The sequence below is a fragment of the Ostrinia furnacalis genome, unplaced genomic scaffold (genome assembly GCF_004193835.3).
Source record: "Ostrinia furnacalis isolate ACB-3 unplaced genomic scaffold, ASM419383v2 OfSCF3323, whole genome shotgun sequence".
In the NCBI taxonomy this organism is placed as follows: Eukaryota; Metazoa; Arthropoda; class Insecta; order Lepidoptera; family Crambidae; genus Ostrinia; species Ostrinia furnacalis.
In genome coordinates, this window is record NW_021133562.1 from 283,587 (window position 1) to 417,124 (window position 133,538).

At 36.0% G+C, this 133,538-nt stretch overlaps 23 protein-coding genes and 1 non-coding gene across 25 annotated transcripts; 15 read left to right on the forward strand and 9 right to left on the reverse strand.

The window, feature by feature from the left end:
* Positions 1 to 8,786: 8,786 nt before the first annotated feature.
* Positions 8,787 to 9,396, reverse strand: CPH18 (cuticular protein hypothetical 18). Its single transcript, XM_028311474.1, has 2 exons — positions 9,254 to 9,396; positions 8,787 to 9,165 (listed from the first exon to the last, which is right to left on the reverse strand). Exons 1-2 carry the CDS (start codon positions 9,269 to 9,271, stop codon positions 8,857 to 8,859), a joined length of 327 nt encoding a protein of 108 aa, XP_028167275.1. The 5' UTR covers positions 9,272 to 9,396; the 3' UTR covers positions 8,787 to 8,856.
* A 1,119-nt stretch (positions 9,397 to 10,515) lies between these two features.
* Positions 10,516 to 11,407, forward strand: CPH19 (cuticular protein hypothetical 19). Its single transcript, XM_028311475.1, has 2 exons — positions 10,516 to 10,600; positions 10,875 to 11,407. The coding sequence occupies exons 1-2, from the start codon at positions 10,583 to 10,585 to the stop codon at positions 11,301 to 11,303; spliced, it is 447 nt and encodes a 148-aa protein (XP_028167276.1). The 5' UTR covers positions 10,516 to 10,582; the 3' UTR covers positions 11,304 to 11,407.
* Positions 11,408 to 12,350: 943 nt separating this feature from the next.
* CPH20 (cuticular protein hypothetical 20) lies at positions 12,351 to 13,242 on the reverse strand. Its single transcript, XM_028311458.1, has 2 exons — positions 13,124 to 13,242; positions 12,351 to 13,043 (listed from the first exon to the last, which is right to left on the reverse strand). The coding sequence occupies exons 1-2, from the start codon at positions 13,139 to 13,141 to the stop codon at positions 12,390 to 12,392; spliced, it is 672 nt and encodes a 223-aa protein (XP_028167259.1). The 5' UTR covers positions 13,142 to 13,242; the 3' UTR covers positions 12,351 to 12,389.
* Positions 13,243 to 15,068: 1,826 nt separating this feature from the next.
* Positions 15,069 to 15,656, reverse strand: CPH21 (cuticular protein hypothetical 21). The gene is made up of 2 exons (XM_028311459.1): positions 15,606 to 15,656; positions 15,069 to 15,511 (listed from the first exon to the last, which is right to left on the reverse strand). The coding sequence occupies exons 1-2, from the start codon at positions 15,615 to 15,617 to the stop codon at positions 15,092 to 15,094; spliced, it is 432 nt and encodes a 143-aa protein (XP_028167260.1). The 5' UTR covers positions 15,618 to 15,656; the 3' UTR covers positions 15,069 to 15,091.
* A 2,361-nt stretch (positions 15,657 to 18,017) lies between these two features.
* Positions 18,018 to 19,108, reverse strand: CPH22 (cuticular protein hypothetical 22). The gene is made up of 2 exons (XM_028311457.1): positions 19,068 to 19,108; positions 18,018 to 18,983 (listed from the first exon to the last, which is right to left on the reverse strand). Exons 1-2 carry the CDS (start codon positions 19,104 to 19,106, stop codon positions 18,072 to 18,074), a joined length of 951 nt encoding a protein of 316 aa, XP_028167258.1. The 5' UTR covers positions 19,107 to 19,108; the 3' UTR covers positions 18,018 to 18,071.
* Positions 19,109 to 22,501: 3,393 nt separating this feature from the next.
* Positions 22,502 to 23,250, reverse strand: CPH23 (cuticular protein hypothetical 23). The gene is made up of 2 exons (XM_028311461.1): positions 23,187 to 23,250; positions 22,502 to 22,822 (listed from the first exon to the last, which is right to left on the reverse strand). Exons 1-2 carry the CDS (start codon positions 23,196 to 23,198, stop codon positions 22,559 to 22,561), a joined length of 276 nt encoding a protein of 91 aa, XP_028167262.1. The 5' UTR covers positions 23,199 to 23,250; the 3' UTR covers positions 22,502 to 22,558.
* Positions 23,251 to 29,077: 5,827 nt separating this feature from the next.
* On the reverse strand, positions 29,078 to 29,150 carry TRNAR-ACG (transfer RNA arginine (anticodon ACG)). The gene has a single exon. It is a non-coding gene; the product is annotated as a tRNA-Arg (tRNA).
* Positions 29,151 to 35,325: 6,175 nt separating this feature from the next.
* Positions 35,326 to 35,966, reverse strand: LOC114357702 (neuropeptide-like 4). The gene is made up of 2 exons (XM_028311443.1): positions 35,882 to 35,966; positions 35,326 to 35,612 (listed from the first exon to the last, which is right to left on the reverse strand). The coding sequence occupies exons 1-2, from the start codon at positions 35,891 to 35,893 to the stop codon at positions 35,415 to 35,417; spliced, it is 210 nt and encodes a 69-aa protein (XP_028167244.1). The 5' UTR covers positions 35,894 to 35,966; the 3' UTR covers positions 35,326 to 35,414.
* A 3,540-nt stretch (positions 35,967 to 39,506) lies between these two features.
* On the forward strand, positions 39,507 to 40,316 carry LOC114357700 (pupal cuticle protein C1B-like). Its single transcript, XM_028311440.1, has 2 exons — positions 39,507 to 39,632; positions 39,970 to 40,316. Exons 1-2 carry the CDS (start codon positions 39,621 to 39,623, stop codon positions 40,186 to 40,188), a joined length of 231 nt encoding a protein of 76 aa, XP_028167241.1. The 5' UTR covers positions 39,507 to 39,620; the 3' UTR covers positions 40,189 to 40,316.
* A 2,352-nt stretch (positions 40,317 to 42,668) lies between these two features.
* LOC114357699 (pupal cuticle protein C1B-like) lies at positions 42,669 to 43,208 on the reverse strand. Its single transcript, XM_028311439.1, has 2 exons — positions 43,127 to 43,208; positions 42,669 to 43,040 (listed from the first exon to the last, which is right to left on the reverse strand). The coding sequence occupies exons 1-2, from the start codon at positions 43,136 to 43,138 to the stop codon at positions 42,819 to 42,821; spliced, it is 234 nt and encodes a 77-aa protein (XP_028167240.1). The 5' UTR covers positions 43,139 to 43,208; the 3' UTR covers positions 42,669 to 42,818.
* Positions 43,209 to 43,984: 776 nt separating this feature from the next.
* LOC114357698 (pupal cuticle protein C1B-like) lies at positions 43,985 to 44,686 on the forward strand. Its single transcript, XM_028311438.1, has 2 exons — positions 43,985 to 44,083; positions 44,450 to 44,686. Exons 1-2 carry the CDS (start codon positions 44,072 to 44,074, stop codon positions 44,669 to 44,671), a joined length of 234 nt encoding a protein of 77 aa, XP_028167239.1. The 5' UTR covers positions 43,985 to 44,071; the 3' UTR covers positions 44,672 to 44,686.
* A 3,540-nt stretch (positions 44,687 to 48,226) lies between these two features.
* Positions 48,227 to 49,097, forward strand: LOC114357695 (pupal cuticle protein C1B-like). Its single transcript, XM_028311435.1, has 2 exons — positions 48,227 to 48,302; positions 48,590 to 49,097. Exons 1-2 carry the CDS (start codon positions 48,291 to 48,293, stop codon positions 48,833 to 48,835), a joined length of 258 nt encoding a protein of 85 aa, XP_028167236.1. The 5' UTR covers positions 48,227 to 48,290; the 3' UTR covers positions 48,836 to 49,097.
* Positions 49,098 to 49,720: 623 nt separating this feature from the next.
* LOC114357693 (larval cuticle protein F1-like) lies at positions 49,721 to 53,467 on the forward strand. 2 transcript variants are annotated; one of them, XM_028311432.1, is made up of 2 exons: positions 49,721 to 49,862; positions 53,083 to 53,467. In XM_028311432.1, exons 1-2 carry the CDS (start codon positions 49,851 to 49,853, stop codon positions 53,389 to 53,391), a joined length of 321 nt encoding a protein of 106 aa, XP_028167233.1. In that variant the 5' UTR covers positions 49,721 to 49,850; the 3' UTR covers positions 53,392 to 53,467. The 2 variants fall into 2 exon arrangements, with proteins under 2 accessions (XP_028167233.1, XP_028167232.1); XM_028311431.1 differs by lacking the exon at positions 49,721 to 49,862 and adding an exon at positions 52,547 to 52,679 and having other exon boundaries at positions 53,083 to 53,464.
* On the forward strand, positions 51,115 to 51,967 carry LOC114357696 (pupal cuticle protein C1B-like). Its single transcript, XM_028311436.1, has 2 exons — positions 51,115 to 51,204; positions 51,565 to 51,967. The coding sequence occupies exons 1-2, from the start codon at positions 51,193 to 51,195 to the stop codon at positions 51,808 to 51,810; spliced, it is 258 nt and encodes an 85-aa protein (XP_028167237.1). The 5' UTR covers positions 51,115 to 51,192; the 3' UTR covers positions 51,811 to 51,967.
* A 2,751-nt stretch (positions 53,468 to 56,218) lies between the features above and the next one.
* LOC114357697 (pupal cuticle protein C1B-like) lies at positions 56,219 to 56,714 on the forward strand. The gene is made up of 2 exons (XM_028311437.1): positions 56,219 to 56,329; positions 56,448 to 56,714. Exons 1-2 carry the CDS (start codon positions 56,318 to 56,320, stop codon positions 56,667 to 56,669), a joined length of 234 nt encoding a protein of 77 aa, XP_028167238.1. The 5' UTR covers positions 56,219 to 56,317; the 3' UTR covers positions 56,670 to 56,714.
* A 5,940-nt stretch (positions 56,715 to 62,654) lies between these two features.
* Positions 62,655 to 63,404, forward strand: LOC114357692 (vitelline membrane protein Vm26Ab-like). The gene is made up of 2 exons (XM_028311430.1): positions 62,655 to 62,823; positions 63,054 to 63,404. The coding sequence occupies exons 1-2, from the start codon at positions 62,812 to 62,814 to the stop codon at positions 63,375 to 63,377; spliced, it is 336 nt and encodes a 111-aa protein (XP_028167231.1). The 5' UTR covers positions 62,655 to 62,811; the 3' UTR covers positions 63,378 to 63,404.
* Positions 63,405 to 67,528: 4,124 nt separating this feature from the next.
* Positions 67,529 to 70,188, forward strand: LOC114357694 (neuropeptide-like 4). Its single transcript, XM_028311434.1, has 2 exons — positions 67,529 to 67,655; positions 69,895 to 70,188. Exons 1-2 carry the CDS (start codon positions 67,545 to 67,547, stop codon positions 70,084 to 70,086), a joined length of 303 nt encoding a protein of 100 aa, XP_028167235.1. The 5' UTR covers positions 67,529 to 67,544; the 3' UTR covers positions 70,087 to 70,188.
* A 708-nt stretch (positions 70,189 to 70,896) lies between these two features.
* On the forward strand, positions 70,897 to 72,073 carry LOC114357691 (cuticle protein 16.5-like). The gene is made up of 2 exons (XM_028311429.1): positions 70,897 to 71,008; positions 71,609 to 72,073. Exons 1-2 carry the CDS (start codon positions 70,997 to 70,999, stop codon positions 72,038 to 72,040), a joined length of 444 nt encoding a protein of 147 aa, XP_028167230.1. The 5' UTR covers positions 70,897 to 70,996; the 3' UTR covers positions 72,041 to 72,073.
* A 1,935-nt stretch (positions 72,074 to 74,008) lies between these two features.
* On the forward strand, positions 74,009 to 74,987 carry LOC114357688 (cuticle protein 16.5-like). Its single transcript, XM_028311426.1, has 2 exons — positions 74,009 to 74,111; positions 74,451 to 74,987. Exons 1-2 carry the CDS (start codon positions 74,055 to 74,057, stop codon positions 74,874 to 74,876), a joined length of 483 nt encoding a protein of 160 aa, XP_028167227.1. The 5' UTR covers positions 74,009 to 74,054; the 3' UTR covers positions 74,877 to 74,987.
* A 4,139-nt stretch (positions 74,988 to 79,126) lies between these two features.
* LOC114357689 (cuticle protein 16.5-like) lies at positions 79,127 to 80,130 on the forward strand. Its single transcript, XM_028311427.1, has 2 exons — positions 79,127 to 79,207; positions 79,588 to 80,130. Exons 1-2 carry the CDS (start codon positions 79,151 to 79,153, stop codon positions 80,011 to 80,013), a joined length of 483 nt encoding a protein of 160 aa, XP_028167228.1. The 5' UTR covers positions 79,127 to 79,150; the 3' UTR covers positions 80,014 to 80,130.
* Positions 80,131 to 80,954: 824 nt separating this feature from the next.
* LOC114357687 (cuticle protein 67-like) lies at positions 80,955 to 81,905 on the forward strand. Its single transcript, XM_028311424.1, has 2 exons — positions 80,955 to 81,045; positions 81,496 to 81,905. The coding sequence occupies exons 1-2, from the start codon at positions 81,028 to 81,030 to the stop codon at positions 81,841 to 81,843; spliced, it is 366 nt and encodes a 121-aa protein (XP_028167225.1). The 5' UTR covers positions 80,955 to 81,027; the 3' UTR covers positions 81,844 to 81,905.
* An 11,032-nt stretch (positions 81,906 to 92,937) lies between these two features.
* Positions 92,938 to 95,757, reverse strand: LOC114357703 (prismalin-14-like). The gene is made up of 2 exons (XM_028311444.1): positions 95,653 to 95,757; positions 92,938 to 93,349 (listed from the first exon to the last, which is right to left on the reverse strand). The coding sequence occupies exons 1-2, from the start codon at positions 95,665 to 95,667 to the stop codon at positions 93,167 to 93,169; spliced, it is 198 nt and encodes a 65-aa protein (XP_028167245.1). The 5' UTR covers positions 95,668 to 95,757; the 3' UTR covers positions 92,938 to 93,166.
* A 19,954-nt stretch (positions 95,758 to 115,711) lies between these two features.
* On the forward strand, positions 115,712 to 117,050 carry LOC114357686 (uncharacterized). The gene has a single exon (XM_028311423.1). The coding sequence runs from the start codon at positions 115,755 to 115,757 to the stop codon at positions 116,337 to 116,339; it is 585 nt and encodes a 194-aa protein (XP_028167224.1). The 5' UTR covers positions 115,712 to 115,754; the 3' UTR covers positions 116,340 to 117,050.
* Positions 117,051 to 125,602: 8,552 nt separating this feature from the next.
* Positions 125,603 to 126,132, forward strand: LOC114357690 (uncharacterized). Its single transcript, XM_028311428.1, has one exon. It carries the CDS (start codon positions 125,641 to 125,643, stop codon positions 126,085 to 126,087), a length of 447 nt encoding a protein of 148 aa, XP_028167229.1. The 5' UTR covers positions 125,603 to 125,640; the 3' UTR covers positions 126,088 to 126,132.
* The last annotated feature ends 7,406 nt before the right edge of the window (positions 126,133 to 133,538 follow it).

Genomic DNA, 133,538 nt, shown 5'->3' on the forward strand with positions numbered 1-133,538 from the left:
TTTTTTGGAGTCGGTTTTTTTTATCTTATACGTACAAACATAAGATTTTAAACAAATGCCCGCGGCTTCACCCGCGTGAAATTTAGTTTGTCACAGATCGTCATAAATTATAGCCTATATGTTATTTGGCTTATAAACATTAATACTGTAAAGTTTCGTCAAAATCCGTTCAGTAGATTTTGCGTGAAAGAGTAACAAACATGATATCCAGACATCCAAACTTTCGCATTTATAATATTAGTAGGAAATATTAGTAGGATAGGATAGCCAAAAATATATACTTTTGAAAATTTGCGACAAACGCGGGTAAATCGTATGTAAGTTCGTTATTATTTATTTATTTATTTATATACTTAACTAGTTGATGAATGGTTTTATACTTATACCATTTAATATGAGGTGNCGATCGTAGGGCCTTTTATACACATATTGGCTATTTCAAATCCGTCTAACCCTACCTGCGGGCCGGGCCTAGGTCATATGTATCAGCCTTCATAAGTACGGATAGCAACAAAGTAAGCAGTGGGAACCCTTTTTCATGAGCGCACTGCAGTTATTTTTGGGGAAATTCGATGAAATATTTTTTCCCTATTATGTTACCTAACAGTGACCTTACGTGTGTTTTACCATAATGTAAATGTATTAATCAAATCAACAACAACCAGAAATTTCCGGAAACATTAATGTATTATGTGTCGCCGCGATGCGCAAACAGAAGACGTACTTTAAGTGAATACGAAGAAATCGTATCAGATCATACAGAAAATTGAAGAAAAAATGACCTTCATTCCAGTTTTTGGAATTTTCTTTCATGTATTTTCAATTGGTTTTGAAGAATTTACTCTTACGTGGTAGGTAATTTAATTTATTTCCCAATAAGTCTGTAAAGACATGTGTACGTTCAAATGGATAAATAAACATACAAATAAATGTTTTATTTAACGTATAAAGTAACATCTAACAATAAAAATCACAACCAGTGTCAGACTATAGTCTATAGTACCTACACCGACTACAGATTTGCTACTCAATTGTTACTATTTTTATCTTATACGTACAAACATAAGATTATAAACAAATGCCCGCGGCTTCACCCGCGTGAAATTTAGTTTGTCACAGATCGTCATAAATTATAGCCTATATATTATTTTGGGTTATAAACATTAATACTGTAAAGTTTCGTCAAAATCCGTTCAGTAGATTTTGCGTGAAAGAGTAACAAACATCCAGATATCCAGACATCCAAACTTTCGCATTTATAATATTAGTAGGAAATATTAGTAGGATAGGATAGCGAAAAATATATATTTTTGAAAATTTGCGACAAACGCGGGTAAATCGTATTAAGTATAGCCACATAGCGAACCATTATACATTAAATGTATGTAGGTACTCTTGTGTCATCGTGTATTATCTAGAGTCAGGTATAACTAGTTGATGAATGGTTTTATACATATACCATTTATTATGAGGTGATGTAGGAACAGTGTTAATTGCAATCATGACAATAGTTAGGTACACATGCGAGTAATCTGCACGCTATGTGGTGAAATTCTAGTGCATACCATTATTATTTTATTCTAAATACACGTTGTAAAAAAGGTCGTACAATATTACATCTTATTAAGCCAACCGTACACTGTACACTTGGTTGTTAAGTTAGATGTATTTTTAAATCTACTCATATTATAGGTACGTGCAATACTGTAAACGGCAATTAAATTATTTGATACTTTAATTTTAGAATACACACATAATAATATGACATGTTAAAATAATGGTCTCTTCATGATTTATGTAGTAAAGCGTGAGCTTTTAGAACTTGTCAAGTTTTTTTAGTTAATGGAGTGTAGGTAGCTCTATTTTTTGGGTATTTTACTTGCGTAGAAACCTCTGAATTAGATTAAAATAAAATATTGCAATTGGTAAATTGTAAAATATGTATGGACAAACGATCCAGCTAGGTAGGTCCAATTTCGAGAAGGAGGTCAATCGTCGAATCCAACTCGGCTGGGCAGCGTTCAGGAAACTACGTAACATCTTTTCGTCCAAAATACCCCAATGCCTGAAGACGAAAGTCTACAATCAATGTGTGTTACCAGTGATAACTTATGGCTCGGAAAAGTGGCCTCTCACTATAGGCCTTATACAGAAGCTCAAAGTTGCACAGCGTGCTATGGAGAGGGCTATGCTTGGTGTTTCTTTGCGAGATCGAATCAGAAATGAGGAAATCCGTAAACGAACTAAAGTCGCTGACATAGCCCGACGGATTAGCAAGCTGAAGTGGCAATGGGCAGGGCACATAGTGCGCAGAACTGACGGCCGATGGGGCAGCAAGGTTCTGGAATGGAGGCCGCGTACCGGAAGGCGCAGCGTGGGACGTCCACCTACAAGGTGGACCGACGACATCGTGAAGGTAGCAGGGAAGCGCTGGATGCAGGCCGCTACCAATCGATCAATGTGGAAAGCATTAGGGGAGGCCTATGTTCAGCAGTGGACGTCCTATGGCTGACATGATGATGATGATGATGANTGAAGTGGCAATGGGCAGGGCACATAGTGCGCAGAACTGACGGCCGATGGGGCAGCAAGGTTCTGGAATGGAGGCCGCGTACCGGAAGGCGCAGCGTGGGACGTCCACCTACAAGGTGGACCGACGACATCGTGAAGGTAGCAGGGAAGCGCTGGATGCAGGCCGCTACCAATAGATCAATGTGGAAAGCATTAGGGGAGGCCTATGTTCAGCAGTGGACGTCCTATGGCTGACATGATGATGATGATGATGATGATGAAAATATGTAATTGGTCAAAGTAGGTACTATTATTTATAACTTTATTGTGTCATCATTACATTATTGTCCTCTATTATTAGGTACTTTAGAAATGGAATGGATGAATCTCAATTGAAATTCTAACAAATGAAACGATCAAGACTTGTAAGTCCAAGTTTACAGGCTTGCTTACTGTTCGCTAAAATTTATCACTCTATACTCGTACATGAAAATTGCCCTGTGAGGCTTACATGTGACCGTAATTAGGGCAGGGCGTTTTCAATGACACTATTCCACGACCATATCTACTTATCAGTTGGTCAGCTGACTTCTAACTTAACAAATCACACTGATACAGGCGTTCGTTAGGTGCGGGCGCTGTATTGGATAATTCAGATACCTACCTTATTAATTCTTTTTAAGTGTTCGGTGTTATGTAATTCTTTGATTCTACTTAGGTATATTTTTTTTTCATAGCTGTTTTGTAATAAATGTAATATGAAATCTTCGAGAGAATTCTTAAAAAAATATTTTAATTTTCAGAGATCTAAACTCGCGTGGTGTAAAATTTAGATCCACTTGGGGACTTTTTACTTGTTCAATTTATAAATATTTATATTTTGAATTTTTAAACTTTTTAGAGAACCGTTATCTACAACCGTTTGAATGTAAATAGTGTGTCCCCATTTCTCCATTCGTTTTCATACATGAACAACTTAACCCTAGTGCTTACACCCGTTCCGATTACATGACATTAGGTCGGGGTGCCCTAAAATCTGACGCCGAATACTCAAGATTTTTGGGGCGGTGTCAGATAAAAGCTGTCGTTAATCAATGTCGCGTATGACCGACTATTGGACTCGCATAATGTTCAGGGAATCTCGGTAATGTAGTAGTTTTTCTTTCGAGGCAAATAACTAAACGATTTTAAGTAAGCGTATGTGCATTTTTTTATTTAGGTATCAGACTCCAAAGTAATTGAGGGTAGGTAACTTTGTTATCTTTAAGTTTGAGTATTATGTTATAATAAGCATTTTTTCTTGTTTTAATGCCAAATAGTTCTTTCTGATTGTTTGAAGTATTATGTTACACTTGACAACCTTGGTTTAGTGGTAACAATTGGCAGCTGTAGATCGAAGCTACCTTATTTTTAAGGCATCCCAACTAATATTATAAATGCGAAAGTAACTCTGTCTGTCTGTCTGTCTGTCTGTCTGTCTGTCTGTCTGTTACGCTTTCCCGCTTAAACCTCGCAACCGATTTTGATGAAATTTGGCATAGAGATAGTTTGAGTCCCGGGAAAGAACATAGGATAGTTTTATCCCGGTTTTTGAAACAGGGACGCGCGCGATAAAGTTTTTCTGTGACAGACAAAATTCCACGCGGGCGAAGCCGCGGGCGGAAAGCTAGTAAGTACATAAATCCGTTAATTAGTCACGTAGGTGTAAAAATTTGGTTAATATTGTGTTTTCTTTGTTGTAGGGCTAGATTATAAGGTGGTATGGTGGAACAATTTATTTAAAACCTAACAATTCTAACTCTATAGCGTGTACTCGTACAACTACATACATCAAACTTTACTTACCACACCATGCCCTATGATATTCTATTGTTACTTTACAATGTATTAAATACGGATGTTCATAAACAGGTTTCGCAAACGTAAAATCATTAGCTAATTTATTCATATCACCAATTAAAATGTCTTCAAGTATTCGCTAAATTGTTATTTCCGTTTCTACATTGAATTTGGCGGACTTAAAGTTAATAGTTTTAATGACGTCACGTATTAATTGCCAACACTGTAAGTTTTGAAAAACAAATATTAAAATATTGTATGATAATTATAAGGTTTAAATTACTTAATACGTACATATTTTGGGACAGTTAAATATTCGGTCAAATAGGAACTAAAGTAATTTTTTTTTTCAGCAAATATTTATTGTAAAAAATATGAATGTATAATTTATTATTTGTCCTTGAATTTGTTATATTTAGTCATATCCTTCATAAAGACTTGGTTAACTTATTTACTTAATTTATTTGCATAGTAGGATACCATTAAGTACATAGGTAATACACACCTAGTATAGTTATGACCACATTATTTAAAAGTATGTAATTTATATGTAAACGAGCCCCAATTGCTTTAAAGTAGTACATACTTTTATTTCGGAGTCATTTTTGATAAGCTGTTTGAATTCTCATGGCATACAAAATGTAATATATCTTCTTGACATCAAAAGATTAATTCCCCATTGATAAGAAGCACAAATTAGTTTCAAATCACAGTATTAATTAATGTTTTACAGTAAGTTCTTAGAAGCTGAATTAACTTTCAAACTAGCGGCTGAGAGTAACTCAATGTCTAGTTTACATGAAGCTTTGGCTGTACAAATGATTCATTTATTGACTAGTTTATAATCTAAAAGGATGGTCTGAGCGAGAGGTCAGTGGATGAAAACCTATAACTTTAACTCTATGTAGAGTCTCTTATGTTTTTTGCAGATAAGTTGTTGATTGATTACAAGCCCATATTGTACGTACTAATACACTTTTCAAAGCTTCTCCTAAAAATGGGTAATACTCATAAAAAATGTTGGTTCCAAATTAAATTATCGTTCCAAATATTTCGTAGAATGTTTGCACGTAGGTACAAAATGCATTTTGCTTGATCTGTTGTCCTAGATAACGTGCATAGGCGGGTATAAGCTCTTAAAGTGATACATGTATGTATAATTTGAGTAACTGACATAATTTAGATTGCTAATAAGATATTATGGCGTGACTTTGTAAGGTACCTAAAAGTGGTGATTTACAATTCCGTACCGCGCGGGAATAACTTGACATGTCATTTTTGCGTACTTTTCAGGGGAGCGATTTTAAAGTTTAGAGTTCCCTGGTAAATCGGAATTAATGATAATTGATATTTTTATGATTGAAATAAGGTAATTTGATGCATATCTTTCGATTGCTGTAAGAATTTGATTAAATTATCTTCTTAATCTATTATAAAAAAGACTTGTCAAGTTGTGTACCGACGACTTGTCAAGTTATTCACCAAAGAAAAACAAATATTTAAGGTGTAAAAATTGGATTTGAATTAATTATTTTGAATGAAGTTTAAGTAAAAAAACAAAACATAAGAATAGAACATATTTTTATCACTTTTGCAATGAAATAGTAGCAAATTTATTAGAAAAATCAAATATAATCGCAGATTATGATCGCTTTTGATCAGGTAGTTGTACGTTTACTTAAAATTTAAAAAAATACAAATAAAAGAACAAAAGCCATGCTTCATAACAAGCACAATTAATTTTAATTATTTTAAGCTTACCATTAAGCTTAAAATAATTAAAATTAGCTGGATACATTTTTGCGTAAGGTCGATACGCTCTTACGCGTCCACCGTCCAGTTCACGTCCAAATGACGGATCACTCTAGAACGAAAGGTATTGCTATGATTCCCTGAATGTATGTACGTAAACCCACATTAAAAAAATCTTATAGCATGCTACCGTTTTTGCCAAAAATAAATCCCACATGAGCAGGTGCGTGTTTCAAGGTAAGATTTTAATATATTAGGTCTAGTTTGGGATTTACCGCAGTATATAAGCCTTAACCATGAACCATACAATACGGATAATGATATCGGTGATTGTACTGTATTAAATGACACTTAAAATAAGGTGGATGCGAATTTACTACAATGCAATTTCCACTTTGCGTCAGAAGTGATCGCGGTCTGGTCTAACTGGGTCTTAGATATTAAAATATACAAAACAATGCATGTTTTATATCATGTAAAACGTTATTTACATGACGCATCGAACACAAAGATTTTTTTCAGTACTTAGACCTTTTCCTGGACGCTAATACACGCTCTTAATGTAGCTTACCCTTGTGATAGCCAATTTGCATCCACATTATCACGACTATTTTCTAAATACAGACGTTGTAAATAATATTAAAAAGCAAATTGTGCCTAGAGAGGATACTATATTGCAAATTGAGCCATACTATTGAAATTTCAAAAAATGAAATAAACTAAAATAAATTTATAATTATTAAGTGTGATACCTAAATACACTCGACAGCAAATAAATCGCACCACCCGCGACAAGCAATTTCAAACGTATGCATCCCCATTTCACACCAATATTGGTACCATTCAAAAGCCTACTTCTAAACTTCATTTCATTATAGGAAAGGTTTTTACCCCAAAAATGTATCTTTAGAAGGATCCAGTGTCACTTCTTAAAAAAACAGATAATTACGCTTGAGCCAACTTTTATGGCTATAAAACTGTTAAGTTGGGATTAATCGCTATCCATCTGTTAAAGAGGACACGTGTGATCATTATTTGGTTTTATAACCATAACATTTGGTTTAATTGATCCCAGAGGTGAGCCCAAAGTGAGGTCTTTTTTCAAGTCACATTTATGGTAGTATATGTTAATCATTTATTAAGAAATTAAATGTGTTTTTCTTTAATGATATTTATTGGGCTTTCAAATAACACCAATATTGTTGGGGCACCATTATTGTGTCAAAAGAAAATCTTTAAAGTTCGCGTCGCGGGTGGTGCGATTTATTTGCTGTCGAGTGTATTTTGAATACCAATTTTAGTAAGATTTTATTTATATTTTTTTATTTCCATGTTGTTATTAATTATTAGTGATTTTGAATGCATTTTTTCTATATTTTATTAATATTACAAAGATAATATTAAAACTTCTAATGGTTTAGAGCAAGTTTAATACTATACTTATAAAGACTAAAGGGAGCATAATGACAATTTTTCGTTCAAAATGATTACGAAAAATTGTATATTATTTTTATTCCTCAAATCTACCAACTCACTAAATGGACGAGATCTAGCGTATCGACCCTACTTACTTTTACCTCATCATTATTCCTAAATAATGTCATTGAAGTCAAATAGACTATAAAAATAAAATTATCCGGAACTTAAAATTGACATAAAAGTTTATTATTAGCTTTTTTACTTAAATTCTGTTGTCAAACGAAATATTAGTCTGTTATGAAAAAACATTAGTAGATAGTACCTACCTATTGACTAAACTTATCCTTCTTCTTTCAACTTGCTATTTAAACGTTAATTTAGTTTTAAGCTATTGAAAATAGTAATAAAAGTAATAATGAACGCTTAAATATATTTAAAAAATATTTTCAGGGGTTGGTAAGTAAAAAATATTTAAAGACGCTCGTAATCCTGACAATGTTATATTTTAACAACTGCTAATGACATATATAAAAATATGATTATACGAAGGTAATAGCTGGATAACTCCAAATATCCAAACTCTTGACTGCGTGCATAACAAGACAACTGCACATATCATGGATGTGTTTAGTACTCAGAGGGGATCATAACTTGATAACTGTTTTTGTCAAATTAAAAACGAAAATCCTTAAATGTATAAGTCGAGATATTAATAAATACATGTTCTGACATACATTGATAAATCGAAATATAAATCTTTGTAAGAATAATATTAATTGGATATATCGTTATGTCAAATATTTATTGCCTAAATTAGAGTTATTTACTTATGAACAAGAGCTGTATTTCAAGTATTTTTGGGTATTTCGAGTTGAGTTTTTTATACCAGTAGGGTATAAGGTAGAGGAAGCGCTTAAGCTAATAAAAAAAAAGTGCAGGTCGAGATGTCAAGTTATTCCCGCGCGGTACGGAATTTACCTACCTGCTTACTTACGTAGGGATATTATGTTAGCCAAATGTAGTCTAACATTTTAACTAGATGTTGACAAGATGATCGATTATTTTGACAGTTCTAAGAATAGGAATATGATGCACAAAAATAAACCATCAGTTTTATGAACACTGATACTCATATGGCTCTGATAAAGTCACTAGGTATATTATTATTTATTATCATTAAGTCTGGTCTGATGAAGTTCTCCCTTGCAGGCTTGGAGTCGGTGCCAAATTGGTTTACCAATTACGAATGCAAGAAAACACAAGGATAGTTTAGAATCTCATATAATAACAATACATTTGAGCAAGTCACTAAGGCAATGATGTCACCAAATTCGTTTATAGGTAGTAGGGGGAGGCGAGGTATCTAGCGGAGTAGTAGGGGGCAGCGGCGGCCACAACTGGCGCTGCAGGGGCTGCAACGTAGGGGGCAGCTGGGGCCGCAACGAGGGGGGCTGCTGGGGCCGCGACGAGGGGGGCCGCGGGGGCGGCTACGTAGGGGGTCGCAACGGCGTGGTTGACGGCGTGGGCGGAGTATGAGCTGGCGTAAGGCGCGACGTACGCCGCGGGGGCAGCGGCGACGACGGCGGCAGGAGCGGCCAAGGGGATTGCGCCAGCGTTGGCGGCTACGGCGAGAGCCAGGACGATCTGTGAAGAAGAACCAAATTGTATTATCCAAACCAAGTTACAAAATTTCAATTTAGTAAATTGGTCGAGAAAAATTCGTAAAACTTACAACGAATTTGGCGATCATTTTGCTTGGGTTTTTGTGTGACTGCTCACAAACTAAACTGTACTAGTGAATCCGATGGACTGTGCTGTCTTCAGGCCATCATCATGTTTTATACTGAACCGATTCCATTGAGCAATATCACGACGCATGCGTAGCTAAGCAATGCGCAGGACATCGCTGGCACCACGATTTTTGACCCAGACTGCGTAGACGGGCTGTGCATTCTAATTTCGACTTTGTGTAGAACAATTTCACTGGCCGTTATGTAAGTGCCAAAAGGGAAAACTATTGGGGCGACTCATCATTCATAAGACTCAAATCGTCCATTTGCGACGACAACGTGACATCTTCTGTGTTAATCTAATTGAAGATGTCACACTGTCGTCGCAAATGGACGAAATTATAATGATCGCTATGTGCAGGAATTAATGGTAGACAATAAGGTGGTCCTGGTACTTTGATAATACAACAGACATTGAAATCAATAAAATGTTGTCATTTAGAACTGAATTTTTTAAAGTACCTAGGTAGACTTAAACCTTGCAATTTCATAATCTTATGAGTTCTGTTATACTCGTATTCAAGCATGTGAGTTGATATTGCTCTATAAATCGTTGAGATCTTTCTTTGAAATAGTGTTGCGTTTCTGGTTCAGTCTTGTGACATAAAGTTGATAAACTAGTAAAAAGATTTAATCACCGCAAAGCCTACTTTGACACGAAAAATTGGAGCAATATAGACGCATTTTTGTATGTGGCTCAGGTATTACAGTAGGTATGTTGTTAAAGAGTATGATTAAAATACCATCATATTGATACAAAAATACTCTTCTATAAATGGAGTAGCAATCATGCTAGTAGTTCATAACTTTAATTAGAGACTATTAAGTTTGAGTTGCACCACCAAACTTTGACCGTAACCATAACGATAACCGGTGTTTTTTGTATGGAGTTTGACAGATTTTTGACGTTTATTAAAAAGCAAGATGGTGCAACTCAGCCTAAAAGTCCCTCGTGTTAACTTGTACCGGATTTGTCGAACGGCTTACATTTGTCTTTGAGGTTTCGATTGAGTTGCGTGAAATGCATCGTAGTTGCATCGCACATTACCTTACAAAGAAAAATTTCACAACGGATCAACGTTTCCCAATGTGCTCCATTTCTCCGCGCGTGCCTCTGCGAATCCCAAGTGACTGCCGCAATACGTCAAATGTTCAATTTGCACCACGTTATCTGAATCACAATAAACGACATATAAAAGGATCGCAATGTTTCGATAAACACACAACAAGTCTTTACCTCGACAAAGAAGGTCCTCAGCATAACAAGCAAAATGTTTTCTTTCAAATCTGTAAGTTTCCAGCAATTACCTATTAATAAAATAACTATACTCCAAGGGTCGATTTGGAAACGGGATAAAAATGCCTTTGATAATTATAGCTGACTTCTAAACAACTCCTTTGTACACTTGAAAACTATTTTTATCTCCAGACGGCATCTATTTCTGTGTAATGGATGTTAAGTGCCTATATTTCTAGCTTTTTACAGTCAAATTATCTTACCTTTACTGTAATGTACTTTAAACTTTTTCTACGAAAACCATTGATGTGTATTTTTTTCAACAGATCGTACTGATTGCTGCGGCTTTCGCCATGGGTGCTGAATCCAGCGCTGTCCCAGCAGTAGCTGCCCCTCTTGTGGCGCCAGCAGCTGTTGGCTACGCGCACTCCATACCACCGAACGTTCCTCCATTCGCGTCTCAAGTCAGCGTGGTCAACAGAGCTATCTACCCTTACGCTTCTGCCCCGTACATCGCAGGGCCAGTGCCAGCGCCTTTAGCCGTCCCAGCTGCATACGCCGCCCCTGCTGCATACGCCGCCCCTGCTGCATACGCCGCCCCTGCTCCATACGCTGCCCCTGCTGCATTAGCCGCTCCTGCTGCATACGCCGCCCCTGCTGCCTTCGCCGGCCCTGCGCCCTACGCCGCACCTTTCCCTTACTCTGCTCCTCTCCTCCGCTCGCCTTACTTGGGCGCCCCAGCGTTCGTACGATAGATTAAAGAAAACAGACTGACCTTTCTTTAGAAAAATTCTAGTTTTATAATATGACTGTTGTTTTGTTATGATTTTTATATGATAAATAAATAATTGCAATTAAATATGTTTTTGTTTATATATTTTTTTTAAATAATAATACGATGTAAGAAGGACCCTTCAAGGGTTTTAATAATGCTTGAAAGCATACAGCTGATTGCTTTCAACGGAATCCAACATTTTAATATTCTAAGATTTCTGAGTTATCTTCCTACGCTTTTGTATTATTTTTATGCAAACGCAACTGGGCTATTTTGCTACTTCAACTTTGCAGAAGTGTTTTAAAATAGAATTTACAAAACTGCACGGAGTATAATAAATAATGATTTAAGGATGGTTTTGGCGATATTATAAATTACCTACATCAATCGAGCATACTAAATTAACTATCGCACGTATTCACAGACATTACTATGAGGTCTCACAGTGCGCGTGGACGCACAGGATGACACACGAACCAATCACAGAGCTATTCAACGCTGTGCGTTCAATTTGCTGCTTCACTTAAGCAAGCATCGTTTGTGAATACGGGCGTATTATCCTCTTAAAATGTTGACTTCAAAACGCAGTACGATGAATCGTCAATTTATTGAACATTAGGAACACAAATCATTTAAATTTTAATGTTTTTTTATGTCACAAAATAAGATTTTTAATAATTATGGAATTTGGACAAGGAACTTTAATAAATTACTCTTAAATACTCAGAGTGGATCTAACGTGTGATTATTTTGCTTAAATTGCTTGAATTAATGAATATCACGTATCTCATCTAATTGTGGCGAATGTAGGTCTCTCAATATGTGAAGCAAAATCTTATTCATTACTTTGATTCAGTCTCTTTGTAAAAGTAGGTCACGTGTAACATACGAGTATTTAATAACGTCTATTATGTGTCTTAATGGAAGTATTTAAATTATAAGCACGCATTATAAAATTGATTTTATTTATTTACAAATTATTACAAAATGTTCCTAGCTATGACTAAAACAATAACAATAAACAACAACAACAAATTTCTACACTGAGTACGTTACAAGACTAGATTCACTTCCATGCGACCTGTTTGAAGAATGGTGCTGGTATCGCAGGCGCTGGCGCCACAAATCTATGGTAAGGGTTAAAAGGGATTGCTTTGGCGATCGCGACGGGGGCTGGGGCGAATAATGGAGGGGGGGCGGGCGCGACAGCTCTCACAACAGGAGCGAATGGCACAGAGGGCAGCACTGGAACGGCACGAGCCGCTAGTGGTGGTAGGGGTGGGATCACTGGAGCAAGCTTGGGTAATACAGGAGCCGGAGCGAAGACAGGACCTGGGGCAAAGGCGGGAGCTGGAGCAAAAGCGGGCGCTGGAGCAAAAACTGGAGCAGGGGCGAAGGCAGGCGCTGGGGCGAAAGCCGGAGCAGGAACTGGAGCTGGTGCAAATACTGGAGTGGGCGCTGGGGCAAACACTGGGGCAGGAGCCGGTGCGAAGGCTGGAGCAGCCAATGGCACGGGGAACGCTGGAGCAGCAGCAAAAGCTGGGGCTACTGGTGCTGGAGCCGGTAAAATTGGTGCTGGAGCCACGGCGTGTATAGATCTTACACCTCCAGGAAAGTTGTAGAACGGTGCATACCGCACTATAGGGAAGGATTTCACTGCTGGAACGAGGTGGCCAATCCCGCTAGCATTGCTAGCTATGATTGCGGCAGCGAAGATGACCTGTAATTGAATAAAGCATTATTAATTTCTGCTGAATTATTGATTAGCTATCATTCTTTTTGATTGAACGGGATACTCACTAGTCTTAGTAACGACATTATGTATGTATTTAGTGAAGCGACTTGATTAGTCGACTATCAATGTAGGAATGTATTGATGAATGTGTCACATGTCGTTATATAGTACAACTGTTGCAAGCATTACGACCGTTTAGTCACCATAGGTTTCACTTTCCATAGGCAGGACGCTTGCATACTCAAATAGGTGCACGGACACCATCGATTACCGAATATGACTCTAACTGACCATCGGTAGTTGTGTTATATAACAAAAGGTCGTTTATAGGGTCCGTTTTGTAATCACTTTATCACTTATAATATCATTATAAGAGTCATAAATAGACAGTATTGGTTTTAGTTTCATAGATATACAAGGTGACTGGTTAAGCGAACAATTTATTATCTCTTTGTAAAAATTGCAACTTCATTTACCGAGTAATTTAAGTACAAGCTGTTTTCATTGTATTTTTTTGATCCCATAGTTTGTTAAGTTAGTGCTTAGTTGTTAATGAAATGTTAAGCATATACACATAACTTCCAACAGTAGTTCTCAGGTTCGACCGAATTGTTTATCACTGAACTAGCGGCNTAGGTAATTTTTTTGCAAAGGAACATCTATTCTTATTTATGTAGGTTTGCGTCTTGCTTTTTCTATAAATATAGATACAAAATGAATATTTTTCTTAATTAATAGTAAACCTAGTTATCTCCACTTTAAATTTAAACTACGCTAGTCACGATCCGCGAGGTAGAACTCCGTTATAAATTCAAATTACGTCAAAATCAAAGAGGAGCATAAATACTCTCAGACGTAACACTTGACACAAATCAGACCACGGCCGAAGGACGCCCCCAATATTATGCAGGGCGAGCAGAATAACCATGTTTAAATCGAATCCTAATTGGCTCAAACGGCTCGAGTGCTTTGTATTCAGACGACGATCCGAGGAGAAATAGATAGCGTTCGGATACGCGCCAGTAAAGTGTAGTATAATTTTCGAAGTGATACGAACTGAGTTATGAAAAGCGGAGTTTTAATTTGACTTCTACAAATAAAAGTAGTAAACGATCCGCATTTAGTGCAAATTACTTAAATTTTTATGACTCTCATTTGAGATACAAAAGAGATCACCATGCCATTGTGTCTTTACTTAAATTTTAAGTGGAAACTAATATACTTACTGATCATTATTTATGCGCGTTAGGTGTATTACTAAATAACTAGAAAATCATATTAAAAGGCAGATTTAGATTTTGTATCCGAACGTATTTAACCAACTTCTACTGTTGACCTAAAATATGACACCCTTTATTTTCAAAATAGCCTAAATTCATCGTCTGTAATCCGAAAGTGGGCTGAGATCTATTTACGCTTCTCTTAGATACTCGACTCTACAAATTATTAAATTGTTTTGTAACAATACTTATTGAATTAATGTTGTATCTCAGTCTGTGTGTATAACGTCTAGCAGCATTTTATTTTCATCTTCCATTTGAATAATGAGTTTATTCTCTGTTTGTATCTTGAAACTTTGTAGGAGCTAACTTAATGTTATTATTATTAAATTGTGTTTCACATTAATAGCTTGTTTACTAAAATATGTTTCATAGAACCAAGCGTCTGACGTATTGTAACGTCCAGAAATAAATCACTTAATTCAATTGTTTCTTTTGTCCTACTAAGGCTTCTTGCGTAACAAGGTCTGGAGGCATTGTTGAGGACTTATTTACTTTAGCCAAGGCCCACTGGGAAACTTCCTTGAAACTCCAACTCCCAAAACCACAGGCCGGCCGCCTACACATGTAAACAATGGCATACGTAATTCCTTTAAAACTATCAGAAACTTCCAGGAAATTCGTCTAGAAAAATCTTGTAAGACACGATTTTTAGCCCCTTAAATCTATAGGAAAAAAGTAATGATAAAATCAAGTTTATGTACAAGATACAAATTTATTAATACATTGGGTCTATATCAGTCTTGATTTGGCTCATTTAAGGGCGACAATGGGGGCAGGAGCGGCGTAATAAGGCGCGAAGGGCTCAGCATACCGAGCGTAGGCGAAAGCAGGAGCTGCAGCGTACGCAGCAGGGGCATATGCAGCTGGGGCAACGAATCTCGCTGCTGGGGCTACAAGTGGAGCAGCTGCTGCTACGACTGGGGCAGGAGCAACAATTTTAGCAGCAGGAGCCACTAGGGGCGCAGCTACGGGTGCAGCTACTAATGGAGCGGCAGCGTAGACCCCGTTGTAGTTTCTGGAGATGTATTGTGAGCTTGAGGCGGTGACGAATGGAGCAGGGGCAGCGACTAGTGGAGCAGGGGCAGCCACTAGTGGAGCTGGGGCTACGACGGCAGCTGGGGCAATGCTGGGCTTGGCAGCAGCCAGGGCGAGGGTGGCGAGGAAGAAAGTCTGTAAAGATAGTTATTATTAGTATGTTTAAGAAATATTTTTACAACCTCTATAATATTTGATAAGTCATAATTTATATTGTAAGAGCACTTACAATCTTGTACATTTTGCTAGATTGGGTTGTCTCTGTCGAAGAGAGGATGCGAGTGTGATGTTAACTGTTTGACGACATTACCTTTTATACAAACAAAAGACTGCAAGATTCACCTTGTATGCCGTTTCGTCATAGTATTGCAGAGGCTAGTAAAACTCAGGGCACGCAACGGGGACGCATGTCATTACAGCATGGTTTAAGGTAATGTGGCATCGGGGCAGTTAGCCGGTTTTGAAAATAATCAGCCGGCAACATCGCAGTTTTGATGGACGCTTAGATCCGTTTGTATGGAATCTCAATTGAAGTCGCCGGCACGTTATTGTTAGACATATTAATAAGATTTCACTGCAAACCATGAATAATTTCACTGTTTTTGTTATAATAAAAAAAAGGTTTCATATCGTCAACACTTCATTCCATTTTTTATTTCCGCACCATATTTTTATAGCCTATCTTATTCAAAGCGAAAATTTATCTATTCGTGAAAAACAAACGAACTGTGGCGATGGAGATTTCAATCTGGCTACATTCATACATTTTCATGGTTTTCCTTTCATTTGATTTATCAAGTTTGTTAGAGAGATTTTATCCTTATACTTAACCCTAACGATCGATGCAATAAAAATACAGGATGGTGCTTATGATAAATGAACTCTGTGGAATAGAACTACGTTTTTCAAGAAATTAAAATGGAATCATTAAAATAATTAAATTAACTTGGGATTTAAGAAAATACAATAATTGATTGAATGATTTTGGTGTATAAGGTTAGGCTGAAGAAGGCTATTTGACAACTGTATAATTAAAACTACGAAAATTTTCATGGAAGAGGATGATCTCCATTCCATTTTCTTGAAATTAAGTATTATTTAATCTGAATTATAAAAAAATGAGTTATTAAAATCACAACGTGGAAATGAGTAGATACTTGTGGCCGATTTTTATGTTTAGACTGGCTTATGGTTTAATGAACTCAATTTGTAAATAGTAGTAGGTTCAATTCTCTGTAGGTAATTGAAGAACATGTAAAAAAATAAAATTGTATTTGTTTAATATAATTTCACTTAATTTTTTTTTAAAGATTATTAGCAATTTGTATTGCCCAAATTACTAATAGTCCCATTAGCCCCTCGTGTTAAGCTAAATAAGCTTGTGTTACGAGTGGGCTCACCACAATAGTCGAGCGGCGGTGGGATTCGAACCCGCGTTCCTCGGATCTCGAGTCGGCCACTCCGACCCCTTCACCATTCGGCTATTGTGGCTATAATTTATTACTATAGTGCATTCGCGTTAAGAAAATAGTGATTTTCTAAATTAAGAAACGCCGTTTGACCAATTAGATCATAGTAATTTTAGAAAGCCGTGTTCACGTTGACCATTTAATTTTGAAGTAATTAAGTTCGGACAATTTGATTATTACGACAGTTTTACTATTTTCTTAACACGAATTAACTATAAATTTATTATTTATTTATTTTATTTTATTTTATTTTGTTTGGAAAACATATTATTATAGTGAAGCAATAATAGATTAACCACTATGTATGGTTTATGTAACACAAGGTTTTAATTACATTAATTCTAAGGCTGAGTTGTACCACCTAACTTTAACCGTAACTATAACGATAACCGGTGCTTCTTATATGGAGTTATTATATATTTATACATATTTTTAACGTTTTTGACGTTACTTATTCATATTTTATATAGTTATACAGATTTTTGACGTTTGTTAAAGTTAAAGTAAGATGGTGCAACCCAGCCTTAGAGTTTCCCAGGGAAACCAAAAAATTGTACGAGTATGAGCTTCAAAATAGCACTGATTACAACTAAAGCAGACGCTGCAGTAAAACTTGATGTGCTGTCATCATTACGAGTGTCAGTACTACGAGTGTACTGTGCTGTGTAACTTACAGCTTTTTCATTTCCCTGAATAAGCAATGTGCAATGGATCCGGTATGTCAGTATACCTACTTCAAGTACAGATACAGCACATCATACTACACATTTTTGTTGAAAAGTCATCCTTATTACAAGGACATAAAGAGCCCACAGTATATGTAGCTTGACGTGCCGTCGTCCATACCTACTTTATAAATGTTTGCTGAGTGGTAGTTGGTTTATCTTCGTTACCAGATAGATAAATAGACTTCATAAAAATTGCTGGAGTAGCTATATAAAGGGTATTTTCTATTAATTTATTTATGTTTTATCCTGTTAAGTGAAGTATATTACCTTAGAAATTAATGTTTTATATTCTGTTATTAAAGTACTATTAACATAATATAAAACATTAAACTATAAATGTTAATTGCCTAAACATTTCTTATAGGAGTTTTATAGAAAATCATAATGTAAAAAAGTATAAATATTTTTATTTACAATTGGTTAACCTCATTTATATTTACAATGTGCAGATATATTAACAAGTGTGATTTTTTTATCTATTATACAATTAACTGTTTTTCATACACGTGGGGGCTTGGTGGCAGACCTCACGAATGGACTGAAGGTGGTCGGTTCAATTTCCCTTGACATAGGTCTTCTTACATTAGGGGCACTTCCTATTCTGTCCGACAGTGGCACTCTATGAACTAATCTCACTGGCCTTCGAACAATCCTTATTGGATGCGAATGAGAATGCACAGGTCTGATAATCAGCTTGGATTTCAATGGCACATACGTGTGATAGTGTTTCACAGTCTTGACCGCTTGAAGTTTCAAAGGTGGTGGCGCTATGTAAGTCAAGGGCACAGGCACAATTTCCACAGACGTCTTCACCTTTTGTGGCTTCATTTGTGGCGGCAATTGGGGTGGGGGCCCGTAAAACTGCTTGAAGTTGATGTTCTGGTTGGAGGGAAGTGCTTGGGAGAAGCTGTTGTCAGAACTCGCTGGTAGAGGCGTCGTCGCTTCGGGTTGTCGTGTAGTAGCTTTCGTTTCAACTTTCGTAGTCGGTTGTGTAGTTGATTCTTTCCGGGACTCATCAGGGACGTTGATCGGTGGCGATGGAGGAATAAAGCCTATGGTCGGTGGTGGTCCAAACGGGTACGGGGGCAGAAGTATGGTGGCTACTGGTGCGGCTGCGTGGGCAGTTGCTACGGCAATGGCTATGTTAGGTTGAACTGGTTCGCCTGGCGATGGAGATGGTGCTATTGGTACTGCATTTGGCGTTGGCTGGACAAACACTGGAGGTGCAGGGGCGACTGGTATAACAGGCGGTGCGATAAGTCGGTTGAACGTTCTCTCAAAGTATTGCGAGCTGGCAGATGTCACAACAGGAGGTGGTATTTGCTGAGCAACAGGGAATACGGGGAACACTGCTTGGCCATGCTCGACCGAGCTTTGCACAGCGCCGCACAGGGCAAACAGCGCTATTACCTGAAACAAATTTAAATGNTTAGAATGGTTATTTACATGTGTTTACTTTCTTATTGATGCTTAAAATATGTTTATTGATAGTACCGATCGAATCATGGCAGAGTCCCGTCGCATGACACCCATGAAATTATAATGCGGACGCTAGAAATTGTAGCCCTCTCTTTTATATAGGTGTAACAAATTTTGCATTGTGGTGAGGCAACGTTGCGGGTGTACCGGAATACCTAATGTTTCAATGGGTAAGGACAGGGACCTTGATGGGTACGAAAATCGTATTGAAACGTCGAAGGAATAATAATACACATTATGGGCCATTGGGAAAGCACCTAAAGGCGGTGTTTTTCGAATAATCTAATTAAAAGTATTTAACATGTACTGCTCGTTCGTAATAGGTTCTTAATGTACCTTAGTATCATTAATTTCAACGCAGCCTCATTCGTAACAAGTTTCAACCCAAAACGGGTTTTTAACAGGTAATTTGAGGTTTCACGCAATAAAACTTTATTGTCTTGGGCTTGCCCGTCACAAAGGAAATTTAGGCTCAAACTGTTTACCTTTTTTTAGGTCAATCCCCAATTTGGTATAATGTTTAAACGGTGACAATATCTCTAAGGGTGTACCCGCCCTAGTTCGGTGAAAATGCCAAATTCAGAGGTTTCCCATCTGGGAAAGTAATTATAAAAACGATAGACAATTTACTCTTCATTCTTTAAAACTGAAAATCATCTGGAATACAAATAGTTATAGCACATCACAATTCGCACGGTCTTACGTATACTAGAAAACAATCTCTTCCAAATACCCCGGGGAGACGACAGCTGTAGAAAATTTATCATTTCTTTTGGTGAAATGTTACATGGCTGAAGAGGTACGTTAATTCTGTTTTTCTTGAATTTTCGGGTTGTGAGTTGTATAATAAATAATCTTTAAACAGATACGTCTTTTATACTACAAGAAATAAATACTTATAAGCAAATACAAACGCCTACAAAATATCCATGTGTGAAATCTTATGCCCGCATCTGTGTGAAAGAATTCTGTACAAGGCGTTCATTCTATAATATACACAAATCGTAATGACTTGTCCTAACAATAAAATAATACAGGGATTATCTCACTGAAAACTACATTCGTAGTAGTATTTTTGAAACATTACTCGTTCATCTAATATAGTTTTTTAAAGTTAGTATTTGGTGAAACTAAAAGCAAACATAACCATAAATTACAAACCAAATTGTGTTTTCAGTTCAGCATACGAGTATGCTGAACTGAAAACACAATTTGGACTGTAATTTTTTGAATTTTAGTTTTTAACCAATCAAGCTTTAATTTTATCATTAATATTTTAAGTTATTCATATGTAACTTTACATAATCCTTGTAAAATACTGGATAAGGCGTACTAGTGCTTTTGGTGTATAAAGATTAATAAAGAACAACTGCAAGCAATCTTACTATACTAACTTTGTGAATGATTTCCTAAGAGGCGCTACTCTACTGTTAATATGTAATTGGAGTTTAAATGCAAAACGAACAAAGGTAAGCCTTGCCACTGCATGGCATGTTTATTGTTTATATGAATTCGTTAATAACATTAAACGTATTAATTACTAAGTAGTTTATGTAAAGTAGCAGGATAAACTGTCTGAAATTGTACAGCAATCGTTAAAATTATCATCAAAATTAATATTTCTTGGAATTATTTTGTAAAAAAATATTACAAGCGCTAGAAAGTCTTCATCGTCATCATTATTTCAGTCATAGGACGCAGGTACCAAAGGAAATCAGTGGGGTAGGCCTATGTTCAGAAAGGGTTGCTAAACACATTAACGGGTATATTATTTGAGCTCATTTTAAAAAAAGTCCTGTTAGCTATTAAAAATTCTTAGCGAATAGAGCGAATAGCGAAGAGCAGTCGCCCGGCAAGCGGAAGGTCGTGGGTTCGTGTCCCGCTTTAGGAGGCAGTTAGATTTTTTCAAGTTGTTTAATAAAATTTAGTCCTGTTCACCCCTCGTACTAAGCTTAATATGCTTGTGTCACGAGTAAGCTCACCACAATAGTCGAGCGGGACTGAACCCGCGTTCCCCGGATCACGAGTCAGCCAGCCCCCTTAACCGTTCGGCTTTCGTGGTAAATACTGTCTTAATATTAACTATTCAGTCAGCAGTAATTAAATGAAGCCGATCAAGTGTCTAATTTCTTGAATTTGGCCCGCTTAAGTGTGTAGTAACTCATATTGCTTTGCCTTATTTATTAAAGACGGACATTCTGGAACTTGCAGGTCAACATATTCGTCTTGGCTCGTCTATAAATTTACGCCTCCGATTACAAATATTTATCATAATATTTTATTATTTAATTCAAGTTCATCATCATACAATAAATCATCTTGTTTTCGACTTACTTACATGGAAGCTTTTACGTAATTACCTACTTGTTTTGTTCAATTTTAACTTATTTACGAGTAATAAAACTTTTTTTAAGTTAATACGTAGCTTTTAATTAAATCCATGTAAGATAATTTTATTTCGAATCTGATAATATTGTATTCTGTAATATTGTGTGCAATAAAGTTTTTAAATAAATAAATAATTATCTTTCTTTGATAATTCGGTATAGGTTCTCAAATAAAAGTAAAGTTTAATGCGAAATGAAATATTTAATCATAATATCACAAGTCCAAACAGCATCAGTCAGTCAAGTTAAACAGCAACTATGGTAGCGGCAGGGGCGGCAACGTACGGGGACGCTACAATGGGAGTGGCTGGCGTAACATACTAATGAGGGTACTTTATTACTCTTTAGGAGTTTGATATTAAATAACAACAAAGTTTAATGCCAAACGTAATAATTTTATTTAATCATAATATCACAGGTCCAAACAGCATCAGTCAGTCATTTTAAACAGCAACGATGGGAGCAGCAGGGACGGCCACGTCCGGCGCCGCGACGTATACCTAGCGACGCTACGTACGGGGATGCTACAACGGGGGCGGTTGGGGCGACATACTTACATTCTTCAGGAGCTTGATATTAAATAACAACAAAGTTTAATGCGAAACGTAATAATTTTATTTAATCATAATATAACAAGTCAAACAGCATCAGTCAGTCAAGTTAAACAGCAACGATGGTAGCGGCAGGGGCGGCCACGTACGGCGCCGTGACGTATACCTAGCGACGCTACGTACGGGGGCGCTACAATGGGAGTGGCTGGCGTAACATACTAACGAGGGTACTTTATTACTCTTTAGGAGTTTGATATTAAATAACAACAAAGTTTAATGCGAAACTTAATAATTTTATTTAATCACAATATCACAAGTCCAAACAGCATCAGTCAGTCAAGTTAAACAGCAACGATGGTAGCGGCAGGGGCGGCCACGTACGGCGCCGCGACGTACGGCGACGCGACGTACGGGGGCGCTACAATGGGAGTGGCTGGCGTAACATACTAACGAGGGTACTTTATTACTCTTTAGGAGTTTGATATTAAATAACAACAAAGTTTAATGCGAAACGTAATAATTTTATTTAATCATAATATCACAAGTCAAACAGCATCAGTCAGTCATTTTAAACGGCAACGATGGAGGCGGCAGGGGCGGCAACGTAGGGCGCAGCGTACGGCGACGCTACGTACGGGGACGCTACAACAGGGGCGGCGGACGCGACGTATGCTGCGGGCGCCGCTACGTATGCTGCGAAGCCGTTGTTGATCCGGTGGTAGTACTGCGAGCTGGAGGCAGTTACTATGGGGGCGGGGGCTGCTACCAGGGGGGCGCTCACCACAAGGGGTTTGGCGGCCGACACGGCGATGAGAGCGGCGAGCAGGGCGATCTGAAATATTAATTAGATCACGATTTACACTTAGGTAAAGAATTATTTATATCGCATTTATGTTTTAGGAAGCAAGTAAATTAGGTAAAGTTAACACTGGCACAAAAATGGGTGTTACAAAACGTTTTATGTAAAAGCTTATTTGATTTCCTCAAAATACGGGCTTAAAGCTATTCATCAATGAAGACTTTAAAAATATGCGACCAATTTTAACTAAATCAGAGTTTACTAAGTAAAGAAGTCTCTACGTTTTCCAGGTAAACAGTTATTTCTCTACTAACAAATGAAATTGTTTTCCGGAAAAGCTTCCAGAAAATGTGCCTTTAACTTTATTCTTATTTTTCGTAGAATTGTGCACACTTACGATTTTGAACATTTTGGTGTGTTTTGTTTTGTCTCGCTATCACAGGACTTGTACTGACCACTGATGCAACGAGCCATTATATAGTTAGGACGGGGTGTGTGGCGCAAGACTCCGAAGCAGGCAACGTCTCTGACATTGACGGGGCGTGATGAGAATAAGCATCGCCTTTAGGGATTAATCACTGCATTATTTCAATTCCAAGGAAATCGAAGGCTGACCAATTTGTTCAGTCCGGTCACACTGTCTCTGTACCATATTTCGAGCGCTTTGGCAACAGAAAGGCAACGCAACTTGGATCGGTTCGCTTCGTCTAACATAAGTTTTATGTCATGTAAATTTCATTTTTAAGAAAATAACAGGAAAATTCAGCAACCATGGTAAAGCTTTTAATGATTTTTGTAGGATTGAGGGAAGGCGAATTACTAAAAGATTGAGGCTTCCATTTAATAAAAAGCGGATGGAGACAGTTTTAATTAATAAAGATTTATATAAGCGAGAAGCTCAAGACCGAACGAGATGGAGGACTGTTGTGGGCGCCCTCTGCCCCATCTAGGGGACATAGGACCATAAGTCAAGTAAGTCAAGTATGGTTACTCGTTTATGATTTAATAATATATTACAAAAGCTAAAGACTAATTGAACGACATCCTGTAGGTAGGTATGTATAAATAGCCGTGAAGTTGTTTAGAAGAGAAACCTATACGTAATTTGGAAATGTGCCTCTTATTTGTTAGTAACATAAACAATTAACGTGGGTATTTTCCATACAAACTATTCATATACTTTTCGTACAAACTTAATGTGTATTTCAGTCTCAAATAGTAAGTGAACAATGGAAAGGTAACCAATTTAGAATAATTACGTATTACGGACGTAATACTTCAAGAACAAAGCTTTCTGGCTGAATGTAGAGTCCGGTAAGGTTACTCGGCTTCCCACATGTAACAAATATTTGTTCCATACCACATTTAGTTTTGTCACACTTAAGGCGCATACCCTGGTGCCGCCTGTAAGCCTAGGTTACGCGCCGCGATAAGCGTGTATCACAATTGTCGTCTAAAATCATCGATAACATTTTATCACGGCGCGCATCCTAGCCCGGCTGATCAACATAATTTTTGTCACAAAACTACGCACAGAGAACATGACGTAGATTCAGTTTCGTACTTGTGTAGTAGCTAATAATCGTGCAACAATATTTTTTACAATGTTTTTACGACTTTATGATCCTTATTCAGAAAATATGCTCAGCGACATGGAATAGATATTTAATCAATGCCGTGACAGCTTTGATTTGTGCTAAGTAATATGACTATGAAACTAGTCTTGAGTACCTATAATTTCATAATCGTCAAAATTTCACTGCAGGAGCACGACTCTCTCTAATTTGCCAAAGGCAAATAGAGAATTGAGCCTACACTCCCTATGCTGAACTTTCATAATTTATAGTGGCTTAAAATGTCAGTACGTTTATTGCTATAAACAATGTTGGTTTAGGATTTGTTTTCACATGTTCTAATATGCATCATAGTTGCGACGGAACGGGTACGTACGCACGACTTCAGGCCACTGGCTGAAACCGAATATAGCCTCTTTTGTCACGTGAAACGTGCTTTCTTTTTCCTCGAGATCTGACGTAGGCAGCCGTAACCCCAGGTAAAGGGTATTCGCAATTAATTGCGTATTAAGCTTTGACGTTGTTTTTTAAGGACGTAGAACATTTATCAACCCGGAAAGGGATCGTAACCGTATCAACTCTAGGCGGTCAGTATACTTTGTATGAAACTCCATAATACTGCAACACACACAACGTAAACGCCTCGCCTCGCGATTGACAGCGCGCGAAAGGTGATACGGTGTTGATCCCTTTCCGAGTTGATAAGTCTGCTATGAGCTTTTTAATTATTATTTTTTTACCTTTGACTTTGACCTTAATAACTTAATCAAAATGAAAGTGTTATACTGAGACACGTTCGTCTGTATTTACATTAAATATATTTACTATTCTAAATAAATAGTCTAATAGCGAATTGATATCGATATAAGTAGAGACCAACCTTTTTATTTACATAATTTAGTCTTGCAATGAAATAATTGCTATTTTAAAAATTAGGTAAATGATGATATTATTCGATATACATTACCAAATTGAGTTAAATGAAAAGATTTACGAAATGTTTGTGTAACAGATACATGGTTTCAATACCACCCTTCTACAATGCTCACTCTGTATTCAATTGTTTCCATAATCCGTCAACAAACACATACAGAAAGCCTAGGCACGAGTAAAGTTACTACGATAATATTTCAGGATACATTGTACCTACCTACAAGACTGTAAAAACGCTCTTGAGAGCAAAGTTGCTGAAAACAAATTAATTTAGTGTTTTTTACTATACTGCGTCATTGATCATCCAAATTGATCTTTCATTTGTTTGGAATAACGTGAGCGATACAGCAAAAACAAAAGCTGACCTTTCTTCAGCTTTTATTTAACTAGGAAAAAATACAAAGATATAGTGCCGCACAATTTATAAATATATAGCCTTAAACGTTGTCTGTAAAACTTTTTATCAACACAGTTTTATTATTATTATAATACCTAAGTACTGCAAAGATACCTACAACGGAAAATCTTTTTGGGGACGCCATAGGAGTCCCATGGAGTCAACAGTGACCCCATGTGGCGTCCAATACATTAAGCCGTTCAGCACTGTTAAATAAGACAACAACAAGATAATGACATGAATATGTTTGTAAATATTATTTTGTAGTTATTAATTACCAAAGAATAATAATAAGTATAGTATTACTAATGCAGTCTCTCTCACCAAACTCGCACCTTTTGAGATTTTGTCAAAAGCCATAAAAAATACAAGTCGTCGACATGATTATTTTGGATTAAAACCGCCGACACCATGCAGCGGGCTTAGTTTGTTGAGTCCTTACAGGTACAAAAAATGTCCAGAAACATCATAGTATGTAATATTATTACAGTCACATCCAGTAAGCACTGCGCAATGTCCTACGAACAACACGCTCAGGGGACGCGCCTGCACGGGACATATCTATTGTCCCCCGCTGCTGTTTTCGGCACAATCCACTTATGCAACACTCATGTTTGTAAGATGTTACTGGACAGTCAACATCACGCCCACGCTTGAAACACTTCGTATTGTTTGCTAGACTAGACTGAATTTGAAACGTAATATAAGTAAGTAATATAATGTACTAGCTTTCCGCCCGCGGCTTCGCCCGCGTGGAATTTTGTCTGTCACAGAAAAACTTTATCGCGCGTGTCCCTGTTTAAAAAACCGGGATAAAAACTATCCTATGTCCATTCCCGGTACTCAAACTATCTCTATACCAAATTTCATCAAAATCGGTTCAGTGGTTTAGGCGTGAAAGAGAGACAGACAGACAGAGTTACTTTCGCATTTATACGAGTATGTCTCGTAATATTAGTATAGATAAGCGACGGCAGGGGACGGCATACTGTAGTGTCTTACGTAGTTTTGATAGAAGTAATTTTGCTGCAATTTCTGAATGATGCCTGTGACTGTGAAAAGTACGTAGAATTTATTTTCATTTGTTTTATTACTTTACGATTCTGTAATGACTGCTGTTCATTGAATATCTTTATGATTTATGCAAAATTTTGGTGACCCATGCTTACCTAAATACAGTTAGTACTTAGGTACCTACCTGCTTAATACCAAACAAGTATTATAAGTTGTAACACAACGACTCCCCAACCCGTTTGGCCAGTGTGGGGAGTGTAGGCTAAATCCTTCATTTGCCTCTGGTAAATTTAAGAGTCATGCTCCTGCAGTGGAGAGTATATGACCTAAAGATGATGAAGTTGTTACAACTTAGTGCGCCGTTGTATCGGACTTTAAAGCACATTATACAGAGTTGGTTCAATCAGACTGACGGTCGGTATAATTAGTAATCATTTACCGACCCAGGAACAACTACACAAAACGTTTTATCACTGCTTCTTATGTGGGAATCGAACTCACGACAGGTTAGAACTCACAATCAAGTGTTCATAATATTTAGTTCAGTTACGTTTTCCTAGTGAACGGAGGCCAATTAAATAAGTTCTCATTTAATAAAAGTAATTAATAAAAGGTTCAGATCCGAATTGCCTCGTTTACCACTTTTCAACAGAAAAGTATAAGACTTGACACTTTATTCCGTTGAAAAGTAAATATACTTTATATACCCGTTTTCCTGTATTTCTTTATGTAAACGGCACGTTTACCGTGCTCGTGTCATCCCAAGAATACCGGCAAATACAATTTAATCAAGATAGGATAGTTCCCGATGGCGAGACTCATCTCACAATGCCCGTCTCAAATTCCTCGAAGAGCTTTTACTTTGTATACGATATGCAGACGTTCCACGTGTGTCCCGTATCGATGAGAGGCAATGCAGTGCAGTATATGGAATGTTTTCACATGTTACTTAATGGAAATTAAGATAATTAACAAAAAAAATTAATATCATTTAAGTACCAACCGCTATTTGTGACTGGACAAAAACGTTCTTGTTACGTATGTATCTCATAACGTTAAAGCTAACCACCTAACTTTGACCGTAACTTTAACAATAACCGGTGTTTTTTGTATGGAGTTTGACAGATTTTTGACGTTTGTCAAAGTTAAAGTAAGATGGTGCAACCCAGCTACCCAGCCTAAGTATTTTTCTCTATGTAAAGTTCACTTACAAAACTACATAATGTAGGTGAACTTGGCGGTTGATACCATGCGTCTACTGACAAACTCTTAACTCAAACTAGGTACTTGCAGACAACGGCACATCAAGCTTAACACTGGCATCTTATGTAGTATTGTAGTACCTAGTTGTAGTTGTGCTAATAAAATTTAGTCTGCTATGCCGCCCACTGCCCATACCTTTATAGTCATAAGATACTGATATCAAGATTTTTATCTGGTGATTTCCGCTTGCCACAACTTTTAAATTCTTTTTTACCGGGTCGAGGTAAAGTTCTTAACAAAAGTGTTGTTTTATAATGAAGAAAGGCTTGTTGACGCACAGTGCTTCAGCTTGCCTTGGGTTGGCTCGTGTAAGTTTCAGAAACCCCATAAGTAGGTACATTGTTGTTACTTGAGTTGTTTTGTTTTGTTGTTTTTGAGATCAAAAAGACCAAACTTTTTACCACGTTTCACCAACATTAGGCAAACTAATTTGTATTTTGCCTGCTGTGAATATAAACATTCAATGATAGTTTCGCCTTTGTTTATTAACCTTTAACTGGGGACATGGTTTTTGTGTAACGTAACTGGTGACAAACGGCCGGAGAGACCGCTGCCGAACTTTACATCGATGTAACTTACCGATTTGGTATGAAGCAAATATCCCTCTCTACGACGTAGGCGCAACTAAAGTTGAAGCTACTGTAAAAGTGCTTTTTAAAAGTCTATTTGCAAAAATAAATGAGTTTTATGAGTTTAAACGATGTTCCACTGACTCCTCTTGGCCTGTAAGACCGATTGTCACCAGTTAAAGGTTAATATCGTTTGGCACATGAAGGTGGCACATTCTAAATACCAGCAGCGCAGCAGCAACAGCAACGGCAGTTTGAAATCGGCAATACTTACCTACTTGTCATGTTGTTAGAGATTTAAAAAAAATAATTAACACATTTATTGAATACTTAAATGAAATCTAATCATTAAAGAAATTAAATTACAAATACTTAATAAACAAATTAATTTATTTAGCAGTATAACAGTCATAAGGTAAAAATTAATAAATCTTCACGTCACGATACTCACAGATCAAAAAAATACTATCCACAACAAAATTCTATTGTAGGCAAATGCCACTGCCAAAAACTAGGTAGTAAAATAAAAATAAGCAAGCGACCCTGCCAGGATTCGAACCTGGAATCTTCTGATCCGTAGTCAGACGCGTTATCCATTGCGCCACAGGGCCCGGTGATAAGATGGCTGAAATGGCCGGTCACTTTGTCTACTTAAAACAAAAATAAACAACAAGTTTAACATTAGTTTAACTTTAGCATGTTTTTAAGTTGGGATACGAGTAGTCTATAGCCTGTAATTGTGATGTTTACACTTTTTATTTGTGTACTTTCCGATAAAGAGGAACTTTGTTTGGTTGGGTTTATGAAAAAAAAATCTTATGTTAACCTAGTGACTACTTTGGGAATTAATATTATTTTAGTTTTATTGAAATAAAAATTATATAAAAAGCGCGGTAGTACCTACCATAAAATTTACATAGTAAAGTAATTAAATGTACCGTCGTATTCATATAAAATATTCAATATCGGTTATGTTTTCATAAAAAAATATATTTTTGTATGAATATTTATATCATCCACCCATATTCATAATTAGGTACAAGTTACTTATAGTCGTCATATTTTAACTATAGGTATTCGTATCAACAATTATTAACCTATTATTACATTTTATTATTTACGAACAGACATTTTGTATGGTCTGGTCTTTACTAAAGTTATTTTTAAACTGATCAAGGTCATGACTAACCTTGATCAGTTTAAAAATAACTTTAACATCAAATAGCTATTTATAAGTATTTATCGTCAACAGTGAATGAAATAGTATTTATAAAGAGTAGCTTGAGAATTACCAATTTCTTCCTTTTCAATACATTTGGTCACGAAAACGCGTTATGGAATTTTCAATTTCCTTTTTTCACAAATGAATAAATTTGATATACAGGGTAGGTTACCTAGTTTCGCTCGATTAGGGCACAGGTTTAGTTTAAGTAGTAACATTATTTTATTAGAACATTTGAGCAAAAAATATTGATTAAGTCTTTATAAACAATTATAGGTATTCAATCTCGGACTCGAACCAATGCGTGAAATATTTGGATTTGCCTTAACTGGCAGAATAACCGGCAAATATATTTTTGTATTTTTTTACTTAATTCAAAACCTACATCAATCCCCATTTATGGCTTTAAGATATTTTCTTAGACAAAATTTTATGTACCTACATGTTATAATTATATGTAATTTTATGTGAGGAGGGAGAAACACTTCGTCTCGGTTGAAAAACATTGAATACTAATTTTTCTTGATTTTATTTCGAGCAGCTCCTATTTTGAGCATTGATCGATAGAATTGTCTTTTAGGCCTCAGCCTCGAACTTAGCGGGCAGCGGGGCGGGAGCGGCGGCGCGGCGCTGGAGCGGGGCGGGCAACGCAGACCCGTTCTCGAAACAAGCGGGCAGCTCGCGCGGCGCTTTAGCGGCGAAGTGTTGTGTTCGGGGTTGTGTTGTCGAGATATTTGTTTTTATTCGCAAACGAAATGTCTGAACAACGGCGACAATTTTATTTCGATTCAAATTTATTCCTAACGCTCAATTTATTGTGGGCAAAAGAAGGAGTGCGCTGCCCGCTCGTTGCCCGCTCCCTCGCCGCTGCCCGCTCGTTGCCCGCTCCGGCGCCGCTGCCGCGCCGCTGTTTTCGAGAACCGGTCTATTTGATTTTACGCATAAGATCCTGCCGCTCCCGCGCCGCCGCCGCCGCCGCCCCGCTGCCCGCTAAGTTCGAGGCTGAGGCCTTATAATTTTGCGTAGGCGGCCACAATCAGTCAATCACCGCCCTGTATACAAGTGAATTAAAATAATTCCTATTGTTCAAAGCATTATTATAAGCTTGTATAATTGTGTATTACATACAGAGCTGGGCACCGTTAATCAAATAGTTAACTTCGTTAATCGTTAAACCGTTAATAAAAAAATTAACTTCGTTAAACGTTAATACGTTACATTTAGCAAGATTTAACGCAAGTTAACGTTAATCGTTAATCCGTTAACACATTAAAATAAAACGAAAAAAATAATGGTATGCAAGGTTCAAGTAATTTCGAAAGATTGTATCTCGCATGGAATTTATTCCTCTTTTTAGCCAGACAGTTTTGACAGTTCCAACTCCTTGCCAGACAGTTTTTAGGGTTCCGTAGTCTTGACCAGGAATCCTTATAGTTTCGATATGTCTGTCTGTCCGAGGTTTTGCTTGGAAACTATTGGCACAAGAGAGCTGTAAGTTTGTGGAGGTATGTATATTGATCACGCCGGCAAAACGGTAGAATAACATTTTGAAAAAAATAAAAATTTTAGGGTAGCTCCCGTACATGTAAAGTGGGGATAAATTTTTTTTTCATACTCTAACCCATCGTGTGGGGTATCGTTGGATAGGTCTTTTAAAATAGTTTAGGGATTTCTAAGACCATTTTTCTATTTTAAGGGATCCGTTTGCAAAATGTTAAAGTTTAAAGTGCCAATTTTTGTCTAAAAAAACTAAACTGTTGGCTTAAAAAATCTGGAAAAATTCATCATAATAGCGCTTTTTATGAACTTTCAAGGAAAACTATAGCGGTTAAAATACACCAGTTAGTTCAAGAGTAATAGTCGTTTTACTCATGTATTATAAAATTTCATACCTAATAAAAATTCCTTAGAAGAAAATATTACAAGTGACTTTAGTAATCGCTTACTTCTGAAATACATATATATTGTGGTAACGACGGACAACTACGGAACCCTACACTGCACGTGCCACGTGGATAGCTGCCAAAGCCACGATGACCCAAACTTCATAATCCACCAACATTCTAACCTATATTGGGAGCATACGCTGACAACTTTCAGCTTTTATAAAATGACGTTGGTCTGGCGTTCACCAGCTCTTAGTCTATAGTATCTCAATATCAGAGCCTTGGTTNTTGACTTTAGCGGCAAAAACGGCCTATGTTTATTACTTAATATCTTCGTAAGTAATGGTCCGATTTGGATAATTCAAAAAGATATATCTTTCTTATGTCTTAAAGATTTACGTAGATACTAGTTTTAATGAATTTTCTACAACAGTACTGATCCTCATTACAATACAATTTAGCACCAATGTGCTCGATAAGACAAATCCAACAAACCCAAAGTCGATAAGTTTCCACCGATTCATTTAGGAGTTCCTATGGCCGCCTCCTGATTCTCATCATTAGACCAGCTCAATGTTACCACAACATTGAATTTTCATCGTACTTACATAAGTAGGTATACAAAATTGCAGCTCAATCGGTTGAGGAGAACTGGTCTTAAATTCAGTTGCAAGATATGTTACGGTTAATGTGATAAATTGAAAATTATTAATAATAACCGGTTATTATGAATAATTCCCGACAGTCGCGGTGAAAGTGATAAATTAATCACATTTAACAGTGATTATTTAATAATTCAACCTTAGTACTAACAAAGGACAATGGGCAAAATGGTACCCGGCTCCAATAGATATGCTTCTAGTGTCATTAGAAAGGTCTTACCAAGACGAACAACTTTTACTATGACCACCAGCCTCAGATCTGGTTGTGTTCGTAGATAAACATACTTTTTTGCAGAATAGTACCCGGCTCCAATAGTTAGTTTGTATTGTCATTTGAAAGGTCTTACCAAGACGAACAACATTTACTAAAGCCACCAGCCTCAGATCTGGTTGCGTTCGAAGATAAACATACTTTTTGTGTAGTCGAGGTATCACACGTGTCCATCGTATGGTACCTGGTCTACTTAGGTTATGCGAGGCATGAAGGGTTTACTGCTCCAGCATCCTTCCTTAACTCTATAATTTTATTTATAGGGATAATTGTGAAATAAATATTTTTATTTGAAGAACTACTACCCCTTACTAATAAAAAGTTATACCTAGGATGAACCATGGATTAAAATGACATTTCCATACCAAATGACAATTTAAGTCAGAGTTCAACTAGGGTGTAACTTAATTTTATTAATAAAGGGGTTAGAATTTTATTACTTCTTAAGGATTTTATTATGGGTTGCTAAGGTGAATAAACCCACAAGACCCAATAAGTCCACCCACAAGATGGACCGACGACCTCATAAAGGTAACGGGAATACGCTGGATGCAGGCTGCAACCAACCGGCCATTGTGGAAATCATTGAGGGAGGCCTATGTTCAACTGGATGTGCTATGGCTAAAATGATCATGATGATGATGATGAAAGAGAATCAAGGGCTAATAGCTTGGGTAGTTCGTCGTAGGTATAATCCTTTCCTTTTCAATGCTTCTTTTAGTTATATTAATAGATTGTAGTCATAGTACATACTCGTATACATGGATGATTGTGTTATATTTTCTTATAATACTTAGTGGAATTACTGCTTTCAAAACGTGAATTAGAACTGGCCCCATAGCAGATATTTTCCTACATCTAAAGGCCTTTTGAAATATATATTGGTTATGGCTATTGGAGCGGGTACCACTTTCCATACATTTGTGCCCATCATCCTTTCATAAAAGAGAACAACATCTTGACTACGTGCTCGTGTACAGCCAAACTTTTGAACGTTTTGATATCATATATTAATATAATTTGGCATAATGAGTTTGGAATGTTTCTTGCATAATATTACTTTTCCATGATGCCTATAACATAATGTTTTGATTTAAAGTGAAAAATAGGTTAAGGTGCGGCGGGGGTGGCCCTTGGGCCACCCGTAAGCCGCCTATTTAGTTTTATACACACATAAATGACCTCATATTAATCACATTTACCAAATCATGCGGTAATTATTCATAATAACCGGCGATTATTCATAATTTTCACATTTATCACTTTGACCGTAACACATATACTATATTATTATAAAAGAGTAAGTACTTAATTATTATTGTTCTGTGATATAAGCTTGTAAATAAATAAAAAAATAGCATTTTTATATCGTTTCTTTCTGGTTACAAAAAATGTTGTTTTGGGTTCTGGAAGTTCTGGAAGCCCGAACGTACTTGTCAGAACGCTTTTTTCTAGTGTTTTTCAGCATGCCTGCTTTATCTTTTTGGTAAATAGTAGGTACTCGATTAACGATTAACGGACTTAGGATAATTTAACGGAAGTNACTTTTAAAAAATGGAAATTGTGAAAAATAACGCATAAAATCCATACGCTCATACGATTCAATGGCACGCAGAGACGCGATTGGGGTCTCCGCGGTGGTATATTTGGCGATTTATTCAAATAAAGTGTACATAAGTGTTGTTAGAGTCATATCTTCTTCCAAGTAAAATATAAACATGTATAAGTATTAATTTATTTACTTCTAACAATAAGGTATAACTTCTAACAATATGACATTGCTATGAAAATCATATCGATGTACACTTAATAGTCTTAATACCTACCTGTTATTTAGTTTTTCTGAGTTAAACACACGCACCTACCTATCTATTCGCCGTTCCCATGGGCGGGCCAGCTGCTGCAGGAAGGACAGCCGCTCCGTGCTTAATCTTAGCCTAGAAGCACAGAATAAGTAATAGTACAGGTACAGAAGGATTACTCCGCAAGACGATTTAAATAAATGCGAGTCTTGCTACGACGCGATACAGTGGAATTCAGCTCGCACAGCACTATNGATTACATATTACACATTGAGAACAAGTCCCTTGCCCTCAACGTTTGTCTCATGGTAACACAGACCCCGACAAAGGAACAGGTAGTTTCTATGCATTATAACAATGTCAATGGTCAGTCACTATAATATTGGTTTACTTAATAATGGCATAATACAGATGGGAAATCTTACGAATGCGCTTTTAAATAAATTTGTACACGTGCTCCTTTAATAATTTGGAGGGCAAAGACGTGTATGTATTCAATGTTGTAAAATAAATGTAGCTCAATACGAGTATGTTACACAATAGTAATAATGGTATAATTGAGGGCATACAAGTCAATCACCATAAATCATCGGGTAGTTGACATTAGTGGTTGTTTAGACGAGGAGTTACGGATTGAGAAGAACAAAAGGAACTGAGAGATTAGGGAACGAATTTGACTAAACTAAACATTTTTTTAAACTAAACTTAAAGTAGATAGGCGAAGATAAAAGATTTCAACTAAATGTTCAACGGTTCGAATAATCTTACACCATTTTGAAAAATAAGTGGGATATCAATAAGTAAGTTTTTATATGTAAGACAAGGCAGGTATTTGACTGCAATCGCACTTGGTGTTAAGTGAGATGCAATCTAGGATGGTACATATCTGCCTTGTAAGTGCCTATTCACTCTCGCCTTAAAAAGTTTTAAAATAAAACCATAAGATTACTGCAAGCTTGCTTATGCACATTTATTTGCATTTTTCAATAAATATTTGGCGTGTTCATGAGGTAAAGGTTACACAGTCAGACTTCAGCGAACGTAGTACGAGTAAGGTGAAGCGTAAGTATACGCAGAGTAGGCATACGGCGAGTACGCAGAGTACGCAACAGGCGCGGTGTACGCTGCGGTGTATGCGGCGGCCACTGGCGCGGTATACGCAGCGGCAACCGGATATTCCACTACTAGGGGCTTGGCGGCGGCGAAAGCCAGGAGAGCGGCGAACAGTACCTGGGGAAGAACAGACAAAAATTAATATTTTACATTGAAATTGTTTATTATTATGGTAACAATGGTCATAACAGGTCATAACATAAATGTATGCAATAGGCATAATATTATGTAATAAATAATGAATTTTTGAGTAAATTAGAATTTTTTTTTTGGAAATGAAAATCCATCCAGTAGTGTTGATTAGCTATCAAACTTGTCTATAAATAATGAAATCTATCTCTATGATTTACTATAGTATGCACTTTAATTAAACACAAAACACTCACGTATTTGAACATTTTGGTGTTTGTTTTGTTTGTTTGTGTTATCACAAGCGTCTGAGCTCGAATGTAGTCCGTCAAGCGTGTTCTCTTTTTATACTATTGACATGTTGACATTAGTGCCATTGCCGTACCTGATATGGTCCGTCAACCGGATAACAAGCCAAATATCCTCCTGCAAGTCGTTAGGTATGATCATCACGCGCGGCCTTGTCCGGGACCACTAGATCAAGGACGAATTCATTTCTTCTTTTTATAGACATAAACATTGTTAATGGTCCGCAGAATGGGATATCATATCTTCAAAATCCTGATCAGTATCAGACCGCATTCTTTAGAAAACATTTGTAATAAAACCATTTTTTGCGTTTGAAATTACCGCATATTGCGAAAACGAGTCTTGGCATTCATATTTCATTGAAAGAGGACTCTGCTAACTTTGTAGCATTTGAAAAATATAAGAACATAATATTCCCAACTTTCATCTTTAGGAAATATGTTAATGATATTGATTAGGTAGTTTACTGTAGGTACGGTTTTTGTCCTATCCCTTACAGTTACAATACACTCGTTGTAAACGTGGGTAATACCTTAGAACAATCTGAAGTTAAACAAAACAAACGATTTGGATCTCTTTATTATTGCCAGCATTTCGTTCGGGTTTATCCTCGCACTATGATCCCTCGGGAGCTTCTGGGAATGAGCTTTTTGACGATGATGATAGGCCGGCGGCGCACATGCACGTGTCTGGACGTCTCAGCAGCCACAGTGGCCATGGCCACCATGAAAATTAGTAGCCACTGTAAATAATTAAAAAGTTTTTAAAACATACAAAATAACACCTGAATGTCTCCAGCATCCTCATTGGCCCTAGAGCAATTCCAAGTATACCATCAATAAAAGCCTAATTAGAGTCATCAATCCTCTCAGTCATTCAATTAGAGCCATTAGAACTTCATAACTATGAGTTGTTTTCTGTGTGTAAGCTGAGGACACGTGTCCCCAGCTGACACATCTGTATCTTCGTAAATATTTATGCTACGATAATGTATTATACCTCAAAAATTACAGTCGAATCCAAATAGTAGGCTTTCCAATTTTCAAGACTTTAGCTCAAATACTGTTAAAACCACGATCAAAAAACTATGTGCGAGCTGGAGTACCGTGTCTCCAGCTTACACATCTGTATCTTCGTAAATATTTAAGCTACATCAATGTTTTATATCTCATAAATTAAAGTCGAATAAAAAAACCCGACTTCAAATCTTTCAAAGCTTTATCTCGAACCGTTTTCGAACTACGAACCGATATGTATGTGTAAGCTGGTGACACGTAACACACGGTGGATTATTAAAACCGTATAAGTTAGAGTTGCGTTTTAAAGATCAAATAATTCGTTATAATTAAAGTACACACGAGACATAATTTCAAATCTCTAGGCCTCTTAGTTTCAGAATTAAAAGCCAAAAACTATTTTCCCGCCAAATAATTCAAATAATATGGGTCGACTGCGACGTTGCCGTTCCGTGCCTTCGAGTGTAGAGTCTCCAACCTTCAAAGGAGTGGGTGCGACACGGTTATTAGACATGATTTTTGTCTTGTCCATGTTCATTTTGAGACCCACTTGTTGAGAGGCTCTACTGAGGCCATCGAGCATTGTGCCTAGATCTTCCAAGGTTTCAGCCATGACTACGATATCGTCCGCGAATCGAAGGTGGGTGATGTACTCACCGTTGATTGACCAAGTGGCAGTGGGCGGGGCACATAGCTCGTAGAGACGATGGCCGTTGGGGCAGAAAAGTTCTCGAGTGGCGACCACGGGCTGGAAGACGTAGCGTGGGCAGGCCTCCTACTAGGTGGACCGACGATCTCGTAAAGGTCGCGGGAAGAGCCTGGATGCGGGCAGCGCAGGACCGTGCATTGTGGAAAACCTTGGAGGAGGCCTTTGTCCAGCAGTGGACGTCATTTGGCTGAAACGAACGAACGAACGAAGATGTGTAAGCTGGAGACACGGTACTCCAGCTCGCACATAGTTTTTTGATCGTGGTTTTAACAGTATTTGAGCTAAAGTCTTGAAAATTGGAAAGCCTACTATTTGGATTCGACTGTAATTTTTGAGGTATAATACAATACATTATCGTAGCATAAATATTTACGAAAATACAGATGTGTCAGCTGGGGACACGTGTCCTCAGCTTACACACAGAAAACAACTCATAGCTATGAAGTTCTAATGGCTCTAATTGAATGACTGAGAGGTTTGATGACTCTAATTAGGCTTTTATTGATGGTATACTTGGAATTGCTCTAGGGCCAATGAGGATGCTGGAGACATTCAGGTAAAATAACGATTAACCGATTGAGTCCCAGACGGCATTAATTAATGTCATAACAATTGATTATTTATCTATTGTGTCTAGATTCGCGGAGCTTGAAGGATTAATAAACAACTAGGGTTGGGCTCTCAGGTGGAGCAAAAATTTTAAAAAGATTTTTTACATAATATCCTAAGGAGATTTTCATCCTAAATTATTGGCAATAAATCGTAAATAAATGAAAAGTAGTATTTTTTTAAATTTAGCTTTCATAAATTTATTAATCACCTGTAATACTCGTATGTGAATTAACTTCTATTAAAATGTCGCGTGTAATTTAATTACACGCAATTTGTGAATAAATGAAAGAAAAGACAGTTTATTTAATAAACACTATCAAGAAAATCATGACTAGGCAAAAATTATTATTTTCAAATACTCACGGCTTTAAAATGCATCTTGCCAATCGATGGTTATTAAAACAGTTCCCAAGTGGGTCATGTTACATTTATATACCATAACCGTGATACATCCCACGTGATTAAAAACTAAAGCCCGTGTCGCCCTTATCCACCGTTTTGCTATTAATTAATCGGCAACCATATTCATAGTGGTCACGTGTTAATCGGTATCACACTTGATTATAACATGACGCGCTGTTAAATTAGTTTGTGATCTGGAGTAACCAAAGCACATGACTTTTAGTTAGAACATACTCATACTTAGCAAAATAAGTAAATAATCATTGTTTCTTCAGTAGACAATTTTTTTTTTCAATAATTACATAGGTTGAAATTAATCAGTTTGAACTATGGAGATATCGTCTATGAATTCGAGTAAAACCGCTCGTAATGATCACATTAATACCTATTTGTCACCGGCGGAAATTGAACCCGCAACTGCAGCTTGAACTCGCGCTGGAATCGAACTTTACAAATGTACCAAGGTGATTTTAAGAATAGTAAAACGTATACGTAACTACTTACTAAATATGATTTTAAAAATAATAGCTTGTTAGCCTAAATAAACATCGAAGAAGTTTTTTTTGTGTTCGCTTCCATTATAGTAAAAGTTGTTCATATTTAAGTGTAGATAAATACTCTAGTGAAGTAAGTTCCTCATTGAACCAGTCCTTAACATTTTAAGATTATCTCGTTTACTTCATAATTTATTCAGTTGTTAGTATTTTCTAGCAATGTTGTTCGATTTTAATTAATACTTGCTATCACAACTCTCGGAGGACTGGTTCGTCCGACAAAATAATTGTTTATTATTCAAAGCAGGGCTCGCAAGGCTGTCTCCTCAATGCAATCGTTATACAAAGGTAAACGTATAAAATAAACGCGATTCCAGAACAGAGCATCACATTATCACTTGCATTTGGCGAGCCAACTTGTTCTCAAACCAAACACAAAACCAACCCCAACAAAATGTTCAAGCTGGTGAGTTAAGAAATAATAAAATAACAGTATTTTTTTCAACGTTGTAAAGCTTGCAATATTTAAATTACTATTGTAAAATCATATTATTATGTTTGATAAAGTACCTACCTACAAGAATTACATAAACGCCTAGCGCATAATTGTTTGACTCAATATCTATTTCGATCACTTTCATTAGGATAAGCTGCACTGTACATTCATCACTGGCTAATAAAGACATTCGGTAAACTAATTTGTGCCGCAGCAATTGATGATATAAATTAAAGTAATTGCTATAGAGCTAAGTTACATACTTAATGTATTATTTTGAGCATAAATTAACTCTTATTTTTTACAGTTCATCTTCGCCTGCTTCCTGGCCTTCGCCGCCGCCAAACCCGGCATTGTAGCCCCCGTGGCGTACACCGCGGCGTACACCGCGCCCGTTGCTGCGGCGTACACCGCGCCCGTCGCCGCCGCGTACACCGCGCCTGTCGCCTACTCCGCCTACTCTGCCTACCCCGCCTACTCAGCCTACACTTATGCTTCCCCTTACTCCTACTACCTTCGTCGCTGATTTCAACCCGCACCTGATAAACAGTGTACACAAATTCTTGAAATTATTAATGTATTTAGTGATATATGATGAAGTCATTAACTTATGTATAACATAATAATTTTGACAATTTGTGTATTGTTAATACTGTAAATATGACGACAATAGAAAAATAAAACAAGTTTTTACAGTTTAAAAATGTTTTTTACTCTATGGTAAACTCTTAATCCCTCATAGAAGTTAAACAGTATTATAGTCAGTTAGTTTTCTACTGATATGTTTATACTGTATGTAGTGTCTAACATTAACGTCAGAAGCCTAATAACGGAGTCTAAATATTAGGCTTTTTTAATTAAAAAGAACTAGCTAGCTAGCTATGTACCCTGATTGTTGAATTATTTGGTTTAGCTGTAATAAATGTACTCTATCTATCTAATCTGTAAGCATTACTATAGATCAAAATCAAAAAAACAATTTAAAAAAAATGTATTCGTTAACAAACCAATTCTTTATAAAAATTGTAGTGACATATATCTACTAGTAAGTAAAAATACAGTGTGTCCGGGCATGTAGTGATCAAACTTTAAGGGCGTGATCTATAGACAATTTTATCGATGAAAATACTTCAAATTTGGGGCTTGCCCATTTCTCACAAAATTACGAGGATTTAAGTTTTTAATTTTTAGTTTTCACCTCTTTCTTAAAAAAACAAGTGAAAACGTGGGTAATTTAACATAAATAAGCAAATATTTTATATCATGCGATAACCAGTAAAATTATCCATTAGTAGAAGTAGAAAACAGACACAAGTTTCATACATTTTAAGAGAGTAAGAATGGATTTAATTAGAAAAAAACATGACTTTTTTCACTTCTTTTTCAGTTATTTTCCAACACAAGAAAAACCAGGTCGTTAAGGTATGTTTTATTTGCATTGTATTATTAGTATTTGAGCTATTCTATAAAACGAATGTAAATTTATTAGTCTACGTCAATTAGTTTCGACGTAATTGACGAAACGTTAAAAATCTGTCAAACTCCATACAAAAATCATCGGTTATCGTTAATAGTTACGTTCAAAGTTTGGTGGTGCAACTCAGCCTTAGAGTTCCACGGGCTGGGAAAAACTAATTCAATACTTAATTGAAAATCAAAAGACCAGAGTGAGAATAATCATTGTGAACGAGAATGCAACCCTTTAATGGCTAAAACATGATCATTATAGAGTTGATTAAATATTTACAAAAATTCAGCATAATAGCAAATAAGCGAGTAAATAGGTATGCCAAATCTATAATATTAAAATACGCCTGAACCAATATTACCCATTCTTTTTTTTTAATGTTCGTTGAAGAAAAATTCGAATAATTTCCGGGAAACCCTAAAAACAGCCCTTTTTTCACGCAGGCGAAGCCGCGGGCGGAAAGCTAGTAAAATACAACGTGCTCTTTTTGATTTCCTGGAACTCTAGGGTATTAACCCACTTGTTACTAGCGTTCTTTTAAAAGAACGCTAGTTTTTACATAAATATTTTTACTAATGTGGGTAGTGTAAACAATTTATATATGCAACATTTGAAAGATGAGGTGTGTCGCAGTACTGTCCAAGTCTTATAAGTACACTGACGTAAATAACTATAAAGTTTTGGAGCGATTGTTTTGAGATAAATTTATCATGACTGATTTAAGGTAAGTGATAGAAAAAGTGAATTCCGTAACAAGTGGGTTAATAAGACCACTTCAAAGAACGGAATGGCATTAATTTTTTTGTTGAATTCAACAATTTTTTTCGACTTATTTTTTCATACCAAATTATTTAAAAACTTAATTTTTCACTAAAATAATTCATAATTTACATTCACTTATCTATTTAATAAAAAGTCTGCACAAAAAGACTAGGTGACAATTTTGAAAAAAAAAACTAGATTGATGATACTATAATCTAAATGAACTAGGTATCTTCTAAATCTAGAATCCACAATATCTTCAAAAATATGTTTTTAGAAACACATATTCCTAAGACTCTTTAACTAGTTTTTATTTATAGAATATACATACCCCTAAAATTCCCGGAAAACAAAAGGAGCACTTTGTATAAAAAAATCTAGCTTAAAATATCATCCTACTATCCTACTAATAATTAAATGCGAAAGTTTGTATGGATATCTGGATGTTTGTTACTCTTTCAAGTACTGAACGGATTTTGATGAAAATTATCAGTACTTATTGGCTATTTCTNATTATTATTTATAACCCAGAATAACGTATAGGCTAAAATTTATGACGATCTGTGACAAACTAAATTTCACGCGGGTGATGCCGCGGACAAAAGCTAGTATTAGGTATGTATGATAAAATGTCCTTTCATTACAAAATTTTGCTTTGTTTTCTTTACATAATCGATTACAGAATCAGAATCTGTTTCAAATCGAATTAATTTTTTTGAAATCAGGATTAATAAAAGAGTTTGATTAAACTCATTGGGCAGCGGAAGAAAACATACTTTTAAAACTTTAACGAATGTCTTTTATTTTGTTCATTGTCGTATTTCTATTAGTATTCTTATTCATTGGGTCGAAATCAGTAGTGTAGATTTGCATTATTATTTGTTTTCATTCAGGAGATATTCAGGTTAAGGTGATGGAGGAGATGTTCAGCGGCGCAGGTAGTAGGCAGCGTAGGGAGAAGCGTAAGTGTAGGCTGAGTAGGCGGGGTAGGCAGAGTAGGCGGAGTAGGCGACAGGCGCGGTGTACGCGGCGGCGACGGGCGCGGTGTACGCAGCGGCAACGGGCGCGGTGTACGCCGCGGTGTACGCCACGGGGGCTACAATGCCGGGCTTGGCGGCGGCGAAGGCCAGGAAGCAGGCGAAGATGAACTGTAAAAACATAACATTTTAATCTTATGTGTCATGAATTGACCACTATTTATTAATTGCACTTCGAGATAAGATCATAAACTTACCAGTTTGAACATTTTTTTTTAGGTTAGGTTAGGTTTTCTGAAATGGTTGTTAACTCGCTTAAAGCAAGAGATAGTGTGATACTCTGTTCTTGAATTGTATTGATTTTATACGTTTACCTTTGTATCCGATAGCAATGAAGAAAGAGCCTTGTCAGCCCTGCTTTGAATATCAAACAGTTTTTTTTTTGTTGAACAAGACTCCTCGACCGGATAATATTAAGATAGGTAGGTGTTTTACCAATAACTATAATCTGTCGCCATAACGATAATGTTATGTTTATTTCAACAGCACACAAATTGTGTTTCGGCAGGAAAGCCAGTTCCGCTATGGTTGAGAATTTTGGGTTTCAAGTAACTGGCTTCTACGAGTACCTTCGGCCTCATTATTAGTTAATGAGATAAGGCTCAAGAACTATCACGTTGTGATTAAAAATGATAACTACCTACGTCGCGTAGGATGCCATACAAACCAGAAATCACTTTTGTCTTAAAATAAACAATACTTTAATATTATCAATTATAACCAATACTTATAGAATGTATAATTTTCTAAAACGTATTTCGAAAACATATTATCTTCTAAGGTCTAAGAAAGCTCTCTTTTAAAGTATCTGCGAACAGACTAATTGATAAGATCATAAGATCCATCCTGTATATCATTATGTCAAAGGTCAAATAATCGATTGCTGTAATCTAATTAACCTTTAATCGAGAAATTGATGTTTTTGATTAATGCTATCACACCTTTCGAGGACTAATGTACGAACAGAATCCTTCTGCTTAGTATTCAGAGCAGGACTGGCAAGGCTATTTCTTCATTGCTATCGTCCGATACAAAGGTAAACGTATAAAATCGACACAATTCCAGGACAGAGCATCACATTATCTCTTGCATTACGCGAGTTAACTTCTATTTTGAAAACCCACCTAACCAACCAAAACAAAATGTTCAAACTGGTGAGTAAATATTACATGAAATTAAACAATTGAAACAGAAAAACTTTAGTGAAAGATTTTATTTGACTCCATAGCGTCATTCATTTATTAAAAATAGCATTATAATGTTTAGAAAAATCTTAATGTTTAGAAAAATCTTAATCAACTAATTTCCACGATTTAAGTATGTCTTAAATTCAACCTGTAAGATGAGATGAGATGTTCAAGTAAAAAAGCTTATATAAATCAAATCAAAGAACGAATAAAAAAGAAGCTTTGGCTTAACATAATAAAAAATGGTAGTCACTAAATAAAATGTTGGCATGATTGCAAAGAATGAATGGACGTTATCATTGTTACACTTTTTAAATATTCACTTTTTTAAAGTTCATCTTCGCCTGCTTCCTGGCCTTCGCCGCCGCCAAGCCCGGCATTGTAGCCCCCGTGGCGTACACCGCGGCGTACACCGCGCCCGTTGCCGCTGCGTACACCGCGCCCGTCGCCGCCGCGTACACCGCGCCTGTCGCCTACTCCGCCTACTCTGCCTACCCCGCCTACTCAGCCTACACTTACGCTTCTCCTTACGCTGCCTACTACCTGCGTCGCTGAAATTAACCTGAACCTGAATATTTGACCTGAATACGGACAAGCAAATCAATCGTCAAAAGTTAAAAAAAAACATTGCTACAAAAGTTACAAAATAATGAACTATAGATATTGAAATTGTTAATACCTACATTTTATTTGTTAAAAAATATTATGCAGTACAGAAAGCTTTAAATTGTAATTGTCCAAAGAAAAAAAAAGTTCACCTATGTACCTACATTTGACGACGATAAACGAAATAAAATTATGGTTGAATGTTAATATTTATTTTTATTTTCCCATCATCGACTTTATTTTAGCAAGTTATACCGAGAACTCTACTTATTTACAGTAACATGAAAAGGAAAATCGTCAAATTATTTTCTTAATACACAATCAATTTGTTAGCGTCATCTCGTATCATCATCTAGCGGTAAAATTCTTCTAACCCATTCACTACGAGTATTCGGCACTAGTGCATAAAAGCTATGCTTTGGGTAGTCACCTGAAATGTAACTTGTAAAAATATGTTAGGTATACAGGGTGAAATTTTGTAATGCCACCTGGAGGGATAGTATTCTTAATACTGTAGATAGAAAATTTCACTCAAAGAAAACATTCCTTTATTTTTGAAAAGAAATAGAACTGCATTCAAAGATTTCCAAAAATTTGCATGCCACACCCGGGAATCGAACCAACTAAAATCTGTCAAAAATTACACCCTGTATTTTTATTGCATCGATCGTTAGGGTTAAGTATAAGGATGAAATCTCTCTAACAAACTTGATAACAAAAGGAAAACCAGGAAATCTTTAATTATTGTAATTATTTTCAGAAAACTATGGTATGGTAGAGAAATTTCGAAAAAAAAATCTCAAATCTTTGTGTGTTTTCAGAGCTTTCCCTCCAGGTGGCATTACAAAATTCCGCCCTGTATATTCAGTAAATATCCTTGGACATTTTATACTGCGCCTCGAATCCCAAACCAAGCAAACCTTATAGACGAGGGTACTAGACAACGAATATAAACATACTTAGGATAACTTTTTGAAAAAATATGGCAGCACTGAGAGGTATACGAGTATAAGTAAGTACTTAGGTAATACTTATTTTCTCACGAGCTCCTAAATACTCGAAAAGTTTATAGTTTAATGTATCTATTAACATAATTTAGAGATAAAGAAGCGGATACAGGCATAACAACTGAACTAGTCATAGGGTGACAAATAAATGTTTTCGTGCCTTGAATTTTAAAATCTTCAGACTACTTAGAATTTAATAACAATGTCAACAAATACTTAGGAGCTTCTAAAAGAAAATAATAATATTTTGTGTGTTTATTATTAGACCATTTTGTCCTTCAGTATGTTTCTAACATACAGTGACATGCCCCTTTTATTTTTAATTGTCGTTTCAGCTAAACGACGTCCACCGCTGGACAAAGGTCTACCCAAACCATTATAATGATCCCTATTANACCTATTAGTAATTTGGACCATGACAGACATACTAAGAGGACTTGTAATGTCTGACACCAGGCTTGTGACTACACTTGTTGCTGCAACCGATAGTAGAAGTAATACTTCAACTTTAGAGCTCAGAATAAATTACTTCAAGGAACTACGTCTAATAGAGCTTACTATACTACTTATTATTAGGTTTACTGAGGGCTGAGTGTGAGTTTTTTTCAAACGCGCTCACTATAGTCTTTTTCACCTAAGATGATCCGTATGACGTTTCGAGTTTGAAAGATTTAGAGATGTCACATAACTAAACCATAGCGATTTATCTATCGATTTTTTTCGAAGAGTTAGTAAAACCTACTTTTAGAGAAATATTTTGTGTAGGTGTTATTTAACAAAAAACATGTTTTTTTAATTACAAATATTATTGTAACAAATTTTTATTGATAATATTCAAATTTCATGGTTCGTGTTCAAAAAAACGATTCCTAAAAAGTACTGGTTCTGTTTCTTTAAATTAAAAACTATTAATTTATTTTCAATACGTTTATTAAAGTCAATAATCGAAAAATATAGTTGATTTTTGTGATGCTTTTAATAACTAAGTATTCACTGCAATCGATTAATGAACTGCAGAAATAATCGATTTTATTATACAAGAAATACCCCAGCACTAAATCTATTCCGTTTCACACATTGCGTACATTAAATAAAAAATATTTTTACATCGTATTTAATTAAAATATAATCAATAGACTCAGATTTTACTATATATTTCAAGACAAGTAGTTAATTTTTTTTTATTATACTGCTAATAAAATACAAATATTTTTTCAAAAATATTCTGCATATGTACTATGCGTAATATGGATAACCTTGAAGTGTCATACGGATCATCTTACGTGAAAAAGACTATAGTTAGCGTGTCAAAAAATGACATTATGTATGACGGATTGTACAGCGCCCCTAGCGGGAAACTTTCAAAAACTAAATTTTTCATACATTTTTTAAACACTCTCGCGTTTAAAAAGAAGTTTCATGTAAACTCACACTCAGCCCACTGGAGTGAGGATCATTCCATCATTCAAAATGTGAGTAATATAAGTAATGTAGTAACCGCATAATTATTATCTTATGGTAGGTACCTCAGTATGCAAGACATTCTACATTATTTCTTCGAATTTATTTGTATTTTGGACCCTTTGATCCGCTCTTTTACGTAACACGGTAAACTTCAGTAAATGAATTTATAAACAGGCCCGAATTTTATTAGTCTTAAAATTATCTTATATTTGATATGTAATTTTGTAAGTAACATCAAATATTAGATATTTTTAAGGCTTTCAGACTCGGTAGCAAATTTTAATATTCGAATATTCCTACTCATTTGAAGGTGAGTTAATGAGCTAATGACATGCTATTAATATGGAAGCCGTAATTCTACTACTAAGACAGTTTTTAACATGTTATGCAAAAGTTAAACATGTCTTCTTAAAAAACAACTTAAAATGAATATTTTAAGTTGAGTTCACTTTGTACGACGTTTTTTCATTCATATTATTTCCATGAATAAACTGTTGCCATGCATCAAATTCATCGGTTACACCATTAACTATACCTCCGGAAAGTATTCATATTAATTAATCTAAGTTCATCAACATTATTTAACCATTATCATCTTGTTTGCATCTTTTGACTTCACTTACATTTATAAATAACTCTGGAAATCAAACTCGGAAGCAATTCTCTTTTATTAAATGTCAACACAGATTGCCGCAGAGGATTGTTCATTTCGTTAAAAATAATATTACATATAAAGAATTTTAAAATGTAATTTTAATCATTTAAGCAGGGATTACTAAATTATAAAAATAACAAAATTTAAGATGTTTTATTACAATCTATTTTTTTTCTTGTATTACGTATTAAGAATGTGACAAGATAATCGTGAATCACAAACAAATGAATTATGGAATTGTTCACAGTCCTTGAATGCAGCCCGTTCGAAAAATCTTCCGTTTATTATTCGAAGCAGGGACTGTAGGCTGTTTCTTCATGGCGAGCCCGGTGCTAAGGTAAAAGTATAAAATCAGTGCTATTCCAGAACATACATCACAACACTTCTTGCATTTCGCGAGTTAACTTGAATCACTTTAAACTACCAAATCAACCCCAACAAAATGTTCAAGCTGGTGAGTTAATAATAGTTATCATTAGACAAAGATAAGTTGGTTTACAAAGCCGACTTTGAGTTAAGCTAGTAATACAATAAGTACAACATTTCACTAGGGATGAAGCATAAATAAATGGATCAAAGAAGATATTGTTATCAGTGAAATAATACCATCAGTGTGTCGATTGTTGACAAAAAACAATTGATGTGATCAAAATCTCCATCCATATTTGCTTAAATTGTGCCATTCCAACTTCTTTTGAATATCAATGTTGTGAAGATTGTAATCTTTACTTTATTTTACAGTTCATCTTCGCCTGCTTCCTGGCCTTCGCCGCCGCCAAGCCCGGTATTGTTGCTCCCGTAGCATATACCGCGGCGTACACCGCGCCAGTAGCCGCTGCGTACACCGCGCCAGTGGCCGCGGCGTACACCGCTCCGGTCGCAGCCGCGTATACTGCACCAGTAGCGTATTCCGCTTACTCAGCATACCCAGCCTACTCAGCCTACAGTTACGCGTCACCTTACTCTGCCTACTACTTACGCCGTTAATTTTAAACAACAAAATTTATTATTAAACCGCAAAAACCAACGCCGTTAATTAAAATTATTATTTTGAGTTATTAACCAATCAGGACTATACATGTGATGATAGTCGTGTAAATACTCTTTGCCAAATTCTCTCCTTAATAACATTGTACTTTGTTCTTTTGTTTTTTCATGGCTTAGTGCCTCTTATGTACCCATCTGTGATGTCCTTATCTATTATGTACATTTTAGACATAAGACAAACAATAAACATTTGAAAAGTAAATTTTAACCTGTTTCATTACAAAATAACCTACGAGTAAGTGTCGTTAAGGTATCTTGTAGAAAAAACAATCATACCTAATATGTTTATCCCGTCGTCTAGTACCCATAGTACAAGCTTTGCTTAGTTTGGGACTAGAGGCGCAGTGTAAAATGTCCAAGGATATTTATTTATTTATTATTTATTTATTATTAATAGTATACTTTTGTCAAATAAGGGACTGCTGTATTTAATAAACAATGTAGGTACGTATCTACCTAAAATTTTGTTACGGTTTTCAATGCAAAAACCTACTGTTTGCACGCAACGTTACATCTAGCGAAAAGATCACGATCTCAATCGAATCACATTGTTTTTACCTACTATGATTCCAATTTGACTGTACGAGAACGCTAAAACATACTCAATACAATAGTAAAGTTAACCACTCAGTTGCATTATTCATTCCAGTAAAGAACAGCAAATTATGCTCATTTGGTTTAAGTCAGTTCGGACTTCGGCATGCATATTACCAAAGTATCATCTCCGCATTCTCTGCTAATGTCCCAAATTGGCATATGAATGATCGATTTTTGCTGAGAGGCACAAGAGACGTCTCAATTGTTATTCCAAACGGATACCACAAGGTTGTTTCTTGAAAACGAGTGTACAATACAAAAGTAAACGTATAAATTACACTGAGTTTTAGAAAATAAATCACACTGTTATCAGCACTGCAGCGCTCTTGTGACATTATCTAAATTTATAGATATCAATATGTTGAAATTGGTGAGTTTTTTTTTCATTTTATTCTGTTTGATATAAAAGAAAGTTTGATCCCAATGACAAAAACATTACTCGACTCTTTATGCCAAATCTCTCAACTTTTTAGTAATTAATTTCAATTCTAAAATGTCGCCCCTAGCGGGAAACTTTCAAAAACTAAATTTTTCATACATTTTTTAAAGGCTCTCGCGTTTAAAAAGAAGTTTGATGTAAACTCACACTCAGCCCACTGGAGTGAGGATCATTCATAAATGTGAGTAATATAAGCAATGTAGTAACCGCATAATTATTATCTTATGGTACCTCAGTATGCAAGACATTCTACATTATTTCTTCGAATTTATTTGTATTTTGGACCCTTTGATCCGCTCTTTTACGTAACACGGTAAACTTCAGTAAAGGAATGTATAAACAGGCCCGAATTTTATTAGTCTTAAAAATATCTTATATTTGATAATGTAATTTTGTAAGTAACATCAAATATGAGATATTTTTAAGGCTTTCAGACTCGTTAGCATATTCGAATATTCCTACTCATTTGAAGGTGAGTTAATGAGCTAATGACATGCTATTAATATGGAAGCCGTAATTCTACTACTAAGACAGTTTTTAACATGTTATACCTATAGCAAAAGTTAAATATGTCTTCTTAAAAAAACAACTTAAAATGAATATTTTAAATTGAGTTCATTACTTTGTACGATGTTTTTTCGTTCATATTATTTCCATGAATAAACTGTTGCCATGCATCAAATTCATCGGTTACACCATTAACTATACCTCCGGAAAGTATTCATATTAATTAATCTAAGTTCATCAACATTATTTAACATTTATCATCTTGTTTGCATCTTTTGACTTCACTTACATTTATAAATAACTCTGGAAATCAAACTCGGAAGCAATTCTCTTTTATTAAATGTCAACACAGATTTCCGCAGAGGATTGTTCATTTCGTTTAAAATAATATTATAAAGAATTTTAAAATGTAATTTTAATCATTTAAACAGGGATTACTAAATTATAAAAATAACAAAATTTAAGATTTTTTATTACAATCTATTTTTTTTCTTGTATTACGTATTAAGAATGTGACAAGATAATCGTGAATCACAAACAAATGAATTATGGAATTGTTCACAGTCCTTGAATGCAGCCCGTTCGAAAAATCTTCCGTTTATTATTCGAAGCAGGGACTGTAGGCTGTTTCTTCATGGCGAGCCCGGTGCTAAGGTAAAAGTATAAAATCAGTGCTATTCCAGAACATACATCACAACACTTCTTGCATTTCGCGAGCTAACTTGACTGACTAAACCAAACCAACCCCAACAAAATGTTCAAGCTGGTGAGTTAATAATATAATATACCATTAGACAAAGACAAGTCGGTTTACAAAGCCGAATTTGAATTGAGCTACAAGTAGTAATACAATACACGACACTTAGTCACTAGGGATGAAGCTTAAATAAATGGATCAAAGAAGATAGTGTTATCAAAACGATGACCTGGCAAAAAAAACAAGTGGAAAAATACCTACTTTCATATAAGATTTTAAATAATCATGAAAATCAGTGTGTCGATTGTTGACAAAAAACAATTGATGTAATCATAATCTCCAGCCATAATTGCTTAAATTGTGCCATTACAACTTCTTTTGAATATCAATGTTGTGTAAATTATAATCTTTACCTACTTTATTTTACAGTTCATCTTCGTCTGCTTCCTGGCCTTCGCCGCCGCCAAGCCCGGTATTGTTGCTCCCGTAGCATATACCGCGGCTTATACCGCGCCAGTAGCCGCTGCGTATACCACGCCCGTGGCCGCGGCGTACACCGCTCCGGTCGCAGCCGCGTATACTGCACCAGTAGCGTATTCCGCTTACTCAGCGTACCCAGCCTACTCAGCTTACAGTTACGCGTCGCCTTACTCTGCCTACTACTTACGCCGTTGATTCTAAAGAAATTAAAGAACCACCCAAAAAAATCAGGACTAAAAATGACGTGATGATAGTCTCTTTGCCAAGCTCTCTCCATACTAACATTGTACTTTGTTCTTTCTTTTTTCATGGCTTAGTGCCTCTTATGTACCCATCTGTGATGTACTTATCTATTATGTATATTTTAGACATAAGACAAACAATAAACATTTGAAAAGTAAATTTTAACCTGTTTCATTACAAAATAACCTACGAGTAAGTGTCGTTAAGGTATCTCGTAGAAAAACAATCATATCTAATAATATACTTTTGTCAAATAAGGGACTGCAGTATTTAGTAAGTAAACAATGTACATATCTACCAAAATTTTGTTACGGCTTTTAATGCAAAAACCTACTGTTTGCACGCAACGTTACATCTAGCGAAAAGATCACGATCTCAATCGAATCACATTGTTTCTACCTACTATGATTCCAATTTGACTATACGAGAACGCTAAAACATACTCAATACAATAGTAAAGTTAACCACCCAGGTGCATTATTCATTCCAGTAAAGAACAGCAAATTATGCTCATTTGGTTTAACGTTTTAACTTAATGAAGTCAGTTCGGACTTCGGCATGCATATTACCAATGTATCATCTCCGCATTCTCTGCTAATGTCCCAAATTGGCATATGAATGATCGATTTTTGCTGAGAGGCACAAGAGACGTCTCAATTGTTATTCCAAACGGATACCACAAGGTTGTTTCTTGAAAACGAGTGTACAATACAAAAGTAAACGTATAAATTACACTGAGTTTTAGAAAATAAATCACACTGTTATCAGCACTGCAGCGCTCTTGTGACATTATCTAAATAGATATCAATATGTTTAAATTGGTGAGTTTTTTTCATTTTATTCTGTTTGATAAAATATAAAAGATAGCTTGATCCCAATGACAAAAACATTACTCGACTCTTTATAAGCCAAATCTCTCAACTTTTTAGTAATTAATTTCGATTCTAAAATGTAAATAAACTATAGCTGTACAACTAACATAGTACCTACTGTTGTATAAAAATAAAATGATTGTCGTTTTATTGTATGTTTACGGCTAAGTATAAAGTAAGTAACATGTAACAATCGACGACGGAATGAAGAAACTTCAATCGATGGAAAACAAAAGTGCGTGTCCAAATAATCCTCTTATCTTTCAGGTTTCAATAATACACTCCGGAACTTTTCAGTGGGATTATCAAAAAGCTATTTTAATTAAATAAAATGACATACTCTTGTTCACAGATCCTCATTTCTTGTCTCGTGGCGGTCGCTACAGCGAAGCCCGCCATCGTGCCACTCTTCAGCACAGGCTACACATCAGCATACTCATCAGCTTTCACCGCTGCTCTGCCGAGTGCGTACACCGCTCCGGTCGCTGCTGCGTATAGCGCACCGCTCACAGCGGCGTATAGCGCACCGCTCACAGCAGCCTATAGCGCACCGCTTACAGCAGCGTATAGCGCACCACTCACGGCCGCGTATAGCGCACCGCTCACCGCAGCGTACGCGCCTTATACATACGCATCTCCCTATGCCTACTACTTCCGTTGATAAATTATGCCATTTCCCTGTTAAAGAAACCAGTAGGTACTATAATAAATTAAACAATGTTGCTGAAATTATGTTTTTTATTCAGTTCACTTGGGTTTTCAATTAAATACAACATGTTCATAATATTATGTTTGTATTTATTTAGCACGTATTTATATGATTTATACGTTATTTTAATGATTTATAACTACTTAGCCCAAGTTATAATTAGAAGCTGATGGGTAGCGGGAATAAATAGACGGACTAAGACCTCCATAATAAGAATCTGAAATTGGCACTGCATTAACTGGATACCCAGACACTACCATACCATCTCCTAAGTCAGAGTAACCTGGTGGTGATGGCAGGGGGGGCGGGCCTCCTTTTGAACTATAGCTGAAGTGGCTGAAGTTAGGAATTATAAGGCGTCCATCAACGATAAAGAGTAAACATGCCATACAAATCTGAAATAAATAAAAAAACATTAAGGCCCAGAACAGACGGTGAAACGCAACTGCAACGAAACTGCAACTTTCTGATGATTCTTATGAATGAAACTGAAACTGAAAGTTTCAAATTGGTCGCATCATGTGTGGTCTCTCAACGGACGCTATGGCAGAAACTTAGATGCAACTCAAAAGTAACTAGCAGTTGCAGTTTCGTTGCAGTTGCGTTTCACCGTCTGTTCTGGGCCTAATGAAACTGAAAAATATTCATAAACGTAGAATTAAATTCTTGCGATTTCTGTATGCCACGACAGACTTTATCACGCGCCCTACAAGCAAAGACACCGTCGCGATGTGTCGTCATAATAATATGACGAAATCTGAGACATTCGTTATACTTTTCATTCTATAAGTACGGAAATTATAAATTTTCACGCCGTTCCAGTAAGTTTAAATTCACTTTGTTCAGTATTCAAATGTTATGGGTGCCATAGTAACGCTAGAAAAATGTGTGTTGATTATTATTTGACTTACCAGTAATGGGCACTTCATGATCACTGATTTAATTTTGATGTCCGGTACTACTCGGAGAACATAGGAAATAATGAAAATTATAGCCGTCATGTTTTATATACATATACTACTGAAAGGTTTCAATAGCGTAAGTATATCTAATGCACCATTTGTTTTGGTGGGGAAAATAAATTAGTAAGTAATCGACAAGTCATAAACCCAAAGCAATTTAAACGCACATTGCGTATGAATTACGCGATACAAGCTGATTAAAACTCCGTGTGGCTAATTTAGTACTACTAAGAAGAATGACATGGTCTAGGATTTCTGTTTTTTGTTGTTTGAAATAGTCGATAATTAAGTCACAGATTCCCATTTTGATAAAACTTAGGGATATGAATTGCTCATGTTAATTCTGACCAATAAAAAAATACGTAAGGGCTACCTTTTCTTTTTTATTATTTAGTATATTTTGACGTTCATAAGTGCCACTTGTGGTCTAACTAAACTGAATAAATGTTTTTGATTTTGATTTTTATAATATTAGCAACGTTAAAGGAAATATAAAGAACAATCCTTCTTTTTCTGAAGAAATAAATAAACTAATTAAGGTGACAAACCATTACCCCCACGAACAGTCAGCCCCAATTACTATCCGCGTTTATTTATAGACATAATGAACGGTTCACCCAGATATAAATCTCAGGGGTGTCGAAGAGGACTGTATTTGTATGTAAGGTAATATTTGTTTTCTAAGAATAGATTCTGCCATCACGTGATGGTCACTTGACACGTAAACGTAAACTTATCTTAGGTAGGTACCTCATGAGCCGTATTTTCGACATAGTTTTAAGTTGACTGTCATCCGTAGACTTTAAAATTAAATTCGTTTTTTCGCTTCAGCCTAATGACGTCTACTGCTGGACAAAGGCCTCCCTCAACGATTAAAATGACATTATTTTGGCTCTAAAATAACTAACAAGAGATGCGTGATTTGACTGACGATGGCAAAAACATTTACTCAATTTAACTCGCTATACAATGTGTCCAGGCATGTAGTGATCAAACTTTAGGGGCGAAAATCAAATCTAGAGACAATTTTATCGATAAAAATACTTCAAATTTGGGGCTTGACCCATTTATCGCAAAATTACAAGGATTTAAGTTTTTAATTTTTAGTTTTCACCTCTTCCTTCAAAAACAAGTGAAAGCGTGGGTAACTTAACATTAATAAGCAAATATTTTATATCATGCGATAGCCAATAAAATTATCTATTAGTAGAAGTAGAAAACAGACACAAGTTTCATACTTTTTTAGTTATTTTCCAACACAAGAAAAACCAGGTCGTTAAGGTATGTTTTATTTGCATTGTATTATTATTATTTGAGCTATTCTACAAAACGAATGTAAATTTATTAGTCTACGTCTATTAGTTTCGACGTAATTGTTGAACAAAGATACCCCTTCCCAGCGATTCCATAGCGCGGCTAGTATGTAATCGGAATAGGTTGTGTGATTCTTTCAGGCAGTGCATTTTCGCATGTCGCGTGCGCTATGGAAACCGCTGGGAAGGAGTATCCTTAAAGTTTGATCACTACATGCCCGGACACACTGTATATTCAGCAAAACCAATTGGGTAGTTTTAATTGTATAATTTTGGAACATCAATTATTTAATTCCACCATTGTGTAGGTATATAATTTCATTTGGGGATGGGTTTGGCGCTGACTTAAGTTTTAGCTCCAGGTATCCGTGCTTCAGCGCCACAGCTTTCAACAATGATGGTGATGAATGAAATTTTAAACAAGGAAAATTGCCATTCGAAACATTGTTGCCGCTAATCGTCATTCATAGGGCGTGATAGTACAGGCGCATATCCTCACATGGCCGTACTCGGCCTTCGCAACTTAGTATAAAGTTCGCTACGGACGATCACTGGACATCATTCAGCTCAGCAGTGTCAGCCAAGTGATAACCAACAATCAAAATGTTCAAACTGGTGAGTTAAAAAGTCCTTACAAGATTGTAACAAAACATCTTAACTGGTTAGATCATCACGATCGGTGAAAGTGAAAAGATATGTCGCTAAAGTTGACTTAACCTGTTTTATTTTACAGTTCATCTTCGCCTGCTTCCTGGCCTTCGCCGCCGCCAAGCCCGGCATTGTAGCCCCCGTGGCGTACACCGCGGCGTACACCGCGCCCGTTGCCGCTGCGTACACCGCGCCCGTCGCCGCCGCGTACACCGCGCCTGTCGCCTACTCCGCCTACTCTGCCTACCCCGCCTACTCAGCCTACACTTATGCTTCTCCTTATGCTGCCTACTACCTGCGCCGCTGAAGACTGTACTGATGAAAACCGACAAATTGGATGACAATTCGAAATGTGATTTATAAATAAATTATTATTGATACTCTTAAATATTGTAATTTCATTTTAAATGACCTAATTTAGGTGAAGCAATTAATTAGTACGCCAGCTGTGAACTAAATCTCCATTTTACCAAAATCTAACTCACAATTGGGAAAACATCTTGCCTACAATTGAAAACTGGGACGTTTGAAGAAACATTCCGAAAACTTTAAGTCTCTGTGATTCTATTCAGATAAAGTTTGGTTTTTATGGTCTAGTAATTTTGCTCAAGTTGATTGTAACTGAAGAAAATGATATTATAGTTTTTATTTACAAGTTCTCAATAACATAAGTAATCATGTAAACCAACTTGATTCAAAAAGAGTTAGAAGTAAGAAAGAGTTAATAACTCAATGTAAACTAACTTTTATTCATTTTCATTTTTCATTTTAGCTGAACATTTTCAGTTAGTGTTTTTTAGGGTTCCGTAGTTTTGACAAGGAACCCTTATAGTTTCGTTATGTCTGTCTGTCCGTCCGAGGTTTTGCTTGGAAACTATGTATAACGCCGACAAAACGGTACAATAAAATTATGAAAAAAAAAAAATTTGGGTAGCTCCCCTACATTTAAAGTGGGGATGATTTTTTTTTTCATCTTCTACCCCATTGTGTGGGGTATCGTTGGATATGTCTTTTTACATAGGGGTTTTTAAGACTATTTTTCGATTTAGGGATCTGTTTGCGCAATATTAAAGTTTAAAGTGCCAATTTTTGTGCGAATAGGGCGTCCAGGGAGGCCCCCCTCTACAAATTAACCTGTTGGCTTGAAAAATCTGGAAAAATTCATAATAATAGTGCTTTTTATGAATTTTTAAGGAAAACTATAACAGTTAAGATAGATCAGCTAGTTTAAGAGTAATAGTCGTTTAACTTATCTATACTTATAATAAATCTGTAGAGGTCAATTCTGTACATGAAATATATTTTCAAAATAACTATCAGGGGGTGATTAGTGATCGATACTGATGCCAAAAATGCAATCAGTAAAATTTTTGTCTGTCTGTCTGTCTGTCTGTCTGTCTGTATGTCTGTCTGTTCCTTATAGAAACAAAAACTACTCGACGGATTTTAACGAAACTTGGTACAATTATTCTTCATACTCCTGGGCAGGTTATAGGATACTTAAGAATGCCCACCGGAACGGGAATTAGCGGGAAAATCCTTTTGTATGAAAAATCTAAACCGCTTAAGTTAGACGCTTGAAATTTGGCATGTAGGTACCTTAGTAAACTCAAAGCTTAGTTACAACAGGATATTGCAAAATTCCCACGGGAACGGGAGTTAGCTGGAAAAAACATTTGTATGAAAAACTCTAAACCGTGTAAGATAGACGCTTGAAATTTGGCAAGCAGGTACCTTAGTAAACTTAAAGCTTAGTTACAACAGGATATTGCAAAATTCCCATGGGAACGGGAGTAAGCGGGAAAAAACATTTGTATGAAAAAATCTAAACCGCGTAATATAGACGCTTGAAATTTGGCATGCAGGTACCTTGGTAAACTTAAAGCTTAGTTACAACAGGATATTGCAAAATTCCCACCGGAACGGGAGTTAGCGGGAAAAAAATTGTATGAAAAAATCTAAACCGCGTAAGATAGATAGATGAAGGGGGTAAAACGGGATCCACGCGTACGAAGTCGCGGGCGGCCGCTAGTGTATTATAAAATTTCATACCTCATAAAAATTCCTTAGAAGAAAATATGAAAAGTGACTTTAGATGAAGTAATTGCTTGCTTCTGAAATATATTGTGGTAACGACGGACAACTATGGAACCCTACACTGCACGTGACACGACACGCACTTGTTAATATTTCAATCGAATTTTATTAAATTTGTTTTATTATTAACGGTTACTTAAGTTGGTAGGTAATTCAATTTGAAATATAGTACTTATTACTACTTAAAAAGATATTACATACATTTGAAGCAGAACCTTTAATACGTTAAATAAAGCTTATTCTTGGTAATATAGCGAAATTTCATCCTTACCAGTAAATATTGGTTCTCGTAGATAGATCTTAATTTGGATTCAGAATAACTAATCTAGATGTGTGTCATTATTCTAAGGTTATTGAACTTCACTCGTTCAATGAATTCCATTTCAAGTCTCATGTTAAACGATGAACAATAAGGTTATTGTATCATCAGCTATACTTATTAGTTAACCGCTGAATATGTGTTTTTGAAACTTATCTTGAGTTTTATGAATTAATTTGGTAGGTATTTGAAGTGACAAAATTTTGGATTTTCTCAGTTATAATCCAATTTTACATTGAACTTTCTATTTCTATAATTTATATTTGCTGCTCGTTATATTAAAATTAATGTAATCCAACTAGACACGTGTAGATTTCTTAACAAATGAAGAAACAAAAAGTCCACTATTAGAAAATCTAACGAGCAAAAACTTTTAATTGTCTCTCTAAAAAGTAGTTTAACTCTACAAAGCCGTCATTTTAAAATTCACGTGACTCCAAAAGGGCACGTGTAACAAAACTAAGCATTTTATGATCATACCTGTAACGTTAAGTTGTAGTAACGGCAATTGCCTTATGGTGGATTCTAACAAAAAAGAGTAATTAATATTACTACATATACTACATCTATACAAAGAGTGATTAATATCTCAGAATAAATCGTAGTTTTGACATATTTCCCATACTGAAACTGTCAATGTGTCAGTTATATCAAGAGTTATTCTTGGATAAAAGTTTGGTCGAATCGGGCCTTACTTATGTTCTACTAAAATAGAATCGAGATCCACCCACGACGGCACGGCACAAGATGCGCTTAATTTCCGGTGCGGTGTCGGCTGTACCTACGCCTAGGGCGGGCGTGTTGACACCGCGGGCGTACAAATGACGTAGCATAGAGTAGAACAGTCGGGATAGACAAAGAGTCATAAGACTATTTTTCGCTCAGAGAAAAAGTAACAGTCTATAGTTGCCGCTGTCTATTGTAGGTACTGAAACCCCGCAGTATTTCTTATCCATAGATTCGTTAAGTTCCTGTAAAATTCCATAGTGTAACTACATGAAGTTAACTCACGAATTATAAAGCTTTTTAAATAATTTTCACGAACAGAGCATAATTTTTCAATGGTATTTTTATTAATTTCGTGGAAATTGTTACCATATAAAAATACCAAGTTTTATAATGTCCATCAAAAATACGTTTGTTGAATAGTGTATGAATTACCTACCTTGATAGGTGAAAAGAAAATGATGATTCATTTTCTTTTTCATTTTCCAGCGCGTGCATCATAAGCGTCGACACGCGTTATGGTGACACGCGTTATGGTGACATGCATTATATCCATAACAGCGCGCGTCATCCCATCGTGGCTTATGTCAATGCCCCAGATTTTGTATGGAAATAGTCACAACTCACACCAGCATCAACGCAATACAGTGCAACGTTCGCAAGAAAACGGTCATACCAAGGGTTAAAATATTAAACGGGTAAGTTTGTCCAATGTAACAAAAGAACAAGCATCAAAGTTCATTTGTATTAAAAATCATCTTAAACACATCTAAAAATACATTGAAAGAAACTTGGAAGTGTTACTTTCGCCTATTGTTTCAGTCGGCAAGGCTGGATTTAGTCACCGCTTTTGCAACTTTTCAACTTTGACGGCTAAGAATAAATTGGATTCGAAAAATTTTAAATTTAACCGAAGTTATTTTAAGAACACAAACTTTTGTTCCATTTTTAGACCTACTTTTCTGTTTTTACCTTAATTTTTGCGTGTTTGTTTTTCTTATTCAAGCTTTTTTTGTTCTTTGTTTGTAGTCGTTATAATTTGCTTTAAGCTGAATTAAGCGTGAAAAAAGAAAAGTATGAAAGGTTTGATACACAGCTTTATAACTACAGAGGTCTTAGTGTGAGTTTCATCAAACGTCGTCGCTAGCGAGTGCATTAAAAAAATCTCAAAACATTTTAGTTCTTGAAAGTAGTAGTATCCGTTAGGGACGCTGTATAATCCATGTCATACATTTAGGCTGAGTTGCACCACCTAACTTTAACGGTAACTATAACGATAACCGATGCTTTTTATATGGAGTTTGACATATTTTTGACGTTTATTAAAGTTAAAGTAAGATGGTGCAACCCAGCCTTATGTCATTTTTGTACGCGCAGTCGCTAGCGAAGACGTTTGATGTAAACTCACATTAAGCTCCCAGCTGGTTAAAACAAATCAAATGATATCCACGGTTAAATGCTATCATGCCTATATACAGCGTGATCGTGTCTTATAGGTACACAACTATTAATTTTCGAATTCGGACATAGCGATGCAGCTGTGAATCTGAAATGCTACAGAACCATTAAGAGAACGTGCCAGAACAGAGGTGGAATTGTGTAAAGCAATCGTAATCATTTGACAGTTCATAACGTACGATAAAGTTAGTTATACAAAGCGTTTGACAGAACAATCGTACGTTATGAACTGTCAAATGATTACGATTGCTTTACACAATTCCACCTCAGATCAAAAGATCCCGGACTAAACTTAATAGTAAGTGTTAAATTTTTCACTAGCGTACGGAACATCCGTGGTTATTTAAAGTTACTTCTTTGCATGCAAGAATATCATCCAAGCAATCTGGAAATCATTGAGAGAGTGGGAGGCCAATGTTTAGCAGTGGACGTCCTAAAGTTGAAATGTTGATGATGCTAGAATACTAAATCTCCTAACAATGATGAATCTCACTTAACCTTGAGATTAATGAGACAGCCCTATTCGTCAATTCTCTAGTACAAGTCGTCCAGTTTAAATAGGCGCATTGACCTCCAGGGCTGTCGCAACCGACTTGCCAACGCGAGCACGCGCGGACTGACCTCTGACGCAATGTTACCGGCGCATCCTGAATGTTTATTACTTGTATGGCACATGCAGGATGGAACCAAGCATACTTTTAACAACTATACTCAACATCAAATAAACCGCACCTTCCGCGACGCGAACTTTAAATATTTTCTTCTGACGTAATCATGGTGCCCCAACAATATTGGTGTTATTTGAAAGCCCAATAAATATCCTTAAAGAAAAACACATTTAATTTCTTAATAAATGATTAACATATACCATAAATGTGACTTGAAAAAAGACCTCACTTTGGGCTCACCTCTGGGATCAATTAGACTAAATTTTATGATTATAAAACCAAATAATGGTCACACGTGTCCTCTTTAACAGATGGATAGCGATTAATCCCAACTTAACAGTTTTATAGCCATAAAAGTTGGCTCAAGCGTAACTGCCTATTTTTTGAAGAAGTGACTCTGGATCCTTCTAAAGACACATTTTTGGGGTAAACACCTTGCCTTTAATGAAATGAAGCTTAGAACTAGGCTTTTAAATGGTGCCAATATTGGTGGGAAGTGGGGATGCATACGTTTGAAAGTGGTTTGTCGCGGGAGGTGCGATTTATTTGATGTCGAGTGTATTTCATCCTATGATCGTGTGACAAAAAACTGTAGACAAATATACCTACCACTTTCAGTAAATTTTAGACAACTTGAAATAAGATGATATTTTAGCAATATTTTTAGGTAGGAAAAAAGTAATATTTTCAGCAATTGTTCCATTGCTTGAAATATATCACTATGTTCAGCCATGTAAGCAAATAGGTATATTAAAAATAGGTACATTATTGATAAACCTTTATAAATATAAACCTTTTTCCAAGCAGTTTTCCTTCATTTAATTATACAATGTGAGGACAGGTAAAGGCAGAATTACTTATTTTTCTTGTGTGAGTACTTTCAGAAAACAAAAAATAGCTTAAAATCTTTATTCTAATTCTCGGATACTTTTAAATTATTGTGGTCTAAGTGAGCACAGGGCTAAAATTCTTTTAAAACTATACATGTATTTTTTTTTCAGATTGGTTCACTTTTGCATAAACACTAATTCGATGTTTATCTTGAATTCGGAGCAACTACCACGATGCAAGCCAACCCTCGTAATATCGCGAAATTGTCTCTAGCGACCAAGCTAGTATTTAAACTGGGTACGATCCTAATTTCGATATCAGTCTTGTAACAGCAAGAACAAACTACCAACATGTACAAACTGGTAATTGTTTTATTTGATGACACTCATTTATTAACTTTTTAGGAAAAATACAGTTTTTTAATATTATGATTACTTTTTAGTAATATACAGAACATAGGCTTTTTGATAACAAATATGTATACGAGTATATGGATTAAATGACTGAATGACGTGATTAATCTCTTCTAATTAATTATTAATGCATTTCTAATAAATTAATTAATTATGCTAAATGATCTTGTTCGTAACAGGTTGTATTCGCCGCCCTCCTGGCTCTCGCCGCCGCCAAACCAGGCATCCACTCGGTTGCCTACCCCGCGGTTGCTGCGTATACTGCGCCAGTTGCCGCTGCGTATACCGCGCCAGTTGCCGCTGCGTATGCCGCGCCAGTTGCCGCTGCGTATACCGCGCCAGTTGCCGCCGCGTACGCCGCGCCCGTTGCCGCCGCGTACACCGCGCCATTTGCCGCCGCGTACACCGCACCAGTAGCTGCCGCGTACGCCGCCCCTGTTGCTGCTGCGTATACAGCGCCAGTAGTAGCTGCCGCATACAGAGCTCCTGTTCTACTTAAATGAAATCCACGAATTTAAGAACTGATGTAAATAAATGATTTTTACGCTTAACTAGTAAAATTGTTATTTTATTTAGAAGGAAGCTAGCACCTACCTAATTCATGACTACAACTGGAAGCAAGTGAAAGATTTCCTTAAATAGTTGCCTATATTATCACTCTCTCTTTATGATAGTTGTAATACTGAAATAACGTAAAAAAAAACGATCTTGTCTTCATTTAAGTAGCAAACTAGAACACCAATAATCACAACCATGATGAGCTCGAATATGCTCGATTGATATCTAAATGTACCTATTTATCTTTGATCAATTATATGTTAATTGAAACACCAAATACATTGAGTGCTCGAAATAGCTGTGATGTAACACAAAGGGCACCGTATAACATCATTCGACTCCTGTACTCGACGGGATGTCTCGAGGGTGTTGTGACGTCATTGCTCTGTAAGTGAGCACCCCATTGAGCATTTAGCCAGCACTAAAATACTCCTGAAACGGTAGAGGCATACTTAATTCAATGCTGTGACGCTCGTGCCGCATCCTGCCAACCTTTATACATAACCTTTCCACGAAACTAACTACACAGTTTGTGATTGCGAGTATGAAATCAAGTCTAAATACATAATTTGGTTACTTTGAGGCATCATAACGTATAGATGAACTAATTTGGCTTACATTGATCATTCATTACGATTCATTCAATGCATTAAAACAGTGTTTTTCAACCTGTGGGTCGCGACCCCCTGGGGGGTCTCGAAGCCTCTATAGGGGGGTCGCGAGAGGTCGTAAAAACTACCTCAGTAAAAAAAACAATAGTTATAAAGACAGATTTATCCGAAATCTAATTATGCAAATGCATTAAAATATTGTATGGATTGAAGTATTCGATCCCTACAAACATCTTTGTAACAATATAAAATGCATGAAAAAACAAGCGAACGGTCGGGGGGTCGCCAAATATTTTTTCATACTAGGGGGGTCGTGTCATGAAAAAGGTTGAAAAACACTGCATTAAAATATAAACTTACAAAGATACAGACGTTATAGAGAACCCTCCACCCTTTCTGAAGCCGGATAAATATAAAATTACTCTAAAATAATCATTTTCAGAGTTCAGTTACCCTCGTTATTTTTGAAATAGACACTTTCCTCAATTTCTTTAAGCTATGTAAAGGTAATTAAAATAATGGAACAGTTTATAAAGCACTAGCTTAAGAGGCCAGATAAAACTTTATTTACTTGACCTATTTAAATTTTTATTTAAATTTTTATTTAAATTGAATCTTAATGTGTACGTACAGACCGGTGGAGTAGGAATTGCATACCTATATCTTAAATCTTTTAAGACTGATTCATCTCACATCGTGGGAAAAAACTCTTTATTAGATATTCATCTCTCCAAATTAATAATTCTCGAGGAAAATTATTTCAAACTTTAAAAGTAAACTTAACTCTGCAGTAGAAACGCACGTTCTGTAGCTTCTAAAAAATGAAAATGGAAGCTTTTAATGAAAGCAATGAAACCTTTTCCTGTGCTTTACTAGCTTTTAAGTTACTAATCATCCTACAACTTTTAATTTAAGGTAGGTTCGGAACCCCAAAAATATAATTAGGACTTAAAATAAGTTCTTTTAACATTAAAAATTATTTTCATAGCATAAAATGTTACATTCAAATTGTACAACTTTGTTTCAAATGTAAATAAAACTGGTTTCCAATAGAGTTATGTCACAACAGCTTTATGAATAAGTAAATGCAGTAATTGGAATACTGCTAGAAACAAGACTAATAACGCAATTAATACATAACAGCGATATTGAATATAATTGTATATAGTTATATCAAGTTCAGGGCTTCGCGGCCTTGATCGACGGGTAAGGATGTGTGCGTGACACTGCGCATGGAATGTTCGAGGCTCTAGATCCTTGTTGAGTAACTGCCGAATCATAGGGTGATATTGTTACTTTAAAGATTTACCTAATAACCTAGGAAATAGTAACCCAAAAATAAAAATGTGCAATAAGTCAATGCTTCCTTAATTTTAATGAAACTAAGGTACCTATAGTATCATTCATTGTGGGATTATATTTTAATTTTGTTAATTTTTGCTAAAAAAATGTCTCAACATATTAGATCATGTTTTATATGGAAAAGCTACATACGAGTATTATGCTTTCATTAAAATATATATTCATTGTGCGTATAGTAGGAGTTCGTGCGTTTTTTCTTTGTATAAAAAAAAACGTGACAGGAAATTTTCAGGTAGTTCACCCCAATTTTGAGAAGTTATCAGGGAGATACGATATACACAATTTCTAAAAAACGTTATGAGAAGAGAATGAGGTTTTCGAAGAAATACCGGCAAAAATAAACATTATTCAATACAACTTATTTGTACCTACACACAATTAAAAGAAAAAAGGAAAGACAAGCAACTGATGGAAAATTTACGCAAATATGATGAAATTTACAATAGAATTTTTTTTTTATACAACATAACATAATCATTAATGGTACTCGTAAGTCAATGTCATTGCCTTTGTTCCGAAAATATTGATCAAAGGACGTATTCAGGAATCAGGTATGTTTCACGAAGGTATAATTAGGCAAATTTTAGATAAAACGCTGTCAAAACGATTTGATTTGAATTTGAATAAATCGCTTAGACAATTCTAGACGGAATGACATTCGGCAAACATCCTGTCATGACTCTAACTGGTCAAGTAGGTATTCTAATCGCGTACGAGTCCCGATCGCGGCATCGCACGTATAGGTACACCAAGGTACAAAAATATCGAGCCTTTNGCGGCCTTGATCGACGGGTAAGGATGTGTGCGTGACACTGCGCATGGAATGTTCGAGGCTCTAGATCCTTGTTGAGTGACTGCCGAATCACAGGGTGATATTGTTACTTTATGTATAGAAGATTATTTCAGCGAGTAAAATACCTAATAGCCTAGGAAATACTAGCCTAAGAATATTAATAAATAAATGCAGTCAAGGAGGTATGCTTGACACTGCGCATAGAATGTTCGAAACTTTAGATCCTTGTTGAGTGACTGCCGAATCACAGGGTGATATTGTTAACTATTATCAGTACTTATTATTATTTTGTGCTATTATCGACAACAGATTGTTTCAGCGAGTAAAAGATTAACTAAACCTAGGAAATTGTAGCCTAAGAATAATAATAAACGCAATAAAGGATGTGTGGGTGACACTGCACATGGAATGTTCGAAGCTCCTGATCCTTGAGTGACACCGCTCCCGAATCACAGGGTGATATTGTTATTTTAAAGATTTACCAAATAACCTAAGAAATAGTAACCCAAAATTAAAAATGTGCAATAAGTCAATGCTTCCTTCATTTCAATAAAACTATGGTTATCATTCATTGTGGGATTTTATTTTAGTTAATTTTGTTAATTTTTGCTAAAAAATGTCTCAACATATAGTAAAGCATAATAATGCTTTCATTAAAATACACATTCATTGTGCGTATAGTAGGAGTTTGTACGTTTTCTCTTTGTATAAAAAAACGTGACAGGAAATTTTCAGGTAGTTCACCCCCGATTTTGAGAAGTTATCAGGGAGATATCGTATACACATTTTTAAAAAAAACGTTATGAGAAGAGAATGAGGTGTTATAATAAATACCCGCAAAAATAAATATTATTCAATACAACTTATTTGTACCTGAAAAAAGAAAAGAAAAGCAACTGATGGAAATTCACGTGAATGTGATTCAATTAACAATAGATACAATTTTTTACACAACATAACATAATAATTCATGGTAAAGTCAATGTCATTGCCTTTGCTCCGAAAATATTGATCAAATGTCGTATTCAGGAATCAGATATGTTTCACAAAGGTATAATTAAGATAATTTTGGATAAAACGCTGTCAAAACGATTTGATTTGAATTTGAATAAATCGCTTAGACAATTCTAGACGGAATGACATTCGGCAAACATCCTGTCATGACTCTAACTGGTCAAGTAGGTATTCTAATCGCGTACGAGTCCCGATCGCGGCATCGCACGTAGGTACACCAAGGTACAAAAATATGTACCCATCACTCGCCCTTACTGCATCGACCTAAGGATTAAAAACGTGCACTTATTTTTTCGCTTGATGGTACTCCAAGGTGCGCAAACGCCGGACCGATGCCAAGACAATGGGGTCATCACTGGACCCTTATATATGGCCTGGACTTAGTCTCATCAGTCAGTGTACAACCGATATTCACAATACAAACAATCAATATGTTCAAGCTTGTGAGTACTTGTTATTATTTAAGTAAATATTTATGCACTTTTCTAGATAATTTGCACTTTTAACATATTACGGCGATTTCCATTAAGTGCATTTAACATAATTTTCACATTTCAATGCTGAAAACTTGTTCTAACTAAATTTATGTAAAATTAGCCTACTTACAATAGATGTTGATCTAGTTTTAGTGTTTCGTGCGCTATTTAAATATTTTTATTAAACTCTATCTTGCCATAAAGTTCAGTTTGTGATTGACCGGTATATTATTATCACTCTACAAATCAAATCTACAAACCCAATAAAGGGAAAAAACAAAATTTTTAATCGCAGATGCGTCGACAAAAAAGCTTTATTATGATAATTTGTCAGCTCTATATTTTACGATTGTAAATTTTGCTTAAATTAGCCTGCATAGTAAAGTAATAAAAGCGTTTTGTGTGCTTTGATATTTTATAATGCAAATCAATAATTATTTGCATTTAGCAGGTGCGATCTGGTAGATATGCACAGTATAAATTATACAAATGTCTAGGACGTGTTTTATTATGTACTGATATACCTAAAGAAAGAAAGAAACATTTATTGCCATGGACATCACAGAAGACAAAAGATGTAAATAATGGAAAAAAAAGTAAATAAGACATAGGTGACATAAAACATACAATGAAAGTGAAAGTAAAACTGAGCAGTGCCACCCTGTCGCACAGCGATGTCCATCGCAATGGGACCCCACTCAGCATATGCCATGGCCCCCGGTGAGGGAGGCCACGACGCTGGTTTTCTCCTAAACATTTATACCTACTAACTTTAAATAGAAGTTTTTCCGTGGCCCTCATTAAATTAGGCTCGCTTCACTTACTTATAGATAGAGCAAGCTTAAAATCTATTAATGTTATAGTCTTTTAGATGTTATTGACAATGTTGACATTATTTTGTTTTTTTACTAAAAACTGCCACACATAAAATTAATATATCTGGGTTAGTTACATTACTTTTTAGGTCTTGTCGATAAGTTCGACACAGTTGTGGCACTGAATTTCACGCGGGCGAATAAAGCAGCGGGCAAAAGCTAGTTAGTTATCTAGCAATTCTTAGGCCCGATTCTACCAAACTTTTATCCGAGAATAACTCCTGGTAATTGACAGTTTTAGTATGGGAAATATGTCAAAACTGACGATTTATTCTGTGCGAATCTTACTCTTGTTTGGTCGAATCCACCCTTAGGCTGAGTTGCACCATCTTACTTTGACTTTAACAAACGTCAAAAATCTGTCAAACTCCATACAAAATACACAGGTTATCGTTATAGTCACGACGGTTAAAGTTAGGTGATGCAACTCAGCCTTACTGTCCTAAAATTTGTTTATTTTCTCCCGATATGACGTCGTTCATGAGTAACTAGCGCTCGTGTATCATCGTCTCGCGTGTATAAAGCATTTAAAGCATTTCTTTTGTTCATATATCGACACGTTTTGATGCAAGGATGCAACCCACACCTCAACAGAAGAAAAGAATACGTATTCTATATTTAATAACACGAGCATGACCAGTTACGGCAGATAATGGATGACGCACGTTGGTCTCAGACTAGCACTCCATTGATTCTTAAGAATGCCCACCTATTAGTTTGACAGTGCAAAAGGCATCAGGCCCATTTTTATTATTGACTGGATTTGCGAAAAAGGCGTCTGCCAGACAACTAAAACGAGAGCTAGTCTCATTTTTGGTTGAACTCCTAATTTGTTACATTCGTCTACAATTCTACATCTTCTGTTGTCACTTTAACGAATTCGATTCCTCATTGCACTGTAAAATTAACCACGTAATTGGGTTGCATTGTCCCACCATTTGCAGACAGTCTTCCTATGTAGTCATAGTCAGCATTGTGCATTTTTTTTATTTAAAACACTGCAACTAGTAGTTTAACAATTTTTTAATACTTCTATATTTAACTTCAGATGGCTAATTTTCAGGTAGATTTTTCCTTTTGTGTGTAAACTAAAGTACTTTTATGTTTTTATATTATAATCGTAAATTGCGTAAATATTTTTGGGTGTAATGAATAAATATATATATTTTTTTTTAATTTTACACACCTGTGGTAAATCCATCGTGTTTCCACGCGGATCTTTTATCATCAACATCATCATTTAGCCACAGAATGTCGACTGACGAAACGAACATAGCCCTCCCCCAATAGGCTCTATATTCCTGGACATTAACGTTTTTTTTTCTCAACAGCTGATCCTCGCTGCCCTGATGGCGTTTGCCGCCGCTAAGCCCCTCGTCTACACGTACTCGGCTCCCGTGGCTGCCTACAGCGCCCCCTACGCAGCCTACACAGCCCCCGTCGCCTACAGCGCCTACTCCGCCTACTCCCCCGTCGCCTATTCCGCTTATTCTTACGCCGCGCCTTACTCTTACTATATTTAGATGCCTCAACGCGTATATCATAATGAAGTTTATTTATAATTAACGATACTGGACCAAATGTAGTACTTAGCTAAGAAAGTGAATTACACTCTATAAACCCAAGTTGTCTTTTCATTATCCCTTAATTTAAGCAAAATTTAATGGTACATTTAGTCAAAAAGACTCTTATAAAGTTCTAGTAGGTACATAAAATGATTTCAAGAATTTTTTTATAACACAAGGCAGAACGTTAACGCCATAATGTCGTTTAAGTCATAATCTTAAAAATTAAACTACTAATAGTCGGTATTGATAAATTATTTTATATCGTCCTTCTTACTAATATTATATTATCTGTGCTAATAGCATATCGGCTCTAGCAACCATAGCCTACAGTCCTACACCTTCTCCTAGTTAGTGTACCTACACAGCCCCCGTTGCCTACAGCCTAATGCCTACACACTCCTGACGCCTATTCAGCTTATTTTGCACTGCGCGCCATGTAGCTAGGTACTCTTACCACAGATGCCACAGCAAATATACGAGTATTCTACATTTATTAACATTGAATAATACAATAATCTTGACCAAAATATAAGAAAGATTTTATGGGGTGTTAAGACCCATATCGGCAATATTAAGCATGTCAGTAACATCGCTACAGATATTAGCAAAATGGAGTAAATTAGTCACGTTTTTGCTTTTAGCCTTGAAGTTAATATTTGACAGAACAAATTTTTTCTTTGTTCCATTTTACCAATATCCTGAATAATGAAAATTGAGTCTTAAAACAATCGGTTAGACCTCCTTTGACGTCTGGCAAGTAATGTATTTTGGGTGGTGGTCAGGTTTTGATAAATCGTATAAAATAGCTGTCGCGAATGGGAGCATCATCATTCAGTGCACAACAGTCTGAAATCATTTGTCAATCATGTACAAGCAGGTAAGTGTATTTGATGGAATGTCATACGATGTGAAATATTTGCTTGACGATGATATTACCTATATCTGCCCATAAAAATAATTTTATTTTACAACAATGTTTAATTAACTCCTAAGTAAAAATGCTATTACGTAAAAAGATCTTTAAAATAAAAAATAATATGTTTTACATGGGCACCTTTTTGATGTTATACATATAAAGAGCAAGTAGGTAACTATAACCTAAATATGTAAAATAGTGCAATCTAGCTGTAGCCATGCTGATTATGTTAATGATGCATATCAATTAAGTTCATCTTTGCTAATTTAATAATATCTCGATTTATTCAAAAATTACTCATTTGGACGTCGCTATCGATAGTTAACTTCACTTCTTGCATAAATTTAATTTGGTCGACTTTTTGTTAGATTTTTAATCTGATAACAAATCTTTTAAACAACGGGAATATGAGAGCATGTTTAGTCACCGTTTTTACTGAATAGATCATTATGGTGTATGGAAATTAGTTTGTTCTTTCAAAAATAATCATCTCATATAAAATGTAAAAGACATTCTTGTCATAATTATTATTGAAGAATTAAAATAGTATTTTGTTTACAGATCGTTGCCGTTTTCGCAGTCCTCGGACTTACCGCCGCCGGACCCAAAGCCAGCAATCTGGTTCCTTCGGCCTACTCAGCTGTAGCGCCCCAGGTCTCATACTCCCCAGTGGTCTACTCCGCCCCTTCATACAACGTCGCCCCTGCCGCCTACAGCGCCCCCATAAAGTACAGCTCTCCTGTCGCCTACACCGCCGCCGCACCGTCCGTCTACTCAGCTCCTGCATCCGTTTACGCAGCACCTGCATCCGTCTACCCTGCCGCAGCACCTGCGTCCGTCTATCCTGCCGCAGCACCTGTCTACGCTGCCCCAGCATCCCTCGCCTACTCCGCCCCCGTCTCCTACTCCGCCGTACAAGCCCCCGTTGCCTACGCTGCCGAAAGCCCAGTGGAATACCCATACCAGCCCGCTTACTACTGGAAGAAACGCTAAGAAAACTTGTAACTTGCTANCCTAGTCTTGTGTTTAGACTGTTATGTAATATGTATTTTTAGTTTTTATGAAAAATAAATGATTTATTATTAATACACACTTTTTACTGTGAGAACCTATGATAAAAATAAAGTGTATTATTGAGGAATATAGTCCAATGCCTGCTCTATAATGACGCTAACACAGTTAGCTATAGGATATTCTACGAGTACATTACCTATCAGTCGGAACCATTTAACCAGTTAACAATAAAAACATCAATTAAGTGTATTTAAAGCCCTGTGTCTACAGTCATGATAAGCAGCCCAATGCCTTGATTACTGAGACAAATGCCCCGAGTTTAATGCAGAGTAGTAGTATTACATATTTATGATTGTTACTTGTTGTGTATGCCTAATAATAAATAAATAAATAAACAGAATAGGCAACCACATCGCCGCGTCGATTAAAGATATCAAACTAATAATAAATGATAACATTTCACATACTCGTAACATTTAATAATAATTCTTCAAGTCTACTATATCTAGAACTCTATTGAGTTACTTATTATTTTATTATTAATAGTGCTATTTGCATAATTAATTAATCAGAGGCCACTAGTCGGTACTCGGATCGGATTCAGCATTACTTCGGCTCGTCAAAGAAAGGTAAACTAAGTATGAGATAATATGAATTCGAGGCATGAAATATTCACTATGATATTTCTTTCTTTCTTTCCTTCCTTCTTTCGTATTGTATGGATTGTAACACTGAATTTGCTGTTGTAGGTACGCCATAGAATTTTCCTACACACTAATTTATATTATTCTAAATGCGATAAAATACATCTATCACGTTCTAGTTCTTAGGCTTCTTAACTGCTGAAAGAATACTGAATAACTGATGTATTTTATAGGACATTAGTCGCAAAAATATATTACAGGAGGTGACGGGGTCAGGGTAGAGTCATGAGGAGCCTAACATTTTCACGGGACATGAAAATGCATTATGAATGATTTTGGCATATCGTAAGTAGGTAATAATTGATTAAAAAGCGGAATCATTTTAATCATAATTTAACTAAAAGTTATTGAAACCTATTTCTAGGTAAAGTATGGAGATAACCTAGATGGAGGATATTTAGTTACCTATTTCAAACAGTTGCAATTGCTTGGGCCGAGTTAGTTACATATTGCATGAATACATAGATAATTTTAAAACCATAAGTGATCACTTTCTTGCCATTATATGACCATTCGGTTAAGTAGTTACTAACCAAGACCAAAACCAAGGGTATTTTTAGGGGACAATGCACATGCATTGTAAACATGTATTACATAATACAGGGCGCAAACTATTACCTACTTATGTCCGAGTCAATATTGATCGCAATAGAATGAACTCCATTATAATAATAATGTAATACCCTTCATGTTATACAGTTTACAGTACATCCGACTTTATACACATTGGTTAAAAAATCAATCCTACTAAAAATGCATAAGATGCCTACCCCCTTACTAATAAAACTTACACGCGCGTTGTGCGTGTACAACTACTTTAAAGTGACGTTTAGTATGGAAATGTTATTTTAATATCGTTCAATATGAGTGTAACTTTTTATTAGTAAGGGGCAAGTGTTTACTGTGATGTAGAGTCAACAATGTACCTGATATAATATTACCGTAAACCTCAATATGCTTAATACGATCTGTAACAAGTTTTTGGCTACATATCGGCAAATGAGATATTATCTAAGTCATAAAACGCGGAAACATACCTAAATGATCCATTTTACATAATCTTTCCTAAAACGTCGATTGATTCACTTATTTATTCAGATACGTGATCTAGTTTTTGCAGATTCACCTTGAAATTGAATGTAAAAATTTAATGTTTTTTTGTTAATAGTCACATTTTGCTACACTATTTTAGATATTAAGTCAATGACGTTTGGGTTATTAATTTCAAAATATTGCACCCACTTAGATTTGGATTAGGTCCGGTTTCCTAGAAACGTATATAATCTGAAATGAAGATGCGCATATCATCACTTGGTCTTCAACCGTCTACCAAAATGTTCAAGCTGGTAAGTCACCCTTATACTATATTTTATAACTCTTCGGTGAATATTAAATTAAATGCTTAATTTTTTAAATATTTTTCTTATCTGAGCACGAGCATAATGTCACACTTTATGAGCTTCTGACGTGATATAATTAGTGCAACATAGATTTTATTGGGACGAGTTAGTTGAATCAAATCTGTAATTACTTTCCCAAACTGTGAAGATAGTTCCTTTCGCTCCATATCGAAGAGCAAAGAAATTCAAAAAGCACTTTGGTTGGAAGGGTCTAAATCTTTAAATGATAGATCCACCGCTGTTGTGTAAACAAACCGTACAGTAAAACCGTATCATTTGTTTCAGCTCCTTGTTGCCTGCGTCTTCGGCCTCGCGGCTGCCAAGCCTAGCCTCTACGAGCCTGTCGTAGCTTACTCGGCTCCGGCGGTGGCTTCAGTGAGCTACCCATCATCGTACAGCTACTCCTCTCCCGTGGTCTACTCGTCCCCAGCTGTCTCCTACAGCGCCCCCGTAGCGTACTCTGCTCCAGTCTACTCCGCCTCAGTCGCCGCCCCAGTCGCCGCTGCGCCCGTCGCCTACTCCGCATCCGTCGCCGCCCCCGTCTCCTACTCCGCATCCGTCGCCGCGCCCGTCGCCTACTCTGCCTCCGTCGCCGCCGCGCCCGTTGCCTACCATGCGTCCGTTGCCGCCCCTGTCGCCGTCTCTGCCCCAGCTTACTACAGCTCAAGCTACCCCCACGCGGCCTCTTCTTTCTTTTTAAAGAAGAAGTGAACACCAAATAGTCGATTTGAAGAAGAGAATTCTTATGTCATGTAACAATTCTATGAAATCATAGTGATAACACCTTATGAGAATCTCTGAAATAAACGAAGTGAACAAATACGACCGTTTTTTATTGATCTCTGACAAGATTTGCCTCTCATTTCTATTACTTACTACACTTATTGCTACTAGCTGTTATACCATTAGTTAATTTGTCTCAAAACCTCAATGGAGTCTCTCCCCAAAAATGTGCTCCTAAGTCCTGGCTGAAAGTTAAGTTCTTCAACGAAATAATTCATAAAACAATAGGAGATATTCAGAGCTTATCATACGGTAAATAATTAAATTACAAGAACCTTTAAAAAACATATCAATTTATGTCCATAAATTGAACTTATATTTAGACCATTAAACATTACAGAATTGTCTCACACAGTCAAATATTTATATTTATTTACCTCCGAAAGACATTTTAGGTAACTTCCACTTGGAAACAGTTTAATTTTGTTTCTTGCCAAGTGAAGGCCATAAAATCGCTGTAAATCAATATTGGTTCCGTACAAGAACTAATATCTTTAAGTGTTAAATAAATTAATTACAATAAAGTTACATAAAATAGCCATTGCCATTCCTTGAAAATGATTTTTTAAGATGGTTCTTTCTGTGTAGATTATGATTTTTTATGTAATTGCTCTAACACCACTAATTTCAAAGGATGTGTCTTATCTCAGAAAGATCTCTAATACACTAACAATTTCGGCACACATAGGTATGTTCTACTGTGATTATACATTCTTTTGTTTTCGCCATAGCTATTCAACGAAACCTTGGCGATGCCACACAAAGAATCAATTCTTTTTCACACATACTGATTTGTATTTTCATTTAAAGTGGGACAAATATAAAAGGAAACACATTTTTATGTTAGTCAGTGCATTTAGAAAAGTCAAATCTAACAGGCGGCGGTACCAAAGAATAACATTATACAAAATGTCAAAAATTGCATTGGTAAGCACTTCTTTAAATACTTTCTATTAGAGTGAAGCGATTCGTTCAAAATTGGTCAAAAAATGTTATGACAGTGTGAGCATACGTTTTTATGGAATATATTATAGAATCGTAGAGTTACATTTTATCGGTACCATAGTAATTAAGTGACTAATGCAAATGATATTACCGCAAAAAATGTTTGGCATCCGCATTTGTCGTCAATAAAGCGTCGTGTGATATATTTATAGCTATTTTTACACATTTTTTTAAACATCCGCAAAGCTGTATTTTGTTATCACAACTGCTAGAATAGCAGTCTTAGTAAAAAATTGATAATTACTGTTTGTATATTTATTTTATCACCTTGATGAGACTCTATCATCGCTTAAATGACATATTAACGAGAACAGCACATAGAAAGCATGCTGTTTTATTCCCTGCTATTACAAATGTAATAATTTTGGTTCACAGGCAACAATCATGGCGTTGCTGGCCACAACAGCAGCCGAGCCTTTCGTCTTCAGCGCACCCTTAGTTGCGTCACCCTACACCTCCGCCGCATACGAGTACCTCAGCCCCGCCGCCTCTGTAGTGGCAGCCCCAGTAGCCCCTGTGGCCCCCGTGGCCCCCGTGGCCCCCNTTTTATTATATACCATGGACATTAGCAATAACAAAAGAAAACTGTGTGTAAAATGGGATTGAAAAAAACTGGTCCAAATTAGCGGACTCTCCCTTATAGTCCAATGCCTACTCTACAATGACGCTAACACAGTTAGATATAGGATATCCAACGAATACATTACCTATCAGTCGGAACCATTTAGTATATAAAGTTAACAATAAAAACATCAATTAAGTGTATTTAAAGCCCTGTGTCTACGGTCATGATAAGCAGCCCAATGCCTTGATTACTGAGACAAAGGGGATGTTGCCTGGGTCAAAAAGCAAGAGTTTTAATTAGTCCGTCAGTTAACTTATCAAAAAATACTCTACACGTATTTTTCACTTTTTCAAACTAATGAAAATTTAAAGAGATAAAGCGCCCCAAAGTTCATAAGAAGAGGCCCGTGACGTCAACGCTTGCTTAAAAATGCCGCACGTTGTGACGTCGTGCGCAACTTCAACGCACCATAACTATGTAATTATTTGTTAGATTGACAAATAAAAATATATGTGTCCAATATTTTTTGATATTAAACATTACGGACTAAAAAAATTTTTTTAGGCAACTAGCCTATTGCCCCGAGTTTAATGCAGAGTATTATTTATGATTGTTACTTGTTGTGTATGCCTAATAATAAATAAATAAATAAACACAATAGGCAACCACATCGCCGCGTCGATTAAAGATATCAAACTAATAATAAATGATAACATTTCACATACTCGTAACATTTAATAATAATTCTTCAAGTCTACTATATCTATACTCTATTGAGTTTCTTATTATTTAATTATTAATAGTGCTATTTGCATAATTAATTACTCAAAGGCCAGTAGTGGGTACTCGGATCAAATTCAGCATTACTTCGGATCGTCAAAGAAAGGTAAAGTAAGGCTAGGTTTAGGCTTCTTAACTGCTGAAAGAATACTGAATAATTATACTGATCTATTTTTATAGGACATTAGTCGCAAAAATACACTAGTCATCACAAAAATCGGCCCACCTTCGTTTTACAGGAAAAGTCGTTTCTACTGACACAATCATGGTGCCCCAACAATATTGGTGTTATGAAAGCCCAATAAATATCCATAAAGAAAAACACATTTCATTTCTTAATAAAATAAATGTGACTTGAAAAAAGACCTCACTTTGGGCTCACCTCTGGGATCAATTAGACCAATTTTTATGGTTATAAAACCAAATAATGATCTCACGTGTCCTCTTTAACAGATGGATAGCGATTAATCCCAACTTAACAGTATTATAACCATAAAAGTTGGCTCAAGCGTAACTACCTATTTTTTAAAGAAGTAAGTCTGGATCCTTCTAAAGACACATTTTTGGGGTAAAAACCTTTCCGTTAATGAAATGAACTTTAGAACTAGGCTTTCAAATGGTGCCAACATTTGTGAGAAGTGGGAATGCATACGTTTGAAAGTGCTTGTCGTGAGAGGGTCGATTTATTTGATGTCGAGTGTATATTGCAGGAGGTGACTGGGTCAGGGTAGAGTCATGAGGAGTCTAACATTTTCACGGGACATTAAAATGCATTATGAATGATTTTGGCACATCGTAAGTAGGTAATAATTTATTAAAAAGCGGAATCATTTTAACCATAATTTAACTAAAAGTTATTTAAACCTATTTCTAGGTAAAGTATGGAGATAACCTAGAAGGAGGATATTTACTAAATATCTAAATATTATTTAGTTACCTATTTCAAATAGTTGCAATTGCTTGAGCCAAGTTAGTTACATATTGCATGAATTCTCGTAGATAATTTTAAAACCATAAGTGATCACTTCCTTGCCATTATATGACCATTCGGTTAAGTAGTTACTAACCAAGACCAAAACCAAGGGTATTTTTAGGGGACAATGCACATGCATTGTGAACATGTTACATAATAGAGTGTTACATAATAGAGGGCGCAAGCTATTACCTACTTATGTCCGAGTCAATATAGATCGCAATAGAATGAACTCCATTATAATAATAATGTAATACCCTTCCTTCATGTTATACAGTTTACAGCACATCCGACTTTATATACATTGGTTAAAAAATAAATCCTACTAAAAATAAGATATTTGATCTAATATGCATAAGATGCCTACCCCTTACTAATAAAACTTACACGCGCGTTGTGCGTGTACAACTATATGTATAGTTTAAAGTGACGTTTAGTATGGAAATGACATTTTAATATCGTTCAATATGAGTGTAACTTTTTATTAGTAAGGGGCAAGTGTTTACCTTGATGTAGAGTCAACAATGTACCTAATAACCTCAATAAGCTTAATACTAGTTGTAACAAGTTTTCCGCTACATATTGGCAAATGAGATTATTATCTAAGTCATAAAACGCGGAAACATACCTAAATGATCCATTTTACATAATCTTTCCTAAAACGTCGATAGATACACTTATTTATTCAGATACGTGATCTAGTTTTTGCAGATTCACCTTGAAATTGAATGTAAAAATTTAATGTTTTTTGTTAATAGTCACATTTTGCTACACTATTTTAGATATTAAGTCAATGACGTTTGGGTTATTAATTTCAAAATATTGCACCCACTTAGATTTGGATTAGGTCCGGTTTCCTAGACACGTATAAAATCTGAAATGAAGATGAGCACATCATCACTTGGTCTTCAACCGTCTACCAAAATGTTCAAGCTGGTAAGTCACGCTTATACTATATTACACTCTTCGATTAAATTAAATGTTTAATTTGTTAAATATTTTTCTTAACTGAGCACGAGCATAATGTCTAACTTTACTTTATGAGCTTCTGACGTGATATAATTAGTGCAACATAGATTAAGGGCTACCTTTTCTTTTTTCTTTTTTACTACATTTTGACGTTCATAAGTGCCACATGTGGTCTAAACTGAATAAATATTTTTGAATTGAATCAAATCTGTAATCTCAAACTGTGAAGATAGTTCCTTTCCCTCCATATCAAAGAGCAAAGAGATTCAAAAAGCACTTTGGTTGGAAGTGTCTCCACCGCTGTAGTCTAAACAAACCGCACAGCTAAACCGTATCATTTGTTTCAGCTCCTTGTTGCCTGCGTCTTCGGCCTCGCGGCTGCCAAGCCTAGCCTGTATGAGCCTGTCGTAGCTTACTCGGCTCCGGCGGTGGCTTCAGTGAGCTACCCATCATCGTACAGCTACTCCTCTCCCGTGGTCTACTCGTCCCCAGCTGTCTCCTACAGCGCCCCCGTAGCGTACTCTGCTCCAGTCTACTCCGCCTCAGTCGCCGCCCCAGTAGCCGCCGCGCCCGTCGCCTACTCCGCATCCGTCGCCGCCCCCGTCTCCTACTCCGCATCCGTCGCCGCGCCCGTCGCCTACTCTGCCTCCGTCGCCGCCGCGCCCGTTGCCTACCACGCGTCTGTTGCCGCCCCCGTCGCCGTCTCTGCCCCAGCTTATTACAGCTCAAGCTACCCCCACGCAGCCTCTTCTTTCTTTTTAAAGAAGAAGTGAACACCAAATAGTCGATTTGAAGAAGAGAATTCTTATGTCATGTAACAATTCTATGAAATCTTTACAACCATGATAACACCTTATAAGAATCTCTGAAATAAACGAAGTGAACAAATACGACCGTTTTTTATTGAACTTTGATGATAAGATTTGACTAAGTACTATTGACTAGCTAAAGACCTACCATTAAGTTTAATTAGTCTTTAAACCTCAACAATGAAAGTTTGTCTCCCGGGATTGGGTACAACTAAGTCCTGGTTCAAAGTTAAGTTCCTTGACCAACTAATTCATGAAAAAATAGGAGATATTCAGATCTTACCGTAAAATTAATTATATAGATATAGAAGTTATCTTTATTTACAATAAACAGATTTTTTTTTAAACTAAGGCAATTAAACATTAAATATTACAGAATTGTCTCACACAGTCAAATATTTATACCGAATATTTATCTCCGAAAGACATTTAGGTACTTCCACTTGGAAACAGTTTAATTTTGTTTCTTGCCAAGTGAAGGCCATAAAATCGCTGTAAGTCGATATTGGTTCCGTACATGAACGAAAATATTTTTAGAAGTGTTAAATAAATATAAGTTAAAATAAAGTTACATTATATTCCTTCAAAATGATTTTTTAAAGTAGGCTCTTTCTATTTATTATTTATTTTATTTTATTTTATTTTATTGTATAATAGGTTATTTTTTTAAGTAATAGTTTAACACCACTCATTTAAAAGGATGTATCCTGCCTCTCAGAATGATCTCTAATTACACTAACAATTTCGGCACACATAGGTATGTTCTACTGTGATTATACATTCTTTTGTTTTCGCCATAGCTATTCAACGAAACCTTGGCGATGCCACACAAAGAATCAATTCTTTTTCACACATACTGATTTGTATTTTCATTTAAAGTGGGACAAATATAAAAGGAAACACATTTTTACGTCAGTCAGTGCATTTTGAAGAGTCAAATCTAACAGGCGGCGGTACCAAAGAATAACATTATACAAAATGTCAAAAATTGCATTGGTAAGCACTTCTTTAAATACTATCTATTAGAGTGAAGCGATTCGTTCAAAATTGGTCAAAAAATGTTATGACAGTGTGAGCATACGTTTTACGATACGATACGAATTACAACAACAATTACATTTTATCGGTACCATAGTAATTAAGTGACTAATGCAAATGATATTACCGCAAAAAATGTTTGGCATCTGCATTTGTCGTCAATAAAGCGTCGTGTAATATATTTATAGCTATTTTTACACATTTTTTTAAACATCCGCAAATCTGTATTTTGTTATCACAACTGCTAGAATAGCAGTCTTACTAAAAAAATTATAATTACTGTATATTTATTTTATCACCTTGATGAGACTCTATCAACGCTTAAATGACATATTAACGAGAACATCACATAGAAACCACTGCTATTTTATTCCCTGCTATTACAAATGTAATAATTTTGGTTAACAGGCAACAATCATGGCGTTGCTGGCCACAACAGCAGCCGAGCCTTTCGTCTTCAGCGCACCCTTAGTTGCGTCACCCTACACCTCCGCCGCATACGAGTACCTCAGCCCCGCCGCCTCTGTAGTGGCAGCCCCAGTAGCCCCTGTGGCCCCCGTGGCCCCCGTGGCCCCCGTGGCCCCCGCCGTGCCAGCCGCCTACCCCGCCACTGTCCCGTACTCGACAGTGTCAGCCTACTCTTACGGGTCAAGCTACAGCGTCCAAGACTACTTCCCAACGGTGGTCAACCCTAGTCCCTCCCTGGCGTACAGTCTGCCGTATGCATACGCCGCCGATTACTACTACCGTCGATGAGTTGTACATTTTTTACTGTGACAATGTGATATTTTAATTCATAAATAAATGTATTGAAAGTTTTAAGTTACGTTTTATTGTTTTAATAGCTGTGGTAGAACTTCAATATTGAAATCAAATAAGCTTGACTGTATCTTTGAGTGTAGAGTGTGACTCGACTCGACTCTCAATTGTTAATTTAATAGGAATCGTTTGACGCAACTACACTCGCGAGCAANAACTAAAAAACAAATTGTATTTTCAGATGTGTTTTTAAATAAGTGATTACAGTTGATATAAACGTTGAGGCTATCTTACAAATGGATGTGCTTTAATATTACTTAAATATTAATGATTGCTAATTATTTATGTTAATAAGCATAGGTGTTTTTATAATATTTTAGTATCACTTAAAATAAAATAGATCTTGGTCTGCATAATATAAAAACGAGTATATTTCTTTCACTTAATATGCTATAAACATTATCAACAACGAAGTAATATAGATTCATCTGGAGATGTTTATACCACGAACAGGAAGGCGCTGGATGCAGGCCGCTACCAACCTGTAATTATGAAAATCATTGGGGGAGACTTATGTTCAGCATTGGACATCCTATCGCCGAAATGATGATGATGATGACGTGATTAAAATAAACTATCGTACACTTACTCCACTAAGGCTGAGTTATTTTTTTATTTCCGGCTGACATTGCCGGAGTTCGGTTTTTGAAGACAAACATTTTTTTGTGACAAATATTGTCTACATGACAGGCTTAGCCTAGCGTTGAAATCTCAGTTACTTTATGAACTGAAGCCCATGTCGGTACAACCTTAGCATTAAACGGGTCTTGTTAAATAAACTTTTATTATTTATTTATTTTATTATATATTTTTTGCACCACCATATTTTAAGCATAACAATAACTAGTGCTTTTTGTATGGAGTTTGACAGATTTTTGTTAAAGTAAGATGGGTGCAATTATGTAGTAAAAATAAGTTTGCATTTAACAAGTGTCATTTTTGTAAGTTTTTCTTGTGAATGCTACAATGTAATCAAAAGGAAAATTGGTGATCAAATAAAAAAGAAGTAATTGTGGTCCAAAATAAAAGTATTTAAGTTGTATCAACTCTACACAATTCCCAAAGCGTCTGGAAGCGCAACTGGTTCAGTAAGCTAGTTCTTCAGCGTGCGTGGAGATAACTCCTCTGGCTCAAGGTCGCCGCGTGATCGGTGTTATGCACTCCTGCGCATACGTTAACTATTTATTGATTTACTAGCGGCTGCCCGCGACTTCGTACGCGTGGACCTCGTTTTATTACTAATTATGTTGATAGATGGCGTTTCACGGCTTCCCCCGCATGAATATTTACGAAAGTCAAAAATTTTTGTCCAGCTCTGTAGATTTTTACCAATGGCGATAGATGGCGCTTTTTACGTCTTATTTATTTGTTGAAATTCAGTTTGTCACATATCGTCGTAAATTATAGCCTATATGTTAATCTGTGTTATAAACAATAATAATGTAAAGTTTCAACAAAATCCGTTCAGTAGTTTTTGCGTGAAAGAGTAACAAACATCCAGACATCATAATATTAGTAGGATAGGATGTCACTGTTACACTAGTAGGTAATAAATGATACAGTTTGTCTTCTTTTTTGCTGTTTAGTGTTTGTTTGATTTAGTCGTTTGGACTTCATTGTCTTTTAATTTGTTCTTGTAAGGCAAGAACCATCTAGTGCCTAACTCTTATTTTGGAAAAATATGGTATAAAAGTGCCTGCATAGACGTGTGATGGGTGTGCGGTGCATATAATTAAGTTATACCTTGCACACAATGTTGATGAATTTTATTATAATTACAAAGTAACTAACTTTTCACTTAAAAAAAAATTGTTATTCTCACCACTGGTTAACTCCTTATTGACTCCGTTCAATAGTTGAAAAAGTGTTAATTTAGAATTATTTACAAACTGGCTTTAGCGTAGGCCTACACTTACAAACATTAAACATGCAGTTTATTTTGGTCTGTCAGTTTCATTTCCAGAGTGGAAAATAACCAAGCACGTAAATTCTTAAGGCGTATATCTAAAAATACAATTTCCAAATGTCAACAATGCTGTTCCCTTTTTGCATTGGCTGTAATAATAAGGTCAATGGGGTCCGTTGCCGCTAACTGGGCGATACGAGTATATAAGCCCTGCGGCCCTCAGAAGGGCATCACTCACCCTTGTGAACCAACCCAGCACCATGTTCAAACTGGTAAGACATTCTTATTTTAGACTAGCTTTTTCCCATGGCTTGCAAATTTAGCTCGTCACAGATCGTTATAAATTATAGCTTATATTTTATTCTGATGTAGGTATAGACAATAATTTTTAGGGGTTTTTAAGACTATTTTTCGATTTGCAAAATATTAAAGTTTAAAGTGCAAAATTTTGTTCGAGTAGGGCGTCCCCCCTTCCCCCTCTAAAAACTAAACTGTTGGCTTAAAAAAATCTGGGAAAATTCATAATAAGTGCTTTTTATGAACTTTTAAGGAAAACTGTAATGGTTAAGATAGATTAATAGTTAGTTTAAGAGTAATAGTCGTTTATCTCATGTATTATAAAATTTCTTACCTAATAAAAATTCCTTAGAAAAAAATATTAAGTTACTTGCTTCTGAAATATATTGTGTTAGTGACGGAACCCTACAATGCGCGTGGCTCGACACGCACTTGGACATTGTTTATTAGTAAACAATTTGTTTCTATGGACACGTCATGCATAGACATGACAGTATCCTTAAGTGCACACGCACACTAAGTACTAAGTATAATGATGCTCATTGCTCGGATCAAACTCCCCGCACCCCGCGCTTCCCTCAACCAAAAAGTGGTGGGGCGCGTCTTTGTGAATGAAACGATCTATAGTAATGTTTTTTAAGTAACTATCACAGAATCATGTTTTATAAGGTATATTGTGGTATTGTGTTATTGACCTCGTGTAATTGTCGTAAGTTTTCGCCCGAGTTAATATTCTATTTATCTAAGATACAAACAGTTCAATGAAATGTAATCAATCAATACTCCCCTTTGAATCTGTACAAAATATGTTTCCTCAACAAATATTCTTATCATTGTATCTATTAGTATCTTTTCAAAAAACTTCGAGGTCAATACTCTGTATAGAATTGCTGACAGGAAAACGATATTGCCTATAGATTTTAGTGATATAATAAACGTAACTCACATGTAAAATTATGACTACATACTTCAATAGAAAAGTGCTATTGTATAAAATATTAGAAAAATTAAATATGAATGTAATTTCATTATTTGCTTCAAAACATGGAAGTGATAAACCATTGAAAAGGGTTTGATACAGTGAATGAGTGGACTTCCTAAGGCTCATAATAATATTATTGTCCCCAACCATTGGTATACGGTAAAACGTGCCATGTAAAATCTGTTATAAAAGCCTATTTTTTTGTTTTCTTTTTTCAGTTGTCTTTCTTCGCCATCCTGGCCCTCGCCTTTGCCGCTCCTGCGCCTGAGCCTGGATTAATTGCCCAGCCTATCGCGTACAGGGCCCCTCTGACGTACGCTCCAGGCGTCGAGTACTACGGCCCGGCGGGCCAGCTGACGTATGGGGCCCCACTGGCGTACTCTGGCTACCCAGCGTACGCGGCGTATCAGCCCGTCCAGTACAGCAAGATCTACTGAGCACTGAATTAAAATTGATTGGCAGCGTTCGTACATTTTTAATGTCACAATAAATTTCCGTTCCGCCTATAAGCCTGTTTTTATTGTACCTGAGTCAACATCATGTCTTAAGCTGAGTTGCACCATCTTAATTTAACTTCGACAAACGTCAAAAATCTGTCAAACTCCATACAAAAAACACAGGTTATCGTTATGGATACGGTTAAAGTTGGTGGTGCAACTCAGCCTTAGTAGACAAGATTGATTATGTTTAAGCTAAAACACTGATTTGGTCTCTTACATCTTAGTGAAATCATTTTTTTTACTTAAAGTGATTAACATTTGTTTAAACGGAGCTAGATACCATATATATATATGCTAGATACCGTAATATCCAGACTAAAGAAAAGGCCTTTCGTAAATTGATAGCGAACGAGGCAATTAAGTTATCTTGTTGTCTTCACCAGAAACCTGAAATGAATCTTTCTTCTTGTCATGTTGTTTACTTGTACATAATTGTCGCGTCGCATATTGACTTAACTACAAGGTCGTAGCAGTTTGTAAACAATTATTAAGCCGCCCACACTGCAATGACAAGATGGACTCGCAAAAAATGGATCAAACGCCTACAATGGAATTAGTTGTTCAATAAACAATAATGCATAATACCTATTGTCTGATAATTTCCCCACATAAGCATTATTATGTTTTAAACAGGTAGGTTCACAAGAAATCGTAACAAAATAGGTAAATATTCGAGTCACTGATATTAAATTTCAATATCTATTTACTCGTATAGATTACTCGTACATTGACATTTTTCACTTGTATCCAGAACAGGTGCCGAATAGGTTTTAGTGACAGTAAAAAACAGTGTTAGCAATTGATCTCGTCGGCTACAACATGCAGATAAGCGTTGCCCTTGATTCGACTTGAGAATGTCGCCTGTATTACATTGCGCCTGCTATAAATAATATTTCCGCAAACATTGTAATAACGTCTCAATTAAGCTTCAAACGAAAAATCATAGAAGCATTTAAAGTTATTTGGCTTAGCCGAGACTCATAGAAACGTTTTCTCTTTATTTTGTGTGTAGGTACAACGCTTTGGTCAATATGAGAGTAGAATTATTCTCTCGACTCAAGAAGTTCTGAATTCGATTCTTATGGTGAGACACACATACTTATGTGAACTGACAAATAGTTTTATGTCAAACTCATCAATAATCGGGGTATAATGGTAACAAGAGATTAGGGTACGTTAACGTACCTTGAACACAGGAAAATAATATACCTACAAGTTTTATGCAGAAATAACTATACAGTGTGAGTCACGTTAAAGTGTACATATGAAAATAGATGAAACTAGACCCATTTATATCGACAAAAAAGAGGTCAAAAATTTTTTGAGATTTTTTTTTAATTTTTTATAGATTTTTTTTTTCTTCCAATNGTACCTGAGTCAACATCATGTCTTAGGCTGAGTTGCACCATCTTAATTTAACTTCGACAAACGTCAAACATCTGTCAAACTCCATACAAAAAACACAGGTTATCGTTATGGATACGGTTAAAGTTGGTGGTGCAACTCAGCCTTTGGTCTCTTACATCTTAGTGAAATCATTTTTTTTTTACTTAAAGTGATTAACATTTGTTTAAACGGAGCTAGATACCATATGCTAGATACCGTAATATCCAGACTAAAGAAAAGGCCTTTCGTAAATTGATAGCGAACGAGGCAATTAAGTATAGTTATCTTGTTGTCTTCACCAGAAACCTGAAACGAATCTTTCTTCTTGTCATGTTGTTTACTTGTACATAATTATCGCGTCGCATATTGACTTAAGTACTACAAGGTCGTAGCAGTTTGTAAACAATTATTAAGCCGCCCACACTGCAATGACAAGATGGACTCGCAAAAAATTGATCAAAACGCCTACACAATGGAATTAGTTGTTGAATAAACATTAACATTTAAACAATAATGCATAATACCTATTGTCTGATAATTTCCCCACATAAGTATATTATGTTTAAAACAGGTAGGTTCACAAGAAATCGTAACAAAATAGGTAGAATTAATAGGCAAAAATATTCGAGTCACTGATATTAAATGTCAATGCCTATTTACTCGTATAGATTACTCGTACATTAACATTTTCCACTGATATCTATCCAGAACAGGTGCTGAATATGTTATAGTGACAATAAAAAACAGTGTTAGCAATTGATCTCGTCGGCTACAACATGCAGATAAGCGTTGCCCTTGATTCGACTTGAGAATGTCGCCTGTATTACATTGCGCCTGCTATAAATAATATTTCCGCAAACATTGTATTAACGTCTCAATTAAGCTTCAAACGAAAAATCATAGAAGCATTTAAAGTTATTTGGCATAGCCGAGACTCATAGAAATGTTTTCTCTTTATTTTGTGTGTACAACGCTTTGGTCAATATGAGAGTAGAATTATTCTCTCGACTCAAGAAGTTCTGAATTCGATTCTTATGGTGAGACACACATACTTATGTGAACTGACAAGTAGTTTTATGTCAAACTCATCAATAATCGGGGTATAATGGTAACAAGAGATTAGGGTACGTTAACGTACCTTGAACACAGGAAAATAATATACAAGTTTTATGCAGAAAGAACTATATTATACACGTCAGGTCATATTGGAGTAGTCGAATTCAGGTACAGGGTTATAAGCTGATCATTTGAAGTAGTAACCGGAGTAGGCATAGGGTACAGGTGCGGCGGCGTAGGGCGCGGAATAGGCCACTGGAGCGGAGTACGCAGAGTACGTTAGAGGGTACACTCCGGGTGCAGAGTAGGTCACGATGTCGGGCTTCGGGCTGGCGAAAGCCACGGCCAGGAGGGCGAAGACGGCGAACTGGAAGGATGAAATATTATTTTGATTAAAATCATTCAATTATCGTAAACTTTAGTTCACATATTCTGGGATAATGGGAGAGCTTTTAATGCTATGGCGTTGTAGTCTATGTAGCGTAATGTAACATATAACTTTCTTAAAATATAAAATACGACTGAATTTACAAATGTTAAATATAAAACTACACCACCCTAAAATTCACAACAAATTAAAAGTCCGCAATAAAAAGTTGCTTGAACATTAATTTCGAGATCTATATTATTGACTTCAGACGTTGAAGAGAATTGAGGTAATATTCCAGAAATCCAGACAACCTTCAGACAGATTAAGAGGGAAATTTATGAAGTTAAGATTAAGTCACAAGAATTCACAATACTTACAGATAGAAATTACCTACGTAATTACATAAAAGTAATGTAGGTACATTATTTATTAAAGAAGTATGATTTCTTTTGAAATAAGACCTCTATTAACTTATAAATTTTATCTAATTATAATTGTTAATAGACACAAAAATTTTAATAACATCTATGTAGGTACAAACTAATTAAAAAAATAATCAATTTGCGAATTTGCTCGAGATAAATAACTTACATTATAGTTTAGAAATGAACACTGTTACTTAATTGTGTTCGTACTTGTTGATTATAGTTAAGCTGAGAGATATTTCTCGAAAATCGCGTCAAAAGGACAAAGGGAAAATGTTTCTTCACAACAATGTCTATAGACTTATCTTTAACTTTGCACTGACCTCTAGACTGTTTCTTATCAACAGGTAATAATTTATCACACTTTTTCTGGGCATAGACTTTTTGTGGAGTATACACAAGACATCATTATAAAGAAAATTGAGCTTAGCTTACACCTGACATTTATCCAACTTACGTTGTATGAACTGACTACGTGTACCTAAGTACCTAGATACTCGTAGTTTCAAGTGAAAATTCTAGCCATTTTAACGGGTTCTACAGGAAAAATCTCATAGGCAGATCTGATAACCCCATTTGTTTGAAACTTAATAAATATCTGACTCCCTAATAATGCATGTGGCAATGACTAGCATTAATTCAAAACTCCTTATGGCGACATATTTTTAGAAATGAATTTTCATTACACACCAAAATTATAGAGAATATTCAAGAAACCAAAGAAATAAAATTACTGATGCAATTATTGGGATATCCAAAAAGATGATGCTGATCTTGAAAACTCAAAACAATACAGTCCTGTTTGCCCTTTACGTAAATCGCGTAAACTGAATAAATGTCAACGTCAGTGAGGTGTAAGGGACCTACACGAGTCACTTCATCTGGCCTTATTTAGCATCAAAGGGTCGAACGCAACGTGACGCAGAGCTAGCGGCTAGCGGTCAACCGTGCAACTATTTTCCCTTTACATCATCGTTAACTGCGTAGATTTCATTTTTGGCGTTAAGAGCTGCATCTCAAACTAAATAACTTGAAAAAATCGAACTGCCTAAACCACGAAATTTCGACGGGTTCTCCAGTGTCTAAGTAGCTCAGATGGAAGAGCAGTCGCCCGGCAAGCGAAACATTGTGGGTTCGATTCGATTTTTTCAAATAATTTATAATTTACAATCGCTATATACGCTTAAAAAGCTGAAAAATATTTTATAGATATTATTCAGATTTTGGTATAAAACTAATTAGGTAATAACAAACATGTAAGCGGCGATTGCGAATCATAGGCAGTGCTAGACAACATTTGTGTCACTACGTGTGGTTTCGACACAAATTGCTATACAACAATATGCCCAAGGGATTTGAGTCGTCTGCCAAACATGTGACAATCAGTAAAGATTTTGATTTCATTTGACAGGTCAATCACACATTGATTGGCTTGGCACTTATGGCTTAATACTTCAGGAGGATCTAATTAGGAGGCTCTACATAATCTAGTTAGTTTTTGCCTCATCACCATTGAATGTTTCTAGGTGCGCTGCAAGAGCTAAATTTAAGTCTATGGCTTACTTAAATTTTAGAAAATGTACTCACCAGTCTGAAGAACATTTTCAAAGTGTTATGAGGACTTATCACAGTTGATAATAATCAAATGGCGAGTACTGTCAGCTTATATAGTGCAAGTTACGACCACGCCTGACCAGTCGTGTCGTCGGCAAACAACAAAAAGCGTCCTTGATCTTCAAAATAATAAGTAATTCAATGACTGTACTGTCTGCTTCATAAACAAGTGCTCTAATTGTTTTGGTAAAGGAATAGTCCTGAAACAACAACGCCTGGAAAATATTAGTCCTCAAGATTTCTCTGACTAATGTTATCGTATACCTTTGTCAAGCCTGTACAACATTTTTAATGTAGGTAATTAAAATGGTAACTCTTGCTAATAAAATGGTAAATATACGGTTTCTTGGTATCTACGAGTGGGTATTTATACGAGTATGAAACTCTGTCGTGAAAATTACAAGCATGCAGCATTTTTTAATAATAAATTCCGGAATTGTTTGTTACTTAGTAATGTTTCGATTCAAAATAAGCAGCGTTGCTATACCTAAGAAAGGATAAACACGAAATAAATTAATATGAATGCCATGTCTACCACTGCCTTAGGCGTCGAAATCTACGCAAGAGGCTAGTATTCTATGACCAAGCTTAATTAATAGCTTGTTCATAGAATACTAGCCTCTGCCTTTAACTTTATCTACTATTCCGTTTGCGTAGATTTCGATGCCTAAGGCAGTGGTAGACATGGCATTCATATTAATTTATTTCGTGTTTTAAAATATGCTACGCAGCCCAATAACAAGAGATACGTAGTTGACTAAAATCATTCATATACTAGTCCATCTTATTCCTGCTTCTAACTATATGTATAATAATAGCCACATAACTACAAAACAAACAGCACTACCAGGCCTGTTCATTTCCGCGAGTTTACATCGAAAACAAAACACGCACGATGGCCCACCTACAGGATACTATTCGATAAGGCCTCACATACGAGCGAACATTGACTCACGCACGCGTATTCTTGTGTATGATGGAAGAAAATAAAGAAAATGGTGTACTAAATACTGTGCAGTATTTAACTGCCTAAATAATAATAAAAACACAGAATGTACTTTTTTAAGTTGCCTCAAGACACTGAGAGGTAAATATGTAGTTAATATTATTCATGATAATTCATGCTAAATCCTATATTTCCTCCGCCATTTTCCGCAGTTTGACACCTCACGTCACATCATTTTACCGAAGTCAGCCCTATAGCTTCGGCGCAGTGCCGATCACTGACGTTTGACAACAAAATGGTGCTTGACTCTTGAGACAGGCTAAATTACACCATATTGTTAATGACATTGAGCATACATTTTTTTAAATACCTTCGCGAAGTAAAACTTCTGTACGTAGTACTTATTATTATTCTGTGGCACTACGAGTAATTTCTATACCCATTGGAACATTTAAAGCAGTTAGTAAGTATTTTCATTATTTTCTATACCAATCATGAGGGCTACTGTACATTAAATACTTAATAGGTGCACCTATCATTATAATCGATATCCGCCTTGGTCGTCACCCATCTCCTCGGGGACCCGACCTTCAAGCTACGCGTTATTTTTTGTGTGTCAAGCTTTTTATAATACAATACTCATTAATATTCGAGTGTCCTTTGAATATCCTTCCCTCTGCGTCATTTGCCCTTTGGATCCTTGTATCCGACCAAAACGTTTGTTGACAATGGTGTCCAGATTAGGTACTTACTTATTGCGTATCAGCAACTCAAAGAGCTAACTTGCGACCTGGCATTGCTGAAATAATATTTAAATCATACACGCTGGCCGACGAAGTCTGAAAATATTGTTAGTTAATAGGCATGGGTAAAAAATATCGTTCAATCAATTGATTCAAATATTGATAAGATGTATCGATATTGAATATTATTTTATTAGGTACCTACTTTCCAATTTGACATAATTATTTTAAATTCATTATTTTACCTATTAGAGCTTTCCTTCCTTGCTATCCTTATCAGATAACTAATCACTCTGACCGAACAATCAACTACCATTTGCTTACTTACCTTACTGTTAAATGTATATAGGTATTTTGTATCCATTTTACTGTACATAATATAGAATAATCGATACGTTATATTGTTTTTTGTTCATTTCCTCGTCCCTAACTCGTTGACAAGGGCTTATAATATGGGTCGTGACAGCCTTATTGAGTATCTTCGAGGAGTTTAGCCACTATCACATCTGCCCCTTTGAGAAATAATATAAACTTAATTTTTGTTATAACACCATGTTTCAAGATTTCAAGATTATTCTAGAAAAGCCTTAATTTGTATTTCAATTTGGAGCTCTTAATTTATGTAGGTACTTAGTATTCATAAAAAAGAAAATTATTTATGTCGGCCGCTTTAGGAAAATAAAACATCATTGGTAATTAATTAAAACCTTTTTAAGAAATAAGACCTTTTTATTGGTGCAAACTTAAAACAATAAAACAACAAATCAAATCATAGCTTAGCATTAATTTAATAAAAAAAAAAACAAAAATCAATATAATAAAGTGAATTTGTGCACCCGGTTGTTAAATACAATAATGTCAAATACGTATTAACATAATATGTTCCTTTACCATTTCAAAGAATTCGATGATTCCTCGAATTGATAATGATAGATGCTATCTACCAAGCGCGTGCACTTAATACAAATATCACGAAACAAAAAACTAAAGAATTATGTACATCATCGGTGGAGATCGGAAAACTGGTAGTACGAGTTAATAGTACCCGTAGCCGTAGTTATAGGGAGAGCCGCCGTACGATCCGTAGCTTCCGTAGGAGTACGGGGTGTAGCCGGAATACCCGTAGTAGCCGGGATAGCCGTAGCCGCCGTAGCCGTAGCCGGAGGAGAAGTACTGCGGCTTGGCCATCGCGAAGGCCAGGATGGCGAACAGGAACACCTGGAAAGATCATATCGTTTTTAAAGACCATTAAGGGTTAATCATTATCATTTCAGACACACGACAACCACAGCTGAACATAGGCCTCCCCTAATGATTTCGACGTTGCCCGGTTGGTAGCGGCCTGCATCCAGCGCCTTTCTGCCACCTTAAGGGTTAATGCTTAAATGATAAATTAAATTTACACTTAGTGACACCTATTTATGAAATAAAATATGGTAAAGTAGAGATCTATCTAGGAGTGTAGGTACACCTTACCAATAGTTAGCTATAGCTAACTATAATATTATAGGAATTAACCTAATCGTGATTTCGCTCCCATAAATCCTTAGTTTTTTTATTGCCCATAGCTAAATTTCATTTTATATTAAAATTTGAATTTCGTATAAAAATTGATTTAACTGTTTAAGTGTGAATGTGCATAATATTCGTATGAGTGAAGTCTTAACAACGTCACGAAGTGATTCAGTCTGTTGAAACAGGTAGCAGTTAATAAAATGTTACGAACAAAATCATTACAGTATGAATTAGAATTTGCATACATTGTCATTGACGGGCCGGCTGTGGATACGAGTCCCGCAAATGGCAAATGTCTGCATTAAAAACAAAAGGCATTAAATTTTATCCGTTATTAATTGGTGAACAAGCTTTTTGCTCCATTTGGAGGTGCAAAATGATATCCAAAATGGGTCAGATAACATTATCCCGTATGAGTTATCACGAAGTAGTTTGAAAAGAACATCGATGTTTTCACGATTATAAGTTGATTTGATTTGATTATAAAAACTATTTTGATTATAAAACCAGTGTTTAAGTAGCTCAGATGGCATACGCCTGGCAAGCGAAAAATGGTGGGTTCGATTCCTGCCTTAGGCAGTTCGATTTTTTCAAGTTATTTATAATAAAAACTCTTATATTCAATATTTTAGTCTGTAATGCTCAACAATGATGATAAAAAAATGGAAATTTAATGTAATACAGGGTGTATAATTAACTAACAAGAAATACAGCTGCACAATATTTTTCAAAGCGATCTCTCCCAGTAAAACCAGCGAAGGGACCGTCATCTCATAAATTACTGTGTAAGTACAGTACTTAAAATATTTTGATAATGCGTGTGGGCTGTCTCTACTTAACGAATACAGGCACGTAGTGATTTGTGCCTATTCGTAACATCACGTCGTACTGTCAAGTCTGTAGCAAATAATAGCCCCATTGTATCGATAATAGCACGCAATAAATATCAACAATCAATCTGTACCTCTAGTACGAAAAACTTTCGAGTTCGTTTCGTTGCGTATTCAAAGTGTCATCGAAAAATTTTGTATGAAAAATTAAACAGCGCCCCCTAGGGCGGCTATAATATAGGGGGCGCTGTTTAATTTTTCATACAAAATTTTTCGATGACACTTTGAATACGCAACGAAACGAACTCGAAAGTTTTTCGTACTAGAGGTACTGTATCTTTGACATGTGGATTTTCCCACAAAGCGGTATTTGCATACAGCCGTGTAAAAATGTTTTTGTGCGATATGGCAAATGGTAGTTACAGCTACCGTGTACTCGGGTATTATGAGTAATGGTATTAAAGAAGTAGAATAAAAGCATCGGTTTTGATTTGATTTTTAGGCGACAATCAGCACATCGTAGCATCGTGTTGCTTATCCAATATTTTTTAAATTGGATAAGTGCTCTTTTATCTAATAAGATACCTACATACGAATAATAAGTTAAACCGTTAATCACTATCCGTTAATTTGGTGACCATCTAAAGTGTAATATTAAAATAACATTGTAGAGGTTACAAATTATTATATTTCTTATTCATATAGCTTTAGAGAAACTTGAGCCTTTTTTATAAACAGAAACAGTTGTTATATTGTAAATAAATCTATACCTAACAAAAGCAACAATTGATATCTCATTCCGAAGGTACGAGTAAGTAGAGCAATAAATCCGTTAGAGTTTTACTCATAGTTATCAAAATCAGTATTTATTCACAAGTACTTTCAAATTAATAACAAAGGTAACTTAATACAGCTTTAACTGTTAAAACCGCCTTTACTGAAATAAACTCAGTTTTGTCATGCCAACCACAGTCGATAATAATTGTTTTTGAGAATACTTATACAGCTTTCATTGTTTACGTGTTTAGAAGAAAAACAATTCTAATTTTGTGAGAAAAACAAATGACTAAAGTGACAAAATATATTATTATTAATAANATTAATAACTTGTTTGACTTAACTCTATTGTGCAAACTAGATTGAAAAACTGTTAATGAAAATAGTATCAAAGCTCACCAGTTTAGCGAACATTTTTCGTTATTTGTTGTTGGGGGTGCTTATTGAACGTATTCCCTTTGATCTCGAGCTCGGACTGTTTAATTTTGTGATTCCTTCAGCATTTATACGTGGTCTACGTCCTTGGGATCTGCAGAACAATAACGGAATAACTATACAGACGCATGTCTGTTGGGAATCAATGTAAATTATGAACGCACACAAACCCGGTGCTACGCGGTCCACATCAGCAATTAGGTCGCTTTGTTTATTCTCCAAAAGTTAGTGTCGCGAATCACCTTCGGACGTATAAAGTATGTGTATTTTAGTTTAACGGCCAGAAACATTTAGACACACTTATTAAGGAAATAATGTGGTCATACCATAAACCTTATGCTTTAATAGTTTAATACAATTGCCCAACCAAATATGCGAACAAAACAGAAATATCTACGTGTGTTCTTTTGTGCTACGAGTAGGTAGGTTTTTCCTCAGTATCCACATCTGCAGGGAGGCCATGAGAAAATTGGTTTATAAACGATGTTGGGATCATCAAATTATTTGGCTATACGAAGTGTGTATAATTTATGTTACAAATGTAGAGCACCCTTTTTTGATGCGTTTGTGAGTAGAAGAATGAATCTCAAATGGTCTATTTATCATATTCTATTCATTAGAAACAGTTTTACTGAGAACATCTCTAATCAATCATAACATAGTTTCTAAAGTAACTGCTCCCACAGGTTCTCTCTAGTCTCGAACAATTATCGATGGGCGATTTTCTATTTGATCAGTGAATCACTCCGTCTTCTCAACACTTGACTCCTCTTACGCCCCGTGTTCACAAACATTACTATGAGGTCTCACAGTGTGCGTGGACTCACAGGATGACACATGAATCAATCACAGAGTTCTATTCAACGCTGTGCGTTCGAACTTCGATTTTCTGACGGGCGTTAGTGTTACTCGTAGTTAAATTAAACCTATCTTGTATCGGTTTAGATCTAACTTAAATACATTCTCTTACGACACGTAAGATTGAAATTAATTAGGTAACGTAATTCCTAAGTGAAATTAAATATGAAACTGTCGAAAATGATATCATTGATAGCTGACACGAATTCAAAGGATATGCTTACAAATAAAATCGTAACTGAAAGTTTACTGCACGAATCAATGATTAAGGATTGGCTCTCATAATAATATATGTTTATCTATAAGACTCTGACAAGCAGTTGAAGTCTATAAAGGCTGCTACTACAAACTAGTTTAAGGAAAGGTAGGGTAGTCTAGCAGTCAATAGACGCCTAAGATATTTGGGCAACAACCCTTGAACCTCCTAAATTCCCTCAAAGGGTTAGAACGTTACAAGTAATTGCTTTTATCTATCTCGATATCGGAAACACTAACTAGTTGAAAACATTTCAATTTAACTTAATAGAAATTCAGTTCAATAACCTATCTTCCACCCTTGAATGTCCAGTGACTGGAATTACCCTACTCAAACCCTAAAAATTTGAGTTAGTTCCTACAGCTAATAATAAAGTGCCATCATAAATGTAAGTACATTGTCCTTGAAACGACTATTTCTATTAAACAATGATCTCTCGTTAAACGGAAGTGTTCAGTTCGATGTCAACAACCTCCGAAATCTAAGCTCGTTATAATTGTCATCCCAAACAATGCGAGTACTTGTAAAGATCAAGGCTGGGATTTTGCTACTCGTATATAAAGCTCGCCGTCCCAGCAATTAGTATGATACAGTACATTGCATCAACAAACTCAACATGTTCGCTAAAATTGTAAGTAATAAAAGTAAAAGCCTTTGAATGAAAGCCTGAGAGTTACATAAGCTTTAAGCTTCATTACAATGGTTACATACGATATGAGAGGATTATTCTGTGTCCAATAACATGTGCTGTTTTGGATATTATTTTTCCACATGTCGATCAAAATATCAGCTTGTTTTTATAAAAGAGGGAGATTTACCTACTTGAAAAACGTGAATCTTTTGGGAAATGTCCACGTGTCCGAGACAGCAATAGAGGAAAGTGTTTTTCCTAAGTAAGTTACTCGCGTGTGTTGTTACGAGTATATTATCCTGTGTCTGAGAGAATTGGGTCCGTTGGAAGCTTTTGAATGTTATCTATTCGTCACTTTCATCATCATTGTCTATCCTAAATTTAAGTAATGAATTAGGAAACTAAAAAATTATGCGCACGTCACATGACGAGTCCAGTATCCCCTCTGTCTCCATTACAAGAACATGACTCCCTCAAATTTCCAGAGGCAAATAGAAGATTTTTCCTGCTACCTTTATGATGTCGTCGGTCCGATGTTACCCGGTCGGACGCAGGCCGCTACCAACCGGATAATATGGAAAGCATTGGGGGAGGCCTGTGTTCAGCAGTGGACGTCCTATGGCTGAGATGATGATGATAATGATGAAATAGAAGATTTAGGAAAAGGTTGGGGAGGCCTGATGTTCGCATATTTGTCTATTGGTCGCTTTTCCTTTCGCATCCACGGGAAGAGACACGGGGTCTTATTTTACTCTCTCGAAAACACTGCTAGTTTATAAAATAACTAATTTTCATTCCTTTTATTTTCAGTTCGCCCTGTTCGCTCTGGTGGCGGTGGCCCTGGCCGCGCCCAAGCCGGCGCCGGCGCCGCAGCAGCTGCTGACGTACTCGTCGGGCCTGGACTACGTGTACCCGTCGGGCTACGCCGCGCCCGCCGTCGTCTCGCCCTACGCCGCCGCCCCGCTCGCCTACTCCGCCCTGCCCAATGCTTACTACTACCGTTAAGACGATGAGGAATTCCCGAAATGATGTTACTCTGATGACCGCCATCTGATTTGATTTTGATTGGATTTAAATAAAGCAAGTTCGCAAAAATAATCCGTTTTTATACGTCTCCTTCAAAATTACAATTTAATTCGTTGGATAATGTATACCTATGAATTATCCGACGGATTAAACTTCTTGGATACTAGTTTCAGGAAATTAGTTTAAAACTTTATTAATATGATTTAATAGAAAAGCTAAGATGCTTAAAGTAAAGAAAAGTTAAGAAGCTGCTAAGGTTGAACTGTCACGTGAAACATAGTAGACACGAATCAAGCTGAATCCCAGTCATTCAAACTACATATTTTCAAGCGCACAAAGTCGCGGACATAGCTACTTAGTAATTTAAAAAATTGGATAGCTACTAAAGGTGATAGTAAATATTTTATGTTAACAAGTAGTAAGACAACCTACTAGTCTTTATTGAGCTCTACTTAGTTTGTTATTAAATAATTGGAGTGGGTATATGTACTTAGTCACATTTTAAAAGTCGTTATAACGTAGTGTCAGTTTTCAAAGCTTTATAAGTCGCACATCATACCTGCAAATATTATTGTATGTGTTTCGATTCCCTACTGGTCACGCATCTATTGTTAGTTTTTATAGTCACCGCTCATGTGAAGTGACATAATATTTTTTACACTGGAATATCATTTGCATAATAATATAATGAGACATGTAAAAAAGTAAAAAAGCCTAAGTCGTACCTACCAAGCAGCCGATTCAGAGTCTTACGATAATACGATTACACATTTTGTCATAGGACTCAGATGTAAAACGTATGAGAATGTCGAAGAATTCTTTCGATTGGTATAGAATGATGATTGTTTAACAAATGGTAACCTGCGGAATGAAAATCAAAAGTAGGTACAAGTTTTGTTGTTAACGAGTAAGAGATAAAACTTTACCTAATGAATCCTGGATTTTGACTTTGATTTTCCCAATAAGTCTATTATAATGATGGAATGTAGAAAAGTAGTAACTAAATTGAAATGACACGAATCTAACTGAAAGTCCATCTACAATGTTATATGCAGACAATTGGATTCTATTTGGATCCCAGAAGGCAGATATTATGGCGATACAATGGACGACAACCAATAAAAAAAAATCCTATAATTATATGCAGAAATATAATTAAAACTACATACATGATGTTAACATGTTTATTTAAATAATATTGCCTTTTGTTTGCTGCACATAATTCAAGATGAGTGAACAATAAGGACATTTGAAAAGTCAAAGTCAAGGCCAAAATGTATGTTTACATTATAGCCTTGCTTAGAAAAGAAATTAAGGAGTAATTATAATTAAGCGTTGCCCTAAAGCGAATGTTGTAATTTAAAACATTCGGCAAAATGTGGAGTAGATAAATTGATCACAAACATATTTAGCGTTTCAAACTAAACATCGTGGAATCTTATTATATTTATAACAAAATTGTATAGGTAGTTTGATGTGCTATCTATATTAAGGCTGGGTTGCACCATCTTACTTTAACTTTAACAAACGTCAAAAATCTGTCAAACTCCATACAAAAACACCAGTTGCACCACCTAACTTTGACCGTAACTATGACGATAACCGGTGGTTTTTGTATGGAGTTTGACAGATTTTTGACGTTTGTATTAGTCAAAGTAAGATGGTGCAACTCAGCCTAAGTGTTTAATATACCCTAAGGCTCAGTTGCACCATCTTGCCTAAAATTTAAAAAACGCCAAAAGTCTGTCAAACTCTATACAATACAAAAAACACCGGATAAAATAAGATGGTGCAACTGAGCCCTAATATTTACTAACTATGTACATGAAAAATACATTGTGTGCAAACTCAAAAAATCTATACCGCTAGGTTGAAACTATTTATTTTTAAGATAAGGTTTTGGAAACAAATTACACTAAACATCTTTATAGCAACTTTGCACCAAAAAACCTACCTATACCTATGCTTCAGGGCTTAGCTTGATGTGCCGTCATCCGTGTACACATATACGAGGTATTGTCCTTGATATGACTTACGTCTCCTTAAAGGGAAGTGTTTAGTTCGATGTCATCAACCTCCGAAATCTAAGCTTGTTATCGTTGTCATCCCAAACAATGAGAGTACCTACTTGTAAAGATCAAGGCTGAAGCTTTACTATATAAAGCTCGGCGTCCCAGTGATTAGTATGATACAGTACATTGCATCAACAAGCTCAACATGTTCGCTAAAATCGTAAGTAAATGTAACCTAATCAAAAAAGTATTGGATTAAAAAAATGCCTAATAAAAAGTGAGATCGTTTCCTAACAAATAAGGTGGACATATTGTGCCATCTAAGTTTATATTTCATGCTTGACACTTTATCAGTTTTGTGAAATTTACCTATCTGAAAGTGATAAAAGTGGAATGTTCTATGTGTATTTTCAAAATATGTATAGTGACTATAGTGAGGCTACAATATTTCTCATAGAACATTGTTTTTGTTGACGTGGAAGAAATGCTTTGCGCACCCTTACCACTGCCGAAGGACATGGCAAGGAGTAAGACTCCTGGCACCCTGAAAAGGCTCCATTCTAAATATGACGGGGTATACCCACTAAAACCTGCACGTCATTAAGATTGGCGATGCCGCAAGTATCTGGCTGTAGTCTTAGACTTCTTCGACACCATCGCCGTCGGACCACCTAGGCGGGCCCTAAACGCCTCCCTTGTGAGGGACCGACCGGCAAAGGCCCGCTACGCCAAACCATTCCCATCCAACGAAGGTAGCTAGGCCCCCAGCCAGATGGCTGTAGGTAGAATCTAAATTTAGTCATTCGAACTGTGACATACCTACTCGTGCTTTTAATGTAATTAAAATACGATTTCTTTTTAATTTCCAGTTCGCCCTTACCGAACCAAAGTTAAGTGGTGCAACTCAGCCTTAGACTGTACGTACATACATAATTAATTTAGAAGCATTTTCTAAATTTGCGACAACATTCTTTCTTACCATTAGATGATAGAAGACTACAATACACATTACGCTGTCACGGCGAAGATGTTAACAAGTAGGTACAATAGAATTAGCGGTTAGCGACGATTTGAGTGAATCTACCAATAAGTTAAATTATTTGTATACCCGACTCAATGAAATGGATATCGAAATTTAGTGAAAAAGTCGTGATATCTCACTATGTTCTTAAACATTTTAACTTGGGATTTTTAACTTTCTTGTTACCTAAATGTAGTAAATAAATATTAAGGCTGAGTTGCACCACCTAACTTTGACCGTAACTATGACGATAACCGGTGGTTTTTGTATGGAGTTTGACAGATTTTTGACGTTTGTATAAGTCAAAGTAAGATGGTGCAACTCAGCCTAAGTGTTTAAAATACCCTAAGGCTCAGTTGCACCATCTTGCTTAAAATTTAACAAACGCCAAAAGTCTGTCAAACTCTATACAATACAAAAAACACCGGATAAAATAAGATGGTGCAACTGAGCCCTAATATTTACTAACTTCATGAAAAATACATTGTGTGCAAACTCAAAAAATCTATACAGCTAGGTTTTTAACTACTTCCTTAAGAAAAGGTTTTGGAAACAAATTACACTAAACATCTTTGTAGCAACTTTGCACCAAAAAACCTACCTATATGCTTCAGGGCTTAGCTTGATGTGCCGTCATCCGTGTACACATATACGAAGTATTGTCCTTGATATGACTTACGTCTCCTTAAAGGGAAGTGTTTAGTTCGATGTCATCAACCTCCGAAATCTAAGCTTGTTATCGTTGTCATCCCAAACAATGAGAGTACTTGTAAAGATCAAGGCTGAAGCTTTACTATATAAAGCTCGGCGTCCCAGTGATTAGTATGATACAGTACATTGCATCAACAAGCTCAACATGTTCGCTAAAATCGTAAGTAAATGTAACCTAATCAAAAAAGTATTTGATTAAAAAAATGCCTAATAAAAAGTGAGATCGTTACCTAACAAATAAGATGGTCATATTAATGTACCGTCTAAGTATATATCATGCTCATTATCAGTTTTGTGAAATTTACCTATCTGAAAGTGATAAAAGTGGAATGTTCTATGTGTATTTTCAAAATATAGTAAGGCTACAATATGGCTCTAGCTAGAACTTTTTTTTTGTTGACGCGGAAGAAAAGCTTTGCGTACCGTTACCACTGCCTTAGGGAAGGGCAATGAGTAGGAGTCCTGGCACCCTTAGAATGGCGCTACTCCGTTCTAAAAATGACGGGGTATACTCGCTAAAACCTGCTCGGCACTAAGAGTGGCGGTGGCGCAAGTATCTGGCTGTAGTCAGACTTCTGCGACACCTCTGCGACACCGTCGCCGTCGGCCCACCAATTCGAGCCTTAAACACCTTCCTTGTGAGGGGCCGAACTTGACTTTCATTGGTTGGTTTTTTGTGGTGGTCAAGCTGTAGATCCTAGCTACCCAGGAGTTGCAGTGGTGGTAACGAGAGGTGGGAATAGTCCTGTTGTGAGGGACCGACCGGCAAAAGCCCGCTACGCCAAACCATTCCCATCCAACGAAGGTGATGGTGCCTGGCCCTTAACCTGATGGCTGTAGAATCGAAATTAAGTCATTCGAACTGTGACATACCTACTTGTACTTTGAATGTAATTAAAATACGATTTATTTTTATTTCCAGTTCGCCCTGTTCGCTCTGGTGGCGGTGGCCCTGGCCGCGCCCAAGCCGGCGCCGGCGCCGCAGCAGCTGCTGACGTACTCGTCGGGCCTGGACTACGTGTACCCGTCGGGCTACGCCGCGCCCGCCGTCGTCTCGCCCTACGCCGCCGCCCCGCTCGCCTACTCCGCCCTGCCCAATGCTTACTACTACCGTTAAATGATACCGATCTGTGATTGAAGATATTGATGTAAGCCTTCCAACCGCCATTTGATTAGGATTTAAATAAAGCATTCTCAAAAATATTTTTATTTTATTTTAACCATGTAAATAGTTGTAGGATATGTTATCCTGTAAATTTTTCTACTTGCTAAGGAAAGCAAATTTTGGAGAAAAGAACGACTATTTTAGGACACATTTTTGGAGGAATTAAAACCCTTTATTGCCTTCAGTATATTATGTTTATTTAGTAACAAATAATTAAGGGTGAAGTTTAAGTAAATTTTACTCTATCAATACAAAATATTTTAAGACACCAATTTACCTGATTAGATCCGTACATTTTGGTTTATTTTAGGTGGAAAAGCTAGTTTAGCTTCCTAAGGTTGCATTGTAGCTATAGGCCAGCAGAGTAAATAAACGTCTAGGTAGGTGACGCTGTAATGAGATAATAATATTGTCATCACAAACTTTGGAACTCCCACAGTATACCTACAGAATTAATAGACGGATATGTTTTGATCTTACACTTAGTCACACCCATAACGTAAGTTTTTATAGTCACCTCACATATGAGCGTATATTTTTTAGATACACTGGAATATAATTTACATAGTAAATAAGGATCGTTTGTACGAGTTTGTGATCCTACTGACCTTAATATATTTAGTAATAATAATCATCATATCGCAGGACCGGTCGTTATGGAAATCCTTGGTCCAGCAGTGGGCGTCACTTGGCTGAAACGACCGAACAAATCATAACAACTACATAACACATTCTAGGTAGCATAAACTTACTTCAATGGATACGTACATAAGAAAAAACAATCATTCACAAGCAACAAAACGAACTGTCACCTACGGTCGATGGCTCCTACGTATACTGGCGTAGGTGAAAAAAGTAAATTTTACAGGAGAGCCATTTTAGTGGCCAGAACCATATTTTTGGGTCATATCTTCTGACCTACTAAAACGAATTTAATGAAATTTCACATTTAGCCTTAACATGTAATGCTTTTGCTACTGCTGTTATCAATTTTTATATTTTTCTTATATATTTTGAGATTTTACGCATTGCCCTTTTACGTCGTCACATTTCTATAATTTCATGTATATTGTTCAACGTAAAGAGACTTAAATGACAACGTAAATATAATATTTTAAGCGATTACTCTCTTTATTTATGCATGTAATTATTTTAATTGTTATCATGTGCTATATCAATAATAAATCAGTTAGAAAAAGTCGTTTAATGTATCGTTTTACGTTTTAACGCAAATACGCCCATATACTGTGCTCGAGATTTAGTTAGGTCTTTTAACATAATGTGTCATATTTTTAAAAATTATAAATAACATGAAAAAATCGAACTGCCTATGGCGGGAATTGAACCCACGATGCCTTAGGCAGTTAGATTTTTTCAAGTTATTTATAATTTTCAAATTAGTTTGAGATGCGACTCTTAACGCTAAAAATGAAATAACTATATAATGTGTCATAATTTATAAATAAAACAATTTGCTTATTATTTTCATGGCTTTATTTAAGATTTGGATTACAAAAAATATATATTTATGTAAGCAACTACTCGTATAGATTGACGAATCGTATGATTGGGCTTTATACGTGGCGTAGTTTTGCACATACGCCTATTTGCCTAAAATTTTATTTTGTATCTAATGGAAAAATTTTTTTTTTCTTACTGACGTTATAGATTAGAGCAAAATGAAATCATTGCTTAAATAATTGGAAAAAGGCGTAAGCGGCAGTTTCGCCCTTATACGTAGGAGCCATCGCGGTACACAAACCCGCGTCCATGATTAGCGAAATCAAGAAACGCGAAATCCGATAAAATAGATTCATTTATTAACTTCTGCTGTCCTCGTTACATTTCATTTAATAACGTACCAATATGAATGTATACAGTTTAATTTAATTTAGAATTGTGCAAATAATGATGAGAACGTTGAGGCGTGCCGGTAGCATACATTGGTATGTCAATCAGCTTGCCTTGTCGCATATAATACAAGATGAATGGCCAAGCGACATTTGATATGATACGTTTTGAACCACTTTGCATTGGAAAATAGAGCTGAATGCTGAATGATTACTCGTAGATGGAATACCCTTAAGTTATCATTAAAAGTATAAGTATTAGGCTGGGTTGCACCACGTTGCTCGCTCGCTCGCTGCGTTGCTCTACATGCAAGCTGCATAGGTCCTGGATTCGTAAGTGTAAGGAAAATCCATAGTGGATAGGGATCTGTTCTGTAGTGGACGAAGATAAGGTACTTACCTACATAAACATAATAATAATAAACATCTCATAAAATTACGTAGTGAATTGTTGAATGTTTAGTAAATAATACTTATCTACGAGTATCTCTATAAGTCTATGTCGGTACTTGGAAAGTTGGAATCCAAAATTAGTGATTGTAAGTTAACCCAGTTATAGGTTATTGGGTTCGCAGACGTATTACATAATCTGGTTTCGGAGGACTGTTTAAATTTTAAACGTAGAGCAACAGAGTGGATATATTGACTCTCAGAATATTCTGATTATATAAAACAATTAGGTAACTAAATAATGTTTAAGCAGACACCCATAATCCAAAAGCTAATAAGTAACGTATTATAATAATACGAGTAACATTTTCTACGAGTTTATGCTTATTACTGGTATGACTCCGTTCAGACAGTCATAATGCAAAAGTTAAGAAGTCTTATTTATTTTTATTTATAAAAATAAAATTTTCTACGAGTTTATGCTTATTGGTAGGAGTTTCACAAGAAAACTTCCAGCACGAGTAAAAGGTGCCGGATAAAAGCTTCTCGGAAAACCGGAAATAGCAATCATTTTATTAACTGACATTCCGATTCAACAGTTCAGAAACCGATATTAAATATATCGGAATAAAGGTATATTTAAGACAAAAAACAAGATAAGGATAAGTAAGCAACAGAGATTACCAAGAAAGCAGATCTCAGAGAATTTTTCGAGTAAAGAAAATACGGAAAATCAAAGTTTAAGAAATGGTAAGTAAAATAATTAAATTTCCCGCGAAAACACTAGCTTGTATCATCTATGAATCATGATTTGAATTTACTGCTAAATATTTTAGTAGTTCATCCTTTAAACTTGACCTTCATTTGGTTGGGTTTTTATGGTGGTCAAGCTGTAGCTAGTACACAGGAGTTGCAGCGGTGGGAACGAGAGGTGGGAATAGTCCCATTTAGTTCATCCTTTACAGGATTAGGTATTTTAATATTTTAGTCAACATTTTTCCACATAAAAATATACAGTGAAAATGACTTTCACTGTATATTACACTGGTCAACAGTTCCGACAATTGAGTTCCGACAGTTGCATATAAGTGGTAATTTAGCAATGGCATATCAATATGCAGCGCCGCTATAGGTCGGTAGGCCAAGTAAGGATTGCGGGCGAGTGGGCCGAAATAGCTAGATCAGTGGTCACTATGTCCAGAATAATGATCGATGTTACGTTGCCATTTGCGACGAAGCTAAGCTAATTCCGTAATATCACATATTGAAAGGAAATTAGGGAGCGCTGTAGGTTGTAGGCATAAACTAAAGGTACTGCAGTTAAATTAAGATAACTACGGCAATTTGTAGAAAAACCAAGCAAAACATAAAAATTGGTGAATAACGTTTTTGTTTGACGTTTCATGACAAAATAGATACATACCAAGATTAACAAAATCGGGACTAAGTTAATAAATCGGGTAATTTAAATTTCGAGGAAGGATAAGATTAAGGTCCGGTTTTTTTATTCTTAGTTAAAATAACCAATAGTCAAATTTGACAGATGTCAAATGACAAGTGGTTAAATATTATCAGAAAATAATGTTTTTCGAACAATTGGTTAGCCTGACTTTTAGTAGGTACATTTTTTAACTATTAGTGTACACTTTGTTAATATTTAACCATTAGTAGCAAAATTTAACAATTAGTTACTTTAACTATGAATCAAAATACTGGGCCTAAGGCCCAGTTTTTTGATTAATAGTTAAAATAACCAATAGTCAAATTTGACAGATGTCAAATGACAAGTGGTTAAATATCAGAAAAAAAATGATTTTCAAACGATGGTTAACTTGACTTTTCGTACATTTTTTTAACTATTAGTTAATATTTTGTTAATATTTAACCATTAGTAGCAAAATTTAACAATTTGTTATTTTAACTATGAATCAAAAAACTGGGCCTTAGGCCCGGTTTTTTGATTCGTAGTTAAAATAACCAATGGTCAAATTTGACAGATGTCAAATGACAAGTGGTTAAATATTAGAAGAAAATGTTTTTCGAACAATGGTTAGCTTGACTTTTAGTACATTTTTTAACTATTAGCTAACATTTTGTTAATATTTAACCATTAGTAGCAAAAGTTAACAAGTAGTTATTTTAACTATGAATCAAAAAACTGGGTCTTAGTCACATGACGGGTCACGAACAACAGCTAATTACAGATAGGTACCTACAAACATACGAGATAGAACACCTATTGAATCTTATCAGCAATAATACTACATCGCCATCTAGAATATTCTAGAATATTGATCGTTCTAAAGACCTAAATAACAGAGACAGTTAGTTATCCTCCCAATGATTGGATAAAGTTACATTGTTGAGCAAATCTTAAGATACGAAAATAGACACTCAATTATAAAACTTTATATGCAAATGAAAGTAACTTAGGAAAACTACACCAATCTAGGTCTTGAATAACCTAAAACGGTTATGTAACTTAGTAATTAGAATCTTGGAAGATGCTGTCTAAAGGAAAATGTAATATTAGAACTTCTTGACACCCTAAGGGCGTACACTTTAACCGCAAAATGATATCGAGAGGCTGTATTCTGAGCATGGCATGAACTTTAAAAGATCGTTCTTTTGTAAGCTTATCGATTATAGCTTTTGTAGATAAAGGAAAAAAACTAAGACACCCCACGAGTAGAATATTACCTACCTAGTATCTTCTAAATGTTAACAAAACATTCTTTGAACTTATTCCAAGCAAATTCAAATATCAATAACCGAACGGCTTTTGTAATATCGATCACAAGGATAACATTACTTTTGATTGTTATTTTGAAGCGAGGTGTTGAGGAGTAACATGGCTCAGGTAACCGTAGGTAGGCGCCTTTGAAACGTTCAGCAGCGGCGAGGACCGGCTCATTGTCATTATGTCACATTTACCGAAATATCTACTGAATGAGATGACGCAAGCCTTCAATGAATCCAATTGGCAACCGATACGTTCATGATAATGATGTTACGAAGCCTTTGTTCCACCTTTGTCTGTTCACAATCAACAATTTGTTACATCATCCCTTATTACTTTGTATTATAGGATTTCGAATAATTTGAGTCGATAACCAAATAGAGCAAGTATCAGGATTTTATTAGTTGCGAAGTAATCACTCGCAGTATTTTGTTGTTTACTGGTTGTTTTCTAGTAAGTAGAAAAAAACATTAAACACCCTAAGTAACAGATTTGTGGCTATTTACTATCACAAGAACCTGGTTGTTGATTACATCACGAAGCGACACCAAAGATTTATCTTTTCTAAAAATAAGACGTAGGAAATAGTGGCTCGTAGGTTGATTTTTTATTCACATGTTTACGTGGATAAACAGCAAGCATTGGTCTACATCTTAACTGTTAGATACACAATGTTTTTAATTTATCAGCCTTCATGAGCATGCACATGCATTACAGAGCGATTAATACGGCTTGATAGAGGTTACTGAGATGTGCGCTCCGAAAACGGAATCATATTAATCCATTCTGAAATATTCTCAGTGAGCTTTCATTTCTTTGTTTCATAACTAGCATTCATACTAGTGTATTTAGACATTATTAATATTCGTTACTTGGATTTTTTACTCCCGTACACAGGCATGCACAAGCGTCAAGCTGGTATAAGTCGATCCAATCGATCATGGAGCAAAGTATCTCCCTTCAAAGCTCCCTAGCTACCAGATCATGGAATAATTTATGATATAAGAATAAATTACTTAGCTTTACTCTACAATAATCCTAATCACGTCAAGTAGAGCAAACGTGTGCGCGGCGGCAGGTGAGCGGGGAAGCCCCGCAAGTTCTAATTGCCTTCTATTGAGAGGAACTCGCAATATTGGCTGCTCGACGTGCGAACGTAGCTTTGAATAAAAAGTCACGTTTCAGCCGTAGCTGAAGTACTGGTTAAGTGCTAGATTACTTAAATTTGATTTACAGTTATATCGACTCTTTCCAGTTCACATTTAATTAACGTGTTGCATCTAATGAGAATTATTCATAATAGTGCTTATTAACCTGTTCAAAAATAATGGGTAGAAAAGCGTTCATTGCCCTTTTCAATTCACATAAGTCAGCAATGAACAAGCACAGTAGATCTGCTAATAAGAATATTAAGCAACACATAGTTAAAAGCTATTAAAAATTGCTTATTTATTACAAAACCAAAACTCATGAAGATATTTCAACTAAACTTACTTACCCAATCCTATTGCTTGTCATTTACTGCGTAAACCATGTCCAAACGATGGAAGAGAGCAAAAGCAATAGGGTTGATTTTTAAAACAAACCACTACGGTTCTCATTAAGCACATTTTTTCCCAAAAGAAATCTTCCAACAATGAAATGTGCATCTATTTCCACTATAATGGAAGGTAATGGAGACGATCTTTGCTCGTCTCCGAGTGAAGTCGGAAAGAGACGCACCACGTGGACGACCGCATCACCCACGCGGCTATTGCATGACCTGGATAAAGCTCAAAGAACTTGAAAAATAATTAATAACGCCAGGAGAAACCATCGAAAAACAATATTCATGCCAATTATTATTTTTATGCGGGAAATATTTGATGAAATTCATGTTTGTAGAACGATGATATTGTGTTTCGTTCCCCTAAATCCCTTGGCAAATAAAAGTACCTACCTACCTGCTCGTATGGAATTTTTCGGATAAAATAATATTAATATTTACAACAACAACACTTACTTAAGTTAGGATAGGGCATTTATTAAAAAAATAAGATAAATTACTGAATGTAGTTCTATATATCTTGCCTAGTTCCAATGTCTAGTCATACAACTCAAAGTCAGACTAAAAGTCCTATAAATAGGAGGTCACTGGGTCACAGACATCCAACTAATCAAAGACTTTAACAGGCTGCAATCTCGTGATAAATTTCAATTACAAAACAATGGGATCACATAATTAAACTTTTACTCGAAATCTAGGGATATCGATTTAGGCGTCCTTTTGCTCTAGATTCCATCAGTATTAAGTACGTATACCTACTGGATGGTTCGTATAATTTGGTAATCCACTTTGGAATTTCTAGGGTTGGCAATGGCCCATGGCGGTTAAGCGCCTCATCTAATTCGATAACTTTCGGGATTTGCAATTAAATCCTATTGTTAACGCGCGCGGTCAAGTTTGCGACCTTTTGTTCCATAGAGTGTCTCTAATGAGTCGAGTCAACGTTCGAAGAATACATTGACATCGCAGATACACACATCTAGTATGACCTTTTTGTTGATATGCCAATGGAACCTATTTTTAATCCAATAATTTTATCAATCATATTTCTAATTCTATATTACTTTTAATGAGGATCCACGCAAATTATGACAGTAGGTAATAACACAAACTAAAGTTAGCACAACACTATTTACGCCCGTTTCCTTTCAATCCTTGTCCAAATCCGAATTTCAACTGTCTAATTTGAATCTGTTTTCGATAAAATATTCATAATTTTTGATGCGGTTACACTATAATATTGTTTAAATTGTATTTTAAACAATGTCAAAAAACGTAACCCTCCTTCTGGCGCAGTCGGGTAAAAAGGTTAAAAAATCGAAATCCGTAGATATTTCGACCAAAAAATTACTGAAATTTGAAAGTTGACGGACAGAATTGGATTCGGGTTGAATATAGAAAACTAGCAGCGACCAGAAAGCGATCTCTATCCGTACAACCTCGGAAGAGGCTAATTAATTGAGACTTTAACCACTAAAGTATTTCAGTATCGCAAAGCAATATAATAGTTACTTGTGATTCATCCTTGTGAATCACAAAAACAAAAGGTGACGGTATCCCTAGACTTATACAGGGTGTTAGGTAAATGGGTATATATGAGCCGACACTAGCCCATGTTAACATGGTCATATAAATGGTATGGTGGAGTCAGAAAATTGATATCTTCATTTTAATTATTTTAATTTTCATACAAATCGGATTTTATAAAATTTATTTTGTATGAAAATTTAAAAAAAAATGATGATATCAAAATTCTGACTTCACCATACCATTTATATGACCATGTTAACATGGGCTAGTGTCGGCTCATATTCCCATTTACCTAACACCCTGTAGATTATATTGACAGGCATTAGAATTTTAAACGATCACGCCATGCAAGAGCCTTGGGCCGCCCTTCACGGGAACTTGGAAACCATGCGTCACATCTCCGTGGAATATTATTACAATAATGCCAAATTAAATTATTTCCAGCTAGATGAACACTCTAACAAATTAAAATCCATTCAAACTTTACAGATTTGAAAAACAAAATTTACCGATCGTAGTATGAATTTATATCAAAATCAAAAATAGGATCATCAATGTAACATTTTCTAATGCTCAAATTAGTGAATTTATAACACATTATACCTTAATAAGCGCCAGAGTCGACACGATTAATTTACTCTTATCTAACTCTTATACAAGCATAAAACAAAAGCCAAAACAACAGCTCCTAATTGAAATAAATTGTTAATTGTAACTCGCTCAACAAGGTGCTCTAGCCGACACGCCAGGCGTTATTTGCAAACAATACTTGCAATTCACGTGTAGCACGTGCTACGTAATTATTGAAAAGTTATTTACATTTATTAAATATACTAGGTAGGTACCTATAGAAACTTTGCAGGCCAATATCCCTGATATGATATTCAAACTTGGTAATAATGGCTGTCATTCGGCTGTTTTCGCTAACGATACCAACTGAATTTCGTACGAACACTTCTTGTTTCTTTCAAATATCAAGTCTATCTAAAAGTTTTGGTATAAGTAATATGTACACAGGTACTTTTGTTTGCCAGGGGTCCATCATTCAAAGACCTACAGGACCTACCTACCATCATTCAAATATACTGTATTTGAGAAAAAAATATCACCGTTGAATCTAACTGACATTTTTAAAAAGTGCGTAGTTCCTACATCTTTCAAGGTACACACCGACAATGGAAGTAAGTAGTAACAACGTGGTCTGCACGTTTTTTACTGCGAATCTGCGGTCTAGTGGCCTTACATAGTACGTCACTAAAAGGGAAGCTTTGCAAAAAAATTTCCATCATGTTTTGTTTAAAGTAACAACGTGCTGTAAAGCTATTTAATATTAGATGTATTGTTAACTTGTTTGTGAATGTGACGAAAAAGTTTTGTTTGTTCTTTTCATCAAGTTATTCAAAACTCGTGTTAAGAGCTTCGACGTCTTTACTCTACATATAAACAGTTTTACTTTTTCCCCAAAAATAATGCAATATGTGTTGAAATAATGTACACGTTTTTTATTATTGCAACATCCTCGATTTTCGTGACGGAGGTTGAGGTAGCGGCGCCTTGGAGGCCGCGGGGCGTGCAACTACGTGTGGCGGTGCATGGACGGCCGCCGCGCCTCTGCGCATGCCCCAACTACCCCTTATAAGGGGTGCACACACCAGCCCGCCAACAGTTCGCAACACGCCTCCGTGGAGCGAGCTTACGACTCTGCTTACCCACAAGCACGCGACCACCGAAAAAGTTTGCCAACATAAACAACATCTGATTTTTTCCCAAAAAAATCAACCAACCCGTTTTTTCGACGTTTGAAAGTGGTGATATCAACGAACTTATGAAAAATAAACTAGGAGTCGATTTTGTGACGAGTGAGAAGTTCGTCNTTCACATAAGTCAGCAATGAACAAGCACAGTAGATCTGCTAATAAGAATATTAAGCAACACATAGTTAAAAGCTATTAAAAATTGCTTATTTATTACAAAACCAAACCTCATGAAGATATTTCAACTAAACTTACTTACCCAATCCTATTCCTTGTCATTTACTGCGTAAACCATGTCCAAACGATTGAAGAGAGCAAAAGCAATAGGGTTGATTTTTAAAACAAACCAAAATACCAAGTACCAAGCTCTACGGTTCTCATTAAGCACATTTTTTTCCAAAAGAAATCTTCCAACAATGAAATGTGCATCTATTTCCACTATAATGGAAGGTAATGGAGACGATCACGTTTGCTCGTCTCCGAGTGAAGTCGGAAAGAGACGAACCACGTAGACGACCGCATCACCCACGCGGCTATTGCATGACCTGGATAAAGCTCAAAGAACTTGAAAAATAATTAATAACGCCAGGTGAAACCATCTAAAAACAATATTCATGTCAATCATTGTTTTTATGCGGGAATATTTGATGAAATTCATGTTTGTAGAACGATGATATTGTGTTTCGTTCCCCTAAATACCTTGGCAAATAAAAGTACCTACCTGCTCGTATGGAATTTTTCGGATTAAATTACATTAATATTTACAACATTTATTAAAAAAATAAGAGAAATTACTGAATGTAGTTCTTTATATCTTGCCTATTTCCAATGTCTAGTCATACAACTCAAAGTCAGACCAGGCCTGTTCATCTCCGCGAGTTTGCATCGAAAACAAAACACGCGCGACTACCCCTCCTGAGATACCAAATCGACAGGACAATCACGAGCGAGTATTGACGCACGCACGTATTCTTCACCCATTTGCATTGTAAAGACATTAAACCATATGTAAAAACGGTGGTGCAATTAATACTGTGCAGTATTTTTTAACTGCCTGAATAATATTAGAAACACAAAATATAATTCATGCTTATTCATGTATTTCCTCCGCCATTTTTTGCAGTTTGGCACCTCACGTCACACATCATTTTACTGAAGTCAGCCCTATGTCTTCGGCGCAGTACCGATCACTGACGTTTGTCAACAAAAATGGTGCTCGACTCTTGAGACAAACTAAATTACACCATATTGTTAACGACATTGAGCATATATTTTTTTAAATACCTTCGCGAAGAAAATCTTCTGTACGAAGTACTTATTATTATTCTGTGGTCAGACTAAAAGTCCTATAAATAGGAGGTCACTGGGTCACAGACATCCAACTAATCAAAGATTTTAACAGGCTGCATTCTCGTGATAAATTTCAATTACAAGACAATGGGATCAAAAATTCACCAACTTAATTAAACTTTTACTCGAAATCTAGGTATATCGATTTAGTCCTTACTTATGCTCTATATTCCATCAGTATTAAGTACGTATACCTACTGGATGGTTCGTATTTACTAGTTTGGTAATCCACTTTGGAATTTCTAGGGTTGGTAATGGCGCATGGCGGTTAAGCGCCTCATCTTATTCGATAACTTTCGGGATTTGCAATTAAATCCTATTGTTAACGCGCGCGGTCAAGTTTGCGACCTTTTGTTCCATAGAGTGTCTCTAATGAGTCAGGTCAACGTTCGAAGAATACATTGACATCGCAGATACACAATATCTAGTATGACCTTTTGGTTGATATGCCAGTGGAACCTATTTTTATTCAATTAATTTTAACAAATCTAACTCTATGTTACTTTTAATAAGGACCCAGGCAAATAATGACAATAATAACACAAACAAAAGTTGGCACAACACTACCTATGTTCACCCGTTTCCCATACTCTATCATTGTATTATGAACTCAGGATTTCAACTGTCAAAGGATGATGGGCAAAATGTATGGAAAGTGGTACCCGCTCCAATAGCCATAACCAATATATATTTTAAAAGGCCTTTAGATGTAGGAAAATGTCTGCTATGGGGCCAGTTCTNAAATGAAATGAAATGAAATGAAATGAAATGAAATGAAATGAAATGAAATGAAATGAAATGAAATGAAATGAAATGAAATGAAATGAAATGAAATGAAATGAAATGAAATGAAATGAAATGATGAAATGAAATGATGAAATGAAATGATGAAATGAAATGATGAAATGAAATGATGAAATGAAATGAAATAATGAAGAGATATTTACATCTTGGCATGTACTTGGATGAAACGTAACGTGGAAAAAGCATATTTTTACCAAACGTTTACCAGCAATAGGACAACAATAACGCAAAAAGTCATAAGAAATGGTCAACCTGCAGTGGAAAATAAGGTCCTCGGGTGAAACTATTCACAAGGAAGGTGTTGACACTACACTGGTGTTGTCAAATGCGAATCGAATTTCAGCTGGACGATTGATTCAACTGTTGATTAANTCAACCAACCCGTTTTTTCGACGTTTGAAAGTGGTGATATCAACGAACTTATGAAAAATAAACTAGGAGTCGATTTTGTGACGAGTGAGAAGTTCGTCGGTGATCTGCCGGTGAACACGGTCCAGCAGCGCGGGCAGAAGATCAGTTCGCGTCGCGAATCCGTCACGCCGAAGATCGTGGTGTGCCCACCAGTGGAAGAGATGCCTGAACCAGTGTCGCAGCCTCGCGGCGGGCGTCTGCTGAAGGCCCTCAGCCGGCGGCTCTCCCGGCGCGGCACCGACGCCGACTCCCTCGGCAGTTCGAGCAGCAGCGACAGCGTTTCCTGCGAGCAAGGACGAAGTGACGACCGATCATCATGCTCAGCTAGTGACTCCGGCAGCGACGGCTCCGAAAGGCAACGCCGCCATCGGTCAACGGTCTCCCTGCGCCGCGTGTTCCAGAGCCTAAACTTAACATCGCGTTCGCAATCCTGCTCACCGTCGGAGCGCCAGCGCCAGCCGAAGAAGCAGCAGCAGCCGAAGCGCATCCTGCGGCCCCCCGTCACCTACACCTACGTCCGCGGCCTCTCCGGCCTGCCGACGCAGAGAGTACCACGACACACAGTCTGCTGCTCCTCGATGGGCTTAAACCGATAAAGTGATCCTGAAACGTATCCTTCGGAACGATCAAGGGCGGAGTTCAAGACTGGTTAAGAATTACGAGTAGTCTAAAAAGCGCTAGCGAGAGGAGTAAAGTTCTCATCATATCATTAGTAGGTGGCACCTGGGCGTCAAGCCGATGTAACGCTGTCTTCATCAAGGACCAAGATTGAGATGATGCTGGGACCGTCGTGCTGTTGGCGCAATCTTCGCAGCGCTACATGCGAGCTGTGAATCGATTAAGTTGTATTTAAGGGACAATATTAAAGACTGTGTAAATCGTTACGGGGTCGAGTCTCTTGTCAGTATTAGTAAATTAGTATAACACTTATTAAGTCATAATTATCATGAGATAATTCATGATTATCTCAATCGAGTTGCACCCTAGTACACAAATCTTTGTTCTTTTCAAATATTTTTCTAGATGTTTGTATCGAAGTTTCGATCGTGCATGATATTTTAACACAATTTAATAAATTAATCTTCTTGCATTATGTAGATAAACGAATTTGTACTGGATTGATCAGAATCTCGATGTAACATAACGTATAATTAATTGTATTTTCTTTCTGTTATTCAAGTATAGTGCCTTTCCAAATTTTAAAACTAAGTAGTTCTAGTTATATGTATACTATTAACTTTAAGAGTCGTGTACCTTGACACAATCACTATAAAAGCTGTGCTGTAAGGAATTTATGTGTTTTACACCATAACTCATACATCACTTAATGGAAAACCTACTTAAAATTGTAATCACTTGAAATATTTCGATTTTAATATACCTACTTAATTGGACTGTTTGTCTACGGAATATTATTGTTCATAAACTAAACTAATCAGTTGATATTGCTGTACACGTAGATAGTATAAATATTAAATCAACTAGATGTAAGTCATTTTTATTGCGAAGTAAGATACACTTTCGTATTCAATAAACTTATGAAAATATAACTATGTCTTATCAATCCTAATCCTAAATAACCCCAAAATAGTAACAAAGAAAATAGTACTTGTAGAATTAACAAGTCGTCATGCAGATCTCAAACATGGAGACCTAATAAAGTATTTATCTTACCATCTCTAAATACGTAATCTAAGATTTAGGTAACTACCTAAGAAAATAAGCAAAACGTATTAATCAAGCAACTGCTCTCGCCAGATCTTTCAATCTAAAAAACTCATTCAATTAACCTAGATATTTTTCCAACTAAATCTGACGTAAGCCACCCAAAAAAATTGAAATTCAGTAAACGAGTACCGATTCTCTATGGGACCATTATCTAGCTTTTACTGACCTTTTAATGAAAGGTCGAACAGCTAGGACATTTAATTTTATCTGCAGATGAATATTTGAAAAACTTTTTTAATTGACTTGAGCATTTAAATGGAAATGCGGTTTAAGAATTGTACTAACTTACAAATTATATTTTTTTTCTGCAAGAAATTCTAAAATACTTCAGTTTGAAAATATTTGCTTCCACATAGAGCTTTTAAATGTATAATTTTTCGCAAATTAATAAGTTTTACTATTATTTATTGACAGGTAGCAATTACTGTATGCCCCATAACTACATCATTTCACACATATCGAACACGTTTGTTTTGTTCAAGCCATATTAGCCTCATTATTTCCATAGAGCTAATCATCGAATAGACAGCATTAAAAATTATGGGCACGAGAAGGTATTTATACCTACGTGAAGGAAATGAAAACTAATATCTAGATTTAAATAAGTTAATAACAATAACATTACTGAAATTCATTTAATCCTTCGAATGTCTATCTCTAAATAAACACAACATAAAAGATATATGTACCTGTATAAAAAGACGAACAACTCTTTTCATGAGTATTGCAATCGAGCGAAAATTATTTTCTCATAATGAAATAGGCCCTTTTCTTTAATAATACTCATACGTAAGAGCTTATCAAAGTAAATCAACCAAGGTATTAAAGGTTTTTCGAAACTACTTACGAGTACTTCTAAATATTCGATGTACCTACTCATTTTTTTACACACATGGTAAATTCTATGGTATATTGATGTCTATGGTTGGTCCACATCAGTCACCTGCAGTGGGCACGCTGCCGGCCCACTCACCGCTCCGCACGTGATGTTCAGCTAAAACTTGTTAAAAGCTCTTTTACACCGGAAAGCTTTATAAAGTCCATCTATTTTCATTGACAGCCGAGTTATCAAAGCAGATTAAAAGGAATAAGTAAGTAAAAGCTGTTAATAACAAAAAGAGCATTTTTGAAAGAACTCTACCTATGAGTCACATATCAGCATAATCAAACAGTATAGAGGCGGTTTTAAGCTTCCAAGTAGGTACAAATGTATAGAAATCCTTGTTCATAAAGTATCTAACTTTTAAAAACAATTATAATCACGGATTTATAATTACAATCAAAAGTTATTTTTAACTTTTCACGTAACTTCGCTAACAAAGTCTTTGATCTTAAAATAAATCCGACGTTACTTATCTTAGTTAACGTGACAAAGGTGAACTTCCATAAAAAAACTCAAAAGTAAGGATCCGATACTTTAGAGATTTACGTGGGTGTTTTATTTGGGTATAACAAGGTTAAATCAATTAGATTTACTTGAATAATCAGACTTGTAAAACGTGACCTGAACAGATACAAAAGTTTAACACCACCTTGAGCTAAGCAGAAAACAATGGCCTCTGCAGCTGCCAATTAGCAGGCACAAAATAGCAATGGCTGCAATGCGGTGAGGCGCATATCGTATTTATAGGGCAGTAGACCTAGATGCCAGCTGAAAGTTGGACAGGGAGGGGAAAGGTGAACGACCGATGCATCTATCGAGCGGAGGCTGACACCGGAAAAGGCCAGGCCCTTTATAGAACTCCAACATATGCCCTCCTCCATTTTGTAAAAGCCCATTCCGGAACGGGGCTTATTTATTTTGATAGATTTATCGCTCGGCTCTGTGTGTTATCCTTATTTTGATATTTTTATATTGCTTACCCCAAGGGATTTATATGTTAAATTGTTTCTTGGAATCGTCTTATAATATTAAGCTTGCAAAATACCGCTATCAAAATGTACAAATAACCGACTCAATATGCAAAAGTGGATAGACTTTTGCATTACCAAACTCAGACCACTCAGACGCGAGTCAAAAACTACCACTATTTAGAATTCCCAAACAATTTCGCTAATCACTTCCACTAATTAAGGGGCCGTNGAAGATTAATGAATGCACTTTTCTAAATAAAACATCATCATATTATGATGACGTAGGTAAATAGAATAATATTATGTAAATTCCTGCCTGCACGCGTTAGAACAACCCTGTCATTTAAGACATAATTCACATAATGTTCCGGGCTTCTAGAATGGCTCAGATGTAAATTATATGAAAATAAAAGCTCCCTGATAAGTTCGACGGCCGAACGAGGCCATGGGAAAAGTTTTCATTGTTTAAACGTCACGATTTCATCCAATAAGTTCTTTCTTAACTATTGATTGTTACTAGAACTAAAGGATCTTGAAACACTGATACAAGAAATCTAGGCTCCAACTTTTAATGGCTGATAGAATTTTATTTTGCCTTTAATAGAAAAATCACTTACTTTCGTTCGTTTTCTAGGTAGGTACATAGATACCACCCAAAAATATGTAATAAACCATTGAGTTGTGATAGATGAGTTCGATTTTTGAGGTGGTATTCTCACGATGTCATGTAATGATGACCCAGAGCATAGCATACTTGAATATACCATATTGTCCGAAAAAAAAACATATTACGGCCTGCAAAGTAGACTTAAGGCTGTATTGCAGTCCCTATCAAGTCATTTATCAAATCTTTCTTTAGATAACACTTTTTTAATATAGGTAATTTGTGTTTTAGTTAACATATTTATTTTTACATAAAGATGTCACTGTCAAAACAGTGGAAACAGTCACTAAAGGAGACTCGTGTGCCGACACACTGAACCCCTTGGCGTGTTGATAAATTATTGTAATCAATGCGGGTCAGGTTGCTTCCAATCTTCGCAAACGGCGCGCACGTTGACTTTACCAACATAAAGTTAAGGGATTTTTCACCCTTGTTTGTATTTCATCCATACGTAATAATATATCCCCATCGTAGGTCTCAAAGACATCCTAAGTCATGACCCTGAGCTAAGTGCCTTCCCCGTCCAGACAAAAAATGAAGGTAAGCCAAAAGTTCCCCTCTTCAACTTTAGATAGAGCGCCATGACTTTGGTTTTAACGACTTCTATATCAGTTCGATAGCATGGCCAAAGCAAATTTAAGTCTGATATTGACACTATGTAAAATGGGAATTATGTTAAAGAAACTACTACAGTACGACCAAGTACGACAATCTTAAGTTACGCCTGACCTCAAACAACCACATTTTTTGTGTGAATGCATACCTATACGATACATTAAATCCAATGTAACTTATCTTTCAGTTGCTTCACAGAGATTACACGATGGAAAATATTAGCTACATAGAACTATTTAAGTTGTAACATGTTCGTAAATGTGTTCATAATAGCCTTCTACTACTGCTTATGACAGCTGAGTCATATCCAAAAATCAAATCTATAAATGAACGTCACATTATACTAGTATGCAGGAACATTACTTGTCACATCAAAACATGCGGTTGAGAGGTCTATTAATAGCAGGCCTCGGCCGTTATTCAGGCACCTAACAATGCTAATATTGGACTCAATTTGTGAAACATAACAGAAGTCCGTAATATCAAGGTCTATTCGCAACAAACCGCCGAAGGTTGGGGGGTGGAAGGCAGTTTAAATTCAGCCCAGCCATGGCCGTTGCACACTAACGCATGGCATTCAGACCCACACATGGAAATGTTGCTACTCCTGCTAACGTAGAAGGTTCCATTGAAAACGCAACAGACAGACCTCCTCGTTGTTTATCCTCTCGCCTAAGCAATACTGGAGGTCCGACGGCGGTACCTGTTTGAGGGGTTGTACATGTGCCTACGTCACTGGAAATCCATTTTGGGTCAGTAGGTCATGAGAAAGGACTGCAGCTGGTTTACCCGGGGTGGGGGTTTGATTTTTAAGCCGAGTTGTGACGTCATAGAGTATGAGCCTTGGACCCCCCGCGGCCCCCGCCGTGAATGATGAATGAATAGGTCGATTGGTGCTAACTAACGTTAACTAGGTCAAACGATGTTCCCATAGTAAATAAAGATAGCATTGCAAATGTGAATGAAAACAAATATTTAAAATGAATAAATAAATATAATTTTTCAATATGTTTCATTATTTCTACTTGTTAACTGGTCCAAAAATATTAGGTGCAAAAATATTTTTAAATTTTAAAATATCAAACATATTATTAGACTACAAAATATTTACTGTTTCTCCAACGATTTCATTAACCCCTGCTTTCGTTAGTTGCTTAATATTAAAACCATTACATAGTTATTAAATTACTACAAGTTATTTGAAACTGCGTAATAAGTAAACAGTTTCTGGGAACGCTCTGTTATCTTTTAGTAAGGCAAGGTAAAGTTTAATGTGCATTACAAACATATTTAACAAGATATTTTGTAATGCACATTATCCTTTTCATACATGATGTTTTACAGCATTAGAATAATGTGTTTTCGAATAAGTCCTTAAAGCTTTTATAAAAAGCTTTTACCTTTGCACGCTATTTCTATCGAGATAACTGTATGAAGAGCTGATAAACCTTAATTTAATGAACTAAAAATGTTTGTTCCAAAAATATTCTGTACTTTTATCCCAGCAGCATTTTCACTTTTATTTACACGTTAATTTGTGCGTGTACCCCACTTGTGAAGTAGCAGGCTTTTGCTGAAACGTGCAAATACGTGTTGCGCCGTGACCCGATTCTGCAAGGCCAGGATACGCCTCCGATGACGTACTTCCGCCGATTGAGGACCTTCGAAGGTAGTGCTGAAACAAAGGTCTACCTTCACTGCTAATGACACGTCACCTTACCTGTCCTGATGCAACGAAGCTTTTTTTACGATAAAAAGTTTAGATGGTCAATTCTTTACTGAAACATGATTTTCATCACTGATGGTCACAATCTCCTGTATTTAGGTATTAAGACACTGCATGGTGATTCTTATATCCTCCTATGACATTTTTACAACAAAAAGTTTAGGTGGTCAATTTATTACTGAAAAATTCTTCATTTTTTATATTATTTTCATTACGATGGTCACAGTCTCCTGTATTTTTAGACTTTGATGATATCTTACTAGTATTCCCGGAAAATTGTTTGAGAGTTTTGACTTTGTAATTTGAATATCTATCTGGTCAACCAACACGTAAGAGCCTCAACAAATAGGGCCAAAAATAAACACACCAAAATACTACCACTGTAAGGGCTGATTTTTCAATCAGCGGATAACTTTTAAGTGGAGAATAAGTTTGGCATATTGACAGTTTCTGTATGAGAAATATGTCAAAATGTCAATTTGATTCTAAAAGTTATTCGATGATTGAAAAACCAGTCCTAAGTATAGTAGTTTAGTAGTAGCTTTAAGTTTTTTATAAAAATTACAGAGGTTTTTGTAAACTGACCTTTCAGTATGTATGAAATCTGAGTCAATGTCGAAAAGATTATTTCAAATTATAACTTTAGTTTTACTATAAACATTGAGGAAGAGCTTAAATATCTATTACCCTTTATAAAATAACGTAGTACCTATAATAATTTAACCATTCGTAAATCAGTAAGAAAAATCATATAAAATTAGGACAAGTTGATATTTATTGAAATAAAGAATTTGTCGAGTAAGTACGTTTACTTACCCTTTACTGAGGGGTTATTATCACTTCAATAATGGAGACAAATGTTTGTACAGTGGATTGTAAGTATATCTAAACAACCAGAAAAATGAACTCTTACATGCTGACTGGTTAGAAATGGGAAACTTAAGTTTCTACTTAATGATAGCCCTATTTGTAACTTTATATCTTCTTTCTTCTTTTCAGCCAAATGACGTCCACTGCTGGACAAAGGCCTCCGCCAAGGTTTTCCACAATGAACGGTCCTGCGCTGCCCGCATCACACAGCTCGTACACACACACGGGGCACATAGCTCGTAGAGACGATGGCCGTTGGGGCAGGAAAGCTCTCGAGTGGCGACCACGGGCTGGAAGACGTAGCGTGGGCAGGCCTCCTACTAGGTGGACCGACGATCTGGTAAAGGTCGTGGGAAGAACTTTATATACCAGTAAGTAAATACTAAATTCCTTGCTTGAAAATTTTTTGTTTAAGTTAAGTTGATACAGAGATACATATTATTATTATCAACGCTACGATAAGCGTATCTTTTTATAAGACGTTGAACTTTAAACCTGTACTCCACTATGAAAATTTTATATTTTTTACGATTCGATAATCAAAGACTACCAAATATTTACGCCAAGGGTACACTTACATAACAAACAAAATTAAGATGAAAGGAACGAAACTTTTGCCAAAAAGTCTGGAAGTTCCTTTGTGATATTCCTTATTAAAAGTTGTTAGGAAAGGCGTAGGAAAGTGACTTTCTGGATCGATTAAAATTAATTTGTTTACTTCATGTTCACGTGACTTGATTGGCGTCACGCGACCGGCACTTCAACGACGTGTAAACTTCCAATTAGTTTCGTAGTATGACTGGCTGCAATCGCCTCGTGATCAATTAAGGGCAAATGTCACTATTTCAATCAATTTGGATATTGTTAAAAGTTTTAAAGGGACCTATAACTGTACTGAGAATCTGAAAACAAATGAGATTCTTATAAAAAAGTTTAAAACTTTGTTATCGAAGCCTTTTATTAGTTTTATTTTTTACTCTGTACAAATGCCTACCTATATTATATTATTATTATTATTTGAAGAAGTTCAATTTACATCTACACCAGCATAATTAAAATTCTTTCAGCAGCTTAGACATGACAAAGGTACGAGTATGAAACAAAAATATAAATGCTATGATGTACCTAAATCTTTCAACAATTAAATCATTCCAAATTAAAACTGTTTAAATTTTTCTTCATTTACTTTAGACAATAAGAAACTGTGTAGAAATAACGAAATTGTATATAGAATAAAACCTTGTGCCTAAAAAATTATATCATGTTTATGTTTATACCCTCCCGTTTTATTTCAGTCTTACATAGGCTATGTGTGGGAAGTCAGTTTTAATGAAATCTTACGCTTATCCGTTTCGTTAGTACCACGTGTACAGTACCTCTAGCATGAAAAACTTCCGACTCCGAATCGTTTACGTATTCGAATCGCCATCAAAAGATTTACACCCGTATTCACAAACGAAGCTTGCATAAGTGAAGCAGCAAATTGAATGCACAGCGTTGAATAGAGCTCTGTGATTGGTGAGGTCCCTGTGCGACCACGCGCACTGTTAGACCTCATTGTAATGTTTTTGAATACGAAAGTTATGTTAAGGCGTTAGTATGAAGACTTAAACAGCGCCTCTGTGAACGTGACTTAAAGTGAAATTAGTATGATAAATGATAGCACGAAAATAATTTTGACAATAGAAATCGTCACGTTAACGTTGAATTCGAAGGCTGGTGTTGAATTTTGTCAAATACGCAAACGATTCGAAGTCGAAAGTTTTTCGTGCTAGAGCTACAGAAGATTCGTTGTAGCAACATCGTAGTTTGTACAAGTACATGCTATAATAAAAGGATACTCCCACTCTGGCGCTAAAATTAGAATACTCGCAGTTTTCACGGAAACTGTCTATCTAATCAAGCAATATAAAGGCATGACGAAACACTTAGCGGGGTACGAATGGCAAATATTATGTATTGTGTATAATTACGACTGCTTAATTTAGAATAACAACGTTAAGTACAGATGACGGCATATCAAACCAAATACTGGTAACTCGTGTAGCTCTAATACGAGTAGGTACGACTTTGGGAAAATATGTTAGGCTAATATTATGTGCTGAAAATTAGCATAATAAGGTTATATTATGACGAATTCAACATTCTGGATTAAATAATATTATATTTAAGTATTAAGGAAGACACAACAGGCATATATTTAACATTCCTACACACGTTATACTTATATCAATTTGCTCTTTAAAATCGCTCTACAAAGAAAAGGAACGCCCGAGTAAATATGTGAACTTTTACTGTGCGCAAAAGTTGTCCTTTCAGGGCCGCGGTGTCTTCCGGCGTCGCCCAGTACAAAGTAATTAAACTAGTATATAAACCGATCGCGACATCCCAACAGCATCAGTTCTTCTGAGTTCACAAAGCAACACAGACCACTTACAAAATGATGAAGCTGGTGGTGTTGTCCTGCCTGATGGCCGCCGCGTCTGCTGGCATTATCTCTGCTTACTCTCCCTACGCTGCCTACGGCGCCATCGCCTACAGTGCGCCCATCATTGCACCCAACAACTACCGTGGGCCTCTCTCCCTGGCCCCTGGGCAGCCCGCCAACCTCTTGGGTGCTGACGGCAGGCCTTTGGACACCTTGGACGTCAACCTGGACCGCGCTGCTCACTACAACACCAAGGCTTTCGGCGGAATCCACCTCCTGAAGAAGCGCTCCGCTCCACTAATTGCTGCCGTGGCCCCCGTTGCCCCCGTGGCCCGCGTTGCACTGTCTAGTCCCGTGATCGCCTCAGCCCCGATCGCCTACTCAACCCCCATCGGTACCCCATACGGTGCCTACTACGGTTCCCACCTCACATACGCCGCTCCCTACCTTCACTACTGAAAAACATGTGTAAATATGAAATGCAATAAATCGTAGGTTCACCAAACTTTTGTGTTTCTTTTCAATCGTGCAAACTACTTTCAAGGTTATCTTTCTTAGAAGGATTTCTACATTCAAGTTAACAACGACACTGTCAACATATTGCATTGTTGCATTCAATAAGGTTAATGAAGTTAATTTATTTTACAAGTAAAATCGAGCCTTTCAAAATTAAAAAACATAATAATTTAATCAAGAACTTTAAAATCTATAACTTCAATTAATGAACACCTTTCCAATATGTGTAGGTACATGTACCTTGTAATCTTGCACTTTAATCATAAAACAGTACCTACCTNCAGTACCTACGCCTCAACCTACATAAAGGCTAATGGTGTTTTTGTTGTAGTTCATTTAATAGGAAATCAAAGCCCGAAATGGTGCCACAAGCAGCTAGGACCCGTGATCCCCAAGTCACGCCGCGCCGCTAAAGGTGAAATAGCCGTGACAAGGCTTCCCTGTGACGCACGAAGGAAACACCGAAAAATGTATACATTTATATAACTTTTATTTCTACTGAACTTTCAATTGCTGGACACCGAAATACGTCATTTGCTTTTTTATTAGCGGTAGTTCTGTTTATTTTAGATATTTTTAACTGAAACGGTTTTGGCGTCAATATTGTTTTAATTAGTACAAGTATTGTGACATTTATTAACTTATCAAAACATTACCAAAGCATCGCTATGAAAGTTTTTGGTGCGCATTCAATTATATTGTAACACAAAAGCTTCCAACACGATCAAAAGAACGCTACGAATACCTATTTACCTACTTATAACTACATTTCGCCTCATAATGATCCTAAAATACACACCCCTCGTATGGAAAATTTCTCTCACATACAGCGACAAAACAGACAATCAAACTAAGTAAACAAATTATACCTCCGGGCTCTTTGATATTAGAATAGAGAAATATCTTTGAAGTTATTATGTTTATTCACTTTTTCATAGGATATTTTATATCAATCGCAGACCAAGTATTTCTTAAAGAAGAAAAGGTTTTATTTTCTAATTTCTTTGTTACAAGAGTAGGACACCGTAGTTTTCTAAGAAACGTCATATTATTATTAATAAAGGTATTAAACGTTATACAGGTCGATGTATTACCAAAAATAATTCACAATGGAATTTAACCACTTCATTCAACTAAAAATATATCGTGGCAGGGTGATGTTAGACGAAAGGGTTCATACATATAAATTAAGGTTCTGAAAATGTAAAAACCAGTATTTCATTGTAGACGCTCATCTGAAAACCCATAATATGTTAGATACGTTTTTATAAAAGGAATAATCATAGCTATCAATCGTGATTTGAGACCACGACCTAGCCAATTCCAATAAAATTGGTCATCCGTGGAAGCCAGACACAATTTTCTATACAAACAACTCAGACATGTTTTTGCGTATACAATCTTCATAACAAGCCTAATTTGGTGTCTATTGATAAAATGATTACTAGTTATTCAAACCAACTTATCGTTCTTTTTTACCCGTAATAACACAATTAACTATATACCTTAATAGTAATAAGTTAAATCAATGTTTTTGACATTACCGCGTTTGCCGAAAGTGGTCACTTCTGAACCTAGTCTTACGCCCGTATTCACAAACATTACTATGAAGTCTCACAGTGCGCGTGGACGCACAGGGTGACACATGAACCAATCACAGAGCTCTATTCAACGCTGTGCGTTCACATTGCTGCTTGACTTAAGCAAGTATCGTTTGTGAGAATACGGGTGTAACTGATGTAGTTCTGGTGACAGATAAAAAAGAAAATCCAAAAAACAATGTATTTTCATCCCGGTATATAAAGGAATTTTCTTCTGAATGAATGTCAACTGTATCTGTTTACAGTCATTACGCGGAAAGTACTTAAAATGGGAAGCGACAGAGCACAAAAGCCAAACAAGTTTATTTTTGAAAATACTTTGAGTGAATTTAGGTCTTTCAGTGGAATAATATTCGTAATAGGTTTGAGGCGTGCGTTTGGCGCTTTCTTAAATGTGTGATTTGTCATCATCATTACCATTCAGCCTGATGGATGTAACCTTATTAAAGTCGGCCATCCATGAAGAAGATAAGCTTCCTACGCAGCGCTTTCGAACATAAACCTCCTCATCAGTGATCGATCTCCACGCAATGTTGGTACTATGCCTATTGTCAAGCTCTCTTGTAGTAGGAATTAAGTTTCTATTATTAATTTAATTAAGTTATTAATTAATAATATTTTCGAGTTGTATTTAATTATCTACTGACCGATGAAACGAATCAACATTCTTTGTATTCGTTTCAATCAAAAGACGTCCGTCCACTACTGGACAAAGGCCTCCCCCAATGTTTTCCATAAAGACAGGTGCACGCAGAATAGATACCAGTAATGGGCATATAGCATACTAAGGGCATTTGGCATCTACTGGTAACTTAATTTTTAATTTTGTGACAGCTATGAATGCCCAAATAGCGTTTTTAGTCATTTGTTTTCAGATTACTAGACGCATGATAGTACTTTTTGATGGATCTCTTTTCTGACTAGATCTCTAATGAAAGACTTCGTAACTTTCCTATACTAAGGCTGGGTTGCACCATCTTACTTTAACTTTGACAAACGTCAAAAATCTGTCAAACTCCATACAAAAAAACACCGGTTATCGTCATAGTTACGGTCAAAGTTAAGTGGTGCAACTCAGCCTTAATTTGCTTACTTCTGATGTTTACATAATTTAACGCTATTCATAATCTTCATAGATCAATTAGGATCCAACTCCCACGCGATTAAATCTGGAGCCACGCTTTAGAGCATTAATAAAAGATGAGTGATACACGTTCTACATTTATTCATGTATAAAAAATTAGAGAGTGCCGTAGCTGCGTAGCTGATCTACGACGTAGTTCTTTACTACGGCACTTCGAGACAGCCTATTGGAGTCGACATCGTTCAAAAAAACCCATAAATTAACTCCTAACGAGTGTAAGCTCCTGTCAAGAAGGTAATTGATAAAACATGAATTAACAACCTAACGAAAGATACGAGTGGTTTTGTAATGCTAAGCTAACATAAGTTGCGACTATAATATTAACTGCCTCTGATTTGCACACAAATATTGCTTCTTATTATAACTCCTGGTTCATGTGTAAGAAATAATTAGTCCACCAACAACTTCATTAAAACACTAATGCACGAATTATAACAACCTGTTCTTAATAGATTATGGTCAGTCATCTAGTAAATCAAGAGGGGTAATCCGAGTATGGCGTCTTCTTTTGCCAGCTCGAAGGCTGCCCGAAATACGACGTAGATTGCGCGGGCGTGTTCACCCGTCTGAGCAAATCTTCTATTTATCTACTTGAATGGTGGACTCTGGCGTCAACAAATTAAACATAGGCTCATATAAAAGCCGAATTTTGTCAATATCACCCAAACAATAAATACCCACTCGAATCAAGTCGTAATCCAAATACTGTCGTTAAAATTGCGTCGTATAAATTGAGCAGAATCATCTCTGTCTTATAATTTTGGAATAAGATATTCACGTTGTTGCGTAATCCGAAATTGAGCTATTGGCAAACCTGAAATGGTAAATACAAAAAAAATACTATAAAGCAGCATAATTTGAATATGAAATATTCAATGAGAACAAGGATTTTACTGGCCTTATGTTGTGACATAAAGTTTAGCTTAATTTAGTACATAATATTACGAGTATTTAACTTTCATCATAACAATGTTCTTAAAATAGCATAGCAGTATTAGATTACTTACGTTACTTTGTAATAGTATTAACGCATGTTATCAGATTGTATCACAACAAAGTATTTCAAAGAGACGTGGGGTATAATTAGAAACATTGTTAACCGAGAATGTAGACAATCTAATTTCCATTTATAGGCACAGACTATAGTCTGTAGACTTTAGCAAACATGTGGCTGCACAGATGTCGTTCTATGAGACACTTACATAAAGTTTTTTAGTTGTAGTGGGACGCACGTTTCCGACTTGCTCCACGAGGGCTGCCGCAAGGGACTACCCCGTGACCAGTCATCGGTTCCCAAACTATTCTATGATACTTCCGGTTTATACTCAAAATCAAAGTTTAAGATTTAGTTTAGATTTTTAGCGCTTCTTCTCAGCACTTGCCAAATGTTGGTCTCGAAGCGCTGGTAGGGTAAAAATATTACGAGACATGTAGAGACTTCTTAAGAGCAAAATATTTGACGATTTGTAAGCACTAATAATAGTCTATGCAAATAAAGACATTTTGACTTTCGACTGACTTTATAGTACTTAGGCCCTTTCTAGGGCGCTTATACACGTCCTAAATATAGCTTGCCCTACCACCAGTTTGGGACAATATATGGGCTGGTGCAAAAAAGAAGTTGCAGAATAAACTCAGTCACCTTTATCACTCCTAGAAACCTGCAGATCAATTTGCTTGCCATAGTAATCACCATACATGGAAGGACAACGTGTTATCTATATTGGATATCATTATAAACTAATAGAATTAAAATATTAGAGAGGTATTATTTTGGTAATCGCTTTAGTTTACCGATAGAGCAAGTTCTGAAAAATTTATCAATGAGCTTTGTAAGTTTAAGTAATTGACTTGTCAGCCAGTTCACTGCACAGAAAAAACTAGCTATCTACCGTAAATGTCAAGGAGTAGGCAGAAACTAATTTCACTTTGATTAATATACAATATTCGTTTTAGAAATATTATAAAAAATATCGTTAAGTCTTCGATAGTTTTCTACATAGTTTGAGCGCTGCAACAAACTCGTTTTTCTTGACTCACTGGGGTTCTCCTAGTCACGTGTAGACTCACATTTTCTCTATTATTTTCATATGCAGCTAAAAGTAGAGTAGGAAAAATCCGACACGCCTACAATGTAATGAGGTTTGAACGTTATTTTTAGTAACCACTTAAGGAAAATATTTAAAAAAGGTAAAATTTTTGACACAGCTAACACACCTACACATTTTGTGATATTTTTATACATTACTAGCTTTTGCCCGCGGCTTCACCCGTGTGAAATTTAGTTTGTCACATATCGTCATAAATTATAGCCTATATGTTATTCTGGGTTATAAAAAATAATACTGTAAAGTTTCATCAAAATCCGTTCGGTAGTTTTTGCGTGAAAGAGTAACAAACATACATCCATCTGATGAAATATGGATGAATATGAAACATGTTAAAAGTTAATCCTTCCAACAATTGTAATATTATGATGGTCACTTTTAAAACATTTGAGTCAACAATGGAGGAAACATTGTTCCTACAATAATAATTTAAGAAAAACATGATAAAGAGAAGAAATTTAAGTAATATAACTATAATGACCTTGATAAGTGTCTCTTGTAAGTAAAGTAAACATAAACACAATGAAACAAGACGCAAAACGTTACTCAATATTGTCTTGTTATGGTAATCAAATGACTACCTACCTTTGTTGGCTTTCCATTTACCCATTTCCCAATTTAGCTTCACAGAAAGCTTCTCTGTTTATTTTAAGTAACAAACTATCATCCGTTTCTCATCAATGACTTCCTCTTCTCGTGTAAAAGTGTCGTTGACCCCAGGTATTTGGTGATAATGATTACAAGAAAGTTTGGATCCGTTCCGGTCCCAGTGGATTAGTAGAAGTCTACTTTACTGAACTACATTCTATGAAATAGTCCATATTATCTATTCCTGCTTTAGTAAACTGTTTTAATTAAGGCTGTACGAATTAGACAGAATACAGTAATATGTACCACTTTTGGTAATCCAAAGTGATTACAATTCACTACATACACTTAACATCCATTCTCTATACCTACTCGAGCTCATCACACTTCAGCTGGCATTGTTGTGAGTGAACAAAGACTAGCGCAGCCGCACTACCGTGCTTTAACTTTAAAAATAACATCGCAGCTTAACCAGACTAATTGAGTAACAATATCATATACATGCCCGTAATTATATCCTCATTAGGGAACTGCCCACGTAACGGCTTAGGAAATCTCAAATTAAGAACCGAGGAAAAAAGTAAATAAAAAGTCTACAACGGTTATTTTTAGTATAAGACGAGACAGCGTCGTTTGCGTGGCCGTTAACGTGACAGCCGCCGCAGTTACAAAACCTTACCAAACATCCTTCTCTCTTCCACATTTTTTAATGGAAAACTGCTTAAGTCCAACGTCAAGTTCACGGAACGACCGCCACTCTTGCGTGGTTAGGAACGTGACCGCAAATAGTAAAACATTTTTCTTGCCATTCAATTTAAATTACCAGTTACGACCACAGAATANTTACGACACACAACTGATTGAATGACCTTTAAGATTCACGTTTAAACATTTTTTATGTTTTTGTTCACGTGCCGAACAATTTGAAAGAATAAAGACGTGAAACATAACTTTTTCGGGAACCAACAGTCAGTAAAAATACACTGCTAAGTACTGATGCTTTCCCTGTAAAGCGTCAATTGGCAACTCTAGACCATAAATAATTATGCTTAGAGCCTTGATCTTATGGAATTACTAACTTATACGAGTATGTATATGATATATGCCCGCGTTGCAACTGCTGTGAAACTGCCGCTGCCTTCAGTGTGCCTACTGCCGCGCTGCAAGCTGCAACTGACCCGCACTGGTGGAAGCTTTTAAGATTGTCGTTCTGTCTCCTTTCTAAAGTTGCTGTGCCCCAACTGGCTCCACATTGTATGACTGCCTAAATTGTAAGACCTAATGTGAATGTGCTAATGTAGTTATGCAATAAACGATTGAGTATTGAGTATTTGGTTGAATAGGTACTTACAATTCGTCCTATTTAACTGTAATTACTGCTACACTTTTGAAACTTTCGTCTATTGAGGTGTATGTATAAAGTTAGAAACAAAGAACATAATCTATCAAAAGAAAGCTATCAAACCACAAAAGCTATCAAAAGAAGTTTTCCTTTGAAAAAATGCTTTGAAGCCTTTTTTGATGTTCAAACTTATTAGAATTTAAAAAGTCTATACCAATCGATTTACTTGAATAGGATGTATTTTTAAATATTACCTTGAATAAGGTGATTTAAAAATATGTAAATACGGCAAACGGCCATAAGACGTCCACCTGCTTAATGGACTGACGATCTCAAGTAAATCGTGATTTGTGGTGTTCCTTGGGAGAATGTCTTACCACTCACAGATCATGTCATATTATGTAATAGATAATATAACAAAGTTAGAGATGGGTTTGTAGCCAGCTAGTTTGGATAATAACTGATTATTATCTATTAATAGCCATTATTAGCCATCCATTGGCTAGTAACCCTGCTATTAATAGTTTCTTACGTTTTTTCTTCCACCTTTGAAATCAAATAAATATTAAAATCAAATATTACTCAAAGAAACAAAAAAGAACTAAAATATT

Bases quoted from the DNA above. Each gene is read 5' to 3' on its own strand.
- CPH22 (XM_028311457.1), bottom strand. From the start codon at position 19,106: ATGGGTGTCATGCGACGGGACTCTGCCATGATTCGATCG. The intron at 18,984-19,067 runs GTACTATCAATA...AATTTGTTTCAG, and splicing joins ACTCTGCCATGATTCGATCG to GTAATAGCGCTGTTTGCCCT.
- LOC114357694 (XM_028311434.1), top strand. From the start codon at position 67,545: ATGCCAAGACAATGGGGTCATCACTGGACCCTTATATATGGCCTGGAC. The intron at 67,656-69,894 runs GTGAGTACTTGT...TTTTCTCAACAG, and splicing joins CAATCAATATGTTCAAGCTT to CTGATCCTCGCTGCCCTGAT.
- LOC114357688 (XM_028311426.1), top strand. From the start codon at position 74,055: ATGAAGATGCGCATATCATCACTTGGTCTTCAACCGTCTACCAAAATG. The intron at 74,112-74,450 runs GTAAGTCACCCT...CATTTGTTTCAG, and splicing joins CTACCAAAATGTTCAAGCTG to CTCCTTGTTGCCTGCGTCTT.
- LOC114357689 (XM_028311427.1), top strand. From the start codon at position 79,151: ATGAAGATGAGCACATCATCACTTGGTCTTCAACCGTCTACCAAAATG. The intron at 79,208-79,587 runs GTAAGTCACGCT...CATTTGTTTCAG, and splicing joins CTACCAAAATGTTCAAGCTG to CTCCTTGTTGCCTGCGTCTT.
- LOC114357686 (XM_028311423.1), top strand. From the start codon at position 115,755: ATGAAAAATAAACTAGGAGTCGATTTTGTGACGAGTGAGAAGTTCGTC.
- LOC114357690 (XM_028311428.1), top strand. From the start codon at position 125,641: ATGATGAAGCTGGTGGTGTTGTCCTGCCTGATGGCCGCCGCGTCTGCT.